Genomic DNA, 126,777 nt, shown 5'->3' with positions numbered 1-126,777 from the left:
TTAGGGGATGTCCTGCAATACTGTTCATATCCAAATAGTCTACATACAGTACATGAAATGATATGGGTACTCCCTATTGAAGAAGATACACAAAACTTTTCTGATGATATTGCTGAGCGGCCGCAGGAAAACCCGTGGTGTTCAAAAAAAAACAACGGAGTATCCTTCCATTAATATTAAAACCCGTGGTATAGCCCTTCTGCGAAGGTCGGACCCGCAAACGTCAAGGGACCACTGTATAAGATTTACTTCATCATTGTGCGTATTAAAGAAATATACTATTAGTCTTCACAAATAGCTGATTCCACATGAATAAAAAATGAATCAAAATCATTACATTATAACTTTTATAGACTGTAGTAAAGTTCAGCAGGTAAAGAACATTTCACCGCCTAAATCTTTATACAATGCATTTTGTCTTTAGAAGCAGTATTATGCACATATCCTCTTCATATTGATACATGACTGCTTGCTATAGTTCTAGTCTCTTGTCTCAGATCAATCACAAACCACCTGGAAAGCCTGAAACCAAATGTAAATGATATTTCACTGTTGGTTTTCAGTACAGCAGTCATAGACAAGTCTTATTAGAATAAATAGATGTTGGTACATCTGGGTGCAAACATCATACAATCTCAGAAGTGTCATGTCCCTAGAGTGATATCACAAGTACCAGTTTAATGCAGCTAAAGAATAGAGATGAGCGAACAGTGTTCTATCGAACACATGTTCGATTGGATATCAGGGTGTTCGCCATGTTCGAATCGAATCGAACACCACGTGGTAAAGTGCGCCAAAATTCGATTCCCCTCCCACCTTCCCTGGCGCCTTTTTTGCACCAATAACAGCGCAGGGGAGGTGGGACAGGAACTACGACACCGGGGGCATTGAAAAAAATTGGAAAAAGTCATTGGCTGCCGAAATCAGGTGACCTCCATTTTAGACGAATAGTGGATTTCAAATCCGGGTCATATGAGAATGTGAACTTTGTGACTATGAGACAGGGATAGCTGTACAGGCAGGGATAGCTAGGGATAACCTTTATTTAGGGGGGAATGTTATTAAAAATAACTTTTTGGGGCTCTATCGGGTGTGTAATTGTGATTTTTGTGAGATAAACTTTTTCCCATAGGGATGCATTGGCCAGCGCTGATTGGCCGAATTCCGTACTCTGGCCAATCAGTGCTGGCCAATGCATTCTATTAGCTTGATGAAGCAGAGTGTGCACAAGGGTTCAAGCGCACCCTCGGCTCTGATGTAGCAGAGCCGAGGCTGCACAAGGGTTCAAGTGCACCCTCGGCTCTGATGTAGGAGAGCCGAGGGTGCACTTGAACCCTTGTGCACCCTCAGCTCTGCTACATCAGAGCCGAGGGTGCGCTTGAACCCTTGTGCACACTCTGCTTCATCAAGCTAATAGAATGCATTGGCCAGCGCTGATTGGCCAATGTATTCTATTAGCCTGATGAAGTAGAGCTGAATGTGTGTGCTAAGCACACACATTCAGCTCTACTTCATCGGGCTAATAGAATGCATTGGCCAGCGCTGATTGGCCAGAGTACGGAACTCGACCAATCAGCGCTGGCTCTGCTGGAGGAGGCGGAGTCTAAGATCGCTCCACACCAGTCTCCATTCAGGTCCGACCTTAGACTCCGCCTCCTCCGGCAGAGCCAGCGCTGATTGGCCGAAGGCTGGCCAATGCATTCCTATGCGAATGCAGACTTAGCAGTGCTGAGTCAGTTTTGCTCAACTACACATCTGATGCACACTCGGCACTGCTACATCAGATGTAGCAATCTGATGTAGCAGAGCCGAGGGTGCACTAGAACCCCTGTGCAAACTCAGTTCACGCTAATAGAATGCATTGGCCAGCGCTGATTGGCCAATGCATTCTATTAGCCCGATGAAGTAGAGCTGAATGTGTGTGCTAAGCACACTCATTCAGCACTGCTTCATCACGCCAATACAATGCATTAGCCAGTGCTGATTGGCCAGAGTACGGAATTCGGCCAATCAGCGCTGGCCAATGCATTCTATTAGCCCGATGAAGTAGAGCTGAATGTGTGTGCTAAGCACACTCATTCAGCACTGCTTCATCACGCCAATACAATGCATTAGCCAGTGCTGATTGGCCAGAGTACGGAATTCGGCCAATCAGCGCTGGCCAATGCATTCTATTAGCCCGATGAAGTAGAGCTGAATGTGTGTGCTAAGCACACACATTCAGCACTGCTTCATCACGCCAATACAATGCATTAGCCAGTGCTGATTGGCCAGAGTACGGAATTCGGCCAATCAGCGCTGGCTCTGCTGGAGGAGGCGGAGTCTAAGGTCGGACCTGAATGGAGACTGGTGTGGAGCGATCTTAGACTCCGCCTCCTCCAGCAGAGCCAGCGCTGATTGGCCGAATTCCGTACTCTGGCCAATCAGCACTGGCTAATGCATTGTATTGGCGTGATGAAGCAGTGCTGAATGTGTGTGCTTAGCACACACATTCAGCTCTACTTCATCGGGCTAATAGAATGCATTGGCCAGCGCTGATTGGCCGAATTCCGTACTCTGGCCAATCAGCACTGGCTAATGCATTGTATTGGCGTGATGAAGCAGTGCTGAATGTGTGTGCTTAGCACACACATTCAGCTCTACTTCATCGGGCTAATAGAATGCATTGGCCAGCGCTGATTGGCCAGAGTACGGAATTCGGCCAATCAGCGCTGGCTCTGCTGGAGGAGGCGGAGTCTAAGATCGCTCCACACCAGTCTCCATTCAGGTCCGACCTTAGACTCCGCCTCCTCCAGCAGAGCCAGCGCTGATTGGCCGAATTCCGTACTCTGGCCAATCAGCACTGGCTAATGCATTGTATTGGCGTGATGAAGCAGTGCTGAATGTGTGTGCTTAGCACACACATTCAGCTCTACTTCATCGGGCTAATAGAATGCATTGGCCAGCGCTGATTGGCTGAATTCCGTACTCTGGCCAATCAGCACTGGCTAATGCATTGTATTGGCGTGATGAAGCAGTGCTGAATGAGTGTGCTTAGCACACACATTCAGCTCTACTTCATCGGGCTAATAGAATGCATTGGCCAATCAGCGCTGGCCAATGCATTCTATTAGCGTGAACTGAGTTTGCACAGGGGTTCTAGTGCACCCTCGGCTCTGCTACATCAGATTGCTACATCTGATGTAGCAGTGCCGAGTGTGCATCAGATGTGTAGTTGAGCAAAACTGACTCAGCACTGCTAAGTCTGCATTCGCATAGGAATGCATTGGCCAGCCTTCGGCCAATCAGCGCTGGCTCTGCCGGAGGAGGCGGAGTCTAAGGTCGGACCTGAATGGAGACTGGTGTGGAGCTATCTTAGACTCCGCCTCCTCCAGCAGAGCCAGCGCTGATTGGTCGAGTTCCGTACTCTGGCCAATCAGCACTGGCCAATGCATTTCTATGGGGAAACGTTAGCTTGCGAAAATCGCAAACTGACAGGGATTTCCATGAAATAAAGTGACTTTTATGCCCCCAGACATGCTTCCCCTGCTGTCCCAGTGTCATTCCAGGGTGTTGGTATCATTTCCTGGGGTGTCATAGTGGACTTGGTGACCCTCCAGACACGAATTTGGGTTTCCCCCTTAACGAGTTTATGTTCCCCATAGACTATAATGGGGTTCGAAACCCATTCGAACACTCGAACAGTGAGCGGCTGTTCGAATCGAATTTCGAACCTCGAACATTTTAGTGTTCGCTCATCTCTACTAAAGAAGAGACAAGAACAGGCTATTCTCATGGCAAAGGTGAGATATATACTTACCAACAATCATACATATTTCTATCCCCTATATTGAGCACTCAATGACTACAGAGCTCTGCAGTTGGACCTGTGCCCATCTATCATATATGACTTAAATGTTCAGAAATACTTACCTTATACACGCTTAAGTCTCATGACATTACAAATACAGGGCAATAAAAAGACAGAACAAAAGGCAGTAAGTGCATGAGAGCAACAAAATAAGTGTTCAGATATCATCATCACCCCCATATCTGTTGCTGACAGTGGAATATTTGACTATATTCCCATAAAGACATATAAATTGTACATTTTAGCCAGATGATTAATGTGAACTTTATGTGAGGGACACCGTACCTTCTGTACCATCACACCTTGGGATTTCCATTTCAGTAGTATGTATGATGCTCTCTTGAAAGGATGGTGAGCTCCAGCTGTTAGCCAGCAGGGGTGGTACCCTGAAAATGGTCCTTCTGTGCCCACTACCAGGCTAAGAACTTCTAAAGGGAACATATGATCAGAGGGTGTGGACAGTTATGGCAGCAAATAGACATGTTCTTATATATTTAGATCATTTGCATAGCATTTAAGAAATTGTCCTGATACATCTGATAATCTGCAATGCAACACATATCTAGGAAACAGTCCCATCAGCCTCACGCTTGTTTAAGGTTGTAACAAGAGCAATATCTTTGTTACAGCTATACTCTTCAAATGAAGTAAGGATTTTAAAGATTGATGTTGTATCCAAGAAGAAAAGGAAAGAGGGCTCTCACCGATATATGTAGGTAAACAAAAAGTCCACTTGTAGAACATAAAAACTACAAGCCCATGAGAGAGGTATGCTTAATGGATGAGATGACGGCCATTTCGTACAAGTACTTCTTCTAGCCCTGTTGTTGATAAGCGGGACAAGGGAAGTTCTTGTTCAAGAAATGGCCGTCGACTCATGCTTTATGTGTTTATCTCTCCTGGGCTTGTGGTTTTTATATTCTATTTGGAATAAAGTGGACTTTTTTTTTTTTTAATGTACATTTATTGGCGAGTGCCCTATTTCCTTATCTTCTTGGATACCACATGCTCATACTAGCTACTGTGTTATAAAGGGGTAAGCACCACTGTTTTTGTTATGGATAGCTCATGGAGATCACCTAAGGGCCCCTTCACACGGCGTAAGCGCTCGGCTCATTCCGAGCCGTACACGCAAACGCTTCTAAACACTTCCCATTCACTTCAATGGGAGCACGCGTAAAGCCAGCTTTACGCGCGCTCCCACTGAAGTGAATGGGAAGTGTTTAGAAGCGCTCGCGTGTACGGCTTGGAATGAGCCAAGCGCTTACGCCGTGTGAAGGGGCCCTAACAAATTGAATAGTGGATTGCAGTAGTGCCGCTCCTCGCTTTCCTTTGTTTGGACATTTTTAAGATTCAGAGGCCATGGTGTCATCTAGTGTTGGAGAGCTGCAGTGTGTCATTGTAACAATTTACTGTAGTCCTTATGTGCCAGCAGTTTGTTGTTACTGGTTTCATATACAAAAGTGAAACCCTGTGTTCCCCCTTTAAGTTCAGACCTGTCCTACTGCATCTCCCCGCTTAGCCTTGAGCTTAGACGTCCCTGGTAACTGATAGCTTGCTTCACTGTATTCCCTTCATCTGATGGTAAGCATTTATGTGGCAGATGTACAGTCCGATGCGTCATAAGAGACCAAATCAGGTCTTACCAAATTTTGTTACTAAGGGGAAAATCATTACTGAGATTCACATCAGGATTTGTTAACTCTTTTTAATTTGTTGTGGGTTAGCACTTTGGAGCTTACAGCATACAACCTACCATAGAGACACAAACTGGAATTCTAGTATACATGCACTATGTGGAGAAAAGTATTAATATGTTCCAATTATTCCCATTGCCACGGGTGTATAAATTCCAGGACCTAGCCATGTAGACTGCCCTTACAAACATTAGTGAAATAATGGCTCCTTCTAAAGAGCTCACCAAATTCCAGCCAGTACTATAATAGGATGTCAGTGTCACTCATGTCACTTCTTCCCTCATAGATATTCCACCATCAACTGTGAGTGCTATTGAAAAGTGGAAGTGTTTAGGAGCTGCAGCACCCTGTAATGTTACAGAGCGGGGTCACCAAGTACTGGAGTGAATAACGCATAAAAGTCACCAACACTGCTGCCTCAATAGCTGCAGCCTCCCTGCCATTAACATTAGCACAAATTGCTGGGAGCTGTAATGTATGGGTTACCACAGTCAAGCAACTGTATACAAGCCGTGCATCACCAAGTACAATACCAAGCATCGGATGAAGAATACATTTAGCACCAGACTCTGGAGCAAAGGAAATGTGTTTTGTAGCATGATGAATCCCACTTCTTTATCTGGCAGTTCCATGGCTAGGTTTGGAGAATGCTACCTGCCTGACTGCAATATGTCAACTGAAAATTTGGAGCAGAAGGGATAATGCTATATGGCTGGTTTTTAACCCTTTCACTGCCAAGGGTCTCTGGATATTTTGCACCTCGGGTAGAAATTTTCACCATTTTGGGATAGACAAATAAAACCTGCAACATTAAAAAAAATTGTATGAATCCCCCCCACCCCCCATCTAAAAGCAGCACTTTTCTCTGCACAAGATTTGTGCGGAAGCCACACAAACACCATTACAGTCTATGGGGTCCGTGTGGTTTCTTAGCTAAACGCTTTTTAAGGCATATAGGTTTCTGTTCAAGGGGTCCCCAAGCAGACTCCCCAAACAGAATACTGAATGCAGATGTGAACCGGGCCTGTGGCAGGCTTTTTGGATGTTGGGGCTGCACATCAAACGGAATTCTTACTATTGCAGATGCCACCACCCTCTTCCTCTTATGTCAAGCTGACACCCTCACCTGGTAGTCATGTCTTATCTTATCTGTAATAAAATCATTAGAGCCTTTCAATTATACAATTTTCCCCAATAAACATACGCTCAATAATGAGTTAATTATTAAGTAATTAGTAGAGATGAGCGAACACTAAAATGTTCGAGGTTCGAAATTCGATTCGAACAGCCGCTCAATGTTCGTGTGTTCGAATGGGTTTCGAACCCCATTATAGTCTATGGGGAACAGATACTCGTTAAGGGGGAAACCCAAATCCGTGTCTGGAGGGTCACCAAGTCCACTATGACACCCCAGGAAATGATGCCAACACCTCTGGAATGACACTGGGACAGCAGGGGAAGCATGTCTGGGGGCATCTAACACACCAAAGACCCTCTATTACCCCAACATCACAGCCTAACAACTACACACTTTACACACTCAATACCACCTCTCTGACAGTAGGAAAACACCTTGAAACATGTGTATTTGGCACTTGCAGTGAGGAGAGCTTGTCACCAGCAGTGAATTTGGCCCTTGTAGTAAGTTGAGGTTGGCACCAACATTTGTTTTGAAAATCAGGGTGGATTGAGCCTCTAACCAGCAGAGTTTGGGCAAATTCATGGTGGAGGGAGCCTCTAAAAACCCCAGTTTGGACCAATTCATGGTGGAGGGAGCCTCTAAAAACCCCAGTTTGGACCAATTCATGGTGGAGGGAGCCTCTAACCAGCCCAGTTTGGGCAAATTCATGGTGGAGGGAGCCTCTAAAAAACCCAGTTTGGACCAATTCATGGTGGAGGGAGCCTCTAACCAGCCCAGTTTGGGCAAATTCATGGTGGAGGGAGCCTCTAACCAGCCCAGTTTGGGCAAATTCATGGTGGAGGGAGCCTCTAAAAAACCCAGTTTGGACCAATTCATAGTGGAGGGAGCCTCTAACCAGCCCAGTTTGGGCAAATTCATGGTGGAGGGAGCCTCTAACCAGCCCAGTTTGGACCAATTAATGGTGGAGGGAGCCTCTAACCAGCCCAGTTTGGACCAATTAATGGTGGAGGGAGCCTCTAACCAGCCCAGTTTGGACCAATTAATGGTGGAGGGAGCCTCTAACCACCCCAGTTTGGACCAATTCATGGTGGAGGGAGCCTCTAAACAGCCAAGTTTGGACCAATTCATGGTGGAGGGAGCCTCTAAAAACCCCAGTTTGGACCAATTCATGGTGGAGGGAGCCTCTAACCAGCCCAGTTTGGGCAAATTCATGGTGGAGGGAGCCTCTAAACAGCCCAGTTTGGGCAAATTCATGGTGGAGGGAGCCTCTAACCAGCCCAGTTTGGACCAATTAATGGTGGAGGGAGCCGCTAAACAGCCCAGTTTGGGCAAATTCATGGTGGAGGGAGCCTCTAAACAGCCCAGTTTGGACCAATTCATGGTGGAGGGAGCCTCTAAAAAACCCAGTTTGGACCAATTCATGGTGGAGGGAGCCTCTAAACAGCCCAGTTTGGGCAAATTCATGGTGGAGGGAGCCTCTAAACAGCCCAGTTTGGGCAAATTCATGGTGGAGGGAGCCTCTAACCAGCCCAGTTTGGACCAATTAATGGTGGAGGGAGCCTCTAAACAGCCAAGTTTTGGGAAATTCATGGTGGAGGGAGCCTCTAACCAGCCCAGTTTGGACCAATTCATGGTGGAGGGAGCCTCTAAACAGCCCAGTTTGGGCAAATTCATGGTGGAGGGAGCCTCTAAAAAACCCAGTTTGGACCAATTCATGGTGGAGGGAGCCTCTAACCAGCCCAGTTTGGACCAATTAATGGTGGAGGGAGCCTCTAAACAGCCAAGTTTGGACCAATTCATGGTGGAGGGAGCCTCTAAAAACCCCAGTTTGGACCAATTCATGGTGGAGGGAGCCTCTAACCAGCCCAGTTTGGGCAAATTCATGGTGGAGGGAGCCTCTAAACAGCCCAGTTTGGGCAAATTCATGGTGGAGGGAGCCTCTAACCAGCCCAGTTTGGACCAATTCATGGTGGAGGGAGCCTCTAAAAAACCCAGTTTGGACCAATTCATGGTGGAGGGAGCCTCTAACCAGCCCAGTTTGGACCAATTAATGGTGGAGGGAGCCTCTAAACAGCCAAGTTTGGACCAATTCATGGTGGAGGGAGCCTCTAAAAACCCCAGTTTGGACCAATTCATGGTGGAGGGAGCCTCTAACCAGCCCAGTTTGGACCAATTAATGGTGGAGGGAGCCTCTAACCAGCCCAGTTTGGACCAATTAATGGTGGAGGGAGCCTCTAACCACCCCAGTTTGGACCAATTCATGGTGGAGGGAGCCTCTAAACAGCCAAGTTTGGACCAATTCATGGTGGAGGGAGCCTCTAAAAACCCCAGTTTGGACCAATTCATGGTGGAGGGAGCCTCTAACCAGCCCAGTTTGGGCAAATTCATGGTGGAGGGAGCCTCTAAACAGCCCAGTTTGGGCAAATTCATGGTGGAGGGAGCCTCTAACCAGCCCAGTTTGGACCAATTAATGGTGGAGGGAGCCGCTAAACAGCCCAGTTTGGGCAAATTCATGGTGGAGGGAGCCTCTAAACAGCCCAGTTTGGACCAATTCATGGTGGAGGGAGCCTCTAAAAAACCCAGTTTGGACCAATTCATGGTGGAGGGAGCCTCTAAACAGCCCAGTTTGGGCAAATTCATGGTGGAGGGAGCCTCTAACCAGCCCAGTTTGGACCAATTAATGGTGGAGGGAGCCTCTAAACAGCCAAGTTTTGGGAAATTCATGGTGGAGGGAGCCTCTAACCAGCCCAGTTTGGACCAATTCATGGTGGAGGGAGCCTCTAAACAGCCCAGTTTGGGCAAATTCATGGTGGAGGGAGCCTCTAAAAAACCCAGTTTGGACCAATTCATGGTGGAGGGAGCCTCTAACCAGCCCAGTTTGGACCAATAAATGGTGGAGGGAGCCTCTAAACAGCCAAGTTTGGACCAATTCATGGTGGAGGGAGCCTCTAAAAACCCCAGTTTGGAACAATTCATGGTGGAGGGAGCCTCTAACCAGCCCAGTTTGGGCAAATTCATGGTGGAGGGAGCCTCTAAACAGCCCAGTTTGGGCAAATTCATGGTGGAGGGAGCCTCTAACCAGCCCAGTTTGGACCAATTAATGGTGGAGGGAGCCGCTAAACAGCCCAGTTTGGACCAATTCATGGTGGAGGGAGCCTCTAAAAACCCCAGTTTGGACCAATTCATGGTGGAGGGAGCCTCTAAAAAACCCAGTTTGGACCAATTCATGGTGGAGGGAGCCTCTAACCAGCCCAGTTTGGACCAATTAATGGTGGAGGGAGCCTCTAAACAGCCAAGTTTGGACCAATTCATGGTGGAGGGAGCCTCTAAAAACCCCAGTTTGGACCAATTCATGGTGGAGGGAGCCTCTAACCAGCCCAGTTTGGGCAAATTCATGGTGGAGGGAGCCTCTAAAAAACCCAGTTTGGACCAATTCATGGTGGAGGGAGCCTCTAACCAGCCCAGTTTGGGCAAATTCAGGTGGAGGGAGCCTCTAACCAGCCCAGTTTGGGCAAATTCATGGTGGAGGGAGCCTCTAAAAAACCCAGTTTGGACCAATTCATAGTGGAGGGAGCCTCTAACCAGCCCAGTTTGGGCAAATTCATGGTGGAGGGAGCCTCTAAACAGCCCAGTTTGGGCAAATTCATGGTGGAGGGAGCCTCTAACCAGCCCAGTTTGGACCAATTAATGGTGGAGGGAGCCGCTAAACAGCCCAGTTTGGGCAAATTCATGGTGGAGGGAGCCTCTAAACAGCCCAGTTTGGACCAATTCATGGTGGAGGGAGCCTCTAAAAAACCCAGTTTGGACCAATTCATGGTGGAGGGAGCCTCTAAACAGCCCAGTTTGGGCAAATTCATGGTGGAGGGAGCCTCTAACCAGCCCAGTTTGGACCAATTAATGGTGGAGGGAGCCTCTAAACAGCCAAGTTTTGGGAAATTCATGGTGGAGGGAGCCTCTAACCAGCCCAGTTTGGACCAATTAATGGTGGAGGGAGCCTCTAAACAGCCCAGTTTGGACCAATTCATGGTGGAGGGAGCCTCTAAACAGCCCAGTTTGGGCAAATTCATGGTGGAGGGAGCCTCTAAAAAACCCAGTTTGGACCAATTCATGGTGGAGGGAGCCTCTAACCAGCCCAGTTTGGGCAAATTCATGGTGGAGGGAGCCTCTAACCAGCCCAGTTTGGGCAAATTCATGGTGGAGGGAGCCTCTAACCAGCCCAGTTTGGACCAATTAATGGTGGAGGGAGCCGCTAAACAGCCCAGTTTGGACCAATTCATGGTGGAGGGAGCCTCTAAAAACCCCAGTTTGGACCAATTCATGGTGGAGGGAGCCTCTAAAAAACCCAGTTTGGACCAATTCATGGTGGAGGGAGCCTCTAACCAGCCCAGTTTGGGCAAATTCATGGTGGAGGGAGCCTCTAACCAGCAGAGTTGTGGGAAAGCAGGGTGGAGGGAGCCTCTAACCAGCAGAGTTGGTGGAAATCAGGGTGGAGGGAGCCTCTAACCAGCAGAGTTGGGGGAAATCATGTTGGAGGGAGCCTAGTATTAGCAGAATTGTGCAACGCTTATGGTGGATGAGTATGAGGATGCGGAGGAATTGGAGAGGTTGAGTACAGACATGGAGTTTCATGTTGGGGTGCTTTACACAGGTGGGCACAAAAATGAAGGCTCTATCCAGTGGTGGTTCATTTTTATCAAAGTGAGCCGGTCGGCACTCTCAGCTGACAGACGGGTGCGCTTGTCAGTGATGATGCCACCGGCTGCACTGAACACCCTCTCAGATAGGACGCTGGCGGCAGGACAGGACAGCACCTCCAAGGCATATAGGGCAAGTTCAAGCCACAGGTCCAACTTCGACACCCAATACGTGTAGGGCGCAGAGGGGTCGGAGAGGACAGGGCTGTGGTCGGAAAGGTATTCCCGCAACATGCGCCTATACTTCTCACGCCTGGTGACACTAGGACCCTCCGTGGCGGCACTTTGGCGAGGGGGTGCCATCAAGGTGTCCCAGACCTTAGACAGTGTGCCCCTCGTTTGTGTGGACCGGTGAGAACTTGGTTGCCTACTGGAGGAACTGCCCTCCCTGCCGCCAACGTCACATGCTGGAAACATCTCCATCATATTCTGCACCAATTGCCTGTGGCAAGCATTGATGCGATTGGCCCTCCCCTCTACCGGAATAAAAGACGAGATGTTGTTTTTATACCGGGGGTCAAGGATAGCAAAGATCCAGTACTGGTTGTCCTCCATGATTTTGACAATACGCTTGTCGGTTGTAAAGCACCCCAACATGAACTCAGCCATGTCTGCCACAGTGTTAGTTGGCATGACTCCTCTGGCCCCACCGGAAAGTTCAATCTCCATTTCCTCCTCATCCTCCATGTCTACCCATCCGCGCTGCAACAATGGGTGGATTCGAAGTTGCCCGGAAGCCTCCTGTATCACCATCACATCATCGGACAACTCTTCTTCCTCCTCCTCCTCCTCCTCCATTAAACGCAGTGAAGCGGACAGATGTGTGGACCTACTCTCCAGCTGTGACGGATCGGATGCTATCCCTAACTCCTCTGTGTGATCTGAGTTATCCCTGATGTCAATCAGGGATTCTATCAGAACACACAAGAGCGGGATTGTAAGGCTCACCATCGCATCCTCAGAGCTCACCCTCCTTGTGGACTCCTCAAAGACCCGTAGGATGTCACAAAGGTCTCTCATCCATGGCCACTCATGGATGTGAAACTGAGGCAGCTGACTTTGTGGCACCCTAGGGTTTTGTAGCTGGTATTCCATCAAAGGTCTCTGCTGCTCAACCACTCTATTCAACATCTGAAACGTTGAGTTCCAGCGTGTGGGGACGTCGCACAAAAGCCGGTGTTGTGGCACATGCAGGCGTTGCTGGAGAGATTTTAAGCTAGCAGCGGCTACTGTCGACTTGCGAAAGTGGGCGCACATGCGCCGCACTTTCACCAGTAGCTCTGGAACATTGGGGTAGCTCTTTAGGAAACGTTGCACCACTAGGTTGAAGACGTGGGCCAGGCATGGAACATGTTGGAGTCCGGCAAGCTCCAGAGCTGCTACCAGGTTCCGGCCGTTATCACAAACGACCATGCCTGGGCCCAGGTGCAGCGGCTCAAACCATATTGCCGTCTCATCGAGGAGGGCATCCCTCACCTCGGAGGCAGTGTGCTGTCTGTCCCCCAAGCTGATCAGCTTCAGCACAGCCTGCTGACGTCTACCAACGCCAGTGCTGCAACGTTTCCAACTCGTAGCTGGGGTCAATCTAACAGCGGAGGAGGAGGCGGTGGCGGAGGAGGAGGCGGTAGAGGAGGAGGAGGAGGGGGGTGTTCTTCTCGTGTCCCTGCCAGGAATGTTAGGCGGGGAGACGAGGTACACCGGGCCAGTTTGGGAAGCAGTCCCAGCCTCAACTACATTCACCCAGTGTGCCGTCAGTGAAATGTAGCGTCCCTGTCCGCATGCACTTGTCCACGCGTCGGTGGTCAAGTGGACCTTTGTGCAAAGCGCGGAACTAAGGGCCCGCCTGATGTTGAGTGACACGTGCTGGTGCAAGGCGGGGACGGCACACCGGGAGAAGTAGTGACGGCTAGGGACGGCATAGCGAGGTGCCGCAGTTGCCATCAGGTCCAGGAAGGCGGGAGTTTCAACAAGCCGGAACGCCAACATCTCCTGGGCCAGCAGTTTAGCGATGTTGGCGTTCAAGGCTTGCGCGTGTGGGTGGTTAGCAGTGTATTTCTGCCGCCGCTCCAATGTCTGAGAGATGGTGGGTTGTTGTAAAGAAACGCCTGATGGTGCCTTTGATGGTGCAGGAGAAGGAGATAAGACAGGACCAGGGGAGGATGAGGTAGAAGTCAACAAAGTGGCGGAGGCAGATGAAGTGGTGTCCTGGCTCGTCCTCTGGAGTGCATCGCCAGCACAGTCAGCAGTGGCAGTGGCAGAGGCAGAGGCAGTGGCAGAGGCAGTGGCAGTGGCGTGAACGGCAGGCGGCCTTTGTCCTGCCGTTGCTGCCTGCCACTGATTCCAGTGCTTGGATTCCAAATGACGGCGCATTGAAGTGGTGGACAGGTTGCTCTTCTCAGAGCCCCTAATCAATTTCGAGAGGCAAATTGTGCAGACAACACTATATCTGTCCTCGGCGCATTCCTTGAAAAAACTCCACACCTTCGAGAAACGTGCCCTCGAGGTGGGAGTTTTTCGGGGCTGGGTACGAACTGGAACATCTTGGGAGATTCCGGGTGTGGCCTGGCTTCGCCTAAGCTGCTGACTTCTGCCTCTGCCTCTAGCTACCCTTTTTGGTGCTGCACCTGCCTCAACATCCACACTACTTTCCCCGCTTGACATCCCCCCTGTCCAGGTCAGGTCAGTGTCCTCATCATCCACCACTTCCTCTTCCAACTCCTGTCTCATCTCCTCCTCCCGCACAATGCGCCGGTCAACTGGATGCCCTGACGGCAACTGCGTCACATCATCGTCGATGAGGGTGGGTTGCTGGTCATCCACCACCAAATCGAACGGAGATGGAGGAGACTCTAGTGTTTGAGCATCTGGACACAGATGCTCCTCTGTTAGGTTCGTGGAATCGTGACGTGGAGAGGCAGGTTGAGGGACAATGAAAGGAGCGGAGAACAGCTCTGGGGAGCAGGGACAGTTTGGGTTATTGTTCTGTAAAGCTTCGGAATTTTGGGAGGAAGGAAGACAAGACTGTTGGGTAATAGGAGGAGAGGAGGCAGAGTCTGACTGGCTGCTGGACAATGTGCTGTAAGCGTTCTCTGACAGCCATTGCAAGACCTGTTCCTGGTTCTCGGGCCTACTAAGGTTTGTACCCTGCAGTTTAGTTAATGTGGCAAGCAACCCTGGCACTGTGGAGTGGCGCAATGCTTGCTGCCCCACAGGAGTAGGCACAGGACGCCCTGTGGCTTCCCTGCGACCTTGCTCCCCAGAACCATTCCCCCGACCTCGCCCACGGCCTCGTCCACGTCCCTTTCCGGGAGCCTTGCGCATTTTGAATTCCTAGTTAGAAATTGGCACTGTATACCAGTAGTAAAAATTGTGGGTGCACGTAACCCCAATATATTCTTTGAATTACCAGTCAGAAACTGGCACTATATGGCAGTAGCAAGAAATGAGGGTATTTATAACCCCAATATATTCTTTGAATTCCCAGTCAGACAATGGCACTGTATACCAGTAGTAAAAATTGTGGGTGCACGTAACCCCAATATATTCTTTGAATTCCCAGTCAGACACTGGCACTATATGGCAGTAGCAAGAAATGAGGGTATTTATAACCCCAATATATTCTTTGAATTCCCAGTCAGACAATGGCACTGTATACCAGTAGTAAAAATTGTGGGTGCACGTAACCCCAATATATTCTTTGAATTCCCAGTCAGACACTGGCACTATATGGCAGTAGCAAGAAATGAGGGTATTTGTATTCCCAATATACTCTTTGAATTCCCAGTCAGACAATGGCACTGTATACCAGTAGTAAAAATTGTGGGTGCACGTAACCCCAATATATTCTTTGAATTACCAGTCAGAAACTGGCACTATATGGCAGTAGCAAGAAATGAGGGTATTTATAACCCCAATATATTCTTTGAATTCCCAGTCAGACAATGGCACTGTATACCAGTAGTAAAAATTGTGGGTGCACGTAACCCCAATATATTCTTTGAATTACCAGTCAGAAACTGGCACTATATGGCAGTAGCAAGAAATGAGGGTATTTGTATTCCCAATATATTCTTTGAATTCCCAGTCAGACAATGGCACTGTATACCAGTAGTAAAAATTGTGGGTGCACGTAACCCCAATATATTCTTTGAATTCCCAGTCAGACACTGGCACTATATGGCAGTAGCAAGAAATGAGGGTATTTGTATTCCCAATATATTCTTTGAATTCCCAGTCAGACAATGGCACTGTATACCAGTAGTAAAAATTGTGGGTGCACGTAACCCCAATATATTCTTTGAATTACCAGTCAGAAACTGGCACTATATGGCAGTAGCAAGAAATGAGGGTATTTATAACCCCAATATATTCTTTGAATTCCCAGTCAGACAATGGCACTGTATACCAGTAGTAAAAATTGTGGGTGCACGTAACCCCAATATATTCTTTGAATTCCCAGTCAGACACTGGCACTATATGGCAGTAGCAAGAAATGAGGGTATTTGTATTCCCAATATACTCTTTGAATTCCCAGTCAGACAATGGCACTGTATACCAGTAGTAAAAATTGTGGGTGCACGTAACCCCAATATATTCTTTGAATTACCAGTCAGAAACTGGCACTATATGGCAGTAGCAAGAAATGAGGGTATTTGTATTCCCAATATATTCTTTGAATTCCCAGTCAGACAATGGCACTGTATACCAGTAGTAAAAATTGTGGGTGCACGTAACCCCAATATATTCTTTGAATTCCCAGTCAGACACTGGCACTATATGGCAGTAGCAAGAAATGAGGGTATTTGTATTCCCAATATATTCTTTGAATTCCCAGTCAGACAATGGCACTGTATACCAGTAGTAAAAATTGTGGGTGCACGTAACCCCAATATATTCTTTGAATTACCAGTCAGACACTGGCACTATATGGCAGTAGCAAGAAATGAGGGTATTTGTATTCCCAATATATTCTTTGAATTCCCAGTCAGACAATGGCACTGTATACCAGTAGTAAAAATTGTGGGTGCACGTAACCCCAATATATTCTTTGAATTCCCAGTCAGACACTGGCACTATATGGCAGTAGCAAGAAATGAGGGTATTTGTATTCCCAATATATTCTTTGAATTCCCAGTCAGACAATGGCACTGTATACCAGTAGTAAAAATTGTGGGTGCACGTAACCCCAATATATTCTTTGAATTACCAGTCAGAAACTGGCACTATATGGCAGTAGCAAGAAATGAGGGTATTTATAACCCCAATATATTCTTTGAATTCCCAGTCAGACAATGGCACTGTATACCAGTAGTAAAAATTGTGGGTGCACGTAACCCCAATATATTCTTTGAATTACCAGTCAGAAACTGGCACTATATGGCAGTAGCAAGAAATGAGGGTATTTGTATTCCCAATATATTCTTTGAATTCCCAGTCAGACAATGGCACTGTATACCAGTAGTAAAAATTGTGGGTGCACGTAACCCCAATATATTCTTTGAATTCCCAGTCAGACACTGGCACTATATGGCAGTAGCAAGAAATGAGGGTATTTGTATTCCCAATATATTCTTTGAATTCCCAGTCAGACAATGGCACTGTATACCAGTAGTAAAAATTGTGGGTGCACGTAACCCCAATATATTCTTTGAATTACCAGTCAGACACTGGCACTATATGGCAGTAGCAAGAAATGAGGGTATTTGTATTCCCAATATATTCTTTGAATTCCCAGTCAGACAATGGCACTGTATACCAGTAGTAAAAATTGTGGGTGCACGTAACCCCAATATATTCTTTGAATTCCCAGTCAGACACTGGCACTATATGGCAGTAGCAAGAAATGAGGGTATTTGTATTCCCAATATATTCTTTGAATTCCCAGTCAGACAATGGCACTGTATACCAGTAGTAAAAATTGTGGGTGCACGTAACCCCAATATATTCTTTGAATTCCCAGTCAGATACTGGCACTATATGGCAGTAGCAAGAAATGAGGGTATTTGTATTCCCAATATATTCTTTGAATTCCCAGTCAGACAATGGCACTGTATACCAGTAGTAAAAATTGTGGGTGCACGTAACCCCAATATATTCTTTGAATTACCAGTCAGACACTGGCACTATATGGCAGTAGCAAGAAATGAGGGTATTTGTATTCCCAATATATTCTTTGAATTCCCAGTCAGACAATGGCACTGTATACCAGTAGTAAAAATTGTGGGTGCACGTAACCCCAATATATTCTTTGAATTCCCAGTCAGACACTGGCACTATATGGCAGTAGCAAGAAATGAGGGTATTTGTATTCCCAATATATTCTTTGAATTCCCAGTCAGACAATGGCACTGTATACCAGTAGTAAAAATTGTGGGTGCACGTAACCCCAATATATTCTTTGAATTCCCAGTCAGACACTGGCACTATATGGCAGTAGCAAGAAATGAGGGTATTTGTATTCCCAATATATTCTTTGAATTCCCAGTCAGACAATGGCACTGTATACCAGTAGTAAAAATTGTGGGTGCACGTAACCCCAATATATTCTTTGAATTACCAGTCAGACACTGGCACTATATGGCAGTAGCAAGAAATGAGGGTATTTGTATTCCCAATATATTCTTTGAATTCCCAGTCAGACAATGGCACTGTATACCAGTAGTAAAAATTGTGGGTGTATATAGCCCCAATTCTATTGCTAGGGGACTTGCAGGGTATTTCTGGGGTGAAGGTAGTGGGGCACACCGTTGGAACGGGTATCGGGGTATATATCGGGTATACGGGAATACACTGACAGTGTATTCCATTCAGGATCCTGGGAAAGCTGGGTTGCGGCGATTGAGCCCGTCAGTGCCACGTTACACTGACAAGCTTCTCCCTGGAATTTAGCTCTTACAAGAGCTGTTGTGGTTGTCTTCTCCTTCCTATCCTAGCCTGTCCCCGCCTACCCAGAATCTAAGCCCTAGCTAGCTGGACGGAAACCTCCGTCCTCGGTGAATTGCAAGCTCAGAATGACGCGAACCTGGGCGGCGCTGTTCTTTTAAATTAGAGGTCACATGTTTTCGGCAGCCAATGGGTTTTGCCTACTTTTCTCAACGTCACCGGTGTCGTAGTTCCTGTCCCACCTACCCTGCGCTGTTATTGGAGCAAAAAAGGCGCCAGGGAAGGTGGGAGGGGAATCGAGTAATGGCGCACTTTACCACGCGGTGTTCGATTCGATTCGAACATGCCGAACAGCCTAATATCCGATCGAACATGAGTTCGATAGAACACTGTTCGCTCATCTCTAGTAATTAGTTGTACTAACACAACAGTTCAGACACAAGCACAAACCCTATTTTTCCTATTAGTTGGTGTAGATCTGACTGGTGAATGGAAAGCCAGAGTTGTGCCTAATGTATAAGAGGCATGTGGCAGAAGAAGCAGAAACACTGCCATCTAGTGACAAATTGATGCATCAAGTTTCACAACTAACAAGAACATAAGGCCATCCTGTGGTGGTTTGAGATGATTATACCTAGATTTCTCTTTATTTAAAACAGAAAAGTAGGAAACCTAGCAAGGCAAAAGCAACGATTTATTTATTTTTTTGTTCTCAGATGGAGGATGGACATTCCCAAGTTTCAGGATGTGTCTAAATAGCTCTCCATCTCCCTTCGCAGCAAGGAAAAACTGCATGTGATTTATCCTGCTTTGCTAGAAGTGCTTCAGCTTTGCAGGATACTAGACAGGCAGATAAATAGAGGTGAACTTTAAGGGGTTGTCCAGGATAAACAGATTTTGGCAAGGAGGCCCAGGTAGGTGAAACAAAAAAAAAAAAAAAAAACACCTTTCTTTCAGTGCTCTTGTGCCCCCTACTGCAGTCTGGTCATGCTGCTCCCAGGGTCTTCTCACGTGACCGCTAGGAACACGAGACATCACAGGTGATGTATGGGAGTAATGCCCTGGTTGCTTCTTTAGGATCAATGCATACAGAGTTTTTTGGCTAGGAAAAAATCCACTTCAGGAATTAGGAAATTTTTTTTTGGAGTGTTTTTTGAGGCTTTTTTAGTGTTTTTTTTTCTTCCTCCAGCACAGTGTATGGACCTTGAAAAAACCGCTAGTGGTTTTTGCAAAAACAGTGTCAAAAACCGCTGGCAGTTTCTCCGCCTCCCATTGACTCCTGTTGGTATTTTCAGACGGAATCCGCCTGAAGAAAGGTCATGTTGCTTTTTTTTTCCCCACGACTGGAAAAAATCCGCTAGCAGAAAAAAAAAAAGCTAGCAGAATACATAGAACTCGTTTTTTGAAGGCAGATTCTGACGCGGACTCAGCGTTAAAATCCTTGCCAAAAAACTCTGTGTGCATTGACCCTTAGGTTGGAGACACTAGAGCAAAAGGTACAGGCGAGTATGGGTTTTAAGTTTGTATTTTTACCTTCTGCTGCCTCCTTGCCAAAAACTGCTTATCCTGGACAACCCCTTTAATTTTAAAAACTCAAAAAGGAACAGACACCGAGCAAGGCTGCGTTCACATGGTGTTTTTTGGTCAGGAAACTCACTTAAATTCTTCCTCCAAAAAACTTCTCACTACACAGTCCCATAGTGAGGTGTTTTTAGGAGGAGGAATTTGAGTCAGTTTCCTGACCAAAAAACTCAAGTCTATAGTGTTGTATTAATAAAGGAACACATTGGAAATCCAAAAATGTACCAAAAACCCAAATGGACTCTCTCCCCATGGTCTACTCTGCTGCTAATAGAAGACTCTGCCTCTTACCACAGTCAACCACTGAATAGGATGGACCATGGCTCAAGAATAGGAGGGGTGTACCAACTCCACTCTGGAACGCTTCCTAAACAGGGGGAATATATAGGAAGCTGCATAACTAGATACATAGCTACAGTGGATCAAATATAAAACAAAATAAAACAATGCAAAACAACAGCAGTGCCCACTGGGATACTGCAAAAGGTCATTAAAGAGGTTAGCCAGTTTTTACAATTGAGGCCATCAATATTAGCTCTTCAGAGGTCTGACATATGGGACCGCCACAGATCACCTGAACCAAGACAGCGCAGCTCTCGGAAATGTTTACATACCGTGAACTATGCTGCTCACTCATCATACAAACTGCAGTGGAGAGTGTAAGTACTGCATTGCTGTCCAATAAGACTTCAATAGGACTTCCACTTCACAAGCCATGTAGTTTAATATTCCCCAGCCACCTGGCCTGTCTGCAGCTCAGCCGCATTGAAGTTAATGGGGCTTAAAGGGATCCAGAACAATGATATTGATTACAATGGCCTTTTCACTACCTACAAGCATAATGTCTCACATTGTATAGTGGCCATGCTTGGTATTGCAGGTCAGCCCTATTCATTTTAACAGGACTGAGCTGCAGCATGGCCAGGTGACCAATATTTCGTCCTCTTCAAACAACTGATTGTAGAGGTATTGATCTGATATTGAGGTAAAGAATAGGTCATCAATATTTAAAGAGGACATGTCATCAAGTACAAAATGATAATGACATACATGATTTGTTTCTCATTAGTGGTAACCTTTTTTTTTTTTTTTTTTTATAAAAAGTTATGGCCCACATGGAGAATAAGAGAATAGGCTCCAATTTACATATAACCTTATGTTTTGAATGGATTTAAAAGAAAAGAAATATCAGGGACACTGACCCAATCAAATGATGTGTCTTATTTAACATTTTATACTTGATGACAATGGGGCCAGTGTCACGTTGCTATGACATCCAGGAGCCTTGTGAAGGCTCTCAGGCCTGTCATTCTATTTGTTCTATTGCAGGCGACTCTAGTCCCTGGTACTCCGGTTTCTCCCACCGCGGCTTGGTCCTGCTGCTTCCGGGTTTTGTTCAGGCAGAAGTCCTTTCCACACATGAGTAACCTCAGCAGCCTAAGAATGGCCTATTTATGACTTTACCTTGGCATACCAGTGGCTCCTAACATAGACTTAGACAATCTGACGTTTCTGTAACGGTCTTACTTCCGCTGTCCAGCTATCACCTGAACAAATATAGATGAATACTATACATAAAAACAAATTGTGTTTTGTAATGTGGTTACTTGTAGACAATGTGACGCTACATGGAGCAATTTGAGCAAGGCGCTTGTGCGTTTATTACAGTGTAAACACAAGGATCACTTTCATATAATAACATATTTGAAGCTTCGCGTCCTGTTTTTGCAACCGTCCTAAAAAGTCATTCGCATTTCTAACATCACAGTAAAAACAATCCTGTGACAACGTGCTTACTCAGTCAGGGATACACTGTGGTTTAATACACTACTCCAAAAAAATAAAGGGAACACTCAAATAACACATCCAAGATCTGAATGAATGAAATATTCTCATTGAATACTTTGTTCTATACAAAGTTGAATGTGATGACACAAAATCACACAAAAATCATCAATGGAAATCAAATTTATTAACCAATGGAGGCCTGGATTTGGAGTCACCTCCAAAATTAAAAGTGGAAAAACACTACATGCTGATCCAACTTTGATGTAATGTCCTTAAAACATGTCAAAATGAGGCTCAGTAGTGTGTGTGGCCTCCACGTGCCTGTATGACCTCCCTACAACACCTGGGCACCCCACAGAAGTGGCTTAGGTAATGCAGCTCATCCAGAATGGCACATCAATGCAAGCTGTGGCAAGAAAGTTTGATGGATCTGTCAGCGTAGTGTCCAGAGGCTGGAGGCGCTACCAGGAGAAGTGGAGGGGGCCGTAGGAGGGCAACAACCCAGCAGCAGGACCGCTATCTCCGCCTTTGTGCAAGGAGGAACAGGAGGAGCGCTGCCAGAACCCTGCAAAAAGTTTTCCAGCAGACCACAAATGTGCATTTGCCTGCACAAACGGTTAGAAACCGACTCCATGAGCATGGTATGAGGGACAGACGTCCACAGATGGGGGTTGTGCTCACAGCCCAACACCGTGCAGGACGCTTGGCATTTGCCACAGAACAGCAGGATTGGCAACCACCACTGGCGCCAGGGCCGGCGTCAGTACATGGCATAGTCGGGCAAGTGCCGGGGCCCTCAGAGCCTCTGGGGGCCCCCCGGCACTTGCCCGCCCCAGCACTTGCCTGTCCCGATTTCAGCTCAGCTCCTGCTTTAAAACTGCGGCCCGGCTTGCGTGTGTAGGCGCGATGACGTCATCACATCACAGCCGGGCCGCAGCTTTAAAGCAGGAGCTGAGCTCACAGCTCCTGCTTTAATCGCCTATGTGAATGGAGTGAGAGAGCGGAGAGAGGAGCGTCGGAGGAGCAATGGAAGGTGAGTGTAAGTGTTTGTTTTGTATTAAATATTAAGGTGGGACATAATGAAGGGGGCCCTTGAAACTGGGGGGCAAATGAAGGGGAGGGGGGGAACGGCATGAGACTGGGGAAGATGAAGGGGGTGGGGAGAGAACGGCATGAAACTGGGGACAGAGATGGAGGGGGCCCAATGAAACTGGGGGGGGCAAATGAAGGGGAGGGGGGAACGGCATGACACTGGGGCAGATGGGGGGGTGGAACAGCATGACATTGGGGCAGAAACGGGGGACATGAAACTGTGGGCAGATTAAGGGGAGAACGTGATGAAACTGGGGACAGAGATGGAGGGGGGGACATGAAACTGGGGCAGAGGAAGGGTGTATATGAAACTGGGGGAGCGCCGCACATTTTGCCCTTCTTTCTACTCTTTAAAAATTGGGAGGTATGGCGTTGGTGACGCCACACTCCTGCGTGATGTCACTCGCTTCATCTGCGAAGCACAGTGTCTCGACTCCCCCGTCTCCTTTACAAGGGGGCCCACTGAGGCTCTGTCGCCCAAGGGCCCTTAAAATCCTGGAGCCGGCCCTGACTGGCGCCCTGTGCTCTTTACAGATGAAAGCAAGTTCACACTGAGCACATGTGACAGATTCTGTAGACGCCGTGGAGAGCGATCTGCTGCCTGCAACATCCTTTAGCATGGCCAGTTTGGCAGTGGGTCAGTAATGGTGTTGGGTGGCATTTCTTTGGAGGGCCACAAAGCCCTCCATGTGCTCGCTAGAGGTAGCCTGACTGCCATTAGGTACCGAGATGAGATCCTCAGACCCCTTGTGAGACCATATGCTGGTGCGGTTGGCCCTGGGTTCCTCCTAATACAGGACAATGCCAGACCTCATGTGTCTGGAGTGTGTCAGCAGTTCCTGCAAGATGAAGTCATTGACGCTATAGACTGGCCCGCCCATTGCCCAGACCTGAATCCGATTGAGCACATCTGGGACATCATGTCTCACTCCATACACCAACGTCACGTTGCACCACAGTCTGTCCAGGAATTGGCAGATGCTTTAGTCCACGGCTAGAAGGAGATCCCTCAGGAGTCCATCCGCAGCCTCATCAGGAGCATGCCCAGGCGTTGTAGGGAGGTCATACAGGCACGTGGAGGCCACACACACTACTCAGCCTCATTGTGACGTTTAAGGGCATTACATCAAAGTTGGATCAGCCTGTAGTGTGTTTTTCCACTTTAATTTTGGGGGTGACTCCAAATCTAGGCCTCCATTGGTTAATAAATTTGATTTCCATTGATGATTTTTGTATGATTTTGTTGTCATCACATTCAACTTTGTACAGAACAAAGTATTCAATGAGAATATTTCAATCATTCATTCATTCAGATCTAGGATGTGTTATTTGTGTGTTCCCTGTATTTTTCTGAGTCGTGTATAATCAGATACAGAGATACAGTACTGAACAAATATATGGCGTTACATTGTACAGACTCAACAGAGACAAACAACATAATAATTGGATTTTTGTACTCGCCGTGAAATCCTTTTCTTGTTGTATTCACTGGAGGACACAGCATCATGGGCTGACACTAGGAATAGTAAAAGATGTGAACTCTGCCTCCAGGCTATACCCTCTCCACAGACACAGTGCTAGCCAATTTGTACTACAGCAGTAGGAGAGACACACAAATAAACAAAAAAGAGTAGGGGCCACATGGTGACTCAGTGGTTAGCACTGCAGCCTTGCAGCGCTGGAGTCCTGGTGTTCAAATCCCACCAAGGGCAAAAAACCATCTGCAAGGAGTTTGTATGCTCTCCCCGTGTTTGCATGGATTTCCATCCCATATTCAAAAGACATACTGATAGGGGAAAATTTACATTGTGCGCTCTATGTGGGGCTCACCATCTACATAAAAAAAGAAGGAAAAAAAAAGGGAGCACAGAACCAACACCACCAATGTGAAAACAAACCAAAATAGCTGGTGGGAGGAACAAGAAAATAATGGTGCGATCTGTGTCCCCTAGTGATTAGAATGAAAAAAGGATTTCACAGCAAGTACAAAAATCCAATTTTCTCGCTTATTTAATTGGGGACACAGCACAATGGGATGTCCTATAGCAGTCCCAGAGGGTGAGAAGTACATGGCTATGCCAGCAACCTTGTGCACAGCTGTTTGCAGTACCTTGCGACCCAAGCAAGCATTGGCAGAGGCCACAGAAGGGTTCTGGTAGAACCTGGTGAAAGTGTGGAAAGACGACCAGGTGACAGCCTTGAAGGCGGTAGCCTGTGCTTGAGCCAATAGGCCACCCTTATAGCCAACCAAATCCACCAGGAGATGGAAGAACTGTAAGCAACCAGACCTCAAAGGCATCCGAAGGATGGAAAGAGTCACTGAGAGACAAATTGACCAGATCGCCCAGAACACATTGAGGCAGTGAGGAGAACGTTCACGTAGGTGCTTGGTATCTGGGCAGATAGACAGTAAGACAATGTCCTCATAGATGTGGAAAGAAAAGACTGCCTAAGCAAAAAAGAAGGTGGTGGAAAGATCAGCCAGTTTGGAGACCCTATGAGTGGAAGTAATGGCCACAAGGAAGGTAACCTTCCAGGAGAGATCCCACGCAAAGGCTCAAAATGGGGAGCCTGAAGTACCTCAAGGACGAGATTAAGATCCCACAGTTCCAAGGGAGGACGCTAGAGAGGAGTATAGCGTGTCACTACTTGCAAGAAGGTCCTCATTAGAGAACATAAGGCCAGGGACTTCTGAAAAAGAATACAAAGAGCAAATAAGCAAAGAAAAAACAAGTCGTTTTTCCAGGCTGGACTGGAGAAAAGCCAGAATCCGAGGAAGAGCCAAGGAGAGAAGGTGGAAGTCATTACTCTGACACCACCATACGTAGGCATCTAAGTGTGATAACAGATCTGTGCAGACTGGCATTTTCCAGGTCTGAGCATGGTTTAGAGAACAGGGTCTGAAAAACCGTGACACCTCAGAACCTTGGCTTCAACAGCTACGCCATTAAATGCAGCTGAGATAAGGTTGGGTGGAACAGTGGTCCTCGAGACAGAAGGATGAACTGCAGAGGAAGAGGCCAAGAAGAGTCCGCCAGTAGGACCATAAAATCTGTATACAAAGCCCGGTGGGGCTAATCCAGATGGCTAGAACCGCCTTGGTCTGAGCTTCTAGAGAACCTGAGGGTAAAGATAGTGGAGGGATTAGCTACAGAAGGCAGGAGTCTGATCAGGAAATCACAAGAGCATCAGTGTCAGTTGCAATGGCTCGAGGGCCCAGGACTTGGCTATGTAGCAGGGAAGCTTGTGGTTTAGGCGAAAGGCAAACAGGTTGATGTCGGGAGTGCTCCAACAGGAGCACGACTGAAGAAAGCCTTCTCTGAAGTCGAGCCTTTCTCGTCTGATGTGATCTGCCGCTCAATACTCCACACCTGGAATGTGGACCACTGACAGACCTGGAACATGATGCTCCGCCCAAAGAAGATAACGGGAGGCTTCCTTGACGTTTGCACAGCTTCTGGTGCAATCTTAGTGAATTAGACAATTCTTAGATTGTCTAATCCAACTTTATACCTCCTATTATTTGGATTAGTTTACGCCACAAAAATGCACCAAGATGCAATTTTACGTCATGCCCGCCTTGTTGTACAAGTTGTAAAGTGTCTAAAACACTTGATAAATGTGGTGCACAGCATGTTAGACAATTTTTTGGTACAAATTATGCCAGAACTTGGGTATATTTTGCTTGATAATTCTCCCCCAATATGTACAGTCACCTAGTATATGATAACATGGAGCAGACAACAAACACATCTTGGTAGGTTAAGTATCACCTAAGAAGTAAATATTTTTTTACAGACAACTGACAGAGTCTGCTGCTACATTTTCAAGTTTTCCAGTACTTATTGGATGTCTAAGTGACAAATATGTCTGGTTTCATTTGCCTGCACAGATGGGTTCCCTGCTTTTCTAAGATCTGTTCATGACAACCGAGTTGCTACTACTGATGAGAATGACAGATGCACGAAAAGATCACAAAAAGAAGCTGAACATTTGCAGAAAAGACCCATATGCATAAAAATGCAATAAAGAGTAAATACAAGAGGAAAGATTATACAGCTATACATGTCATTAAATGCATGGACTTATATCAGCCACACACATCAAATAATGGACAGCCTTCACGTAGCCATGTGATCAAAGATGGGATTGTTCATACAAACAATTCCACCATAACTATTCCCACTAAACTACCAAATCGGGGAGGGGGGGGAGATAATTTAGCTTAAAAAAAAAAAAAACGCTATGAGTTTGTGCAAGTTGGCTGATCATGCCAAATACTGATATTTCCTATCATTTATAGCAGGGGTCCTCAAACTGCGGCCGAGGGCCACATGCGGCCCGCCAAGCACTTCTGTCTGGCCCTGCCGACAACGCCAGCAGGTGTGCATTTATAATGAAGCTCCTGGGGAGCTCGGGCCAGGCCATGGAGCGCACTTCACTTTACCTATTGGAAGGCACCGCTCCCGATGTCTGTGCGACCTGCTCTGCCTCCGGCCCACTGTTTAAAAAGTTTGAGGACCCCTGATTTATAGCCTTATATGTTTTATATCATAAGGCCAGAATATACTTTTAGGCAAAATATTATACATTTGTGGTTTTTCCATCTAGCCTGGCGAGGTCTTCTGCCACAAGAAAAACTTGGGACAGCAGGATCAGACCGCACAGGGAGGCACCGCAGCACTGGGGACAAGGAGGGCTTTTTTTTTTCACCTATCCGGCCTAATTTAAAAAACATTATCCTGGACCTCCCCTTTAATGGCAGTTTGCCCCTTGACACGAGTGTAACCTGGCTGTACAACGAACTCCTTGCTCCACTACAGTTCTACTCATCCTCGTCCCCTGGTTCGAAATATTCCAACTGGTCAATTTTTACGTGCTCGCCGGGTCTGTTCAACAGATGTCTTTCAAGTTGCCAGCGGATGATCTAGAACGTCGTTTTTTGGCCAGAGGGTATGATTCACAATCTATTAGACGTGGATACAATCGGGCAATATCTACCAATAGAGCAGCCTTACTTAGGAATAAGAATGATGGAGCTCACTCTCGGACGTCAGCCTCTACATCCTCTCAGGTTAGGTTTATTACTACGTATAACTCTCATTGGGGGAGACAACGGGCCATTTTAAAGAAATATTGGGGCATTCTCCAGCTGGACCCGGTTTTGCGGCAATACTTGGGTCATTCTCCCACCATTACTTATAGACGAGCGCAAAATCTGAGGGATGTGCTAGTTAAGAGTCATTTTGAGGGCGGTCCAATACAATGGACCATTAGCATACATGGGTGGGCACATTTATCATATAAGAGTTCCTCTTAACTGTTTGTCAACAGGCGTTGTTTATTGTGCCATTTGCCCATGCAGATTAATATATGTGGGCATGACATCCCGCGAGTTTCACCGCCGCATTAGGGAGCATGTTTTGGGTGTTGTCAATGCCAGAGATGTGGTAGATACCGACTCCCTTACCACTATTCCGAAACATTTCAAGCTGTTTCACAATTCTGATGCAACATTACTGCGATTCAGGGAAATTGATCAGGTGGTCCCTGGACCACGCATGGGTAATTGGAAGAAACTATTGGCACAAAAAGAGAGTCGTTGGACTTATCATTTGAAAACTGTGCAGCCAATGGACCTCAACGAAAATATTAGTTTCTCTCCTTTTTTATAAATATGTAGGTTCATCATTATATAGTTACCTTTATTGAATTATGTCTCTTTATTCATGGTCCGTTGTTCCAAAAATAGCGCTTTTTTAATATTTAATCTGTAGTCTGTCATGTTGTTGTTCCCTTGACAAAGCCCTTTGGGCGAAACGCGCGTCAGGTGTAGGGCACGGGTGGTAAGGTATGGTATGGAGGAGTAGCGCTTATATATTTATATTAGTTCTATGTCTGTGTTTTCGGACACTGTGCACGTAGGGTTATGTATGGGGTTAATATAACCCAGGGTTGCATCTCTTTTCATTCTCTTTGAGTAATATCTCATTTATATACCCATGTCTGCATGCGTATACAGCGTATTGTTGCTTTTCTGTTAGTGGGTTATATACATGTGGCCGATATAATTCGGCACCGCAAATTCCTACATTTTCAGTGTGATGTTTACCCATATACCTATCCCTATATATATATATGTACACTTCACGGACAGTTCTTTATTATTTGTGGTTGCTGCAATACCTGTATTAACACTCATTCCTACCATCTTGTGACCTGCTCTGGGTATCTCAGTTTCCCCCATATGTTGTTATATGTATTGTTTTGTTATATGTGATTTTTTATCTAATTAAAGATTTTGTATTTTTGACAATCTATGCCTGGTGGTTTTTGTATTTACTGGCTGTACAGGTTACACAACACACAGAGCAATGGAAATGCCCAGTTTATAAGTCTCAGATACCAAAAGACTCGTGACTGGTGGTCAGCTAGAAATATGACGTATATGAGAATGAATGACGTCAGTTACAGCCTCTCATTACCCGTCTCGGCAGCAGCTCGCTCCCCGCCATCATTAGCGCTCACTAAAATGAATATCACCTCAGAAACAACCCTACCTTCCCGCCACCTGTCCTAGAGCGTTATCCCGGCCCCTCCCCTCCATGGGAACAGCATCAATCACAGTCACTATGGAACCCACCAATGGCTAGTTCCCGTTTCGTACCCCGCCCATATACTCCAGTTGCTGCTTCTTATTGGACAGTCGTGTCACCGTGCGTTGCTAGGCGTCCATCCCGCTCTTCCCCGGAACCTTTCCCGCGAACTTTGTTTACTGCCGTTGCTAGGGGAGTGTTGACGAGGTTGCACCCATTGAATGGGATGGCGGTGAAGAGGGTTCACCTGAGGGAGAGCTGGGTGTACGGGAGAGCTGAGCTGCCAGCGAGCACGGCAGGTAATGAGGCCGCAGACTTAGAGCAGCATCATGTCCTCATATATACCTGTATACCTGGAGTGTATTTCAGGAGTGTCCACCAGGTATACACGTACTGTATGACATATTCCCAGAATGGGGTTGTGGCTGGATCTCATTATTCCAGAGAAACCTTCAGGAGGAGGAAAGGACTACAGTAAGGAAAGCTGCTGACCTCAGATAATAACCGTCATCTATCCAGCGCCAACATAGTCCATAGCACTTTATAAACCATAAGGTACATGTACCCACAAATCAGACATTAGAGAGCAAGTTAACCCCTTAGATGGCCTCTTATGGCCAGGAGGACAGGGAATACATTTTTGCCCTTTTTCCCCACCTCCATAACATTTTTCCTTTGACGTAGCCATATGATGGTTTGATTTTGCCGAAATAAGTTGGATTTTTTTTCTCTTGGGGTGTATTCAACTTTTTTATTCAATTTATTTAGAAGGAAAGATTAAAGGGGCTGTCTGGTTTCTAATACTGATTGGCCTGTCCTCAGCATGGGATTTCAGTCAGTTTACTTAGTGTACTGGACAAACGCCTCAATTTTATTCTCTGATGTTTCAACATGCCCTAAACAGGACTGCTTTTACTTACTGACAGCAAACACATCTTGAAAATAGCAAGTAATTAATTAAAGTTGGGAGACCCCTATATTATACAATACACATAAGACTGGATTAAAGGGAGTCTGTCAGCATGAAAATTGTAATCAAAGTAATCCTTTAAGCTTTTTAAATACTTTCCAAGTATGTTTTTGTTATTCAGTATTAATAGAAGAAGAATATATTTTATTTATATATGCCAATATATTCCGTAGCACTTCACAAATTGTATGGTTCAAGTACAGACGAAAAGATACATTATAAAGTAATAGTTCCCTGCTCGCTAGAGCTTACAATCTATGAGGTAGAGGGGGTGACACAAGAGGTAGCAGCGGCAGCATCGGAGGTAGCACTGCTTATACAGTGGTCCAGCCGTTTTTGTGATAGAGGTTGCTCTTTCTGCTTTACATAGCCCGTACCAGGCAGAACAAATGACACAGCAGTGCAATTTCTGACTTTCTTCCAAAAAAAATGGGGACCCGAAAAACAGAAACGCTATCCGTTTAAAAAAGTTACCTGCGGAAACCTGTGTACCCCATAGACTAGAGTGTGGTCTGTCTGGTTTCTGCCCAAAGTTGGCAGAGTTTTCTCCCCGCATATTTTAAGCAGAATGGGGGACAGACTCCCTGAATGGTCAGACAAGCTAGTGTGACCATAGCCTTACAATGAACAGATTTGTTGTTGTTCTTTTAATGATACATTTGTATCTATTGTAGAGAAGATAACTCCACCAATTTTGTTCCCTCCACTAAGACACTGTTGAGTCACTTAACCTCCAGGGGACGTACAGAGAAAAAATCCTCACCTTGGGAGATGCTTTTAAAAATTTTAAAAGTCTGCGATCACTGGATCTGTCTAGAAATTTAATAATCAGCTTACAGGTAAGAGACTCTCCTTGGCTTAGATCTTTTACATTACACAATTAAATTCATTTTTTTTTGTCCAAAAACACCATGAATCCTTCCATGGGCTGGTAGTGGGTGCAATCTAATAGTTATGGGGACTTTTATATACTCTCCAGGTTTTGAACGTCCAGCAGGTTGGAGTTTCTATTTTACAATTCTTATTTATTAAGGGATAAACAGAGTCAGAGGTTTATGCCTGCTCCTTGTTTCTCCCTCAGAGAGAGCAAAATTGACCACACCAACTGATGACAAGAGGAGCATGGACTGGACAGGCTCTGACCTGACTGATCCTTCATATTCTTGAAGATGAGCAGCATCATTGATGTCTGATGCAGCTTATGAGCTTTATATTTATGGAGGAGTTGGAGTGATACTTGTATAGATTGACCATTATCCACCTACTTTACAGTTCTGACAAATATGAAATAACAATTGTCTGAGAATTTATATTGTTTTTACATTGACTTCCGCAGGGCATTGAATATCTACATGCTCTTCATTCCCTTAACCTATACTATAATAATATTGAATCTGTGGAAGAGATAAAGCGTCTTAGAACATTGTCACATCTCAAGATCCTCGATCTGCGCCTCAACCCAGTCACCAGACAGGATACTGATTACCGCCTCATTGTCATCCATGCTTTAGGCACCATAGAAACACTAGGTGAGTGATACGCTATGTTGGGCAAATATTGGGAAGAGTGGAATCTTCTTTGCCAGTCTAATGTCTAAATATTTATCACTTTGTGTGAGTTTCCTCCCACTCTCCAAAGACTTACTGATGGGGAATTTAGATGGTCAGTCACTGTCCTATATAGGGCTCAATGTCTGTGACACGCTATTTGACGGTTTGTTACAATTGTAGCTAGTCTAGGCTAAACATCTCAGAAAAAATCTTTCTTTGGCATTCCTCCCCGCTCACACTGTACAGCGCGATAGACGCTGCTTGTACAGAAGGACGGTCCTGACTGACTGTCAGGAACGCCCTTCTGACTGTAAAGAGCTACGGTATCGGGACCGATAGCTCTTTACCCGGGGCACAGATCGGGAAAGCCGACAGTGCGCTGAATTCAGCGTACTGTCGGCTTTCCAGCTGTATATAGAACTGCCTGTGCCCCGGACCATGAAAGGTCCTCTTTAAGCTTATTTGCTCAAAAACAGTATGACATTTGCATTTTTAGATCACTCACTCCACTTTTGAATAGTGGGTGCTTAGCCTGTCTAGCTGTCTGTACAAAAAGTTTATATTGAGTATTTTTATTTCTTTTTATTTACCAAAAAAATTATTTTGCACTCACAAAGTTTACACTAATGATGTCAATTTACATTACATTACATTATCTGCTAATAACATCTGCTATTTACATTACAATTACATTATCTGCTAATAACAAATCAATATATAATTTAGTTTTGAAACCAAGCAAACAGGCAAATGCAAATATAGGGGTAAAATAAATAAAATTAGTTTAATTTATTAAATAAAATAAATTTGCATTGTGATAGGTTTCAAATGAATTTGTCAGGAAAGAATTGATTGGTAGTTTACATCCCTTGGCTCTATAGCAGTTGTAGTAGCTGTGGTAGCTGAAAGCTGTCAGAGCATGCTGGGAGTTAAAGAGCCATAAGGTTGCAGACTACTACTCAACACTGAGATTGCAAGAGCAGGGCAACAAATGGTTAATAATGAATAAACGAGTGGGTGTGAGGGAACTCCAAGCCATTCCCTGCCCAGGTTTCTGTTGTGTCCTGCATAGGGAGTTGCCATGGCTTCACCAGGAGTCTCTGCGAACCTTAACCAACTGTCAGTCGGCCCATTATTACTGAGATCTTCAACCTTACACCCTCAGCATCTCCAAAACCGGGAAAGGGAGGGGGGAGTAAGGTGAAAAGTTGTATGCCAGACAGTCAAAAGCTTCAAAACAGCTATGTCCTTGTTTTCAGATGAACGTCCTGTGAGAGACAGTGAAAGGAAAAACGCAGAGTTTAATTTCCATTTTAAAGAATATAAACCAAAAGAGAGGCCAGAAGTGGAGATTGGGAGGTAAGTGCCCGCTTAAAAATAAGACCGCCCTATAGAAGGGGTCCCACATCTGCACATCTGCTATTCATGAGGAGAATTATTGTTTGTTTTGGTTTTTTTTGTTTTTTTATTACTGTATTCCTCTAGTGTGTGTAGATATAGAGTTTAGACATCAGAAATATCGTTGTCATTGAGCTAACGTAATTAAAGCTATATCGTAATATTTTATCTGATTTTATTTTAAAAAAAAACAAAAAACTTTTATCCATTATATAGATAACACGTAATTTGTGAAAGTTTTGTTACCAGCCCTGATCATAAAGCATATAAAATACAAGAAGAGCAGCTTGTACACTTTTATCCCACACCATATTAATGAAGCTCACTTGATGCATGCAACTTTCAGAGAAATGCTGCTCAGGGGAGAGACAGTTGTATGTTGTTAGTGTGCGAAGCATGAGGGCAAAGGTTTGACCCAAAACCCTACAGTACTCCGGAGAGGTCTGGAATTCCATCCAATAGTATCTGGTCATATAAAAATTTTGTCGTAATAGTCAGTAATGGAAGAGGTGAGATTTTTCATATGCATCACGTCATTAACCAGAGGGACATAGATGGAGGGTTAGTCTGCTTCCATAACGGTGGTATACAGGTTCATGCTGCCATCACCAGAGATCTCAACAAGGAGTGCTTGTAGACTCCTAGAGGTGTTTCACTGTGATGCAGGAGTAATAGGGCAGGACCAACAGGTCTAGTGGTGCCAGTCAAGTCTAATCACTTTGCATACATTGTCCCAGGCTCGACATTAACAGAAAGCAAATAGCAATGTCCCCTCTGCCTCCCCCACACCTCCAGCACCATGGATCAACCTCAGGGAACATGGTATGAAGTGTGGAGGCGACCCAGTTCCAGCGTGAGAGCACGTTATAGTTCGCTTCCTAGAACCGAGAGCTGACCGAGGCTTTAAGAGTAAATTCAAATATGTTGTCTCTGGTGCGCCAAGAATACAAGATTTAAGCGTCTCCCATTTGAGCAGGAATGGGGCAGGAGATTGATGAGGGCATTACCTACCTTGACCTACTTTGCCTCCTCCTGATTTGATGCAGGAAAACAATATGCTATAATGTCATGCCAGTCTACCATGATATTGGAAATTCCCAGTATCGCCAGATTATCTGGATAATATTGGTAGACTAACCAATCCTAGTTGTTCATTGAGCTAATTATAATATTGGATCTGCTTTTGTATTTGATGAACAATGATGAATGGCTATATATTACATTGTATGATGTCTAATGGACAGGCGTTTTCGAGTCATACATGTTCATAATATAATTTAAGTACAGGATATTTATACCAGAATGATTTGTGCTTTTCAGCATAGGAAAAAGTAACAGTTACACCCAGAAGACCTCAGCGAGAGCTCATCTGGATTTTAACATGAGCAACACAGGTATGTAAAGCGAAATATATAAAGCAAATATTAAACTAATGGATAACAATATAAACATGGACATTGATGTTAACTCTGGGAAACCATTTATAATTTATAAAGATGTATTGTCTTCAAGGAATCTTTACAGTCTTTATAGTCTTGCCATATCATTGTTATCAATAGGAGTTTTGCAGTAGAAACTTCTTGATACAGATACACAGCTCTGTCTACTGTTGGAGTATATTTGTCAGCTATGGGTGTCAATGCTGATGAAACTGAATGTAAAAAACTAATTCACCATAGTAGCAAACACAATTTATAGTAAGTAGTGTTGCATATTTTGTTTAATTTATAATTGTAGGTACACTTCAGAATTAATGTGCCGTTTGTGGTGGTGTGGGGGGGGGGGGGGTTCAACCACTAAGAGCTCAATTTCATTGTGGCTGATATATGTTAGGCAGGGGTGCTCACACTTTTTCGGCGTGTGAGCTACTTTGTTAGCTGACCAAAGCAAAAGATCTACTAGGGCGGGGCTGGGGTGAGCCTATGGGCGGGACGTGCGTGTCTGTGGGCGGGGACGGGTATGTGGGCTGGGCCAAACAGATTGTGAGAGCAGAAGACAGCGGTGTTCTGTGGCCGCCCAGGGATCCCCGGTGTCTGTTTGCTCACAGCGCAGGCTGAGAGTCATCTCTGGACACTGGCAGGCAGGGGCTGCGGCAGCCCCCCGCCTGCCAGTGTCAGGAGATGACTCTCAGCCTGCACTGTGAACAAGTAGACACCGGGGATCCCTGCATCCCGCGATCGACCCATACATCCTTTGCGATCTACCAGTAGATCGCGATCGACGTATTGGGAACCCCTGATGTAAGGCCATGTTCACATTGTGCTGTTTCTCTGCTGTGTTTTGCCACAGCTGAATTGGCACCAGTGTGGCATCCCTGTTTTTTATGGACTCATTGATTTTCAGTGGGCGTGTTCATAAAGAAAAAAAACATATTTTTTTGGACAATAACATGCGTCTGGCTATAAGACATGCCCTATATTTAATTAAGAAAAAATAGGAAAAAATATTTTATATTAATTTACCTTCCCTGGTGGACAATTGGAGTAGATTGGTCAATGTCACTAAATGGTGATAGCACAGTATAATTCCCCATTAGTGGTCTCCACATGTTATACTGGCTAATTGGTGCCACCTCATTATATAACATTCCTTATTTAATGTTCTCTAACAGAGTTTAATTCCCCATTATTGTGCAAATCATGTACAGTGGTCAGGAAAAACAGTCACCACTCAACCGCTGCCCCCTTAGCTCTGATACATTACAATAGTGGCATAGCATGGATCTTCCTACTAAGGAGAGTGGCCATGTTTCCTGTCATTATGGAAGTGAAAGTAGGCAGAAGTCTGGACAGTTGTCAGCCACAGTCCAGGTTTGGACCATAATCTGCCACTTAAGCATCCTGACGAGAGAGCAGCTTTCTCTCTTCTGTCCTGCACTGATCCACACTGCCCTGGTTGACATTGTGGATATGCGTTCTTGATGCTCTGTTCTGTTACAGGCAACAAAAAATCCTGACAAAATAGTGCAGTCTGCTGTCCTATTTTGCATGGTAAAATCCCATACTCCCTATGTACAGTAGAATACTACTTCCACTGTGCCTTCCACGTACTAATATAATGTTCCTTAGCTCCCTCTACACGGTATAGTACCTCCTTATGCCCTCTACATAGTATAATGCACCAAATAATCTTTCACTTTGTTAATTTAACTTCTTAATTTATCTATCCCATCTGTGCTGTTTTCTGATGTGTGATCACCTTTCCCTATTCTGCCAGCCTCCATCTCATTTGGACATCACTCCAGACTGACAGAAAAGGGGTTGGATGATCTTAAGTTATAGAGAATACGATGCTGGAGAGATAAATTTACAGTGTGTAGTTGTGTTAGAAAAAAAAATGGCTTGTGTGTCAAGGGTTTCTGACCCCTGTCATACACTTTATTTGGATGGTAGAATCATTTTCCTACCTTTCAGGTGAACTCACTTACTGAATTTAATTTTAGATTTCAACAAGATAACTCGGGAGAGTGAACGTACAGATTACATGAAGGGATTGTCCCCATCTAAATATGAGGTAGGTGCAGTGTCTATTCTCATGAACATAGAATAAACTTGAATAAACTTTTAAAATTAGCATATTTGCAAGAGTTCTGTAATCCCATAGATTTCCATTGGTGAAAGGATATCAAAAGTCTATACTTTTGACTCTTTGAAACCTCCACTGTCAAAATTGTAATTAATGGACAAAAAAAACAAACATAACATACTATGCTTTTTCATCTGTCCAAATGAACAACGGATGGAAATATATACTCTACGGTCTCCTCAAACCCCAGAGTGTAATAAGTGTACGTGCAGTGTGCGTGAAAATATCGAACGGCTATACTCTCCTCTCCTAAATGTCCAGCAGTTCCTTGGCAAATTCTTCTAGCCTCTTCCGGCTCTGGAATGACATCAAGCGCTTTTGTAATACTGACGTCACAATGCTATGGCCCAGTGTTATGAAGTCAGCACACACCACATGACCACTTGAGAGCCAATCACAAACCTTAGAGGTGACCCAAGGGCATGTGACATCATACAGGGAGCGGAATAGGACAGCAGAAGCTACTAGTAGACTATCAGACGCCCAGGAGAGGGGAGGCAAGGTGAATATTTCTGTTTGTTGATTTTACTTTCCTTCCCTGGGCCTCTGCGTATTATACTCTGAGGAGACCCCAGAGTATAATAATAGCACTTTTGGAAATGAACAGGGCAGACCTCATGAAAATTTTTTGAAACTAATCGCATGAGGTTTGCCTTTATCTACACATCAGTATTCAGGGACTTTTCAACCAAACTAATGTTTTGTTTGTTTGTTTTGTTTTAAATGGGGAAAAATTAATGCATATCTGTATCTGTTTTTACTATTAAAAAAAAAAAAAACAATAAAACAAATCTGATCCATTATACAAATCTTCTGAGAGAAATGTGTTGTGAACAGCCCAAAGTACAATCCAGTTTTGAGAAACCTGCATCAAACTGTAGGAAACACTTTTTCTATCTGTATTTTTCATATGACTATAAGATTTTTTTTTTTTCTCCTAAAAAGTAAATCCAGAAAATATAGTAATTTTTTTTCTTTTTTATACTGCTATATTTTTATTCTACTTTATATGTCAATATTATGTCCAATGTCTTTCTCTTTATTCACAGACTGTTGAGCACCAGTCATACGTGCAGCCGCCGAGCGACTATGAAGACGGTATTGATATATTTCCAGCTTCACTGTAATTAATCTTGTGTTACTAACAACAATGTGGTTGCTGATTGTTAAAGTTGTAAAATATGTGCAGTTCAATGATCCTTGCATGTAATTTACTTCAAAGCACTCACCCTGCATAAAGTAATTGCACGGATCATTAATCTGAATCTCCTCCAAATATCAAAATTATGCCAAGTACTGGTTGTTTTTGCACCCCTTTATTCACATGTCAGAGACAAGCTGGTTGTAAAAGAAAGAAAAATGTTACATAGTAATTTTAAAACAAACATTGTTGGTCATTGACTGTAAAAAGCTGATCACGTAGTTTCCAAAAAAACTTGAACATAGTGAATTTATTTTTTGCTTTAAAAAAAATAGAATAATTACCAAAGTAACCTTGAACTTGACAGCGTTTTTATGTTACTTGCAGATTATCGTCCCTTACCTTCACCCACACGTTCATCCTTACGTTCTCCTGGTCCCTCGTCACGGGTCAAAGAAGGGCACCGTGTTACTTTTGCTGAGTCAACCATTTCAGAACTATTTCCAAAGAATGAGGATTTTGCCCGACGTTTAGAAAGTGACACAGAAAAACTCACATCAGATAAACCTGCTTCAGCATTCAGCTTCAAAAATACGTACCTCACATCTACCCCGGTAAAGAAAGAGTCCACCAGCAGTGATCGCGTGAGGGCTGATACCAGAGCCCTTGATGACAGAGGATGGCGCGCAGAATCCAGAGATCATTTGAAGCCTACAGAGGAGTCAAACAGAGAGAGACTCTTGAGACTTAGCTCAGGTAAATAATACAATGCTACTGTGTCTAAAAATGTACCAGTTATACAGCCATAAGATATACTGGAACCTTTACCATAAAACTGTATATGAATCTGCTGCTTATAGATTGGACTGCGCTTAATGTCTGCTTTCTAGTGGTATATTATACCGCACATCTATGAGGGCATGATAGGTCCTTTTTAACCCTTTTGCTGCGAGAGTATTGGACATTTTGCACCAGTGGTAACAGGGATAAAAGAAAACCTAAATTACAGTGTAAGAAAATCATACTATTTCACCATACTTCTATATTTTCTGAAAGTGGACATTTGACACAGTGACATATGGCACTCAGTGCTGCTATATACACAGCCTCCTTCACCATTCTACCCTATGTCTACACACATACATTAATAAAAGGACATTCTTCCAAATCTAGTAATTTTAAAATAGTCACAACTTAGAAAATACAGGGTACACCTTCAGAGTAAAGTGCATCATTAACCCTTAAATATGGCAGCCACTCAGGAGTTCATATGGCTCTGTGAATGTAAAATTAACATTATGGGGTTTGGAAGGTGGGGAGTCAAATGAAAATTGAAAAATGCCTTTGGCGGGAAGTGATTAAACTATATATACAAATGTCGCAGAGTTAACCCTAACTTTTGCAATTGGTTAGAAGACAAAAAAAAAACAATGAAAAGTCATTGGAAAAACATTTTTCAATGATTTTTCATTGGATTTTATTGTCTTCTCTGTTGAGCTATCACTCTGCAGCAGCTTAACCAATTGCAAATGTTAGGGTTACCTTGTGTCCATAAAGTAATACAGATATAGCATTCTGATAGAGGGATTTGTCTTGACACATTTTTGACAGTTATGTCCACATTTATGGGACTTTGCTACAATGCAAAGGATTTGAAAAATGCATTAAAACCTTCATTTGTGCCTAAAACTGACATCCAAGCTGATGTTTATACACAAAAACAATATAAAAATCATGTGTTAAAGTTCACACAATATTTCCTGCACCAAACTGTATACTGTATAGTTATAAAATGCTACTAAAATCTAAATTCGTTAAATGTACAGTATAACTGGCTTAAAAATACACCATAACCACATCCATGCAACTCTGCAGCAAGTAGTGGTGAGAAGCAAAAATTGTATGCCACCAAAATGCACCATCAAGCAGACTCTTTATTCAAAGAAAATGTAGTCTCCAAAAACTATAAGTTCACATTTGCACCACAGTCTCCGTTGGACCGCCAGATTTTCCTCTGCCGTTATCAGTATAAAACAATGGACCCCATTACAGTCTATGATGTTTGCTGTGTTAGCAGTCCGGCTCTCCTTCCTTCGTGTCCCGAGCCAGGCGCAGATGTGAACCTAGCCTAAGATGTTAGGTGTTCATACATACCACACGTATGATAAAGTTATACATAGAGATCTTGCAAAATGGCGATCAGAAGCAGCCAGTATTGTAACTCAGAATGACACCCTTTGCCTGCTTCTCCCTGACATCACCATCCTGACAGTACAGAGCCTAAATAGTATAAGGGACAATAGGGGCTGGAGAAAAAATTCTAACTCTGCCTGAACTAATGGAAGGGCGACTATTAATTTATGTAAGGTCTGGACAACCCCTTTAAATTTGACTACCTCTTTCCAAGACCTATAACATTAGTTATTTTTTTTGTCAACAGAATGTGTGAGGACTTTCTTTTATTTGTGGAAAGGCCTGACGTTGTTATTGTTGCCATCATGGGTAACACTTTTAAAACACTTTTTAGAACTTTTTTTAGTGGCCAACAAACAACGCAATTCTGGCACTTTTTTTCAAGATTTTTTTTTTTTTTTACAACATTTATCGGGTGCAGATAATAGTGCTTGGGTCATTACAGACACAGCAAAGGTATGTTCACACTGAGTTTTTTGCAGGCAGATTCCGCCTTAAAATGCACCTTCAAAAATGGCTCCCATTGACTTCAATGGGAGCCACTCGCTTTTTTTTTCCGCTACCTAGTAGTGGAAAAGAGAAGCGACACGACTTATCTTGCTGCGGATTCCGTGGCTGAGTCAGCCACGGAGTCCATGGCTCGAGACACGCTCATGTTTAGGCCCATTCATTTGGGCCTAGTCAGGAGCGGGATGCCACGACAGAATGCCGATGCACTGCATCAGCATCTTGTCGCGGCTAGCCGTGTGGAAAGTTCACACGTGGAATTTGGTTTCCGCCGTGTGAACATACCCTAACGCTCCAACATTTGTTTATGTTTTCATTTTGTTTACCGCTTTGAGATTGGATATTACTATAGTGTTATGATTTTACTATGTCTGGTTTGTTTTTTGTTTTTCTGATTCCTTATATAATATGTTGCACTACCTTTATAGTGCAATGCATTATACTGCCTGTCAAATTCTGGCATACATTCTATATTAAGCCACGTCTTTGGTATAGCCTAATTGGAAGGCAGCCCTGAAGGCTTTCGTAGGGGTTCTGATGCCTAGAAGAAGGAACCCACTCCCTTCCAAAACCCTTTCAATGCTGTGGTGGCTACAGACAGCAGCATCTAAGGGGATAAACGCTTGAGATTGGTGGTTTGCCAATCCCAGTCTTTAGGAGTAGATGCCCAGCTGTAAATACACAGCCAGACCCCACACTATTCCATTGCAATTGATATAAAATGTCATTGACAATGGAATAAAGTCCATTAGTTACCGATGTAGAAAACTCATGGTGGTTTTAAAAGCTGAATTTACAGTGTAATGTATTTAGGGAAATTATTCTTGTGCGTGTATCTGACTAGAATTTTTTTTTTTAATGGATATAAGTGGAGATATGCATGAAATTCTTTGTGATATTTAGGTTTTGTATAATACTTCTGTTGTACTTTACATTTATAGATCTTTATGTGACTACACACCTGTCTGATCCTCCCACAACTTCAAATTCTCTCTCTGCTTTAAGAAAAGGCTTTACTGATGTCTCCAAGACATACACACTGCCTTCTAAACCCACACTGGCAAATAGTCACCTGTCCACAGGAAAAACTTTGAATCGCCCTGAATGCAACAGCAACTACAAGTACTCATGGAGCCCAGAAAAAATGTCCAGCATAAAGTTTGACAGCCTGTCGGTGCCACAAAATGGAATGAAACGAGCCAGCAGCCTTAACTCTCTGCTGTCGCCCAAAGGCATTACTGTGAGTGCTGCCATCCATTTGTACTGTGTGTGGGCATGGCGATGGCTCACACTATATTGTGCCATAAATTTAAGGTCATTCTACATAAAGAACTTTTCTCCATCTTTCTAATGTGCTATTTGTTTCAATTGCTCACCATCTACAAGATCTCTGCTTGCTTTTAGTGAATGAATTTTTTTTTTTGTTTACAGCCAGAGTCTGAAAGCTGTTCAGATCTAACAGGGTTGAGAGTGTGTCACTATCTTATCAAGTCAAGGCAATGTTCTGTGAGCTCGGAGTTTAGGCTCCTTGTACTCACATAAAATTGCTTGGATTGTTTTATCTCTCAACTGTGACTTTTTGTGAAGGTATATAAATAAGAATGTTTTATTTCACTCACAGCAAAAATCTTAGAAATGGTGAGGAATTCAAGTACAAAGTATATTTAAAGGGAGTCCATCACCAGAATGCAGTATATCAACCCTGTCCTGCAGATTGATTGATTTGGGTGAATGTACCAGTGTTTACACCTTGTGATTTAGTGCATCCATTTCTGATATATCACGTTTTTCAATATACAAATTAGCTCTTTGGGGACATTGCCACTTGCCTCTATGGAGCAACAGTAACATCTTCATTGCTTCAGAGAGCTCATTAGCATATTGACAAAAAAAGGCAATAACTCTGCAATGTAATTTCCAATTCACAAAGCTAAAACACCATTTGATTTAAAGGGGTTGTCCAATCTCAAGGATCCATACTGGTAGCTTATGTAAATTAAAGGCTTTTCCTAAATATATTGCTTTAGAAATGTTGCTTTGTTCTCCTGCTATGTGATCTTATTCCTCCCATTGTTTACACAGAGTTGCTATAACCACGGACCTATAGGACAAGTGACGTCACTTACTCACTGTTCTTGCCTGCAGGACAATACTTTCAGCTAATTGCAGTTTGCTGATAAAACCCTGTCTGTTATCTCTCTATGTAAACACACAGATAACACTGAGTCCATTCTGTACAAGCATCTGCATATTATCTGATCTACTTAAGTGTTGTGTGTCCTGTTCAACAAGAGGGATGAGGAGGGAGAGAAATACAGGAAGTGAGAAGAACAGACTGTATGGAAAGCTGATGAAACACTGAGATGGAAAATCCCTTTAAAAGACCCTAAGCTATTTATCTACCAGGCAGGGTGATTTTTTTTTTTTTTTTTTTTTTGTTCTGGCGTCACAGACCATTGATGCCCCTAGACAATGGTTTCACAGGTGCAACAGAGGCAGATCCTCAAGCTCCAGTGCTCTGGACACTAGAACAGGCTGCTCCCCAGCCTCTTTGAGTGATAGCTGTAGCAGTCTCAGGATTGGACCCTACAGCTGTCGCAAAGGTGGTAGGGGAATACATATTTAATTTATATTTAAATGTTTTTAAAAAAGCAACCGCTGTGTCATCCATGTCACAGGAAAATTGCATTGTGTTGCAGGCTAGTTTTGCCATGTAGCCCTAGCCTAAATTCTAACTTTGATAACTCCACATGCCGCACTTAAAAGTGCAACAGAGTATCCCTCATCTTACAGTGCTCTGGACACTGTCCACTTAGCCTCTGACTGGGGCAATATGGTAAGGTGAATTTTTGAGATCTGTTCACATGGTGTGATGCTGCATGGTGTCTGCTGCTCCTGTGGTGCTGTGACCATGGGGCCAGCGCGTCCCAGAGCCTGGTGGCAGAGGTGTTGCTGAACCCCTCGGTCACTCCCCCTGTGGAAGCTGTGTTGCAGTTGTGGTGGTCGCTGTGCAGTGCCTCACCCAATAGAGTAGGGACCCACTATAAAGAGGTCGCCGTGAAGTGGCTAGTGGGCTTATACACATTGATCAATATGTTTACTAAGAACCTCGTGTTCAGTATTGTAGAATTTGCTGAGAAGCACTAGATCAATGTATAAGACTGGGATGTGCGGGCAATGTCTTTTTATTTTTTTTGGATACTGTCCACTTAGCTCCTACCACCTTTCGGGAGCAGCCTGTTCCAATGTCCAAAGCACTGGAGACTGAGGATCTGCTCCTTTTGCATCTGTGAGTCCAAAGCTGCTGTGTTACTAAATGTTTCACCTCCTGTCTTCTTCCCCACCTAGATTTAGTTATAATACTACTCTTCAATGGTGTACTAGTGTTACCTGCTCTGTACTGCTTCTACAATATATTGATGCCCCTCTCACATGTACGAAAATATCATCTTTAGCCATTGGGCTCCTATGACTTACCATTACCAGAAAACTATTATCTGCCATATAAATCTCACCTATTTTGTAGAGTGATGATTTATTGCTTGGAAATGAGCTGAAGAAGAGAGACCATTCCCCCAGTAGAGAAGTTCCTAGTATTAGTGATGTCCTGCACCAGCTGATGGAATTAGTAGATCGATATTGGAATGGTTCAGGATCCCTTCTACAGAACCAGAGGTTCCTGGGTAAGTACACTGAAGCACAATATTTCACATTAGTATACAAGTCAGTTTCGATCTCTGAAATCTAAAATACATTTACGGTAATTCTTATTTCATTTCAGTACCTGCTCAAGATCTGCTTTCACGCCTCATGTCTGCAAAACAAACCTCACAGGTGGATTCTACAAGGAGCCACAGACAAAATGAAGATACAGAGACCACAGTAAGTTGTTTGTTACATAGACGACTGTATATTTATTATCAATATACAAACCTATCCATAAATGTTAGCTTTTTGTCAGCAGACCCCAGATCTGCAAGCATTGTCTACAACAGTTGCAGGAAAAGTCTACATCAGCTCTCGACGTGCTGGATTTTTAGTAGTCTGATCCTTTTTCCCCACACAGGTGGGAAGGCAATGTCAGGAACTGAAAAAACAACGGCTCCTTTCTTCGTGAAAGTGCTTAAGGGCTCGTTCACATCTGCGCCTGGGTCTCCATTATGCAAGTTTCCGTTTCCTGCCCGAAACTGGACAGGAGACGGAAACCTGCAGTCATTTTTCAAACCCATTCATTTGAATGGGTTTGAAAAGTGTCCGGCCGTGAGCGCCGGTGAGTGTTTTATGGTCTCCGCAGCGAAACCGGAAACCGTTTGTTTTTTGTTTTTTTTAACCGGATACAAAGTCGGACATGCAGGACTTTGTGTCAGTTAAAAAAAAAATGGTTTCGCACAAAACGCTCATCGGCGCTCACGGCCAGACACGGTCTGACAGGTTTCCGTCTTCTGTCGGCACAAGATGGAAACCTGGAAACGGAAATCAGACGCTGGTGTGAGCCCAGCATCACCTGTACATGGATTGCATGAGCAGCTTTGGCTTACTTCAATTGAATAAGCTGCAATATTTGATCTATAGACACAATTGAATGTAAAATCCTCAATGTTGCAATACAACATCAAGAAGGACAAGCCATAAGGTTATGCAAATTAAGAAAGTAGCAAGTGTCACTAAGATCTGCAAAGGCTCACCTTTTCAAACATCTTGCTCTAGTCTGTGGCATGTGGAAGGGGCACAGAAGCCAGATTGAAAGCAGTCTTAAAAATTGGATCGAGTGGGATGGGATGATTGTGTGATGTCTTCTTGCCAGTTATCCCCACTTTTCACAAACTGAGAGGGACAGAATCCTTGAACCAAGAGACCTTGTTTTTTTCACTCCAGTAATAAGAGTTACATGGAGAGGAACAACATGGAGGTTTGTACAACATTGGGCTTCGAGCCAGACGTCCAGCTCCAGGTTTTTTATTGACCTCACACCACCACTCTAAAAGGCTATCATGATGCAATAATGGCAGGAATAGGGGTCAGTGCTCTTCACCGATGAATCCTGAATTTGTCGTGGACGCAGTGTGGGTGGCATAATGTACAATAACTAGACCCCTCTAGTCTTCATTTCCGATATACTAACAGCGAGCATTACATTGATTTTGTTGTGTAACTAGTGTTTTACATCAGGACATCAGACTACAAGCAGCTACTGCTAATGTGAGCAGCCTGCCTGGCCAAAAAATGTTACTATGGCCTGCAGCATCTCCTGACTTGTTTCCCATTAAACACATCTGAGATGTCATTGGTTGGCAATTGCAAAGGGAGCTGCCAGCAGCCAATCTTGATGATTTTATTTAGATTTTGATGTAATTTTTTTTTTATCTCTTGCATATTATTAACATGTCTATCAATCCTGTGATTTCCATAATTCCAAGACTTCACTTCTTGTTGTGTCATTCACTCATGAAGGTACAAAGATACAACATTTCAGCTCATCCTTGGAGCTAAAACATCTTACCTTTGTATCACGGTGGGACACTTTTGTGGGCAATGGAGTAACCTGGGAGTGTGGCTACTCAAAGCTTTTGTACTCAGGAAGGTCTATTGAACCTGAAGACACAGTGCAGCTCTGCAACTTGTCCACTGGCCTTGGACAGGTGCATTTTTTAAATGTTTTTTATTTAAAGAATTCTATCATGTTTTTATAATTCTAGATAGCCTCTTTGAAGGGATAGTACAGCATTAGAAAAACATGGCTGCTTTTGTGCAGAAACAGCACCTATCCATGGGTCGTACGTGGCATTGCAATACTGTCTTACTCACTTTAAAGCGTAACTGAACTTTTGGGCAATTTTTCATCTTCTGGCAGCATTTGTGTCATTAATATGTTGCTGCAATACCAGACAAAACCCATGGGCAGGTGTGCAGCTGTTGCTACTCCATTTCAATGGGGAAAGCCATGTAGGTCTTTAAGGGTACATTGAAAGGTTATTGTCACATCCCCCATTCCCTCTGCTGCTGGGCTAGATGTGGTAAACACTCCACGAACACTATGGCCTGTCACCAGTATTGCACAGTGATTGGCCACATCAGTCACGAAAGCCTCACCACTTTTACCCAGGCCAGGGAAGGCACCACCTAATCCGAGTGTTGGGCATAGGCAAGTATACACCTCCCTAGCCACTGGGAAAACCCAGTTTCCTTGCTTATTTCATTGGGGTATACAGCACCATAGGTCTAGACCTGGCCACTAGGAGGATAAAACAAGGAATAACAAAAGTCATTGGCTCCTCCTCTAGACTATACCTTTTCCATAGACACTATGCTAGTTTTCCTGCAGGGAGTGGTGCACTTTGCTTCTGCCTGCCATTTTCCTGTGGATCCATGTGACCTCAATCTCATCCTTGAGGCGCTTCAGGCTCCCACCTTCAAGCCTTTGTGCAAGATCTATCTATGCCTTCTGTTCTGGAAGGTTGCCATTAGTTCCATCCACACACTCTCCAAACAAACTGACTGCACTGTCCCAGAAGCCTTTTTTTTTTTTTGTTCTGCCTGGACTCATAGTGAGCACTCTCTTCACTGCCTGGATGTGAACCGGGCGATCTGGATTTATTTGTCTCTCATGGACCCCTTCTCTTGTTCAGGCACCTTGTTTGTTCTCCCTGAGGGCCCTCATAAGGGCCTGGATGCTTCCTAGACTTTCATCTCCAAGTGGATTTGGTCTGCTTCCACCACCAAGCAGGCCTGCAAGGCTGCCACCTTGGACTCTGTCCACACTTTCACCAAGTTCTACCAGAACCATTCTGTGGCCTCTGCCAATGCCAGCTTGTGTCGTAAGGCTCTACAAGTAACTGCGTGCTAGATTGCTCACATGGCTATGTAATTCCCACCCTCTGGGACTGCTTTAGGACATCCCATTGTGCTGTGTCCCCCAATAAAATGAGCGAGAAAGCTGGATTTTTGTACTCTCCGTAAAATACTTTTCTCATTGAATTCATTGGGGGATGCATATTTTGCATCATGTTTTGGCTCATTTTCAGGTTCAGGACCTGTTAGTTCTGTGTTCTGCATTCTTTTTTCTTTATTTGTACCTGTCTCTTACTGCTGCATTACAAACTGACTAATATAGGGTCTGTGGATAGGGAATGGCTTAGAGATGGAGCCAGCGTCTTTTGTTATTCCTAGTAACAAGTGCTATACCTGTGGTGCTGTGTCTCCCCAAATGAATACAAGGAGACAAGTATTTTACAGTGAGTACAAAACCCATTCATTTCACACTTTTTTCTGATGTGGTTTTTGATGCAGTTTGCACTGCACCCTGACATAGTAAACTTCTGGCTGACCAATGCTTGCTTGCTTGCTTGCATGCGTATATATTATATATATGATTTTTATTCCTTTCCATTAGGACTCTATGAAACTAAAGTTGATAAAAGTCATGGAGGAAAATCACTTCCTACGGACCAAAGTCTATAAATTGGAGAATCAGGCATCTAATAAGGAAGGCTCAGGGGGTTCGCCAGTACACCAAGGTACATTTCATTAAGACAGCATGTCTTATGACTGCTTGCAAACTGCTCATGTCAGAAGTATTCACAGAAATTGAATAAAATCTTCTTGTTTTTAGATGATCTGCAGCAGAAGTATGAGCAGCTAAGTCTTCAGGTTGAATCATTACAGCAGCAGCTAGGAAAAAACACTAAACTGCAAGAGACCATTAACTTGTTACACAACAGCCAGAGGTAAATACATATAGACAATGAAATATTAACATCTTTGGCTCCATAACCATTGTTGTTCCCAGAGGTTGGCCATATATGTTTTTTATATAATATGAAATATCATTATTAATATATTGTCAGGGTCTGGGGTTGCTAGGTGGGGTGGCATAGACACACAAGTCCAGTTTCTTTAGTCCAAAAACAAAGTAGAGTTTATTTTCACTCAAAACAAAACAGTAGTGCAGCAACAAAAGGAAAACGATACGAAAAATTAATACCTGCCCGGCTAGACTAACTGTACACATCAATAGGTTACCTCACCTATGATAGCAGATTCAGTAGCAAAATTGAAGGGTACAAGACACAGCTCCCACAGTATGACTTTCCAGCTGGCCCTGCAGCCCAGCTCTGTCCAAAGTCTTGCTGCTGGAGCTGACCTTTTAAACCTCCCTGATGAGGACAATCCACAACAGCTGACACGCTGCAGAAACATCCACAAAGTGCGGACTGGAGGGGGTGTGGAATGACAGCTCCCACTACCAATCCTACCTGCCATTCCTAAAAATCCAGCCCAGTAACTGGAACTCTGAAATAACCCTCAGAAGACAATAGTTATCTGCTGAGAAATGTTCTTTCTGGAGTTTTCTCATCTCACCCACCTTAGTAGTCTGGGTGAGATGTACACCCCCTGCATTACCTGACCAGCCATCGGCTTACAATATATATTAAAATTTAACGTGTGTATGTACTTTGTATTTTTGAGGTAATAGCAACAGTACGGTTGCAGCCAGGCAAACGGTGGCCACGTGTGAATACTAGTCAGGCTGCACACATACTTGTTTCTTTGGATGAAAATTACAAATGCAGCCTGCCAGTAAGCACATACTATATGTTTAACAGTTGTTTGTTTTTTTTTGGTTTTTTTTTTGGGGGGGGGGTTGTAAGAGGAGATGTAGTAGAGATATTTCACAATTGTTAATGATTGGAAAATTTAGGAAGGGAAAATGGCTTTTACATCGGTCACCTTAATTTCTCTGGTCTCAGGCTGTATATTCTGTGCTCTGCAGGTCATTAGTCTGCACAAATGAATACCTCCTACAACAACTCAGTAAAGTCTCTCCAACTGCAGCCTCCAGACCTCCTCGAGGAACTTCCCCTGACAGAACCAGCAAAGACAGATACCTCTACGCTGAGCCTAGTGAACCCAGTACTCTCACATCTCACAGTACTGGGCATTACAGGACCCCTCAGAGCCTCAGCCTGTGCCCATTATAAACTCTCCTCAGTCCTATCCAGGGTAATTTATTTAATAGATTCTTCAATCATGGTAATATATGAAACATGCCCTTAAATCACAAGGAGCAGCTACATTGGCGATTAAAATTATTATGCCAAATTAAAGTGCCACAAAATGACTATTAACTAGTATTGTAGACCACTTTTGAAGTACCAGCCCCAGAAGGTAAGCACAGAACATTACAAATATTTATCAAGTATTTTTGCCACTTATGGTACCCCAAGTGATTGAAGTGCCTAGCCCAATACTCAGGAACATTAAGTGTTAAACATTTTCCTAAATATAAGTTATGTTTCAGAGTTTATAAGATTTTCTATATTCTTATTTAGTGGTGAAGGTTGTCTTGATAGGTTGCAACCGGATAAACTTCTATGGTTAGACCCTTGTCACAAACTAAGCCATGATTTTGTTACTTGTGGCTGGTTCATCTTTTGATGCATATAGTGTCCCTACCTGATACCCCGGACACAATTAACCCCTTCCCGCCGATGCCAGTTTTTGACTTACTGACAGTTCGATTTTTCAAATCTGACATGTCACTTTATGCAGTAATAACTTTGGAACACTTTAACTCGCCAAAGCAATTTTGATATTGTTTTTTATGACACATTGTGCCACGTCTTAGTGGTACATTTTAGTTGATATGTTTTGTGTTTAATCATGAAAAAAACAGGAAATTTGGTGGAAATTATGAAATAGTCATACCACCAAAATCAGATCATAAATCTAATGTACCAGATCTCTGCTTTATGTTTGCATCAAACTTTTATTTTTTACGGACATTACAAGGTTTACAAGTCAAACAACAATATTCAAACTTTTCAAGAACATTTCCATAGCCCATTTTTCAAGGGACTAATCTAGTTATGAAGGGGTTTTGAAAGCCCCCTGTATTAAAACCCCCCCATAAATCACCCCATTTTCAAAACTGCACCACTTAAATAAGCCAAAACAACATATACCAAGTATTTCAACCCTATAAGTGCTTAACAGGAATTAAGACAAAATGGAGGTGAAATTTACACGTTTCATTTTCTTTTACTAATATGTTCATTTAACCCTTGTATTTACATATTCACAAGGGGTTAAAGGAGAAAATGCATCCCATAATTTGCTTTGCAAGTGCTCTCGACTACCATAAGGGAAGGAGCGCCAATAGGGTTACTTTTACCATTGTGCCCACTAGCAGTTTGTACCCACATATGTTAGTTAAGTGGGGTGTACCGATTACAACAATGTCAAATATGTGGGCCTAAACTGCTCGAGAGACACAGCAAGGTTCAGAAGGAAAGAAGTGCTGTTTAGCTTTCAGAGCGCAGATTTAGATGGTTTGTTTTTTGGACACCATGTCATGTTTGCAGAGTCCCTGAGATGCCAGTAAATTGGAATCCACCAGAAAGTGACTCCATTTTGAAAACTGCACCCCTCAAAGAATTTATTAAGTGGTGTAGTGAGCATTAGTATACCAGAAGTGAATATGTAAGTTGTGCAAAGTATATTGGATATACCAAATCCCATGCTATTTTCCCTCTAGCTCCTATGACACGGACGGGGCCGGCATTCTGAGGGATCAGCACTGGTGTATTCTCTCTCATAAGCTGTAAATCTGGGGTGTCCCCTGATATACGTTCGCACAGCTTATTCATTTCCTTCTTGCTGCTGCCATTTATGCCCTAACGATTTGGCAATTTTTTTTTTTATTTTTTGGGGGGAGGGTTGTCTTCACATTGTACATGCTACAGTTATTTATTTATTTGGGCAATGTGGCCATATGAGGGCTTGTTGTTTGCGATATGAGATGTAATTTTCAATGCCACCATTTTTGGGGTGCTTGTATCTTTGACTACATTCTATTAACTCTTTCTGGATGGAATGTAAAAGAAAACATCAATTCTGGCATTTTTTTTTTATATTTTTTTTTTTTCCCATGCAGCATACAGTAAGTAACATGTTACCGTTATTCTGCGGGTCTGTACGATTACGTCGATACCTCATTTATATTGTTTTCTATGAATGCATTGCTAATTGTGCAGAATCAAATTCAATTTACAGAAAAAAATCTATTTTTGCATCGCCATCTTCTGAAAGGCATAACATTTTTATTTTTCTGTTGACAGAGCTGGTTGAGGGCTTTTTTTTTTCTTTTTTTGCAAGACGACCTTTGCTTTTTATTGGTACCATTTTGGTTTTCATCTAATCATTTGATTACTTTTTATTGAACATTTTGTGAGGCAAAGGTGGTGAAGAATTATTTTGTGCAGTTTTCCACTTTTTTTTTTTTTTAAATGTAGTTCAGCGTGTGGGTTAAATAATGTTAAATAATGGGGGGGGGGATGAGCAGATTGGGATCCTAGTACCGAAAACTCAGCTCCGACCGGGGGCATTAGAGCACAGTGTCAGTCATAACATACGGCTGACACCCACAAAGCAGGGTGTGCACTATGCTTTACCATAGTACTATGGCGATTTATGGGAAGTCCTTCTCAGGAACGCCCTACTATTACGGCAGATAACAGGTAGGGGTTAAGAAATCTTGGCTGGTTTTCTGACCATAGAAAGTTCCTACCTTCATGATCCTATCCATTGGCACCTGATTAAGACAAGACACCATGAAGGTGATTAGAGAAAATCATTATATTTGTAAACATGTTTTAACATTGAATTGTCTCCAGATATGGTTATGTTTTTGGAACCTCTTCAATATGTGTACAATGAATTTAGGAGATTCCTTGTGTTATAAAGATTTTCAGCAACTATATGTATATTTTTTTCATAAACCATTATGTATAAATTTGTTAACTAATCATTTGATTGATTTTTTTTTTATATAAAAGCAAACATGAAATTATGATGCAATTTGTGTTCAGTGAAAAAATTCAGAAATGTGTGTCCCTGCCTGCAACTGAATCCTAACATACTGTGAAAGAGCAGCTACTGGAGCTGCTGCTCTTTTATTCTAAGGAGGGTTTAAAAACAAAAAAAAAACAAAAAAAACAACTGGTCTTTCATTTTAACGAGTGTAGACTACTTACTATACCTAGAGGCTTCGCAGCATCACAGTTAAGTAAAAGAAAGTTGCAGAATAGAAAGATGTTGAACTCAAACAGTGCTATGGGTAGAATTGGGGACAGGAGAAATCTTTACAGTCCATCCTCAGCAGTCTGGTATGACCACTGAACATATGCAATATAAATTATAGTATTGTGCAGATTATCCTTTATTTAGGTATATCACCCAGTGGCAGAGCCTACAGTCATGGCCAAAAGTTTTGAGGATGATACAAATATTAATTTTTACAAAGTCTACTGCTTCAGTTTTTCTAATGGCAATTTGCATATACTCCAGAATGTTAAAGAGTGATCAGCTTAACAGCAATTACTTGCAAAGTCAATATTTGCCTAGAAAATGAACTTTATCCCCCAAAACACATTTCAACATCATTGCTGCCCTGCCTTAAAAGGACCAGCTAACATTTCAGTGATTGCTCCATTAATACAGGTGTGGGTGTTGATGAGGACAGGGCTGGAGATCAATCTGTCATGATTAAGTAAGAATGACACCACTGGACACTTTAAAAAGAGGCTGGAGCTTGGCATCATTGTTTCTCTTCTGTTAACCATGGTTATCTCTAAAGAAACACATGCAGTCATCATTGCACTGCACAAAAATGGCCTAACAGGGAAGAGTATCGCAGCTAGAAAGATTGCACCTCAGTCAACAATCTATCGCATCATCAAGAACTTCAAGGAGAGAGGTTCCATTGTTGGCAAAAAGGCTCTAGGGTGCCCAAGAAAGACCAGCAAGCGCCAGGACCGTCTCTTAAAAGTGTTTCAGCTGCGGGATCGGGCTACCAGCAGTGCAGAGCTTGCTCAGGAATGGCAGCAGGCAGGTGTGAGTGCATCTGCACGCACTGTGAGGCAGAGACTCTTGGAGCAAGGCCTGGTCTCAAGGAGAGCAGCAAAGAAGCCAATTCTCTCCAGAAAAAACATCAGGGACAGAATGATATTCTGCAAAAGGTACAGGGAGTGGACTGCTGAGGACTGGGGTAAAGTCATTTTCTCTGATGAATCCCCTTTTCGATTGTTTGGGACATCTGGAAAACAGCTTATTTGGAGAAGACGAGGTGGGCGCTACCACCAGTCTTGTCTCATGCCAACTGTAAAGCATCCTGAAACCATTCATGTGTGGGGTTGCTTCTCAGCCAAGGGAATCGGCTCTCTCACAGTCTTGCCTAAAAACACAGCCATGAATAAAGAATGGTACCAGAATGTCCTCCAAGATCAACTTCCCAACCGTCCAAGAGCAGTTTAGCGATCAACAATGCCTTTTCCAGCATGATAGAGCACCTTGCCATAAAGCAAAGGTGATAACTAAATGGCTCAGGGAACATAGAGATTTTGGGTCCATGGCCTGGAAACTCCCCAGATCTTAATCCCATTGAGAACTTGTGGTCAATCATCAAGAGACGGGTGGACAAACAAAAACCTACAAATTCTTACAAAATGCAAGCATTGATTGTGCAAGAATGGACTGCTATCAGTCAGGATTTGGTCCAGAAGTTGATTGAGAACATGCCAGGGAGAATTGCAGAGGTCCTGATGAAGAAGGGTCAACACTGCAAATATTAACTTGCTGCATTAACTCATTCTAACTGTCAATATAAGCTTTTGTTACTCATAATATGATTGCAATTATATTTCTGTATGTGATAAAAACATCTGACAAACACACATAAAAACCAGAGGGCGGCAGATCATGTGAAAATATAATATTTGTGTTATTCTCAAAACTTTTGGCCATGACTGTACTTGCGCATGCATAGAAGTTTGACCCCCAGTGCCGGAACAAGACGCGTGAAGAGACCGTTCCAGAAGATAGAGGCCTCGCTGGAGAGTTCTCTTGCAGCATTGGGGATGCCTCCAGTGCTGCGAGAGAACTCATTTGCGTACCAAAGAAAACCGGGATTTCTACCAACCGGCAGTAGGCATCTAAAGGTAGAAGAATAGCCTTTCTTAAGGTTATTCCTACGTGTTAGTCAGAAAAAAAAATTGCATTTTAATGATAGGATCCCTTTAAAGGGGCTCTATCAGCAAAATTTTGCTGTATGAACCCCACATATGCGTGAATAGCCATTAAAAAGGCTATTGAGGCACCACTTCCCTCCAGAGAGCTACTGCGCAGGCTTTAGAACCATTTTTTTTTTTTTTTTTAGCAATGGCAGTTCGCAAGCATACTGTGCATGCCCAGTACGCTCATGAAGTTGTAAGGGGAAATGAGCATCCTGAGCACCGAAGTCTGCGCAGTAGCGCGCCAGAGGGTAGCATTACTACGCAAGCACGGGATTTGAAGCCATCACGCCGGAAGAAGAGGACGCGGAAGAGCCAGGACCAGAGGGCGTCGCTGCAAGAAGAAAGAAGAGGTAGGCGTGTCAGAAGATGACGTCATATCGTGCACGACCACCCACTGTGCATGTTCAGGTATGATTTACATATGTTTTTATAGTTTTATTTTAAAACTGGATGGGGGTTTAAAATAAGATTAGCGGTGCCTGAATAGCCTTTTTAAAGGCTATTTACGCATATGTGGGGCTCATACAGCATAATTTTGCTGATAGAGCCTCTTTAATAAGTTCTAGCTTCTTTCTGTGAAATTCTACACTGATATAAATTTCATCCATTATTAGCATTAGAAATGCTTACAGCTTCTGACTGTATGGGTATAGTACATCAATATGACCCTGTCCCCCAGCTTCTCACACTTATGTGTAGTGTTATAAATGTATTAGGTTCTCATCTTTCACATAACCATCAAGGTCACAATTCTAACTTTATTATTTTCAAAGTAATCCCCAGATGAAACCGGTGTCAGGATTGGTATATTTGGTGCAGTTGTTCTCAATTCTGACCATTTTCAACTAGGGATGTTTCTAAAAATATAAAAGGTAGAATTGCAACCTCATCCTAAAAATGACACCAGAACCCGAGTTCTAAGTTTTAGGCTCCGTTCCCATGCAGTAACGTGCCGCGCATTCAGACACGTATACACGTGTCAGAGTGTGAGTGCTCAAAACAGATCCCATTCACTTCAATGTGTGCCGGCTTACGGGCGCTACACATTGAAATCAATGGGAGGCTTTTTAACCCAATGATTTCAATGTGTAGCGCACGTGAGCCAGCACACATTGAAGTGAATGGGATCTGTTTTGAGCGCTCACACTCTGACACGTGTATACATGTCTTAATGCGCAGCGCGTTACTCCGTGGGAATGGAGCCTTATACTGCCTGACTTGACCTCTCCCCTCCAGTCTCAGCTATCTATTACACGTGTACACAAAGTCTGTAGCAATGAGGATTTCTGCTGCCAATAACTGTGGGAAAAAAAAAAAAAAAAAGTGAGTCAAAGTGGATTTCACAGAAAACCAAAAATCTGGTTGAAGCTAAAGAATCACATTTCACAAACTCTGCTGCAAACTCTCCTGCTGTGGAGAAATGCTGTATTTTACAGTACTAGCAAAGTATACAATACTCTGGCCAATCCCCATCTACACATTGCTGGGGGGGGGGTGTTAATGCAGCATCTCATTTATACCTGCAGAAACGCTTGCAGTTTCTCTGTAGGTTTAATAAGGGAAGACAATTAGTATGTGGAAAAAAAATATTGCATTCTGCTGCTTTCCCCCCCCCCCCCCCTAAATTACTATAAGTACAGCTGTGTTCCACAACATGGGGCCTTATCCTGAAAGTATATTACAAGAATTATTGACACAAATACCACCAGAAAATACAAAGTTGTTTGACCGTTTAGGTTGGATTTAAATAACTAGTCAATAATTTAGCAGTCAAGCTGTTTCTTATGGAACTTTTGTTCTAGACACAGGGAATTAAAGCCTTGATGTCATTTGAGGTTAAGGATTGTCTTATGCATGCTATGCCACACAAGCCATCAAGATTGGCTACTTGCAGCAACCAAGGCGATAAGTCAAGAGACATGTCAAGCTATAGTAGCATGTTTACGTCACTTAAGTTGCTCACAGTACCACAAGGACAGCCTACCACTGCACTATAGGAAGAGAAAAAAAAATTCCTGGGGTCACTTAGGTGAAATGAGCATATTGCTGGTTCCACAACCAAATCAATGTAAGGCCATGCTCTTCATACACCTGAAATGAAGACTAGAGGTATTCAGCTACCATACATTATGACACCCTATACTATAGTCCTGGAAGTAAGACTGTGAATTTCTTTATGAAGGCCTCACTAGGCTGTTACTCACGTGATATGACCAATCTTTATCTACCCACTGCATCTGAGACAAAAGCTTGACTCAATCTTCCATTGCTTTGCACCATGATAGATTTTGATATTTGTGATGTAATAGAACACATGTAACCGGAATTCTGAGAAGTAGCTCAGTGTTGTGCAAACACATTCTGATGGTTTGGGTCAATACTGTTTGCTGCCTTAGGCTTAATCAATGGTGTCCAATTGTACTTGCAGTATGGAATAGATCACTACATACAATTCTTCCAATTAGACAGGCCATCCACTTCCACAAAACTCTTGCTGTCATTCCTCTTCCAACCTTCAACAACCTGAGTGCATAACTATTTCCTGAAGTGATAAACCAAGCTCTCTCAGTTTAATGATTCTGCCCCTCAGGTTGTAAATTTGGCCATTTGCAGAACTAGGGGACTGCTGCTACTTCCTTGATTTACATAACTTTACAACTTGTCCTTTTTAGAGTTTTTTTAAATTTATTCTATCATTAGTATAACCTTTCTTACTAAATACACATAGGCATAGCCTTAAAGGGGCTCCATCATTAGGAAAAGTCATTTTTAACTAATCACATCCTTGCATGGCCTTTAGAAAGGCTATTCCACACCTACCTTTAGTATTTAGATTGCCTCAGTGGTTTTTGAATAAGTTTTTATTCATATGTTAATTGGACTCTTGGTGCACCATCGTGCACTCCTCTTTGCTATTGTTTCCTATGGGTGTATTCAGCACAGGCTGCTGATTACTTCCTGTTTGTCCATACAGACAGGAGCCAATAGAAGAGAAGAGGCTGCTGGGAACTTCCTGAGCTATCTGGAAGCTCATTAGCATATGAATAAAAACAGACTTCTTCAAAAACAGCTGAGGCAATTTACATACTAAAGGTAAATGTGAAATTGCATTTCTAAAGGCTATGCAAGGATGTGATGGTTAAAAATGACTTTTTCCAATGATAGCGCCCCTTTAAAGGCTATTCTTCTCTTACCTTTATTATTCTGATCCATGCCCCTGTTCCGAGAAATATCTTCGTTCTGTAAATGAGTTTTCAGACAGCGCTGCAAGCGTCCCCTGTACTGTCTGAAAACGCTCCAGCAACACCTCTGTCTTCTTCTCCGGACCGCCTCTCCCATTTAGCCACAGGAAAATGGCTGACAGACATGCACCGTGTGAACATACCTTTACACTAACAAGTGTCAGATGTGTAATATACACTACATGACTGCACTACTGTATGGAGGAATGAAACACATTATCTCACAATGGATGAATCTTGGTTTGCTGACTACCACAAGTACATTACTAGTCTGACTGCATTGCACCTCCTGTAACATTTGGTTGAAGTAGGATAATGCTATGGGGTTGATCTAGCCCCTTAGTTTATGTGAAGGGAAATCTTAATGTTGCAGCATACGAAGATACTCTGCACAAAGTTGGAAGTGTTGTCCAAATATGAAAATTCTCACACAACTTCTACAACCTTTCAGAAAGCCTTCACAGAAGAGTGGGATGCCATAAAGCTCCTGTATGTGTAATGGGTAGGTATTCATGGCCGTTTTAAGGTTATATTTATTAGAAAATGATATTAAGCTTGACTGCACTATAACGCTATAACTGCACAGGTAACGCTGAAATGAGGTGTGTGAAATACTCTGCTGCCGATACTCATTGGAAACTGCAGATATTGGAACCTAAAGAGGCTTCAACAACTAGAAAATTCTCACAGCAGTAACTACTTCTCACGTGAATTTACTGCAACTGCAAAAGGATATAGGGAAAATGTTACCTTAAATGACACAATACATGAAGTGCTGGTGAAAACAGTTTTTACATTTATTAACAGAGGCAATGTTTTCCTGTTCTTAATGCACTAAATGAGTTTGTGGTTTTTTTTAGCTCACACCAACTGTAAGCAGCAGATTATGTTAAGTGGTACATTCCCCATTATTCTGTCCATTTTAGCACCACTTGCTATACACCACCCTGGCATCAATTACACACATCTCCAACTGTATGGTTAGGGCTTATTCAGATATACAAGCTGTACCTCTATTTGACTACACTTTCACAGAATGTAGAAAACAGACACCGATACTTGTAGTGAATCAAATTTACATAAACAATACAAATGGCTGAACATGGATGCAATAAGTGACTGAATTAGGTCTTAAACATTACCACCCACCCCCCATAAAAAAACAAAACATTGCAATGTCCATTAAATAATCCCAGTCACCTGCATGTGCTTTGATATTTGCAGTTACAAAAGCAGAGATTAGTGTACTAAAACAAAGCCACGTAAAGTAGTATTTTACATTACCTGCAAAGTGTATGGAACTGGTAAATCCCATCCACATATTGCAACATTTCCATTGCAGATTTAATTCTGCAATCTCAACAGCATGTCAATTATACCTAAAGAAAGGCTGGAATTTTCCCATATAATGGTGGCAAAGTAACTTTAAAAAAAAAAAAAAAACCTGCAGATAAAAACATGCATTTCTGCAGTAATTCACTGCATTGGGCCTTAGCCTAAAGGGAGTTTGTCAGCTGATGACAGTACCTTGTGGGGCTGCTTCTACATTTTAATAAAAATCTGTTTTATTCTTATGCAAATTAGCTGAAGAGGGCTTGGGGGGGGGGTGTTTGTTCTCCTGCTGGGGCTTCTCTAGATAACTGTCCATAACTACTGTCCACCATTGATTAACATCTTCTACTTTGTATTAGGGACGGTTATCTAGAGCAAGGTGTGACAGAGTGAAGCCCCAGCAAGAGAAAACACTGCTAAAGCCCTTCTCTGCTAATTTGATTAAGAAAACACAAATTTTCATGAAAATTAAGTTGCAATGAAGAATAAGAAAGGCATCTTTAGAAAGTGTAAAAGCCACCCTGTCAAACTACAAAATGGTAAGTGACACGTTTCCTTGCCAAATCGCTCTTGGGCACAGCAGCGCTCTGAAATCTGTCCACCCATTCTAAAGATAAAGCCCCTAGTAGGTTAAATGCAAGTTGGAGTTAGGTCTTATTTATGATGTGGGTCATAACTTTCTCAGAGAAAACCTTCCTGGCCAGAATCTGAGCGAGTAGATAAAACGCATTGTTCAGGGGCACAACAGCTATGAAGTCATTTTGTACTTTGCAACAGATCAGCTTTAACTTAGGAGCTCACTTTTTCCATTAGCTAGAAAAGTGATCCCAAACCGCAGAGGCAGAAATACAGCAGATTCCAGAGAGTCTTATTGAGAAGTTTCTGCAGCTAGTGAAAACAATTCTGTAATTATGTGCAGATTTTGTTTGTGTAGGTAAAAGTAGAAATGCATATCATAACGGGTTAACATTAAAGTAAAAAAAAAAAAAAACCCGACACCATACACTTCAAAAACTGCATGTAAATCCTGTTCATATGCATGCACCCTTGTAGTGTTAGTCCAATATATTCAACTTTTCCCAAACACAGTGCCTACACAAGATAGTTTGATGCAAAACTAAGCAGCGTAGATTTAAGAAAAAAATTCCTATACAATTAGGTTTTTTCATGATTCACTCCTAACCTTGGTTACCTACAATACATCAAAAAGCTGCACCAAAAAAATGTTAACGCGGCCTCATCCTGCACAAAATGAAGTAATAAATTTGAGTTAGATCACACCGGCACTCCAACTGCTATTGGCTTATCCAGCAAGGAATGAACATAAAGTTGCCCCCCCCTCTAGTAGTATAGTGGGACAGGAAAACATTTGATAAAAAAAAAAAAAAAAAAACACACCACACACACACACACACACACAAGACCTCCAAATCCTAATCAAAAATAACAGAATTATCCAGTTTCTTTACTTTTCCTAAAAACTATCCTCAATTAATTGGCAGGTATAATTTATATAAGTGTGTGTAATATTATATACCGTATTTTTCGGACCATAAGACGCACTAAGGTTTTAGAGGAGGAAAATAGGGAAAAAAAAAATTAAGGAAAAAAAAAATTGGTGAAATATTTAATAACCTAATAATATAATATTTCACCAATGTAAATAGAACCGGGGGCTTTCGGACACAGGGATACCAAATGTGTATGTGTTTCACAGTAATGTTTTTGTGTTATATGTATTATAGGGATATGGGGGTGATTTGAACATATCTATCTATCTAATCTAATCTATCTATCTATCTATCTAATCTATCCTGTCTGTCTGTCTATCTATCCTATCTAATCTCATCCATGGATGGAAAGAGACACCCTGCAGTGAAGCTATGTAAGAAGAGAAAAAGGGGCGGGCCAGACGGGTGAAGGAGGTGTGGTTTTCTAAGCAAACTTGAAAACACACCTCTTTCACCCGTCTGACTCGTCCCTCCTTCACTGCCTCTCAGATCTTGCTTCTGCAATGAAGCCACACAGGCAGGGAAGTAGGGGCGGGCCAGACGGGTGAAGGAGGCGTGGTTTCAAGCTTGCCGAGAAAACCACGCCTCCTCCCATTTGGCCCGCCCCTCCTTCCCTGTCTGTGTGGTTTCATTGCCGGAGCCAGATCTGAGAGGCAGTGAAGGAGGGACGAGCCAGACGGGTGAAAGAGGTGTGGTTTTCTCGGCAAGCTTGAAACCACGCTTCCTTCACCTGTCTGGCTCGCCCCTACTTCCCTGCCTCTCATATCTCGCTCCTGCAAACACGCGACACAGACAGGGAAGGAGGAGCAGAGCAGGCAGGCACCGTGCTGCTCCTCATAGACAGGACACAGACGCTGCACACGCTGCATTCGGACTATAAGACGCACACACATTTTCCTCCCATATTGGGAGGAAAAAAAGTGCGTCTTATAGTCCGAAAAATATGGCAATTGTTGGAAAGATTCACATTTGCAGAAATTTCTGGAAATGAAAATCAGCTCTGTAATAAATTCACAGAAGCTGCCACTTTTATTTTCCTGCACGTAATAAACCTGAGGCAGGTAATAAAAAAATAAATAAATAATAATCACGGGAAAATAATCCCAAAAATGCTTGTTTTTCTACTGTGTTTTGTATTTTTGCCAACCCCCATGCTGTAGTATAAAACTGCAGCATTTTACAGTCCCTGCATCCACACATTGCGGCGCGTCTGCTGCATGTAGTTTTCTGCAATTTCCAAAACCATTGTGGTCTTGGAAATCACAACATGTCAATTATACCTACAGAAACACTGGCTGATTCCCTACAGGTATAATGGAAGCAGTCTGCAAGGAAACACTTTTTCCTGCAGCCCGCTATATGAGGTCTTAGTCAAAGTTTGCCAGATTTATCACAGGGGCCGATTCTAGATAATAACTCTGACATTAATTTTAATACAATATCTGACCAGTGTTTTTTTGGGAAAATAAAATACACATTATATATTAGTATGTCTGTAGGGAGTAAGGAAATACAGAACTGAAATGCTTCAGATTATTCTGGAGCATTTTTTCTGTAAATCTACAAGTTGAAAAAAAATTATATATAAAAATTTTAACATTGCAGTGTTTTTTTTCCCCAAAATTTATTCAGAAAATGTTTAGATTTCCTTCTCTGCATAGCAGAATGAAATCCATGATGAAACTGCACAACTGAGAAATTACTATGCTACAGATGTGAAGTATGCATCCCATATCAGTTTTACCAGAATCTTATCCACCTTACGCTAAGGCCCCATGGGCCGGAAACACCGCGCTAAAGTGCTGTGGGAATGCATCGTGGTTCTTCCCACATAGCTTTGAACAGAAAGTTCAGAGTTTTCCTCCACGGACTGTTACCATTATATGTACGGTAAAGCCGCCGGCATTTCTGTAGATATAATTGACATGTTGCGATTTCCAAAAATGGGATTCACAGGTCAAATTATGAAAACAGCACTAGATAGATAGAGAGTTGCCGGCTGTGAACGAACGGTCATCTGTGCCACCCATACACTGGCCGTGCTTCCACAGCCCCATTCATTCAATGAATAGGAGCCACGGAAGCATGACTGCAAAAATCAAATAATAGGACCCTGTTCAAATTTTGTGGCAGAGACTATCAGCCTGCACACAGGACTGGGTAATCCACAGAAATTAATAGTGTATGTCATCTGGGGAAAAGCCCGAATAGCACACAGATCTTGCACATGGTCGTCTGCAAGGGGATTCATACTGAGGCTACAAGTTTTGTTGCAAAATTTAGCTGCTCCCCCCCCCAACACAACACACACAAAGGGTGGACTCTATCAAAAATATTTAACGGCTATTTAGCCACTAAACCCATTTATAACTGCACACATCAATACATTAACCACTTACTATACATGGTTTCCATTTTAATGATTAATGTATGGTCAGAAAGCTGCTGCACAAGTTTGAAGATAAAAGAATCTGAGTTTACAAGACCTTGTGTCTGCTAGTATAAATAATCCAATAGAATGGGATACAAAAGAAAATTTTATGGTAACCCTTCCCTACGTCAGTCACAAGCAAAACACACATTAGTCTCTGTATCAAGCAGCAATAGCAACAAATGTATCCGTTTATTGAATGAACATAAAACAAACTGAACATTGGTGGTCATTAAAGAAAAACAAACAATTCTGCAGATTATTCTCACCAGGACTGATGTGTGCTCGTGTGACAACACTGCAGGTGCTGTAGAAAGTCAGCGCTGCAGTGTACCCCTTTACCCAATAAAGCATACTTATAACAGATGCACACTGGAAGCAGCCATTTTGTAGGAGGAGCCAATGTTCATAAAAATGCAACCTGTCATTCTCTATGACCTTGCAAACCAAGGTGCATAGGTTGGTTCCATTCACAAACCGGTCTGGCCCCCGTTACACTGTAGGGCATTCTTTTCCAATCTGCAAAAAATCTCCCACTCCAAAAAAAAAAAAAAAGTGCTAGATGTGGAGTTATCAAATACGGTATTTACAATTTTAATATTCTAACTGTATTTACACAAAGAAAGGCATTATTAAAATCATTATACTACAGACTTCAGTTATATGTAATGTATAGTTGTATCACATGTAGTTCCTAACCCCCTTTTAATCTTCCATATACCAAAACCCTCATCCATTCCAGTAACCTTCCAATAGGTGCATCCAATAAAGGAGTGAACATCTTGCTAACTGCCAAAAGCTCTGCAGAAAGAAGCCGAAGCGTGCATGCAACTCCTGGAGGGGGCACAACGGCAGACCCACCCTTCTGCAAATATTCAGCCTTTCCTACAACTTTAGGTGGAGAAATAATGCTCCACTGTCCAGAAGCATGGGATTAAATAAAAAAAAAAAAAACCTGGAATGAAACACTTAGGTTCCAGATTGAGTTAAAATCCAAATCCATGTTGGAAAACCACAACATAAAATTGAAAGCCTGATCTTTATGGAGGAGAAAGAGCAAGGATTAACCCTCCCCACCTTCTTTAATACAGTCAATGCCATCATTAAGAATTAGAGTCCATTGCTTTCCCCTTCCTGTGCTGTGTGCAGCCAGCGCTAGGTCTGTAAAACGCTCTCCTCTTTACTGAACGGCAGGACAGATCCGGGTTTCACCCAGGACAAACCAGTAGCATGGAGGCTTTTATTCTGCTCTTCAGATTTTCTCTAGGTAGAAAACAAAGAAATGCAGCTGAACAACAATTCACTGCAGAAAATAAATTGAAATATTTTGATCAAGTGGCATCACCTAAAGCAGTAGTATCTATGCAAGATACTTATGACCATTCCTACAACAACAATCTAAATCCTAAAATAAAATTGACTTCTTATAAAAGTTTAATCATTATGTAATGAAGAGTTCTACAAGATTTCTTTTTTGCTTAAGAATTTCTATTTCTATAATGCTACTAACTGCAGACAAAGTGTGACAAACTGGAAGGAGTCACTCAAGCAGTGAGGAAGTGAAGGGGTGCAACCTGAGCAGCAGTACCGAACAATTATATAGAGCAGAGTGAAATCCCAACAGGAGAAAACATGCCCCCTAAAGCCTTTTCTTTTGCTGATTTTTATAAAAGATGCAATGCAAGGAGAAAAAAAAAAAAAAAACCCACACATCTTTGGTAAGTGTAGAAGCCGCCCTACAATGTATCGTCATTTGTTTAATACTGATTTTCTGGTTGACGGATTCCATTTAAATGCCTGCCTCTATACGAAATAGGAAGATGGGGCAACTAGAGATGAGAGAGTACTATTCAAATCGGCTGTTTCAAATAGCACACACCCATAGGAATGAATGGAAGCGGCCGACACACAGACTTTGCCAGCGGCTTAACCCCCTGCGTGCTGGCTACGTCCATTCATTCCTATGGGTTTGTGCGATTTGAAACTGGAGTTTCGAATAGTACTCGCTCATCTCTATGGGCAACATAAAAGCCCAGCAGAATTAAAAAGTTAACACTTTTGGTCTCTGGAGCAAATAGGAACCTATGGATATGTTTGACAATGCACCAGATGCACACCCTATTATAATGGAATCCCATCAACCAATGTACATACACTGCCTGAATGGTTATTTTATAGTCATACTTTTTGTGCCAACATTTTTTCTCTGGCTTCATCATGTAGTGCAGGATTCCATGGAGAAAACCTGTGTAAAAGGAAAAGAAAGGATTTTAAAATGACAACAGTAATAAATAAAGTGAACCATTATCACACAATCTAGTTTCTTAGCCCTTATATACAATTGATCTTGTCCTACCATTAATACTGAGGCTATAAACAATTACATTAATCTTATGTTTTTGCACATGAATGACATCACATAACTGAGCCCCTTTATAGGGGTTCTCTTCCTAGGGTTATATTTCTTGGTTGTGGGAGTGTCAGTGCTCATCTGCCCACTACACCTAGCAGTTTTCATCCAGGCCCAGTACAGCCTACTTGCATCATCAGTTTCCCACCCAGTATACCATCTGATAAAGTGTCAGTCCCTGTGCAGCTCCAGCCTTGCTGCTGTCTAACAATACACACAAAAACATATCTAAAGATTATAAAAATCCTACAAATATTATGTGAAAGTTTGTGTGTTTGGATGTTTGTGGGTTTGGATGTTTGTTCCTTAATCACGGCCAAACGGATTTCAATGAAATTTGACACATAGCTAGAATGTTACCCGGAATCAAACATGGGCACCTTACTATCACAGCATATTATAGGGCTTGGCAACCACGAGCACCAAAATTACGATCGGTGTTGGCTGAAGGACCTGAGATGACATCATCTCAGGCCCTTTAGCCGTTACACGATTGGCGGAGCTATAGACGCTGCAGCCAGGCGCACAGCAAGATGAAGAACATGGCGTCACATGTGCGGGCAGCCGAGTGCCGAACATGCCACCGGAGTTTTGGGCCGCGCGCCGACGGAACAGGAGCACTGCAGATCCCCTATATTCAGTAGATCAGGCACTTTCAGACACAGGGATACCTAATGTGTATGTGTTTCACAGTAATTTTCTCTTTTTATATGTATTCTAGGGAAAGGAGGGATTTAGAACTTTAATTTTATTTATTTTTTTAAAGCTTTTTTTTTTTTTTTTGCTTGACTCGAGTATAAGCTGAGGGGGGCTTTTTCAGCACCAAAACCGTGCTTAAAAATTTGGCTTATACGCGAGTATATACGGTAGCATCAGTCACGGCTGTAATGGAGAGTCACTATTCAGGTATGCAGGATATGTAGTACACATGATCGACACCACCCTGCTTGATGATATGATGCTGGCTTCTCATTCTGCATACCTAAATGGCTTTTTCACTGCTGATGCTACATTATAAAATCAAGTTTGTCCTGAAGTGGTGACAGCATTTACAGCGGTGCCGCATCAGGATTAACTATTTATAATACAGTAATAGCAGCATTAAAAAAAGGAGGCCAGCATCATTCAGGTATGGAGGATGAGAAGCCAGTGTTACATCATCAAGGAAGGCAGAGTTAGCTTTTCACATGCAGTAGCCACATCAATGTCACCCTCCTTTTTTCCTGCTGATGCTCTTGCCACAGCCAGCATACTATTGGTACCTCCCACCTCTGGCCTTTACAGCCATGCTATGTTGCTGGATATGAGAGTTAATGGTGGCAGGTTTATTGTGGGAGAGACCACTATGGAGAAGACATGTGGCCAGATTGTAAATAAAGCAAGGCACAAGTTTCACCAAGAACTGACTGCAATGCGTTTTTATGACTTCTTAGAGGTTTATCCTGTGCTCATTCTCTCACAGAAATCCACAGTACTTTCTGCACACAGCACAAAGTATAGACAGTGTGAATCAGGGACATTTTAGAGCTCTGCTCTATATAGGAAAGCAAGCTCTGGACTAGTTGATAGACTGGGGATAAGATAACTTTCTATAATAAAAGTATTCAAAAAATGTATGGATGAAAGTGAGATTAGATGACTCTAGATACACTGCAATAACATTGTTAAGTTAGCATTTTGTGGGAGATTTACCAAATCAAGCAAGAGTGCTGGCAAAGTTTGCAGCAAAAGTTTGGTGTGCATGTCTTGCACCACATTTATTACATTTTTTCAAACAATTTGTTCCACACTGTATGTGTATGGGGGATAAGTGTCAGATCGCTGGGGCAGGGGTGTTAAACCACGCAGTTCCCCCAATATATAGCAAAACGAGAGACCAAAAGTCCCCCCAAAAGCTCCCTTGTGAATGGAGTGCCAATGCGCTTGTGTGACTAGTGCTCCCTTTACTGCTATAGGGTTGCAGACACTGATGAAGATTAGCAGTGAATGGAGCACTGGTTATGCAAGCGCACTGGCACACCATTTACAAGTGGGCTTTAAGGGGAGGACATTCGGACCTCCAGCAATCTGACCCATATCTGTGATCCTGTGGATAGGGGATGGGATGGGATAAATGTGCACAACATGGACTCAGGCATGGCTGGCTCACTTCTCTTTAGTACTTCTACCAAATGTCAGAGCCCACTGATCGAGTGGAGGAGCCCCTGTGGGTCATTATACTGTGCGGAGGGAACACATTACTTACAGATACATAGTGTGTCGCCACCCAAAGGGTTCTGCCACACAGTACTTCTGGACACATACATTTACCACGTGTACTTTCATTGCTTCTGATGGCAAAGTACATGCGTGTCCTGTGAAATAGTAAACACGTGTCCAGTAGCATCTTGTGGCAGCTCTTCCGATTTATGGTTTCTGGTATATTACTTTAGTATAGGGGTTGTCAGCCTTACAACTGCATGGCACACCAAGTACTTAGTCTTTGATTTTAATTTAAGTTGCCATGCCGTACAAATAAGGTTGCCTACCCCAACTTTAGAGCATAGCTCTACTAATTATAGACAACTCTCCTGTTCAAAAACACATATGAAGCTGAACTAGCAGGTTTATGGATGAGTCATGCAGACAGTTATCATGTGGGTACAGATTCTTAGTAGTGACACACAAATGCATAATATTTAAGTCACTTACATAATTGCATAGGGATCTTCTATTTTCGGCTGGTCAAATAAGTGGCTGTTGCATAGTTTAACACTGTCTACCACTTTGCTTTTAAACAGCTGAACATCTTTTTCATATCTAAGAAAAAAATATATATATATTTTAACCAACCATAAATCTATCCATAATCTTTTTTCCCCAGATCAAGGACTACTACACACAAAGAACTGGATTAAAATCCACTCTACATGTAAGATAATGAGAGGCTGCATGAAAACAATCTCACCAGTGACATGAGAGAAGTAGCAAATGATCAGCTGACCATGTCATACACACGTAGTTTTTAAACTGGCTGATCAAAGTCTGCAATGGAGTGAAAAAAAAAAAAAAAATCACCAAAAAATAAAATAAGTTTTTAATAAAAATTCATGAGTAATTAGTGATGTTCATTTCAGCACCCAATATAATAATTAAGCACTTTAATGTCAGATGGGCAGTCCTGGGCTGGAACAGACATTCTGACAATCTAATTAGCATATTGGGTGATGAAACTAACAAGTGATTGCTCAGGAACGGTGTAAACTAGAGGGGAAAAAATCCAATTGTGCCAGAATTAGAATGGCACTTGTTAAAAGCTAGAGATGGTGGTGAAAGGCATTCTTACATTGGTGCGCATGCATTTACTGTACATTATTAAACAATGTTGTTAGAGGCAGCCTATCATTTGATTTAGCCAAATTTACCTAACATGTTGGAAAAGCCTAAATAAAAAAATAAATAAAATAAAAACTAAAAAACACACCCCACACTATTCTAGCCCTACCTTTATTCATCTGTTCAACACCATTTGTGAATAAAACACTTTATACGTATATGCAATTTCTGTGTTCCCCCTGTGCTCCAAGCACAGTACTGTCATTCCCAGTATTTTGCCTCCTCCTGCTGTTACACGCCCCTTCATATGAAGGCATTCTCCTCTTATTTTTCGCTTCGGTTACTCTGGCCTCTGGTACAGCGTATCCGCCAGATTTGCATGCATTGTACTGAGGATTTCTGCTGATGCAGTGAAGAAGAGGAGGATGCCTTCACAAGCAGGGGTTGAAGAATAGATGAAGAAAAGTTGGGCTAGAATAGACTTTCTAAAGACTATTCCAACACATAGGGGAATTTAAAAAGCAACTCACAGCACCGCAGCTTCTGGGTTCAGTGGGCTGGTTGTGTCTATCTTGTAGAAGATCCGTCTTGCATACATAAGCACCTGCCATATGTGGTTGTGGTTTCTCCTAAAATAAAGAAAGTAACAGTTACTAATAGCAGAATTTCAAGAAATGTTAGGTATTGTCTGTTGACTGACTGAAAGTCATGGTCACCATCCCATCTATGATCATTGACTGTACCATTCTATATTTGGAGTTCATATAAGAACAGTGGTGCTTGCCAGTCCCCGTTATGATCCCAGGGTTTTCTATGGGCTGCAAAGAAATCAGTTACATTCACCTCCATTTCGCAAATGCCCTTTTTACATCCAGTTCGCCAGAGACAGGATCCACAAGTGGGTGAAAAACGGGGATGTCAAAGACAAGGTGCTAAGGTACAGAAAGATAGAAGTCACATATCAGGTGACATAAGTTGAAATATAACCAAATGACATTTCTATCACAGTTTCTATTAAATGCTCACCGGACATTCTCCGTCAGGATAGTTGTCAGGGATGTACACTGTGAATTTAAATACACCATCCTGATATAGGCCATGTCGTATAAAGATTACTCCAAACCACGCTGGGGGGGAAAAATAAAAATAAATGAGTACAGTCACTGCAATAAGAGAGCACAGCAGAATTCAATACCTCTGGAGTAAAACTATCAGGGAGAGGAAATGGTCAGGATAACAGCAGATCAGATTTCGGCCTACTTTATATTATCTACATCATGGCAAGTGGATATATTCACATAAACTTGGCTTATTCATTAAAGTGATCTGTTCTATAACTAATAGACAAAAAGGACAATTACATTGCATAGACAATTATATAAACTTTTAAATGAATAGGACAAGTGAATATAAGAAACTTTTCAGTATAGTTCTTATTTAAGAAATCTGTTTCCTTCTTCATTTGTCAAGCAGAGCTGCTTTTTATATGTATTAAACTATGGAGAGGTGGACGAAGAGGCTGCAGGAAAAGATATACAAATAATTGCAGCTTCTACACCGAGTCATGGAGTTCTTTTAATAATAATTAATACAGCTATATTTCAAGATAAGCGTCCAATCACAGCACAGAAGGGGAAAATAAACTTATTAAACAGTCTCACAAAATGTTCTGTGCCTGAGCTGGATAAGGAGAAGACATTGTAAACCACAAACAGCGGTTTCTTCAATAAGATATATTGAAAGTTTCTTACATTCGTCTGTACTATTCATTTAAGATTTTCCATGCTAAAAGTTAGCCCCTAACCAAAGAATAGCATATAACCATCTTATTGTAGTGGACCCGACCAGCGACTCCCTCACCGAACTGGGGTTCAACTTCGCCATCTAAATTGAATGTCAGGTTGTGCAGGAACACTACCACTCCATTTGTTCTCTATGGTTCAGCCAGAAATAGTAGGAGTGTACAAGCATGGCCAGGGGATAACTTTAAAAGTTGGCTCAACCCTTTTTTGTTTATGAGGTGTATTGGTGGCATCATCAGGTCATATATAATAATAGATAGTGCTTACTTAGAGCAGAGCGATACGATGGCTGCACATAGACACCCGGCAGTTTCTGCTTCACCACCAGAGTACTGTTAGAGGAAAAAAAAAAAAAATATTAAGAAAGTCTACAAATAAAGCTTTCATTTTGCGATCTTCCCCTGGAGGTGGGGAAACAAACAGCAGCTGCACTATAATAAGATACTGTGAGCAACTAAGATACTTCGGTAGTAAGTATCTCTGCAGTGTCTTAGAGTGGAATGACTGGATAAATAAAAAATGCAATAGAACAATCCCATTGAGGCATGAGAATTGTAGGCAATACCTATGGGTACCACAACAGATCAGCTAAAGCATTATTGCCCATTTCCAATAGAACAAAAAGGTAAATGATACCACTGAAAACATAAGAGAAGTCTTATAAAGCACTCTTATGTAATCTGTGCACACAAGTCTCAGGAAATCATTGCAATCTGCAGTAGCTTGAGTTCTATAGGAGATACTGCAACAGCTGCTTACTCCAAAACTAGCAAATTACAGTGTGCAGTGGATAAACGTACAGCTAAGCTACTAACTGGGGCCTAGTATAGGTGGAGCAGGAGCTACATGTTACGCCTGCATTACTAACATATATGCAGTTCTCCGCTACCCCCTTTATAGGTTTGCAGAAAGCAGCAGCGGGACAGAAGTCTCATTTCTCTGCTTCATCTGATGCTGCAACTCTGGCACATGACAGACTCTGCTCTATATAAATATCAGCTGAAGGAGCTGAGCTGAGTCAGTGATGTAGCAGAGAACAGTAGAAGAGGCTGAGCACAAACCCTTCCGGCACCCCGCAATATTCTGCAAGCTAAGAATGGGGGTGATGGAGATTTGTAGACATACGGTAAGTTAGTAATGTTTTCACAGTCTTCCCATTCAGAATATATATACAATCAGCCTTGTAAATGTGGGGAGTTGGATAAGATAGCTGTTGGCCAAGCATTTGCCCAACAGTTATGCAATTGCTATAACCAACTTAACCTCACTGTCCCTATTCAAAACACACGCATGTGAATTGGGGAGGCGGTCTTAATAACAGCCAACAAAAAGACTAGGTATGTTGGATTTTGACGTTTTGTTTACCCTACAAGATTTAAGCCATCAGCAGATGTCCAGCACCTGCTGGCTCTCTAATTCCTATTGAAATAAGCAAGGCCACTCAGCTAAGACAAACATGTAAGTAGGTTTTTGAGGAGGTCAGGTTTACAGTTAACACCTAAAAGCCACACAAGAATAGAATTTCTTGCCTGCATTCTGCATTTTACCCACTACTTGCAGTATACATTGCACACCATGGAAGCAAGATGCTTCAAAGCAAAAAAGTCATGAAACACTGTAAATAAAGATACATACAACTCTGCCAGAAGAGAATACTCTAGGTAGAAAGGACCATAGGATGCATGGGTTCCATTTGTGGACTGTGCAGTGGGGGCAGGAGAGATAGGTTTAGTGGTAGGGTCTACATTCTTCGGTATAGTAGGAAGCTGTTTCTTGGTTGAAGAGGAGCGAGGGGGGCTGATTTTCTGGTCGCCCGTTACAGTCTTCTCCTCATCTGGTTTCTGAAAATAAGTGAGAAGCAATTTATCAACAAAGTAATTTACAGACCAGAGATTAGACAGATTGGGAAAAAAATAAAATAAAAATACATACAAAAACTCTTTCTTATTGCATCCATAGCAGCCCTGTTAAGATTTAGGTCTCTATAGTGACAAAAATCACTGGCAGAGCTGATCTGGGTCTTTTAAGGATCAGCAGAAGGCATCTGGCACAGGATTACAAGGTCCACTACATGCACTCAACTAAGCGTTACGTAGCTGGAAAGGCAGACATGAGCTACTACGTGAAGAGTATTAATGTGCCGTAAATTTACAGTACCTTTATGAATTTAAGTCCAATCTGACAATGGGTTTTCTATATGGGACATCCACTTTGCACTTGCGTCAAGTAAAGTTTGGAGAGATAGAGCAGATCTCCTGAGCGTGATCTGAAACCAGTTTTTTCATGTCACCTCGTTGGTCCTTACCTTTCGTACTGACGCTGATGACATGTTCCAGAATGGGTTCATCATCTCACCTCTGGGATAAGCACGTCTCTGTTCTGAGGCTCAACCTCTGCCACTGCAAGACAAAAGCAAAAAATAAACACTGAACTAAAGTTTTCTGATGGCCACAGCAGACTAAATGCTTTATGGCCTTCATTGGGGTAGGACAAGTCTATACAAATGAAAGCCTACAACCATATCTACACGCTTTCAAATAAACGGAGATGGTTTCCCTGTAGCACAATGCAGGCAATGGGGCAGTCGTCGCACAAAGGCAGCATTATCCAGAATACTTGACTGAGCTCACTGCATGCCAAGTCAAAGGGGAAGACTTCAGCCCGCAGCTGAACTATCCATTCTCAAAGGATTCAGGGAATTATAGGAAAATTAACCCTATGAAAACCAAAGACATGGTCAAGAGGAACTTTCATGCTGCACACAGAGGAAGCTTCATGTTCATACAGTCAGCGGTCCTCACAAATGCCTGCCCCTACAATGATGCCAGCTTGTGCCAAGTCACTTATTGTATCCCCTTGTTTGTCATCTGTAAATACTACATGTACAGTAGACAAGCAACAGCATACACGGCATGCTGGAACTGGTAGTTACAAACCCAAAGTGACACCCAATAGCAATTCTTTGGCAAACAGTCTTATCTGCTCAGAAACCTGGTGCACACAATAAAGCAGTAAACTGAGATCAAAGGTTACAAAACATTTCCCCAGAAGGTAAAAACTACCTGGAAATTATGTTTGAGTTGTCCTGTGACACGACAGATTGAATGTGTCGAACACTAGTCATTGATATGTCGTTACTACTCCCACAGGCATTGTCATCCAGCTTCCCAAGTCTCCTGAACGTCAGCTGTATTTAAGTGCAAGGATTTATCATTGTCTGACTAACCTGATTTATCCAAACATATTTTTAATAAACTGACAGATAAGTAAGATTAGAGAACTTCTGTTTACTGAGGAGCTTCTCTGCGGCCATTCTAAGGCTGCAACAAATAGACTATGAGGTCACGCCAATGATCTATTTAGAGAGCAAATGAGATCAGAGATATTGCAAAAAGTTGGAGCGACATTTGGGAAAGCATTTAACTAGGCCATACTGTAGTGATGCCTCATAGGGGTGTGTCAGCTGTGTGTCAGGAATGCAGCAACTTTAGATTTCCCTCTGAAGACCGGAAACGTCTGCAAACCCCAAAATGACAAAACGCTGCAATATCCAGCCAAGCCTGATGAGTTACCCAGAGCAAAGTCTAAAGAGGATCCCGTCATCCTAATGCCAGCAAACCTCCCCCCAGGCACAAGTACAGAGTGAAGCTCCACAACTCCAGCATAGGTTACCGACAAGCTGCTCCCCAGCTGTGCATTCATATCCCCATCCATTTACAGCGGCGTTCATAGTCCTACCATACAGTCAATCCTCTACTCCTGGTTGATACACGGTTAAACTCCAGAACCCATTCACATACCTTTATAGGAGGACTGGCAGCTGAACTCACGCCTCTCATATTACAGAACAGGTTGTGTCAGATGCTGCAGTAAAGTGAAGTCACTTTGCAGCAGTCATTAATTCTACAGCGTCCACACTGGCACTGAACGTGCTAGAAGACTCAGTGCTATTGTATCTTCAAGCCTCTGCCACAGACCCTGCACTGGCATCTATAGCAGAATACAGGACACCATGGAATCAGACGCTATTGTCTACTACAATTTTACCTTTTACAGGAAGAATTAGTAGCAGTAGTATTCTTGCCATCAAAACCTCAACGTTGGACTCATTATATCCATCCTCCATATTGTGACTCCTATTTATCGTGCAGCCGTTGTGATCACTCAGCACTGTTCACCATAGGGGGATTTACAGTACAATGCGCCCTCAGGTCATCACCAGGGGACAATGACTGCAACAAGCCGCTTTCATTGAACAGTGGTGACTCTTGGGTGTGATGACAAGAGATCATCACGGGAGTCACGCACAAGAACATGACGCGCTTATAGTATAATGCAGAATTATTTGCCACCCCATCATGCCCAGATGACAATTACTGCAGACCAGGACTACACTGCGACTATTTAGGGCCACTAGTTGATTGTATTATTTTGCTCTTGAGTGACAGCTGCAGTCTCCAGATTGTGTACAACTGTGAATTCATTTGGACCACACCTGTAGCTTAAGGGTCCATTCACACAGAGGAAAATGGTGAGGATTTGGTGTGGAATTTCAGCGCTGAGAAAAAAAAAAAAAAAAAAAAACTACCATTGCTAGCAGAAAAAGGAACCCATTGAAGTCAATGGGAGGCTTTTTTCAGCGCTGAAATTCCACACCAAATTCCTCACCATTTTCCCTTCGTGTGAATGGACCCTAAGGGCCGTTCACAGAGGGGGCGGATTATGGCGTGTAATCTACGTCATAATCCACCCCCTCACAACGGTAGTCTATGGAGACTGCTAGCGGAAAAAAGCAGCGAGCTGCCCTTTCTTCAGGCAGATTCGATGAGCCGCGGTGTCCGCCTGGCGGCTGTAACCTCCGGTGTCGGCCCATTCATTTGAGCCAACTCCGGAGGGGGAAGCCGTGACTGTCGTGGCAGGCGGGTTTTGACCCGAGAGTGATGCGGCTCCCCGCGTCACTCTCGGTGCCAAAATCCGCTCCACCGCCCCCTGTGTGAACTAGCCCTAATAGTAAAAATAAATATTCAATCAGTAATATTACTTATGGGGAAACCGGTAGTGTTTCTGTAGAAATAATTGACATGCTGCGATTTCCAAAAACGTGCTGGTTTTAGAAATTGCAGTGTATCTGCACGGCAGTTTTTAATGCAAAAGTGGGCATGGGATTCGCTAGAATCCCATCCACTTTGCCCATACTGTAAAACGACGCAATTTTTTCAGCAGCATTTCTGGCCCGTGGGGCCTGGCCTTAAAGATTTGCTTCAACTATCTTAGTAGTGTCAGTTTGTCTTAATCAGTTGCCAATGGATACAACCACGAATGCGGAAACTTTCTATGGTCTGGGAATTGCCAGGAATCCAGCCATGATTTTCTTATTGTAGCTGGGTTATCAGGTAGGGACACTACATGTATCAGAAGATATCCCGGCCACAATAAAGAAATCATAGCTGATTTTCTGATCTTAGAAAGGTCCTGCATTCATGGTCGTAACTAATGGAAATCAATAAAGACAATAACTTGTAACCACAAAATGTTCAGAGAAAATCTTTTTTGCATTTAGTTTTTACTGTGTTCAGTCCACATTACAAATTGACATGGCAACTTAGTCCAGTGCGTAATTCAGATTGTGATGCTACAATATTTACGGTATATTGTTTTTACCGTTTTTAAAAATAAAACTCCACTTTTTGAAAAATTACTTTTTGGTCACTTTATATTGCTAAAGGGAAAGTGAGATAACCAAAATACATTATTTTGGGTATTGATAGATAGATGTAATCTTTTTTTAATAAACACTTTTTACTGTGACAAAAGGGGACACAAAGCAACATGGAATGGCAATAATGAGACATCCAGGGGGTTAAGATACTCCGACTCTGGCGGCTTGTCTGAGGCCTCGGCTATGCAACACTGCGGAGTGCCAGGAAAAATGCCACAGGCACAGCACCTGTGCCAACAGCAAAACAGTGCCATACTATTACGGTGCTGAGCGTTAACCATCAATTGTAGAAAGTGGATAACCTACTGCATTGCAGTTGCTACAACATTGGTACACAAATCTGAACTTATAAATAGGTCCAAAGGTGGACATAAACAGTCCAACACCTCAGTAGCAACATGTGAGAACGCAGTAGGACAATCCTTCCTTCACCTCAGAACATTTGGACATTGAGAGTAATTTTATTCACGATTATTATTTGGAGGAAAAAAAAAAAAAAAAAAAAGGGGGGGGGGGATCCGCAAGTTTTCTACAGCAACCAGGGTTTTTCTTTGTTTTTTTTTTTTTATACAGATTAGATTTCCATGCAGGGGGTACCCACGCAAGCCCACCGAACAGAAACCCATGAGCAGATATGAATCAAGCCAGAGTTGATACGTGGCCAACATCAAGGCCGAACAACTGCACGGAGTCTCTTCTACACTGCGGCTGACTCGGCCGTGGAATCCACGTGAAGATGGGCATGTTGCTTTTTTTTTCCCCACTAACTGAACAAAACTGAGTAACTCCCAATGAAATGAATGGGAGGCATTTTTAAGAGCAGATTCCACGTCAAAATTCACCAGCAAAAACTTCAGTGTAATATTCAGACGGTCATTTTAAAGGGGGTAGCGCTGCCAAGCCTCTCTCCAGATGTCCCGCCAGGAGGACACTCACTTGGAATCTTCTGAAGTATCTGGAAAGAGCATTATCTAACCCAAAAGAAGTTTCCTGTATTGGTCACCAATTCACTTGCTGCTTCTGAACCGGCACAACTGGGAACTTGATCTGGGGTATCTGAAACCTCACCAGACAATGTGCCCATAACCTGCAATGCTAGACTAACTTTCCCATTAAAGTCACCGTGGCGGCACCTGACAGATCCCATTGCAAGTACAGAGAAGGCCTACTCGTCCAATCCTGTCTCTCGGGAGATAAGCGGCTGACATACACCTCTGCACTGCTTATCCCCTGACAGATCACAATGAGCTGTGGCATTCTTATACATGTGACGACATATAACGCACCAGCCATAAGTTTGCGCTATAACACACACAGCGGTCAGGCTCACCATTAGGCTTCCTCACAATTACATAAATAACATGCTGAGCTATGAACCTGCTGTCTAGGACATGGAGGGGTCTAGCCTTGTCAATCACAGTCAGCTCCACCTGTGATTGGAAGAGACGCAACCACAGGGGGCGGGACGAATTTCCTGATTGGTCAGCAAATGACAGCCGTGCCAGACTGGGCAGCGGCACCGGGCTCGGTGGCTCTGAGGCCTGTGAAGGAGTTGATTGCCACACGTACACGTACCTCCGCTATCTCATGTCCGCCAGTCGCAGGGCAGTCTACGTGACGCTGCTCTCCGGTGCTTGCTCGGCCGCTTTATCCCCTGCCGCAGCGCGTCATAGCTGCACTGCTGCTGCTTCACTCCAGTATCAACACCGCCAGCCGCTTCCGCCCCTAGCAACGGATATCCTCCCCGCCCGCAACCATGGCGACCGCCGCAGCTGCTCGTTGGCTAACAGAGCTGTCAGTTTGCTGTTAGTGGCGGGGAAAGCTGTGAAGAGGCGGGGCCACCTGGGCGCAGTACACATAGAGCTCCCATTGGCTCATTTCCTGGTCAATCACCCTTAAGTGGGTGGGACTTACAAGTGCACAAATATAGAAAGGGAAGGGCATGAGTAGTAACGCTGTGCCATAATGGGAAGGGCAAGCGGATGATTGGCAGGCGCAGGGTCGGGGCAGGTTATTCTATAACTGCACTGCGCTCAGCATTCCCACATATGTGGAGGGTCAGTCCCTAGGTCTGACCCAAGTCTGTCTCTGTCTCAGATCCTTAATTGTCCCCGTATTTATGTCGGTATACATGTGCATTAGTAAACTTAAAGGGATTGTCCATCACAAGCAAATAAATGTTATTGTTTATATAATGAAAAGTTGTACAATTTTCCGATATACTTTCTATATCAATTCCTCATGGTTTACTAAATTTCTGGTTGTTGTCATTCTTTCTGTATTGATCACCAATGGATTAAAAATCAGTCCATGGTCATGTGATGGACACACAGGCGCACACCTCATAGTCACAGCACAGTAATCAGATACTGTATATGCCTGGTAATGAGCTGTGCACCTTTGTGTATCACATGACCATGGTCTGATTTTCATTCACCCTTGCAAAGACCATTGAAATGAATGAGAGGAAGAAAAAAGCAGTTTTTTGCAAGAAAACTCTACAAAAAGAGCTGAAAACAACGCATTTTTTTATGCCTTTCATTCATTTCAATGGGATTTGAAAGGCAGAATCTGAAAATATGTCATGAATCTTCTTTTTCCCTCTAGTTGAAAAATCAGCTAGAGGAAAAAAATCTGATCCTGGCTCCCACTGAAATGAACAGGAGAGATGTGGGAGGCGGTTTTTGAGGCGGATTACACCTACAAAATCCACCTGCAAAAAAACTCAGCCTGAACGTACCCTTAGGCTAAGGACCCACGAGACAACCAGCAGCTATAAAGCGCTGTGGGAAAAACCGCGGCGGAAATGCTTCATGGTTTATCCTGCAGAGCTTTAACCGGTTAAGGACCAGGCCCAAAAGTATGTTAAAGACCAGGCCTCTTTTTTCAAAACTGACATGTGTCACTTTAAATGGCAATAACTTTGAGACGCTTTAACTTACAAAAATGATTTTGAGATTGTTTTTTTCGTAACACATTATACTTCATGTTAGTGGTAAACACTAATCAATATTTTTGCATTTATTTATAAAAAAAACTAGGAAATTTGATGGAAATTTGAAAAAAATTGCAATTTTCAAAATGTGAAATTCTCTACTTTTCAAGCAGATAGTCATACCATCCAAATACATGAATAAATATTATCTCCCATATCTCTGCTTTATATTGGCATCATCTTTTGATTGTCTTTTAATTTATTTTGGACGTCACAAGGCTTAAAAGTGTAACAGCGATTTTCCAGATTTACAAGAAAATTCTCCAAACCAATTTTTTAGGGACCACTTCAGTTCTGAAAGTAATTATAAAGGCCTGTATAATAGAAACCCCCATAAATTACCCCATTTTCAAAACTGCACCCCTCAAATTATTCAAAACAGCATTTGGGATGTTTGTTAACCCTTTAAGCATTTCATAAGAATAAAAATAATATGGCAGTGAAATTTAGACATTTCATTTTTTTCACTAATACATTCATTTAGACCTAAAATTAACACATTCACAAAGGGTTAAAGGAGAAAATGCATCTGATAGTTTATTGTGCAATTTCTCCCGTGCACAGAAATACCCCACATGTGGGTATAAACTGACTTTTGGGCACACGACAGTGCATGGAAGGGAAGGAGCGACACTGGGTGTTTGAACAGCAGATCTTGCTGGAATAATTTTCAGGCGCCATGCCTTATTTGCAGAGACCCTAGAGTACCAAAACAATGGAAACCCCCCAAAAGTGACCCCATTTTAGAATCCACACCCCTCACAGAATTCATCAAGGGGTATAGTCAGCATTTAGACCCTACAGTTGTTTCACAGATTTTACTAACATTGGGATGTGTAAATGAAAAATTACTAAAATGTCACTTTATCTCCAAAGTTTTCATTTTCACAAGGGGTTAAAGGAGTAAAAGCCCCCAACAGTTTGTTAAACAATTTCTCCTGAACACGGCAATACCCCATATGTGGCCATAGTATGCTGTATGGGAACATGGCGGGGCTTGGAATGGAAGGAGCGCTATTTGGCTTTTGGATGGCAGATTTTACTGGAATAATTTTAGGTGCCATGTCTCATTTGCAGAGCCCCTAGAGTACCAATACAGTGGAAACCCCCTAAAAGTGACCCCATTTTGGAAACTACACCCCCCACAGAACATATCAAAGGGTAGAGTGAGCATTTTGACCCTACAGCTGTTTCACAGATTTTATTAACATTGGGCCTTGAAAATGAAAAATTACTTTTTTTCCAACAAACTGTCAATTTAGCCCCAAATTTTTAATTTTCACAAGAGGATAAAGGAGAAAAAGCTCCCTAAAGTTCGTTACTAGAGATGAGCGAACACTAAAATGTTCGAGGTTCGAAATTCGATTCGAACAGCCGCTCAATGTTCGTGTGTTCGAACGGGTTTCGAACCCCATTATAGTCTATGGGGAACAGATACTCGTTAAGGGGGAAACCCAAATCCGTGTCTGGAGGGTCACCAAGTCCACTATGACACCCCAGGAAATGATGCCAACACCTCTGGAATGACACTGGGACAGCAGGGGAAGCATGTCTGGGGGCATCTAACACACCAAAGACCCTCTATTACCCCAACATCACAGCCTAACAACTACACACTTTACACACTCAATACCACCTCTCTGACAGTAGGAAAACACCTTGAAACATGTGTATTTGGCACTTGCAGTGAGGAGAGCTTGTCACCAGCAGTGAATTTGGCCCTTGTAGTAAGTTGAGGTTGGCACCAACATTTGTTTTGAAAATCAGGGTGGATTGAGCCTCTAACCAGCAGAGTTTGGGCAAATTCATGGTGGAGGGAGCCTCTAAAAACCCCAGTTTGGACCAATTCATGGTGGAGGGAGACTCTAAAAACCCCAGTTTGGACCAATTCATGGTGGAGGGAGCCTCTAAAAACCCCAGTTTGGACCAATTCATGGTGGAGGGAGCCTCTAACCAGCCCAGTTTGGGCAAATTCATGGTGGAGGGAGCCTCTAACCAGCCCAGTTTGGACCAATTAATGGTGGAGGGAGCCTCTAACCAGCCCAGTTTGGACCAATTAATGGTGGAGGGAGCCTCTAACCACCCCAGTTTGGACCAATTCATGGTGGAGGGAGCCTCTAACCAGCCCAGTTTGGACCAATTCATGGTGGAGGGAGCCTCTAAAAAACCCAGTTTGGACCAATTCATGGTGGAGGGAGCCTCTAAACAGCCCAGTTTGGGCAAATTCATGGTGGAGGGAGCCTCTAACCACCCCAGTTTGGACCAATTCATGGTGGAGGGAGCCTCTAAACAGCCAAGTTTGGACCAATTCATGGTGAAGGGAGCCTCTAAAAACCCGTTTGGACCAATTCATGGTGGAGGGAGCCTCTAACCAGCCCAGTTTGGGCAAATTCATGGTGGAGGGAGCCTCTAAACAGCCCAGTTTGGGCAAATTCATGGTGGAGGGAGCCTCTAACCAGCCCAGTTTGGACCAATTCATGGTGGAGGGAGCCTCTAACCAGCCCAGTTTGGGCAAATTCATGGTGGAGGGAGCCTCTAAACAGCCCAGTTTGGGCAAATTCATGGTGGAGGGAGCCTCTAAACAGCCAAGTTTGGACCAATTCATGGTGAAGGGAGCCTCTAAAAACCCGTTTGGACCAATTCATGGTGGAGGGAGCCTCTAACCAGCCCAGTTTGGGCAAATTCATGGTGGAGGGAGCCTCTAAACAGCCCAGTTTGGGCAAATTCATGGTGGAGGGAGCCTCTAACCAGCCCAGTTTGGACCAATTCATGGTGGAGGGAGCCTCTAACCAGCCCAGTTTGGGCAAATTCATGGTGGAGGGAGCCTCTAAACAGCCCAGTTTGGGCAAATTCATGGTGGAGGGAGCCTCTAACCAGCCCAGTTTGGACCAATTAATGGTGGAGGGAGCCTCTAAACAGCCAAGTTTTGGGAAATTCATGGTGGAGGGAGCCTCTAACCAGCCCAGTTTGGACCAATTCATGGTGGAGGGAGCCTCTAACCAGCCCAGTTTGGACCAATTCATGGTGGAGGGAGCCTCTAAACAGCCCAGTTTGGGCAAATTCATGGTGGAGGGAGCCTCTAAAAAACCCAGTTTGGACCAATTCATGGTGGAGGGAGCCTCTAATTAGCCCAGTTTGGACCAATTAATTGTGGAGGGAGCCTCTAACCAGCCCAGTTTGGACCAATTAATGGTGGAGGGAGCCTCTAACCACCCCAGTTTGGGCAAATTCATGGTGGAGGGAGCCTCTAACCAGCCCAGTTTGGACCAATTAATGGTGGAGGGAGCCTCTAAACAGCCAAGTTTTGGGAAATTCATGGTGGAGGGAGCCTCTAACCAGCCCAGTTTGGACCAATTCATGGTGGAGGGAGCCTCTAAACAGCCCAGTTTGGGCAAATTCATGGTGGAGGGAGCCTCTAACCAGCCAAGTTTGGACCAATTCATGGTGAAGGGAGCCTCTAAAAACCCGTTTGGACCAATTCATGGTGGAGGGAGCCTCTAACCAGCCCAGTTTGGGCAAATTCATGGTGGAGGGAGCCTCTAAACAGCCCAGTTTGGGCAAATTCATGGTGGAGGGAGCCTCTAACCAGCCCAGTTTGGACCAATTCATGGTGGAGGGAGCCTCTAACCAGCCCAGTTTGGGCAAATTCATGGTGGAGGGAGCCTCTAAACAGCCCAGTTTGGGCAAATTCATGGTGGAGGGAGCCTCTAACCAGCCCAGTTTGGGCAAATTCATGGTGGAGGGAGCCTCTAAACAGCCCAGTTTGGGCAAATTCATGGTGGAGGGAGCCTCTAACCAGCCCAGTTTGGACCAATTCATGGTGGAGGGAGCCTCTAACCAGCCCAGTTTGGGCAAATTCATGGTGGAGGGAGCCTCTAAACAGCCCAGTTTGGGCAAATTCATGGTGGAGGGAGCCTCTAACCAGCCCAGTTTGGACCAATTCATGGTGGAGGGAGCCTCTAACCAGCCCAGTTTGGGCAAATTCATGGTGGAGGGAGCCTCTAAACAGCCCAGTTTGGGCAAATTCATGGTGGAGGGAGCCTCTAACCAGCCCAGTTTGGACCAATTAATGGTGGAGGGAGCCTCTAAACAGCCAAGTTTTGGGAAATTCATGGTGGAGGGAGCCTCTAACCAGCCCAGTTTGGACCAATTCATGGTGGAGGGAGCCTCTAAACAGCCCAGTTTGGGCAAATTCATGGTGGAGGGAGCCTCTAAACAGCCAAGTTTGGACCAATTCATGGTGAAGGGAGCCTCTAAAAACCCGTTTGGACCAATTCATGGTGGAGGGAGCCTCTAACCAGCCCAGTTTGGGCAAATTCATGGTGGAGGGAGCCTCTAAACAGCCCAGTTTGGGCAAATTCATGGTGGAGGGAGCCTCTAACCAGCCCAGTTTGGACCAATTCATGGTGGAGGGAGCCTCTAACCAGCCCAGTTTGGGCAAATTCATGGTGGAGGGAGCCTCTAAACAGCCCAGTTTGGGCAAATTCATGGTGGAGGGAGCCTCTAACCAGCCCAGTTTGGACCAATTAATGGTGGAGGGAGCCTCTAAACAGCCAAGTTTTGGGAAATTCATGGTGGAGGGAGCCTCTAACCAGCCCAGTTTGGACCAATTAATGGTGGAGGGAGCCTCTAAACAGCCAAGTTTTGGGAAATTCATGGTGGAGGGAGCCTCTAACCAGCCCAGTTTGGACCAATTCATGGTGGAGGGAGCCTCTAAACAGCCCAGTTTGGGCAAATTCATGGTGGAGGGAGCCTCTAAACAGCCAAGTTTGGACCAATTCATGGTGAAGGGAGCCTCTAAAAACCCGTTTGGACCAATTCATGGTGGAGGGAGCCTCTAACCAGCCCAGTTTGGGCAAATTCATGGTGGAGGGAGCCTCTAAACAGCCCAGTTTGGGCAAATTCATGGTGGAGGGAGCCTCTAACCAGCCCAGTTTGGACCAATTCATGGTGGAGGGAGCCTCTAACCAGCCCAGTTTGGGCAAATTCATGGTGGAGGGAGCCTCTAAACAGCCCAGTTTGGGCAAATTCATGGTGGAGGGAGCCTCTAACCAGCCCAGTTTGGACCAATTAATGGTGGAGGGAGCCTCTAAACAGCCAAGTTTTGGGAAATTCATGGTGGAGGGAGCCTCTAACCAGCCCAGTTTGGACCAATTCATGGTGGAGGGAGCCTCTAACCAGCCCAGTTTGGACCAATTCATGGTGGAGGGAGCCTCTAAACAGCCCAGTTTGGGCAAATTCATGGTGGAGGGAGCCTCTAAAAAACCCAGTTTGGACCAATTCATGGTGGAGGGAGCCTCTAATTAGCCCAGTTTGGACCAATTAATTGTGGAGGGAGCCTCTAACCAGCCCAGTTTGGACCAATTAATGGTGGAGGGAGCCTCTAACCACCCCAGTTTGGGCAAATTAATGGTGGAGGGAGCCTCTAACCAGCCCAGTTTGGACCAATTAATGGTGGAGGGAGCCTCTAAACAGCCAAGTTTTGGGAAATTCATGGTGGAGGGAGCCTCTAACCAGCCCAGTTTGGACCAATTCATGGTGGAGGGAGCCTCTAAACAGCCCAGTTTGGGCAAATTCATGGTGGAGGGAGCCTCTAAAAAACCCAGTTTGGACCAATTCATGGTGGAGGGAGCCTCTAATTAGCCCAGTTTGGACCAATTAATTGTGGAGGGAGCCTCTAACCAGCCCAGTTTGGACCAATTCATGGTGGAGGGAGCCTCTAACCAGCCCAGTTTGGACCAATTCATGGTGGAGGGAGCCTCTAACCAGCCCAGTTTGGACCAATTCATGGTGGAGGGAGCCTCTAAAAAACCCAGTTTGGACCAATTCATGGTGGAGGGAGCCTCTAAACAGCCCAGTTTGGGCAAATTCATGGTGGAAGGAGCCTCTAACCAGCAGAGTTGTGGGAAAGCAGGGTGGAGGGAGCCTCTAACCAGCAGAGTTGGTGGAAATCAGGGTGGAGGGAGCCTCTAACCAGCAGAGTTGGGGGAAATCATGTTGGAGGGAGCCTAGTATTAGCAGAATTGTGCAACGCTTATGGTGGATGAGTATGAGGATGCGGAGGAATTGGAGAGGTTGAGTACAGACATGGAGTTTCATGTTGGGGTGCTTTACACAGGTGGGCACAAAAATGAAGGCTCTATCCAGTGGTGGTTCATTTTTATCAAAGTGAGCCGGTCGGCACTCTCAGCTGACAGACGGGTGCGCTTGTCAGTGATGATGCCACCGGCTGCACTGAACACCCTCTCAGATAGGACGCTGGCGGCAGGACAGGACAGCACCTCCAAGGCATATAGGGCAAGTTCAAGCCACAGGTCCAACTTCGACACCCAATACGTGTAGGGCGCAGAGGGGTCGGAGAGGACAGGGCTGTGGTCGGAAAGGTATTCCCGCAACATGCGCCTATACTTCTCACGCCTGGTGACACTAGGACCCTCCGTGGCGGCACTTTGGCGAGGGGGTGCCATCAAGGTGTCCCAGACCTTAGACAGTGTGCCCCTCGTTTGTGTGGACCGGTGAGAACTTGGTTGCCTACTGGAGGAACTGCCCTCCCTGCCGCCAACGTCACATGCTGGAAACATCTCCATCATATTCTGCACCAATTGCCTGTGGCAAGCATTGATGCGATTGGCCCTCCCCTCTACCGGAATAAAAGACGAGATGTTGTTTTTATACCGGGGGTCAAGGATAGCAAAGATCCAGTACTGGTTGTCCTCCATGATTTTGACAATACGCTTGTCGGTTGTAAAGCACCCCAACATGAACTCAGCCATGTCTGCCACAGTGTTAGTTGGCATGACTCCTCTGGCCCCACCGGAAAGTTCAATCTCCATTTCCTCCTCATCCTCCATGTCTACCCATCCGCGCTGCAACAATGGGACGATTCGAAGTTGCCCGGAAGCCTCCTGTATCACCATCACATCATCGGACAACTCTTCTTCCTCCTCCTCCTCCTCCTCCTCCTCCATTAAACGCAGTGAAGCGGACAGATGTGTGGACCTACTCTCCAGCTGTGACGGATCGGATGCTATCCCTAACTCCTCTGTGTGATCTGAGTTATCCCTGATGTCAATCAGGGATTCTCTCAGAACACACAAGAGCGGGATTGTAAGGCTCACCATCGCATCCTCAGAGCTCACCCTCCTTGTGGACTCCTCAAAGACCCGTAGGATGTCACAAAGGTCTCTCATCCATGGCCACTCATGGATGTGAAACTGAGGCAGCTGACTTTGTGGCACCCTAGGGTTTTGTAGCTGGTATTCCATCAAAGGTCTCTGCTGCTCAACCACTCTATTCAACATCTGAAACGTTGAGTTCCAGCGTGTGGGGACGTCGCACAAAAGCCGGTGTTGTGGCACATGCAGGCGTTGCTGGAGAGATTTTAAGCTAGCAGCGGCTACTGTCGACTTGCGAAAGTGGGCGCACATGCGCCGCACTTTCACCAGTAGCTCTGGAACATTGGGGTAGCTCTTTAGGAAACGTTGCACCACTAGGTTGAAGACGTGGGCCAGGCATGGAACATGTTGGAGTCCGGCAAGCTCCAGAGCTGCTACCAGGTTCCGGCCGTTATCACAAACGACCATGCCTGGGCCCAGGTGCAGCGGCTCAAACCATATTGCCGTCTCATCGAGGAGGGCATCCCTCACCTCGGAGGCAGTGTGCTGTCTGTCCCCCAAGCTGATCAGCTTCAGCACAGCCTGCTGACGTCTACCAACGCCAGTGCTGCAACGTTTCCAACTCGTAGCTGGGGTCAATCTAACAGCGGAGGAGGAGGCGGTGGCGGAGGAGGAGGCGGTGGCGGAGGAGGAGGCGGTAGAGGAGGAGGAGGAGGGGGGTGTTCTTCTCGTGTCCCTGCCAGGAATGTTAGGCGGGGAGACGAGGTACACCGGGCCAGTTTGGGAAGCAGTCCCAGCCTCAACTACATTCACCCAGTGTGCCGTCAGTGAAATGTAGCGTCCCTGTCCGCATGCACTTGTCCACGCGTCGGTGGTCAAGTGGACCTTTGTGCAAAGCGCGGAACTAAGGGCCCGCCTGATGTTGAGTGACACGTGCTGGTGCAAGGCGGGGACGGCACACCGGGAGAAGTAGTGACGGCTAGGGACGGCATAGCGAGGTGCCGCAGTTGCCATCAGGTCCAGGAAGGCGGGAGTTTCAACAAGCCGGAACGCCAACATCTCCTGGGCCAGCAGTTTAGCGATGTTGGCGTTCAAGGCTTGCGCGTGTGGGTGGTTAGCAGTGTATTTCTGCCGCCGCTCCAATGTCTGAGAGATGGTGGGTTGTTGTAAAGAAACGCCTGATGGTGCCTTTGATGGTGCAGGAGAAGGAGATAAGACAGGACCAGGGGAGGATGAGGTAGAAGTCAACAAAGTGGCGGAGGCAGATGAAGTGGTGTCCTGGCTCGTCCTCTGGAGTGCATCGCCAGCACAGTCAGCAGTGGCAGTGGCAGAGGCAGAGGCAGAGGCAGTGGCAGTGGCGTGAACGGCAGGCGGCCTTTGTCCTGCCGTTGCTGCCTGCCACTGATTCCAGTGCTTGGATTCCAAATGACGGCGCATTGAAGTGGTGGACAGGTTGCTCTTCTCAGAGCCCCTAATCAATTTCGAGAGGCAAATTGTGCAGACAACACTATATCTGTCCTCGGCGCATTCCTTGAAAAAACTCCACACCTTCGAGAAACGTGCCCTCGAGGTGGGAGTTTTTCGGGGCTGGGTACGAACTGGAACATCTTGGGAGATTCCGGGTGTGGCCTGGCTTCGCCTAAGCTGCTGACCTCTGCCTCTGCCTCTAGCTACCCTTTTTGGTGCTGCACCTGCCTCAACATCCACACTACTTTCCCCGCTTGACATCCCCCCTGTCCAGGTCGGGTCAGTGTCCTCATCATCCACCACTTCCTCTTCCAACTCCTGTCTCATCTCCTCCTCCCGCACAATGCGCCGGTCAACTGGATGCCCTGACGGCAACTGCGTCACATCATCGTCGATGAGGGTGGGTTGCTGGTCATCCACCACCAAATCGAACGGAGATGGAGGAGACTCTAGTGTTTGAGCATCTGGACACAGATGCTCCTCTGTTAGGTTCGTGGAATCGTGACGTGGAGAGGCAGGTTGAGGGACAATGAAAGGAGCGGAGAACAGCTCTGGGGAGCAGGGACAGTTTGGGTTATTGTTCTGTAAAGCTTCGGAATTTTGGGAGGAAGGAAGACAAGACTGTTGGGTAATAGGAGGAGAGGAGGCAGAGTCTGACTGGCTGCTGGACAATGTGCTGTAAGCGTTCTCTGACAGCCATTGCAAGACCTGTTCCTGGTTCTCGGGCCTACTAAGGTTTGTACCCTGCAGTTTAGTTAATGTGGCAAGCAACCCTGGCACTGTGGAGTGGCGCAATGCTTGCTGCCCCACAGGAGTAGGCACGGGACGCCCTGTGGCTTCACTGCTACCTTGCTCCCCAGAACCATTCCCCCGACCTCGCCCACGGCCTCGTCCACGTCCCTTTCCGGGAGCCTTGCGCATTTTGAATTCCTAGTTAGAAATTGGCACTGTATACCAGTAGTAAAAATTGTGGGTGCACGTAACCCCAATATATTCTTTGAATTCCCAGTCAGAAACTGGCACTATATGGCAGTAGCAAGAAATGAGGGTATTTGTATTCCCAATATACTCTTTGAATTCCCAGTCAGACAATGGCACTGTATACCAGTAGTAAAAATTGTGGGTGCACGTAACCCCAATATATTCTTTGAATTACCAGTCAGAAACTGGCACTATATGGCAGTAGCAAGAAATGAGGGTATTTATAACCCCAATATATTCTTTGAATTCCCAGTCAGACAATGGCACTGTATACCAGTAGTAAAAATTGTGGGTGCACGTAACCCCAATATATTCTTTGAATTCCCAGTCAGAAACTGGCACTATATGGCAGTAGCAAGAAATGAGGGTATTTGTATTCCCAATATACTCTTTGAATTCCCAGTCAGACAATGGCACTGTATACCAGTAGTAAAAATTGTGGGTGCACGTAACCCCAATATATTCTTTGAATTCCCAGTCAGAAACTGGCACTATATGGCAGTAGCAAGAAATGAGGGTATTTGTATTCCCAATATACTCTTTGAATTCCCAGTCAGACAATGGCACTGTATACCAGTAGTAAAAATTGTGGGTGCACGTAACCCCAATATATTCTTTGAATTACCAGTCAGAAACTGGCACTATATGGCAGTAGCAAGAAATGAGGGTATTTATAACCCCAATATATTCTTTGAATTCCCAGTCAGACAATGGCACTGTATACCAGTAGTAAAAATTGTGGGTGCACGTAACCCCAATATATTCTTTGAATTCCCAGTCAGAAACTGGCACTATATGGCAGTAGCAAGAAATGAGGGTATTTGTATTCCCAATATACTCTTTGAATTCCCAGTCAGACAATGGCACTGTATACCAGTAGTAAAAATTGTGGGTGCACGTAACCCCAATATATTCTTTGAATTCCCAGTCAGAAACTGGCACTATATGGCAGTAGCAAGAAATGAGGGTATTTGTATTCCCAATATACTCTTTGAATTCCCAGTCAGACAATGGCACTGTATACCAGTAGTAAAAATTGTGGGTGCACGTAACCCCAATATATTCTTTGAATTCCCAGTCAGAAACTGGCACTATATGGCAGTAGCAAGAAATGAGGGTATTTGTATTCCCAATATACTCTTTGAATTCCCAGTCAGACAATGGCACTGTATACCAGTAGTAAAAATTGTGGGTGCACGTAACCCCAATATATTCTTTGAATTCCCAGTCAGAAACTGGCACTATATGGCAGTAGCAAGAAATGAGGGTATTTGTATTCCCAATATACTCTTTGAATTCCCAGTCAGACAATGGCACTGTATACCAGTAGTAAAAATTGTGGGTGCACGTAACCCCAATATATTCTTTGAATTACCAGTCAGAAACTGGCACTATATGGCAGTAGCAAGAAATGAGGGTATTTATAACCCCAATATATTCTTTGAATTCCCAGTCAGACAATGGCACTGTATACCAGTAGTAAAAATTGTGGGTGCACGTAACCCCAATATATTCTTTGAATTCCCAGTCAGAAACTGGCACTATATGGCAGTAGCAAGAAATGAGGGTATTTGTATTCCCAATATACTCTTTGAATTCCCAGTCAGACAATGGCACTGTATACCAGTAGTAAAAATTGTGGGTGCACGTAACCCCAATATATTCTTTGAATTCCCAGTCAGAAACTGGCACTATATGGCAGTAGCAAGAAATGAGGGTATTTGTATTCCCAATATACTCTTTGAATTCCCAGTCAGACAATGGCACTGTATACCAGTAGTAAAAATTGTGGGTGCACGTAACCCCAATATATTCTTTGAATTCCCAGTCAGAAACTGGCACTATATGGCAGTAGCAAGAAATGAGGGTATTTGTATTCCCAATATACTCTTTGAATTCCCAGTCAGACAATGGCACTGTATACCAGTAGTAAAAATTGTGGGTGCACGTAACCCCAATATATTCTTTGAATTCCCAGTCAGAAACTGGCACTATATGGCAGTAGCAAGAAATGAGGGTATTTGTATTCCCAATATACTCTTTGAATTCCCAGTCAGACAATGGCACTGTATACCAGTAGTAAAAATTGTGGGTGCACGTAACCCCAATATATTCTTTGAATTCCCAGTCAGAAACTGGCACTATATGGCAGTAGCAAGAAATGAGGGTATTTGTATTCCCAATATACTCTTTGAATTCCCAGTCAGACAATGGCACTGTATACCAGTAGTAAAAATTGTGGGTGCACGTAACCCCAATATATTCTTTGAATTACCAGTCAGAAACTGGCACTATATGGCAGTAGCAAGAAATGAGGGTATTTGTATTCCCAATATACTCTTTGAATTCCCAGTCAGACAATGGCACTGTATACCAGTAGTAAAAATTGTGGGTGCACGTAACCCCAATATATTCTTTGAATTCCCAGTCAGAAACTGGCACTATATGGCAGTAGCAAGAAATGAGGGTATTTGTATTCCCAATATACTCTTTGAATTCCCAGTCAGACAATGGCACTGTATACCAGTAGTAAAAATTGTGGGTGCACGTAACCCCAATATATTCTTTGAATTACCAGTCAGAAACTGGCACTATATGGCAGTAGCAAGAAATGAGGGTATTTATAACCCCAATATATTCTTTGAATTCCCAGTCAGACAATGGCACTGTATACCAGTAGTAAAAATTGTGGGTGCACGTAACCCCAATATATTCTTTGAATTCCCAGTCAGAAACTGGCACTATATGGCAGTAGCAAGAAATGAGGGTATTTGTATTCCCAATATACTCTTTGAATTCCCAGTCAGACAATGGCACTGTATACCAGTAGTAAAAATTGTGGGTGCACGTAACCCCAATATATTCTTTGAATTCCCAGTCAGAAACTGGCACTATATGGCAGTAGCAAGAAATGAGGGTATTTGTATTCCCAATATACTCTTTGAATTCCCAGTCAGACAATGGCACTGTATACCAGTAGTAAAAATTGTGGGTGCACGTAACCCCAATATATTCTTTGAATTCCCAGTCAGAAACTGGCACTATATGGCAGTAGCAAGAAATGAGGGTATTTGTATTCCCAATATACTCTTTGAATTCCCAGTCAGACAATGGCACTGTATACCAGTAGTAAAAATTGTGGGTGCACGTAACCCCAATATATTCTTTGAATTCCCAGTCAGAAACTGGCACTATATGGCAGTAGCAAGAAATGAGGGTATTTGTATTCCCAATATACTCTTTGAATTCCCAGTCAGACAATGGCACTGTATACCAGTAGTAAAAATTGTGGGTGCACGTAACCCCAATATATTCTTTGAATTCCCAGTCAGAAACTGGCACTATATGGCAGTAGCAAGAAATGAGGGTATTTGTATTCCCAATATACTCTTTGAATTCCCAGTCAGACAATGGCACTGTATACCAGTAGTAAAAATTGTGGGTGCACGTAACCCCAATATATTCTTTGAATTACCAGTCAGAAACTGGCACTATATGGCAGTAGCAAGAAATGAGGGTATTTGTATTCCCAATATACTCTTTGAATTCCCAGTCAGACAATGGCACTGTATACCAGTAGTAAAAATTGTGGGTGCACGTAACCCCAATATATTCTTTGAATTCCCAGTCAGAAACTGGCACTATATGGCAGTAGCAAGAAATGAGGGTATTTGTATTCCCAATATACTCTTTGAATTCCCAGTCAGACAATGGCACTGTATACCAGTAGTAAAAATTGTGGGTGCACGTAACCCCAATATATTCTTTGAATTACCAGTCAGAAACTGGCACTATATGGCAGTAGCAAGAAATGAGGGTATTTATAACCCCAATATATTCTTTGAATTCCCAGTCAGACAATGGCACTGTATACCAGTAGTAAAAATTGTGGGTGCACGTAACCCCAATATATTCTTTGAATTCCCAGTCAGAAACTGGCACTATATGGCAGTAGCAAGAAATGAGGGTATTTGTATTCCCAATATACTCTTTGAATTCCCAGTCAGACAATGGCACTGTATACCAGTAGTAAAAATTGTGGGTGCACGTAACCCCAATATATTCTTTGAATTCCCAGTCAGAAACTGGCACTATATGGCAGTAGCAAGAAATGAGGGTATTTGTATTCCCAATATACTCTTTGAATTCCCAGTCAGACAATGGCACTGTATACCAGTAGTAAAAATTGTGGGTGCACGTAACCCCAATATATTCTTTGAATTCCCAGTCAGAAACTGGCACTATATGGCAGTAGCAAGAAATGAGGGTATTTGTATTCCCAATATACTCTTTGAATTCCCAGTCAGACAATGGCACTGTATACCAGTAGTAAAAATTGTGGGTGCACGTAACCCCAATATATTCTTTGAATTCCCAGTCAGAAACTGGCACTATATGGCAGTAGCAAGAAATGAGGGTATTTGTATTCCCAATATACTCTTTGAATTCCCAGTCAGACAATGGCACTGTATACCAGTAGTAAAAATTGTGGGTGCACGTAACCCCAATATATTCTTTGAATTACCAGTCAGAAACTGGCACTATATGGCAGTAGCAAGAAATGAGGGTATTTATAACCCCAATATATTCTTTGAATTCCCAGTCAGACAATGGCACTGTATACCAGTAGTAAAAATTGTGGGTGCACGTAACCCCAATATATTCTTTGAATTCCCAGTCAGAAACTGGCACTATATGGCAGTAGCAAGAAATGAGGGTATTTGTATTCCCAATATACTCTTTGAATTCCCAGTCAGACAATGGCACTGTATACCAGTAGTAAAAATTGTGGGTGCACGTAACCCCAATATATTCTTTGAATTCCCAGTCAGAAACTGGCACTATATGGCAGTAGCAAGAAATGAGGGTATTTGTATTCCCAATATACTCTTTGAATTCCCAGTCAGACAATGGCACTGTATACCAGTAGTAAAAATTGTGGGTGCACGTAACCCCAATATATTCTTTGAATTCCCAGTCAGAAACTGGCACTATATGGCAGTAGCAAGAAATGAGGGTATTTGTATTCCCAATATACTCTTTGAATTCCCAGTCAGACAATGGCACTGTATACCAGTAGTAAAAATTGTGGGTGCACGTAACCCCAATATATTCTTTGAATTCCCAGTCAGAAACTGGCACTATATGGCAGTAGCAAGAAATGAGGGTATTTGTATTCCCAATATACTCTTTGAATTCCCAGTCAGACAATGGCACTGTATACCAGTAGTAAAAATTGTGGGTGCACGTAACCCCAATATATTCTTTGAATTCCCAGTCAGAAACTGGCACTATATGGCAGTAGCAAGAAATGAGGGTATTTGTATTCCCAATATACTCTTTGAATTCCCAGTCAGACAATGGCACTGTATACCAGTAGTAAAAATTGTGGGTGCACGTAACCCCAATATATTCTTTGAATTACCAGTCAGAAACTGGCACTATATGGCAGTAGCAAGAAATGAGGGTATTTGTATTCCCAATATACTCTTTGAATTCCCAGTCAGACAATGGCACTGTATACCAGTAGTAAAAATTGTGGGTGCACGTAACCCCAATATATTCTTTGAATTCCCAGTCAGAAACTGGCACTATATGGCAGTAGCAAGAAATGAGGGTATTTGTATTCCCAATATACTCTTTGAATTCCCAGTCAGACAATGGCACTGTATACCAGTAGTAAAAATTGTGGGTGCACGTAACCCCAATATATTCTTTGAATTACCAGTCAGAAACTGGCACTATATGGCAGTAGCAAGAAATGAGGGTATTTATAACCCCAATATATTCTTTGAATTCCCAGTCAGACAATGGCACTGTATACCAGTAGTAAAAATTGTGGGTGCACGTAACCCCAATATATTCTTTGAATTCCCAGTCAGAAACTGGCACTATATGGCAGTAGCAAGAAATGAGGGTATTTGTATTCCCAATATACTCTTTGAATTCCCAGTCAGACAATGGCACTGTATACCAGTAGTAAAAATTGTGGGTGCACGTAACCCCAATATATTCTTTGAATTCCCAGTCAGAAACTGGCACTATATGGCAGTAGCAAGAAATGAGGGTATTTGTATTCCCAATATACTCTTTGAATTCCCAGTCAGACAATGGCACTGTATACCAGTAGTAAAAATTGTGGGTGCACGTAACCCCAATATATTCTTTGAATTCCCAGTCAGAAACTGGCACTATATGGCAGTAGCAAGAAATGAGGGTATTTGTATTCCCAATATACTCTTTGAATTCCCAGTCAGACAATGGCACTGTATACCAGTAGTAAAAATTGTGGGTGCACGTAACCCCAATATATTCTTTGAATTCCCAGTCAGAAACTGGCACTATATGGCAGTAGCAAGAAATGAGGGTATTTGTATTCCCAATATACTCTTTGAATTCCCAGTCAGACAATGGCACTGTATACCAGTAGTAAAAATTGTGGGTGCACGTAACCCCAATATATTCTTTGAATTCCCAGTCAGAAACTGGCACTATATGGCAGTAGCAAGAAATGAGGGTATTTGTATTCCCAATATACTCTTTGAATTCCCAGTCAGACAATGGCACTGTATACCAGTAGTAAAAATTGTGGGTGCACGTAACCCCAATATATTCTTTGAATTACCAGTCAGAAACTGGCACTATATGGCAGTAGCAAGAAATGAGGGTATTTGTATTCCCAATATACTCTTTGAATTCCCAGTCAGACAATGGCACTGTATACCAGTAGTAAAAATTGTGGGTGCACGTAACCCCAATATATTCTTTGAATTCCCAGTCAGAAACTGGCACTATATGGCAGTAGCAAGAAATGAGGGTATTTGTATTCCCAATATACTCTTTGAATTCCCAGTCAGACAATGGCACTGTATACCAGTAGTAAAAATTGTGGGTGCACGTAACCCCAATATATTCTTTGAATTACCAGTCAGAAACTGGCACTATATGGCAGTAGCAAGAAATGAGGGTATTTATAACCCCAATATATTCTTTGAATTCCCAGTCAGACAATGGCACTGTATACCAGTAGTAAAAATTGTGGGTGCACGTAACCCCAATATATTCTTTGAATTCCCAGTCAGAAACTGGCACTATATGGCAGTAGCAAGAAATGAGGGTATTTGTATTCCCAATATACTCTTTGAATTCCCAGTCAGACAATGGCACTGTATACCAGTAGTAAAAATTGTGGGTGCACGTAACCCCAATATATTCTTTGAATTACCAGTCAGAAACTGGCACTATATGGCAGTAGCAAGAAATGAGGGTATTTATAACCCCAATATATTCTTTGAATTCCCAGTCAGACAATGGCACTGTATACCAGTAGTAAAAATTGTGGGTGCACGTAACCCCAATATATTCTTTGAATTCCCAGTCAGAAACTGGCACTATATGGCAGTAGCAAGAAATGAGGGTATTTGTATTCCCAATATACTCTTTGAATTCCCAGTCAGACAATGGCACTGTATACCAGTAGTAAAAATTGTGGGTGCACGTAACCCCAATATATTCTTTGAATTCCCAGTCAGACACTGGCACTATATGGCAGTAGCAAGAAATGAGGGTATTTGTATTCCCAATATATTCTTTGAATTCCCAGTCAGACAATGGCACTGTATACCAGTAGTAAAAATTGTGGGTGCACGTAACCCCAATATATTCTTTGAATTACCAGTCAGAAACTGGCACTATATGGCAGTAGCAAGAAATGAGGGTATTTGTATTCCCAATATATTCTTTGAATTCCCAGTCAGACAATGGCACTGTATACCAGTAGTAAAAATTGTGGGTGTATATAGCCCCAATTCTATTGCTAGGGGACTTGCAGGGTATTTCTGGGGTGAAGGTGGGGGGGCACACCGTTGGAACGGGTATCGGGGTATATATCGGGTATACGGGAATACACTGACAGTGTATTCCATTCAGGATCCTGGGAAAGCTGGGTTGCGGCGATTGAGCCCGTCAGTGCCACGTTACACTGACAAGCTTCTCCCTGGAATTTAGCTCTTACAAGAGCTGTTGGTTGTCTTCTCCTTCCTATCCTAGCCTGTCCCTGCCTACCCAGAATCTAAGCCCTAGCTAGCTGGACGGAAACCTCCGTCCTCGGTGAATTGCAAGCTCAGAATGACGCGAAGCTGGGCGTCGCTGTTCTTTTAAATTAGAGGTCACATGTTTTCGGCAGCCAATGGGTTTTGCCTACTTTTTTCAACGTCACCGGTGTCGTAGTTCCTGTCCCACCTACCCTGCGCTGTTATTGGAGCAAAAAAGGCGCCAGGGAAGGTGGGAGGGGAATCGAGTAATGGCGCACTTTACCACGCGGTGTTCGATTCGATTCGAACATGCCGAACAGCCTAATATCCGATCGAACATGAGTTCGATAGAACACTGTTCGCTCATCTCTATTCGTTACACAATTTCTCCTGAACACAGAAATGCCCCATATGTGGCCATAATCTGCTGTATGGGAACATGGCGGGGCTCAGAATGGAAAGAGGGCTATTTGGCTTTTGAAGGGCAGATTTTGCTGGAATATTTTTCAGATCCCATGTCGCATTTGCAGAGCCCCTAAAGTATCAATACAGTGGAAACCCCCTAAAAGTGACCCCATTTTGGAAACTACACCCCTCATAGAATTTATCTAGGGTAGAGTGAGTATTTTGGCCTCACAGGTGTTTCACAGATTTTATTAACATTGGGACGTGAAAATGAAATATTACTTTTTTTCCCAATGAATCGTCCATTTAGCGCCATATTTTTAATTTTGCAAATAGTTTAAGAATTAAAAGCCCCCCACAGTTTGTTACACAATTTCTTCTGAACACGGCAATACCCCATATGTGGCCATAATCTGCTGTATGGGTACATGTTGGGGCTCAGAATGGAAAGAGCGCTATTTGGATTTTGGAGGGCAGATGTTGCTGGAATAGTTTTCAGGTGCCATGTCGCATTTGCTGAGCCCCTGAAGTACCAATACAGTGGAAACCCCTCAAAAGTGACCCCATTTTAGAAACTACACCTGTCAAGGAATGTATCAAGGGGTATTATCATTTTGAGCCTAAAATGCTTCCCAAAAATTAATGTACAAAATGAAAATTGAAATTTTTAAAAATATGCCATTTCGGTGCCCAATACGTTGCACCCACTTTGTGTTGTCAGAGACCTACACTCCTAAAACTATTAAGGGGCCATCCCGGGGGTCAAAAAATTATATATGTTGGTGTAAACTGCTGCTTGGGCACACAGCAGGGCTCAGAAGGGAAGGAGCACTGCGCTTTTTAGCTTTTGGGGTAGAGATTTAGAGGGACCCTCTGGGCACCATGTTGTTTTTGCAGAGCCCTGGAGGTGCCAGTAAACTGGAATTCACCAAGAAGTGACCCCATTTTGTAGGGGCAATTTTAGGGTCTCTGCAAATGTGACATGGTGTCCAAAAACGAAGAATCTAAATCTGCACTCCAAAAGCACATATTGCTCCTTCACATCTGCGCCCTGCTGGGTACCCAAATGGCAGTGTATGCCCACATGTATGACACTGGTGTACCCCGGATAACGGACTTAATGCCATATGTGGGTATAAATGGCTGTTTGGGCACAGCCGGGCACAGAAGGAAAGGAGCGCTATATTGGTTTTTGGAGCACACCATGCCACTTTTGCAAAGCCCCTGAATTGCCAATAAAGTGGAATCTGCAGACATGTCACCCCATCTTGGACACTACCCCACTGATGGGATTTATCAAGTGGTGTAGCGAGATTTTTTTAACCCTTGAGTGTTGCATTTATTTAGTTTCCAGAAATGAAATCGCAACTGATAGAGAAGTTAAAAATGAAAATTTTACAGATTTGCCATTTCAGTGTGCAACATGTTGTGCCCGACTTATGTCAGCAGAGACACTCCAAAAACTGTTAAGCGGGTATCCTGGGCACAACAGCTTTTAGAGCGTTCATCTCTGATACAAGTCGGGCATAACTTATTACGCACTGAAAGGACGTATTCCTGGAAAAATGGTCATTTTCACCTTTCACAATCAGCTTCATATTCATTTATGGATAATAAGTTATAGCAACACTTGGGGGTTAAAAATGCTCTCTGTACCCCTGGAGAAATCCTTCAGGGGTGTAGTTTCCAAAATAACATCTCATATCAGGGGATTCCACGTTACTGGCGTTTCAGCTCTGCAAAAGTGTCATGGCATCCAAAAACCAAACCGTCTGCGCTCCAAAAACCCAATAACCCTTCTTCCCTTCTGTGTCCGGCTGTGCCCTAATATCAGTTTATACCCACATATGACATTACGTCCGTTATCCCGGGTACACCAGTGGCATACATGTGGCATAAACTGCAGTTTGGGCGCACAGCAGGGCGCAGAAGGGAAGGAGCGCTATGCGGCTTTTGGAGTACAGATTCAGATGTTTGGTATCTGGACGCCATGTCATGTTTGTAGAGCCTGTAAGGTACCAGAAAACTGGATTCCCCAAAGGAGTGACCCCATTTTAAAAACTGCACCCCTCAAAGAATGTATCAGGGGGTGTAGTGAGGATTAGTATCCCAGACGGGACTGCACAGCGGATGGCGAAGAGGGAATATATAAGCTGTGCGGAGAACATTGCAAACACCACATTCCCTACTATGTCCCAGTATCTCCTATGATTGGGGGAGTCACTCTGGGGGTCACTTTGGGGTCACTTCTGGTGTCTGTTCCCTCATAAGCTGTAAATATGGGGTGTCCCCTGATATCCGCTCGCACAGCTTATATATTCCCTTCCTGCCTCAGCCAGTTGTGTTCTAATAATTTGGCGATTTTTGCGGACTTTTGTCTTCACATTATTAGATGCTATATTTTCTTTATTTTTCTGGTGACGTGGCCATATAAGGACTTGTTTTTTGCGGGATGAGATGCATTTCGTAATGACACCGTTTTTGGGTGTCTACATCTTATTGAATACATTTTATTAACCCTTTTTTGCTGGATTTAAAAATAAAAATCAATCCTGGCATTGAGTTTTACTTTTTTAATTTTGCGCCATGCAGCGTACAGTATAAGTAACATGTGTCCTTTATTCTGCGGGTCGGTACGGTTACGGCGATACCTCATTTATGTTATTTTTTTATGTGTTACTAGTTCTGCAGAGGAAAAACACATTTGGGGAAATAAATCAATGTTTTTTGCATAGCATCTTCTGAGAGGCGTAACATTTTTATTTTTCGGTTGACAGTGTTGGTTGAGGGCTTATTTTTTGCGGGACAACCTGCGCTTTTTATTGGTACTGTTATCGGATGCATATGACTTTTTGATCACTTTTTATAGTATATTTTGTATGGTGAGACGGCGAAAAATCATTACTTCCGGCGAGTTTTTTCCGGTTTTTTTTTCCGGCGTTCGCCGTGTACATTAAATATTATTTCAGTTTTATTGTATAGATTGTTACGGACGTGACAATACCAAATATGCATTGTTTTTATTACTTTTTAGTTCTTTTTTTATATAATTCATTTTCTATAGAGAAAAAGGGATTTTTGGGCTTTATTACTTTATTAATTTTTTTCATACACTTCATTTTATTTTTTTTTTTACTTTTTCATGTGTCCATTTAGGACACTTCAATCAGCAATACTGTGCTGATATAGAATGCCATGTGAGACACAGCCTGCAGGTGTCCCACGTGGCATTCCGTAGCAGGATGTCAGGCTGTGTAGACGCACAGCCTGACATCAGAAGGTCCTGGCAGGATCACCAGGTATGTGGGGGCTTCGGGCAGTCTGGGGTCACTGGCCAGACCCCAGACTACCTTTTACTGCTATCGGCACCCCCCGATCTCGCCGGGGGGTGCCGATCTGATTCAATTGTTGGCGGATGCCTTTCGATCGCGCCGTGATGTTTCACGGCGCGATCGAAAGGGTTAAAACGTCCAGTCGGACTCAGTTCCGACTGGACGTTATTGAGGAAGGGGTTAGGTGTTAGTAACACCTAACCCCTGTCCTCCCCGCACCCCTCCCCCCCGCCAAGAAGGTACCTAAAGACAGGACGTATTTTGACAATAGTCCGGTCTTTAGGTACCTGGACCGCAGGCCGTAAATTTACGTACGGCGGTCCTTAACCGGTTAAACAGAAAGTACAGGGAGTTTTCCTCCACGGACTTTCTGTTAGGGGGCGTTCACACTACCTTCAGTGTCCGACAGGTAGTGTCCGCTCCTAGTGTCCGTTCAAAATCTCGCACGGACATTAGGAGCGGACACTAGCTGTGTCCGTGACACTTTTCATTCATTTAAATGGCGATCGGGTGCGTTCTTTTGCACTCCGTGCCCTTCCTTCACTGTCCGCTTGTAAAGCTGTCCGACTTTTCAAACGGACAGAAAAAAACTACATGTCAGGTTTTTCTGTCCGCTTGAAAAGTCGGACATCTTTACAAGCGGACAGTGAAGGACAGGCACGGAGTGCAAAAGAACGTACCCGATCGCCATTTAAATAAATGACAGGTGTCACGGACACAGCTAGTTTCCGCTCCTAATGTCCGTGCGAGATTTTGAACGGACACTAGGAGCGGACACTACCTGTCGGACACTGACGGTAGTGTGAACGCTCCCTTACAATTATATCTACAGGAAAGCCGCCGGCGTACTGTAAAACGCCATGATTTTTAGGAGCTTTGTAAAACTCTTGACAGTAAGCCAGACAGGTTATTCTTCTTGACCCAGCAGCGATGCTCTGTATTATATTACATTACATGGCTGCTGTTACATTCCCTACAGTTGAAATTCAGGTGGTTGTAAATATTAGTATTATTGGGTATCCATATATAAACTAGTATGCCTAGTGACAGATACAGTCAGTATGGCTGCCAGGGAATGCTGGGTGTTTTAGTTTCACATAAACTTGGGATCCAAAGATGTTTTACAAAGTCTTCTTCCTCTAGAATTAAAGAGTAAAGATGCCGTCCTCATCTTTTATTCCACTGTCACAATAAACCCGCCTTCTTTACAGACCAGCCTCCGCCTCTGGAAGTTCCAGAAGTTCCAAAGAATTAAGAAAATCTGGTATTTCCGGAAGCCACAAGAAAAAAACACTGGCAGGTTACAAATAAGCGGTGCATAGGTTAACAGGAATAAATGTCCTCGAGCCATGGAGACCGGACATAGAGGAAATAAACCTAAATACTAATAGTTGTACATTCTGCAAAAATTGTTCCCAGTAGCAAAGCTTTTGCAATATTTACCCACTACATTTACCATATGTTAAAGGGATTTTCCAGCCTTATGTAAATTACATTTAAAGAAGTTGTTCAAGTTATTTAAAAAATTCCTAAATTTTAAGAAAGCGCTAAAGCATAACTTTCAGGCAATTTTTGATTTTCTGCTAGTATTTGTGTCATTAATACACCTTGTAATGTACTTTATTAACAAATTTTGGCTCCTTTCTGTGAAATCCTGCATATCTTTATTGTCTTACTTGATTCTGTATTGAGAACTGTATCTGCCTTCCATCGAATGTTACTGTGTATGGAGTATGGTCTTGGAGTATTGGGCTGAGTACCGTAGATGAAGAGAAAATGGGGGAGAAGGACACTTCAAATTTTAAAATGCAAAAACTTGCTTTTGGTATGATATAAAAGAGATTTTTCTTTCATATGACACTAAGGTTACATTGTTATCTATGTAATTTCCAGAGATATCACTGGTTAAAAAAAACAGTCAGGATTAGGATATTTATATGCAACTGGATAATATATAATGATATAAATATCCTAATACATACATATTGTACATTGCAAGACCTTTGATCATAATGTCCTTAATCCTCCCTCTCCTTTTCTGCCTCCTTGTCTCACCCCTTATCGCTTGTGAAATCTTACAATTGATGTTTCCCACAGATAGGGTTGTATTTTTGTTGTTTTGTCTTATTCTTAGGAATATGGCAATGCCTTATCTTTGTTAACTTTGTATTTTTCAAAAATTGTCCAACAAAAACTACAGTTACATAAAAAGAAAAAAAAAGAGAATCTTCTTTTTCATATGACACAAAAAGCAAGTTTTAATATTAAATATAACTCACTCTCTCTCTCTCTCTCTCTCTCTCTCTCTCTCTCTCTCTCTCTCTCTCTCTAGTTTAAGGGGATATTGTCACTCCTTAGGGAGAGACCACCATATAGGTGTATGGAGACTTATCAAGCCATTTGCGCTCCACTGTGCGGGATCATGGGAAGAATATGCAAATCTGTCTCCCATGATGTGAATATAGGGAGACAGTGCCTCAGTCATGCAGCCCACTAGGGGGTGCTCCCTTTAACATCATGCCTGACCTTCCCAGAGGCCTTTGCTGCAATGATGTGGGATTTTACCAAGGCATTCTCTCAGCTGAGAACAATCTGTGTCAGCACAAACTATCCATCAACATTTGAATAAAATGAAATGCTGTGGCAGGAGGACCCCACTGCTGACACAGAGACATAAAAAAGCTAGACTGCAGTTTGTAATAATGATCATGAGTAAACCAAAATCCTTCTGGCAACATGTCTTGTGGATAGATGAAACCAAGAGTCCAAAATCTATCAGAGTGTGATTGATTTAGTATATATTCTGCCTTTCATGTCCACTTTTAGTCCTTTAAGGTCACACATAGAATATCACAGCTAAAAAGTGGGGGGGAAAAAAACTGCAAAATTGCAGCAGCAGAAAACACAACTGTAAAAACTTTAGCTTTTTTCACTGCATTTCACATTTTTGTCTCATATAAAATGAGAATGCTACACTGCATTTTTTACAACATTGCATTTTGTGCAGAGTTTTTCTCTACAATGTGAGGATGAGATTAAATAAAATCACTTTTCTGCTCCTTTACCAAATATGCCGCATTTTCGATGCGCTTAACCCCTTGGTGTTCGGCCGCTTACACAGAAACCTATGGCGGGGAGGCATTCGATGGAATACTACTCGCTCATCTCTAGTCTCCTCATTTATGTGCTGCTAGTATTATGGCTCCCATCACTGAGCGGCAGGAGTGTCTGCGCAAGTAACTGAAGAGGTAGTGTTTTTTTAATTTATATAATTTGTTGATGCTTCCATTTCCTTTATTGTGAGAAATAAATAGAGGAGTTGGTGCATGCCCATTCTCCAAATAGATGCAGTGCCCAGAGAAGTATCAGAGAGATGGGAAAATCTTTTATTAAACCTTCCCCAATGTGATTCTAAGCCAAAAAGGAAGTGTTCTGATCAAATAGATATTGTAGGTATCACTGTATAACCATGAGTCACATGTAGAGGAAGTGCAACTCACAATCTTATACTACCGAGAATAGCTCTAATGAGTAGCACATATTGCAAATTGCAAAATATTCCAAATTACCCTCTTATTTGCACATAAGGATTAATTTGCCTTAATGCAAAATATTAACTCATATGGGAATAAACTGGATGTCATCTTACACGTATCAAGGTTTTCCTATAATTAGCTAAATAAATAATCACTAAACCAAAATGTATATTACTGTGTATAATTAACTTACCGTAAAAGTGTTTTTTTCTATTGACAACCTTTACTACTATGTACCATAATGGTAGGTTCACACTACCATTGAAGGTCCGTTATGATAGGTTCTATTAATAAAGAAAAAAACAACAGGAACGCCTATCATCTTATTTAAGGGAACCATTAAACTCATACAAAAAATATATGAAATGGACAAAGAAATCCTTTATTCACATTGATTAATGTCCGTTATTATGCTGTCATTTCTCTGCTTTCTGTAAATAGCAGACAGTGTAATGGATGACCAAGATGACTTAAAAAATAAAATACTGTCTGGCGTTTATACTTTTTCTCCTCTTATGAACCACGTGTGATTTTGGCTTTATAATTGCATTAAAAATGGATAAAACCTTGACTGGTAAAAGTACATTTAGGTCAGATGCAGATGGCCGTGCCACCCTGTGGGTGTAATGATCTGAACATAAATCCCAATGATATGGCTAGTTTGGGTCATTAGACTTGTGGTCAAGGCTATGCTGCTATACGTTTGGATCATTACACCCACAGTTGAAAAGGGTGTTGTAGTCATAATAGGGACTGCATTACAACTATCTAAATGTGGCCTAACTGCAGCTTCCTCAGAAGATTATAGCTAATGATGGGAGGAACTGGAGCACAGTGATGAATTGTCCAAAACAAAGAACCTTCTTTAACCCCTTCTTGCCACAACCAGTTTTTGACTTCCTGACAGAGCTCAATTTCTGAAATCTGACGTGTCAATTTATGTGGTAATGACTTTGGAACACTGTAACTCACCAAAGTGATTTTGAGACTTTTTTCTCGTGACATATTGTACATCATTTTAGTGATAAATTTTAGTCAATCTATTTTATGTTTAATTTCGAAAAAATTGGAAATTTGGTCGAGATTTTGAAAAATATACAAATTTAAATAAGTTTGATATGATCTGTTTTACATACAGATAGTCATACCATCCAAATCAATTAATAAATCTAATTATCTACCATATCTCTGCTTTATGTTGGCATAAAAGTTTAATCACCCTTTAAATTTTTACAGATTATAGGAATAACAAGTCAAACAGCAACTTTCTAAATTTTAACCCCTTCCTGACATCCGCCGTATTAGTACGGCGTATACCAGGTGTTTAACTACGGCTGCCCGGTGTCTGCTGTTATATACAGCAGACACCGTGCACTAATGCCCATGGTCGGTGCCCGCACTGATTGCAGGCATTAACTCCTCTGGCGCCTGGATCAAAGCTGATAGAGGCGTCATTTTACCAGTGACCGCAGATACCCAGAGCAAGCTCCGGGGCCTGTGTCCCATTCCTATGACAGCCAGGAGCCTTGTGAAGGCTCCCTGGTCTGTCATTCAATACTTTCTATTGTAGGCTACTCTATGTAGCCTGCTATAGAAATGGTCATTTTTGTAGATTTGGAGAAAAGCACCTTTGAATTCATATACATTGCTCTTGCCACTCAGACCCTTACCACTTCCTATCTCTGCCACCCCTTGCAACGGGAACTGATCCTCCTACTGTTAATGACAACACTCATCCACCAGCAGCAAGAGCAGTGCACCCAGGACCAAAGGCCCGCCCCAGTGCACCAACTGCCTCATTTGCATAAAATACTGCAAAGACGTTTTTCTCCAAATCTACAAAAGTGACATATATAACACAGTTATATTATTTATCACTGTTACATATCTCCCAACCGTCCCGATTTCTGTGGGACACTCACGATTTCGGTGTCCTGTCCAGCGGTCCCGGTCGATGGTCATCACATCGCGCCTACACACGCCGAAGCTGGAGCGCAGCAGTAAAGCAGGAGCTGAGCTGTGAAAGCTCCTGCTTTACTCGCATAAGTGTTCAAATCATCAGCTTCCTCCGGACGCCGATGAGTTGAAATCGGGACATACCTCCCGCCGACCGGGACCGCGGGACAGGACACCGAATTTGTGAATGTCCCGCAGAAATCGGAATGGTTGGGAGGTATGCAGACCCCTTTCCCTCACATAGATCTAAGTAGCATTTTTCTCTCCGCATGTTTTGTATGGAAACCAAATTCAAACCACACGGACCCCATTATAGTCTAAGGGGTCCATGTGTTTTCCCAGGTAACCGCTTTTTTATGCGTATAGGTTTCCGTTCGGGGGATCCCCAAGCAGATTCCCCAAACGGAGTCCCGAATGCAGATGTGAACCTAATGCAGATGTGCCCTAAGAGGTTTTCCAGTAAAGTAAAGTAATTTCAGTATTTTATTTCTTATATATTTAGAAATATATAAGAAATAAAATAAAGAAATAAATAAATTGTATTTATATAGTGTCAAGGCATTACAGAGCAATAAATCAATTTGCACACTAGTGAGGGCCCTGCTTGTGAGAACATATAATCTATGAGGCAGAAGGGTGACATAAAAGGTAAGTGAGACAAGTCATCAATATTACATAGACGGAGGTTGGACCCCCACAAATCATCATCCGCTTCATACATCACATGGCCTGGTTGCAGCTCGATTCCATTCTAATGAATGGGAATGAGCTGCAGTACGAAACAGACCTGCTATACATTGTAGGGTGCTGTGCTTCGTAACTGGTGATAAGGCTGCAGAACTTGTCGGACTCCTGCAATCTCTTTAAATAGCTGATGGTTGGGGTGCCTGAACTTATGTAACTAATATTATAATCCCAGGAAAACCCTTTAAGAAAGCAACATTGGAATGTGGAGATATTTGTGGGTTGTATTTATGGTGTATTGTGCATGAAAACAATCTGAATGTCCAAAAAGAACCCGATTTTCTTGTCAGGATGAATAATGTGAGTCACTGGTTAAAAATACATAGTCAGTGCAGGTTAGTCAAGAAAAACATTGACTGGGTAATTCCCATCCACACACCTGCTTTGCCTTTTAGGCTAAGGCCCTATGTAGCTTCCAGCAGCAAAAAAAGCTCTACGGGAAAAACCTCGGCGACAATGCAATGCAGTTTTTCCCATAGCGCTTTTCAAAGAAAGTCTGCAGAGGTTTCCTCTGTGGACTTTCTGCTTCAATTATACCTATAGGGAAACCACCAGCATTACCGTAGATATTGATCACTGCATCATAAGCTTTACTTACTTATGCTTCGAATCCCAGGGATGGGAAGCCACTAAGTCTGAGGCCCCATGAGTGGAAAAGCAGTTTGTTTGTTTTTTTGCAGATTTTGCTGTAGGAGTGGATTGAGCAGAAGGGAGTATAGGTGCTTCCTATATATTTTCCACTCATGTAGCCACTCTTGGCTTTGGTTAAATAAAAAAAAAAAAAAAAAAATGAAAAATCTGCAACAAAAAAAAAATGCAGCTTTTCCAGAACAATGGCAAAAGCTACTTTTTTTGCTGCAGATTTTGCTTGTTTTTTTTGAGCCAATGTCAAGAATGGCTTGAAAAGACATCAGAAGCACCAGAATCTGGTCCGAAATACGCATCCCGCGGCTAGCTACGACTGTCACGGCATTCCGCTCTGGATTAGGCCCAAATGAATGGGCCTAGTCCGGAGAGACTGTCACGTTGCAGAAGCCCGGCAAAAAAGGGAAGGTCGCTTCTTTTTTCTGCGAGCGGGAAGAAACCGCTCGTGGAAAAAGGAAGTGAACGGCTGCTATTGAAGTCAATAGGAGGCGTTTTTTGGACTGGGTTCTGTGGTGGATTCCGAGTCAAAATCCAGTCCAAAAACCCCCGTGTGAACCCAGCCAGGAGAAGGACCAGTGATGTCACTCACATAGGTCACCAATTCCAGAGACTGCTGAGGCCACTGATCTGAACAGTCACATCAGCGAGGGACACCGGCAGCAGACAACAGGGGGCAGGGACAGCTAAGGCTAGGTTCACACCTGCATCCTGTCTCCATTCGGGGTTTCCATCCCTGATTCTGCTTAAAAAATGCGGAGAGAAAAGTCTATGGGATCTGCAGGTTTCCTCAGATAACTGCTTTTTTTTAAGTGGATTAGGCTTCCGCTCTTTGGACCTGATGAACAGAAACCCGAACGCAGTTGTGAACCTAGCGGCAAATTATGCTTTATTTATTTTTTTAAGTTCACACCTTCTCCCAACTTCCACAAAAGTTGTTTCAATTCTTAGACAACCCCACTGATATTTTACCAACTTCAACAATAGTAACCATGCTCTGTTGTAAAGACAGTCCCCATTTTCCCTTTCCTGCATTGTCTTCATGAAGTATCTCGATATGATATTTTTCTCAGCACTTTTGCAACAATGGTCTTCTACTTTACTGACTATGTTTCTCCGTCGTCTGTGAATTCCCTTAGCATCCACGGGAGGCGCTGGACTTTTGCAACAACAGTTTGCAGACCAGCGTTGTACATAATGCACATAATAAACTACAAACTTCCTCTGAGGTAAGTGCCAACTAGAACCTTTGAAATAAGTCCTGCCCATTTTCTCTGCACTGACGCACGCGGACATGCGGTTAAACTGACTAGGCACGATGTAAACACTGCGTAACGGCTGCCATGTTTCCGGAGATCATATAGACGGCTCGCTGTGCTGAGAAGACACTTCTGCCTCTAGTGTTTTGAACGTTGACCTTCAAACCCGGAAACGTTTGGTGCTTGGACTGTTGGGCTGTGACACTTTCTGTTTGTGCAACTGAGAGAAACATTGGACTGTGGAGTCCCGGAGAACTGGCCTCTGCATGGCTATGTGAGTATCCTCACCCCCGACCGACCTATGAGCCTACACCCATATACTGCCCTTCTAACTGTAACTTTACTGGTTTACTGCCCCCTCCGGGTTAATAAACTCATATTCTGTAACCCCTCACAGTCATTGCACTCGTGTGTACTGCGCTCCTCACTGTGATTACCCTCGTGTGCTGCCCCCTCACAGTCATTACTCTCGTGTACTGCCCTCCTCACTGTGATTACCCTCGTGTGATGCCCCCCTCACAGCCAATACCCTCGTGTGCTGCCCACCTCACAGCCAATACCCTCGTGTGCTGCCCCCCTCACCTTCTTTAAACCAATATACTGTCACTTTCATTACACTGTTAAAACGCCCCCTTATTGTGGTTACCAGCATATGCCTGGCCCCTCTGTGTTATTTACACTCGTATTGTATACTCTCCATGTATTAGTTTCCCAAGTTATGTTCTCTCTCACTTTTTGGAGTTATGGTCTGTGACATAGTTGAAATTTACCCCATGAGCTAATGTTCCAATCTATAGTGACTAGTAAGATCATAATCGCTTACTGTAAGTTCACTCTAGCATTGCTTCTACATTGTTCAGGTTGCATCCTCAAGAGAGTAAAGAAATTTCATTGTATAACTAATTGCTGAAGTAAATGGATCTTCGTTATCTTGCTACTTCAAGGGATTCTATAATTGGGAAAGCTCATTTTTTAACTACGGTAATATATTTGCATAGCCTTTAGAAGGCTATTCCAGGCATACCTTTAATTTGTTGCTCTCCCCTCCCCCTGTGTACACACAGTGGTCAGTGAACTTCCTGAGTGCTGAGAGGTGGTTAATTAGCATATCAATAAAAGCTCGCTAATTCAAAAACAGCTGAGTGGGTTAACTGATTACAGATATGCCTGGAATAGCCTTTCTAAAGGCTATGCAAATATATGCTTAGTTAAAAATGAGTTTTTCCAATGATAGAATCCCTTTAATATTCCCATATTCTTGCTTCTCCCTCAGACCCAAAGCATCCAGCATGACCGCCATTCCGGACTGATCATATATAAGGGATGGCTCACGTGTCCGTACAGAGCAGGGTTGAAGATGAGACCCTCATCACTGATGTGGTGGATGAATTCACTGCCCCAGGAGATCAAAGGAAATTATTAGAGCAAAGCCGGGCCCGGGTGCAAGCACTGTTCCCAGTGATATTTACAGTTCTGGGGTGTTTAGAGAACTTCAGCTTTGCAGAAGGAGAAAGTGGAACGAACCTAGGACGCATCTGGCTGCAACTGAAAGGCAAAAGACAAGCTGTGCTGAAGGCCAAGGTACAGTGCATGCAAAACAAAAAGCAATTTGACTGAAATCATGGTTTATAAATATTTGCGCTGCTTCTATAGGGGTACACGCATAGCACAGTAGGGTTGTGGGTTGTTTGGTTAATATTTTTTACGAGCAGTATCCCCCTATACAACGAGCATTAACCCCTATAGCCCCTATGCCACGAGCATTAACCCCTCTATACGGGGATACTACTCGTTGCATAGGGGCTATAGGGGTTAATGCGAGTTGCCTAGGGGCTATAGGGGTTAATGCTCATTGTATAGGGACTAGATCTAGGTCCATAGGGTGTACTGGGCACTTATGCTAATTGCTTAGGGGTTTCTTTACTTACCTGTAGCAATGTCAGTGAAGTTCTCCTTCATCCACTTCATTACTTGGCCTGGATAGCTTCTCTGGGTCTTCTGTGAAGAGAGGACTGCCTGCTCTCACGAGAACTCCCGAGATCACGCAGCAAAAGCAGCTTGGACACTGTCCACTGCTAATTGGAGAGTGTTAGACTGACGTAGCTGCTTTCTTCATTGTCAGAAATGCCCTTCTGACAGTGAAGCCCTTAATTAACATACAGGGCGCCAGAATTAATGGGGCTCAGAGCTCCAAAACGAGGGGAGCTACAGACAATTCAAAGTGCACCAGAGTCTGTGCAGCTGCATCTATAACATGGGGCAGAAAGCTGCACAGGCTTGGAGTGGTGAAAGGTCGTCTTTAACTAGTAAGCCTGTCTGCAACAGATTTTAAAAACAGATTTATTTTTTTTTTAAAGCTAAAATCACCCCCTTTCCCTAGATTGCATAAAAATGTAAACCAAGAAAAATAAACAAAAAACACATTAGATATCCCTAAATCATAAAATGCCAAAAATATTAAAACATAAAAACATTTGTAGCAGGAAAAAAAAAATCTAAATCGCTGGTATGACTTTTTTTTTTCTGATTTGCTGACCTAAAAAAATTAAAGTGTTCCAAAACATCGTACATTCCCCAACATGGTATCAATAAAAACTGTTGTTGTTCCGCAAAATGACACCTGACGCTGGGTTCACACAAGGGTAAAATAAGGAATGCTAGGGAGGGTATGTCCCATACACGTGTACTCAATGTAGTGATATAGCATTTGCTAAAGGGGCCATCCTCCTTATTGGCAAATGCTACAGCTCTGCAGCTACAGATTCATAATTATACTCTATTATGTTGTAAAAAAAAAAAAATCCAATAAGGAGACTAAATAGAAACAAATAACTTTGTTTTAATTACCGTATTTAGTTCTCAAATTTTTCAATTGCACTGCAACATAAACGCAAAAAACACTATTTTTCCAATAAATCAAGTTTATTCAATTAAACAAGTAAAACATATACTTAAAACCACATGAAATTAAATGCAGCCTTATAGTTAAGCCAAAAGCTATATAACTTTAATTATAGCAATATTAAGGCTGCAATTATGCGAGAAAATAAACATGAAGATTTTTTTTTTTGCCTTTTTAAGGCTAAGGCCGGGGCTCCATGTGGCGTAAATGCAGCGGTTTGGCTGCGGTGTTCTAAAGTTCCTGCAAAGTTGATGGGATTCTAACGTTTGGATCTGCATGCGGACCTGAAAGATGGAGGGCCTGTCTGCTTAAATAGCGGTTACCCACGGACCCCATAGATTATAATTTTCACTATTAAACGGGTGGAAATAAAAATTGTTCTCTTTGCAGGGCTTTTATCTCCAATGATTTTAGGCGGAATCTGCCGAGGAGTCTCCTAAGGAGACTTTAATGCAGATGTGAACCTAACCTTTTAAAAGCTATTCGACTATTGAGGAAATTAGAGTTCTACTAAACCTGTACAACCAGGTCAGTAGGATTACAGTCTTTTGTAACCTCCAGTTAATTGTGACACAAATCTCACATGAAGAGAGTATAGTTATATTTTACAAAACATCTTCTTATACACTTGCCTCCTGCGATATACAGTACTGGAGATTTATTCAGAAAGAATGCAGCAAAAATATCCCATGTTTCTGTGTAAACCTCTTACAATTGTCTGGTAATTAGTACCCGAGTTTTCTTGAGAAGTTTAAATATCTGCAGGATCTTGCTGGGCAGTCTGTTCTGTTACTGTGTAAGCCTTCATGTATGGTGTCCTGCTGCTAGTAGCTTCATTTTGGCTGCAACACAATTTGCATTTCTGTCTGGTCATGTAGAATACAGAGCAATCTGACCCCACTATATCAATTATTACTCCTAGATTCTTTACATGAAAAGCCCAAGTGACCTGATTGTCACAGATACATGACTGCAGATTCAGGTTGTGATGCAGCTAGATCCATGACTCAAAAAAAAAAAAAAAAAAAAAAAAAAAAAAGAAATCTGACCACAATCAGAAATGCTGCTTGCTGTCTATGACTAAAATACCATCTTCAATAACTTAAAAACAAGCAGAGGCTATGAATAGAGACCTGCCCCCCTTAACCCTTTCAGTGTGTCAACAGAAATCTGACGCTCCAACCAATGCTTACTGCGTTCCTGTCTTGAGCTTTCCTAGCAACAGGAAGTGAACAGCAAATTAGCAGGAAGGGAGTCACCTAGGGGCAAGAAAAGAAAAGGCAATATTTTTAAATTAAGTGCATTACATTTTGGTCCAGATTCACATGCTCTATAAAAAAAAACTTAAGTTGTCTAGTTACATGACCAACTTTTTCGTCCCTGTGTTGACCAGGAAAAAAAAATTGTCATTGAGATTAGAGATGAGCGAGTACTATTGAAAACTGCCGTTTCGAATAGCACGCTCCCATAGGAATGAATGGATGCAGCCGGCACACAGCCTGTGCCAGCGTCCGTCCGCTTAACCCTCTGCGTGCCGGCTGCGTCCGTCCATTCTAATGGGAACGTGCTATTCGAAACTGCAGTTTCGAATAGTACTCGCTCATCTCTAATTGAGATGAATATCCATAAAAAAGACTGATCTGTTAAACACATGGCCGAGTCTTGGTTGTGTCATCTGAATGGTCGCTCTATTGGCTGACACTTGTAATCTCATAATCTTGGCTGATAACTTCATCAGCGCTATTAGATGAAGACTGTGCTTCCAACCTCTGATTTGCTGTGAATTGATTTTCATAGGATTACTTTTGTAGCCGCCAGCAATTCCAAATGATCTTTACAGCCACAGGACAGTACTGTATATTTAGTGTGTGGACACGTTGCAGCCAGCATGCAACAATTTATTTAATGTTTTACTGCTTTGCTCTCGTCTTTTTGCATAGACCAGCAAAACTGTGTGGCTGTTAAGCTTGCAGGAGAAAACAGGGACCGATGTTTGTTCTTGCCCTTCATTTTACTTGACATTGATTGTTGTTGTGAATGCAATTACTAATAATTGATTAACTGGATTTGGTGGAAACTTCATATGTAGTAAGACAAAATGCCTAGTCATGTGTGGAAAGCCCTAATGAGGAGTTATGAGGAAGTATTCTGCAGTCACCACTATACAGGAAGTTTTTTTTTTTTGTAGTTTTGTGGTAGGACAAAGTGAAGTGTGTGGAAACAGGTCACCACACAGGGAAACTCCAGAGGATGCATCCAGGATATTCTGAGAACTGTTTGCACATATGAAGGGACCAGTTTGTGACACAGTCTGGGAGCCACTCTCTTGATTCTTTTTTTTTTTTTTTTTTTTTCCTTAGAATTGCTTTCCCAACTTATATGAAGTGTTGTGTGATCTGACTTGTGGGAGTGAACAACAAACATTTGCAATACACTTCTCTGTCAAGGTTTATTGTAACAGGAACTTGCTGGATTTGTCTTTTTGAATGAACTGGAGGAGATGTATTTCTATATCTTGGAGGTGTATTTATAGGGCATGACATTAGTCCATCCGTGAAGTTTTGAAGGCGTTTAAATGGGTTGGCACTTTATAGCAAACAGTAGTACAAAGATAACTAATAAACTTAATCATACACGTTCATTTTCACTTCTGGATCATCATTTTTCAGCCTCCCCCCCCCCCCCAGACCAGTGCGATCAGCAGAGACATTGACACTGCTGCTAAATTCATTGGTGCTGGCTCTGCCTGCTCCCTGACATGCCTCCTTTGACCACCGTGTGCGTGACATGAAGGGACATGTGACACAGCCTTGACCATGTCATGTGACTTTGTGTGCGCCTGTGCTGCTCTCCAGATTTTTCTATTACTAGAGCAGACGCACTGAGCTGGTCTGCGTGTATAAAGGAAGCGCTGGCTAAACTCGCAGACATTACCTCAAACTAAACATAGTGAAAGAGTGAAAATAAAGTGTTCTGTCCCTTACCTAAACTAATTGAGAACTGTATATAAATATATATCTCCACAAATATTCCACAAGATCCCCTCACATATATATCACTCCCCTCCGATACCTATGGGATATGCACTGGAATGCAGACCAGGAGTTTCACTTTCAGTTTGTCGAAGTCCCACCCACACAAGTTGGCTGAGCTTACACTGCAAAATCTCATTTTAATGGGGAAAAGGTAAGCTAAAAATCATTTTTATAGCACATTTGTCCTATAAAACATCTTTCTGACTTGTCTGGGGCCCTTTGATTTTTTTTTTTCAGCTTAATGGTGGCCAACCCCTTTAACAGTGTGAATAGGCCATTTGGTGGAATGAAGTGTGCCTGAAACATTTTATCTCCTCTCAATCAACTCTATGGGGCTCTATCAATCAATAGAACAGGGACACTTCCAGCTGCATGGCTGCCACTAGGAGGAGTTTAAAATGGAGCAGTCTACCAAACTTGCAAAACAATGGAACACTCCATTCTATGGGGGTTCCAGTAATCTGATCCACACTAATAAAGTATTTATCATATATCCAATGGATAAGTAGCAAGTTAATAAACCTGGAAAATCAGTATAACCAAGTGGTAAATCTGATGTGTGGCCAGTTTACAGCGGAATACAATTGAGCGACATCCAAGTGTCAATAGTGTGCGTTCCACAATGCATTGACTTCTATGCAGCTTCCGACTGTTTCATTCCGATCTGTGTCATCGGAGTGGATTGGAAACCCTCATAGATGTTAATGCATCACAGAATGCACACTGATGACACTTGGTTGGTTGCATGTTATCCAATTGCATTCCGCTGCAAACTCGGCCCCACATAGGAAGCACATTCTCCTGTATGCATGGTGCCTAATATTTGCAGTGCTTTTAGATGCAAGTATGACTGTTTAGTAATGACTGACATCTGGTTCCTTGGGATAAAGACTCCCATTCAGGGTTTGATTTTTGAAGCCAAAACTAGCTATCATTAATAATAATTTTATGTGTAAAGTGCTAACATAGTCCACAGCACTTTACAAATTGTAGGGTCCAAGTACAGACAGAGACACATTACAGAATAAGTCAATTCACACAATGGAACTGAGGGCCCTGCTCGCAAGAGCCTACAATCTGAGGTAGAGGGGGTGACACAAGAGGTAGCAGGGGCGGCATCGGAGGTAGCATTGCTTATACAGTGGAGAAGCAGTTTAAGTGATAGAGGTTACTTTCATTATACGTAAATAAAGCTGTATGAGCCATCACCAGTCAGTGTCCTTTCATGTGCAGATGGTGTCTGGATATATAAAGTTACAGTCCAATATGCCATCATATCCTGTAGGGTAATGTCGAAGCATGAACAAAAGAAAGTTTGTTTTTCTGGATTCTAATTGTGGAAGGGTCTAGAATAGGAATTGCAATAGGCCTGTCTGAAGAGATGTGTCTTTAGTTAACGCTTGAAGCTGTAGAAACTCGGAGTTAATCTGATTGTCTAGGATAGAGCATTCCAGAGAAGTGATGCAACTCGGGAGAAGTCTTGGATACAGGAATGGGAGGTACTGATAATGGAGGATGTTAGTCTTAGGTCATTGAGTGAACTAAGAACACTGGTTGGGCGATAAACAGAGATGAGGGAGGAAATGTACTGAATTGGGGCAACAACCCTGAGACAATGAGCATACTTCCTGGGAGTTATAGTTGGACGGAGACTGAAATAGAAATATCAGGGTTAGGTCTGTTAGGGTATGTTCACACAGAGTTTTTTGGAGCGGATTTTGACGTGGAATCCGCCTCATAAATGTCCCCCGTTGACTACTTCTTTCCGCTAGCTAGTAGCAGAAAAAAGTGAGCTGCCCTATCTTGCCACGGCTGACTCGTCTGCGGCACGGTGCTCCCTCCCGATTAGGCCCATTCTTTGGGCCTAATCCAGAGCGGAATGCCACAACTGGATGCCGATGCACTGCACCAGCATCCCGTCGCGGCTAGCCATATGGAAGTGTTCACACTCGGAAAGCAAATTCTGCCGTGTAAACATACCCTTAGGTAGTTCAGTCCTTTAGAGATTCAGTTTTAGATAAAGTGAAGACATGATATGAGACAGCAGACAGACAGTAAGTAGTATTCTTTATTAGTGCAGGGGTGATATTATATTGTTGGGTGTCATCAGCATAAAGATGGTTTGTCCAGTAGGGGTAGTATAGAGAGAGAAGAGCAGGGGGCTTAGGATAGAGCCCTGAAGAACCCCAACAGTAAGGACAAGAGGGAAAGAGACAGAGCCTATAAATGAAAAACAAGAATATGTATACACTGTCTACCAATAAGTATTTGGACACTTGTGGTTGAATAGTAAAACATTTATTCATATTCAGTAGTTGGTAGAACCTAGGCGATGCTTCCTTACGGATGGTATTGATCGGCACAATACTCCCGGATGCCTGGTGAAACTGCTGGTGTATGTCAGCCATTGGTTGGGTGCAGTTTCTCAGAGCAACAAGTGCTGGCCAATCTCCCAGTTTCGGGGGTCTGCCCACTCAGGGCACATTCCGATAATCACCGTTCACCTTCTACTTCGTAATCACATAGGCCACTGTCGATTTTGGGTAATTCAGTTTGCTTGCTATGTCCCTTAAGGATCGACCATTTCTGTGGTACCCCACATTTACTACCCCTTTCTCAAAATCGGACAACTTACTTCGTGGCATCTTATATGTGGCTAATGCTAGTGCTGTTTCCTATTTAACAGCGGAAGGCGTGACGTACATCACGACCGCAGATATCTTCATTTGCATGGGTGTCCAAATACTTATTGGTAGACTGTGTATAACATATGGTACTTCTCTTTTTTTTTTTTTTTTTTTTTTTTTTTTTTTTTAATATCAATTCCTGGTTTTACCTTCAAAAATGTAATCGGCAAAAGCTGAATGCATGTCCTTACCCTGAGAGACATTTTCCCCATCAATAATTAAACCCGAATCGTTTCCATGGTCTGAGCTCTGAAGGATTGTGGTTTCCAGGGATAGAGATGTTGAAGCTATAGTTTACCAATTTGCTGTTAGGTGCTTCAGCCAAGAGAACTTCATTTACCTGGTTCAGTTTTAGCCAGCTGGTTTGTAGTTTATGTAAGGAAAATTGTTTGACTGGTGTTGAGTTGTTCTGGGCTTCAAGGGAGTCATCTGGGAATTTCGGAACTCAGGAGGAGGCCGGATGGTGAAACACTAAAAAATAAAAATCATATTTGCTTGTCCTTGATGCTCCGGTGTCCACATCTGCTGTCTAGTCCAGCACACACCTGCCTTTACCGGCGGAAGTCCTGTGCTGTATGTGATTAGAGGCCAGTGTGTGATTGGTGGGGGTCTGGCACCCTGGACCCCACCGATCATCTGATTGAAGAGGGAAGCCTTACCACCGGTCTGCTAATCTAGAAAGTTTGAAATTTTCAATATATAAACATAGTCTCAGATATGCTAATAGTAATACTATTTATGTGTTCATAATATGAACTATAGCTAGAGTATTTTGACCCTCTGATCTTTTCTTCTTTTTTATTTTTTATTTTTTCTATTAAATCAAGATTCTTTTTGGACCCTAGACATGAGGATCTTACTATCTTTCTTACTTTCTTTCAGGAGTTTGTGAAAGGACTTTGTGAACCTGAGATGGTAATGAAAGAAAGCTACCCCAAGGAGATGCATTGCATATTTGCTGGCGCTCAAAGTTTATTCCTCAACCGTCTCATTACGGAAACATGTGCCCATGTGGCCATGGCAGAAATCGGCATCCTTAGTATTAAAGGGGGAACCGAACCCGTTGTCTTGGCTCAGAGTCATATCCAGCAGTTTGTTAGACTTTTTAAAAATAATGAAAGTGTACCCCATAGCAGAGAACCAGAGGTAAAACGGAGGTTTAAGTGTTTTGTGGAAGCCAATGCAGATAAATATACAATGGACCTATTATTACTGCCCAGCGCGTTAAAGGAGGAACTCCTGAATCTCACTTCAGAGGACCAGACTTGTTCAGTTCCAGATAATGCAGATTTTGAGATAGCCACTGTAAATACTGATGCTAAAGACCAGCCCCACAGTAGTCAATGCACTGACCAGTCAAGAAGAAACACAAGGACCCCTGTTACGGAGCTGACCAACCAATTAGACACTGTTTTTTCCAATGTACCAGAAATACTACCAAACCCTGCACTCTTATCCGATTCACCCCAGGACAGAATGTCAACGAAGAGACGATGTTCAGAGAATGAAGAAAGATGCTTGAAGAAGCCATTTTCTTTAGAATGCATTCAGGTAGATGGTCCCATCACCAGAGCTGCTGGCTCATCTGATATGCCTGTCATTGACTTGGTATCTGATTCAGGTGACGACTCCCTGATCATTGTAGAAGAGGACAACACCGTGAGCGCTGAAACGGAATACAAAATTCTTGTAAACTTTTTTAGGACTATGGGATACTCCAAGGAAGTGGTTGAAAAGGTTATCCGTGACTTTGGGCAAGGCGAGGAACCCTTAAAGCTTCTTGAAGAAATAGAAAAAGAAAGTAATGTGGTTCCAATACTGCAGAAACGGGCAGAGATTAAGACCTGCAGTCAAGAAAATGTTAAAGATAATAAAGTTTTTAAAAAGGAATCTCGGCCACAGCAAGAGGTGATTGTAGATCCTGTCAGTACACATACATCCAGTAACGGAGATGTTCTAAAGCCTAATGTGAGAAAGCAGTACCCCATAGGTACTGAAGGATCTATGGCTGCAAGACTAGAAGCGGAAAGGACTTTACCAAATAATACTAGCTTTGTTGCAAGGGGTACTTCTAGTCCACCAAGGAATAGACCTGTGTTAATCCCAGAAGGACCAGGGCCTTCTATCCTGCCGTCAGTCAAGGTTACAAAGCAGATCCCTGTGAAATCCTGTAATCTAACTTGTACACCAAGACTTGTGCAGAATGATGTAAATCCCCCTGCATCTGAGAGATCGCAGAATACCAAACCATCTGTAACTGGCGTTCAAATATTCTTGAATTCAATTAAAACGCCATATAGACTAGAGCTAAAGAATGAGCCTGGGAGAGAGAATCTCAGACACATCATTATCGATGGAAGCAATGTTGCCATGAGGTGAGCACTTTTTCTTCCTTCAAGGATATGCAAATTACTGTAGAGTTAGTTTTTTTCCGGGCAAATATAATTAAAAAAAAAAAAAAAAAGTTTATTAGTGTCACTAATGAGTTAATAAGTGCACCCATATAACGTTAGCAGTGTTTTGAGTGATTTCTGGTTTTCTCTGGCAAGGCCTAGCATCTTCTACATTTGTTTACTTGGTGTGTAGCTTCCTGCTGCAATGCATTCTGGTAGTTGTAGGCTCTCACACTATCTCCAGCTTACTTCTCCCCCCCAACACCCCCTTCCTAGCTATTCCTCCCACTGCTATACTTTACCTATCTTCTTTCTACGTGGAATTTCTCACTGTGCCGTAGTCTTCAATACTTCTGTATTGTGCAGGCTCCAAGTTTGTGCAATAGAGATGTATTGTTGGCTTCAGTGCTAAGCTAGGATACTGGCTATATTGCGCATGTGCGTGCCAATGTCATTGAAGGAGGAGCAGCCGTTCCCCAGGGAAGGCAGAAGATGAGTAAGTATGATGATGTGGATGGGGGTGGGGAGGATAGTAGTGACTATCTGTTTCCGAAAATGGGGAAACAGATTGTCACCGAATAGTCAAAAAATGTCCCTGAGATGGTCGCACTTTTGATTAATAATGTAATTTAGAAAATAGGAGGGGGAGGGTGTTTAGATTAGTGTAGGGTTTTATGGTTATCCTGGACAACCCCTTTAAGAATTCCATTAAAGGGGTTGTCCCATCACAAGGATCCTATCTATACTGCTTGTTAATGTGAATGTAAGACTTTTCCTAAATACATTGCTTCAGCAAAACTGCTTTGTTTGTCCACTATATCACTTTATTTTGTTTTGTTTTTTTACACATCCCTTGACCTATCTGTTCATAAGTCAAGTGATGCATCTGCTGCTCTGAGGGGGGAGGGAGGAGGGGCTAAGTGCACGGGAGCGAGCCGGGAGGGGGGTAGTTTACCCTTTGGGGGGAAGGGGCCGCCAATACAGACCCGGCATCCGTTGTAATAGAGAGGCGGATGCCGCCGAGGGGGGGGGGGGGGGGGCGGAGGAGCGGAATAACAGCATCGCTTCTGCCGCTGCTGGCTTCATGCATAGCATAGCGATGTTGCAGGCATCTGTGCCAGCGTCTACACTCCCCGGCATCCGCCTCTTTATTACAGCGGATGCCGGGTCTGTATTCACATATGCAAAGCCGCTGGCCCTGCGTGCATGCTCATAGACCAGTCTAGCCTTCACAATGCGACGACAGACCCGGCATGCACTGTAATAGAGAGAGGCAGATGCCGGGTCTGTAACCCCGCCCACCAATGACGCAACAAAGTCGGAAGAAAGAAGAATTTACAGCAACGAAGACTGGTGAGTATGCGACGTGGGAATACCCCTTTAACTCATGGGCAAACTTCTGTTTTTTGTTTTTTTTTCTTATTACAGAAGTATCCACAAACATTTGGTATACACTGATCACCCATAACATTAAAACCACCTGACAACCTTGAATTGGTCCTCTTTAATGCTACTAAATTGCTTCTGATCCACAAGACCTCTGAAAGTGGCCTATGGTACCTGGCACAAAGACTTTCGTAGCAGATTAACTGGTCACTGACTGTTCGACAACCTTTGCATAAATCAGTAGTAGAAGTGAATTAAAACTCCACTTGTTTTGCTACTTTCTTCCTCCCTTCTTGCTAAACTGGCACTCTGAAATCTCAGAACGCCCTCTTACTAGACAGACAGAAGGTCAGATAGTTGTCACATTCATAACGCATGATAAAGGGTGTTTTGATACTCTGCTTTTTCCACATGAAGCATGTAATAATTTATGCATTTTTAGATTAATGCATGTGGTTTTAGAGGAAAAAAAAATCCCCGTTTAAACCCAGCGTTATAGTGAGGTCTGTGCTGGATTATCTTGTGATAAGCCTGAGTCACATGATTGTCAGTCAGAGAGAAAGTATCTAAAAGCTTTACTGAGCCCATGCACTGACTGAAGCCCTAGTCACAGTACATTGCCAAGTGGAAGATGTCATACATTTGTCATAATAGAAGAAATATTAAGATATTTTGAAAAATAGATTATGGGCCTTTACAGAAACCTGAGAAACATTGAAACCAAAAGAGAGGGCATTATTATATATGATAGAAGTGTCTTATTTTTAATGTTAAAAATATTATACTACCTAACCGAATGCTAGTTTTTGTTTTTTTTAATACTCGAGTATAAGCCGAATTTTTCAGCATAGTTTTTGCACTGAAAATGCCTCCCTCGGCTTATACTCGAGTCAAAATCAGCCTCCATAGCCCCGTGTGAACTAGCCCTTATTTTGTCTGAAAAATATAAAGAAATATTTAATCGTGCATTTTTTTTTTATTTTTTTTTTGCAAGTTCTCAGTATTTTACCACATTACTCATGACTTGCTCATGGTTTTGCTTGCGTAGATGAGTGAGACACATTACTTTCATAATTTTTCTGTTAAAGACCATATTGTGGTGACACCATGTTTCAGTACAAATAGGTCTTGGCTTAAAATAAGAAATCTTTCTAATTTTACAAAAAGTGATCATTTTGTGAGATCTCGTGTCAGTCAGCAGGTGGGTCTGAGTCACGGCTGTACGCTTATGTCACATGGGGTACATACATACAGACGGTAGGAAAGCTGCTGTTGTGCATATCCTGTTATGTTACACAAACCACAGTTCTTAAGGCATGATGAGCTTTATAGTCCATCTGCAGCTGAAAAGTCCCTATTATTTCTACTACATCCTATTTCTTACAGTCGTATGACGCTCAATGTCATTGTGTCAGCAGTAGCTGGTGGTAGCAGTGTTACATACAGTGACTGCTGAGGATGCAGATGTTTATTCTGGTCATGTAATAATGAAGTTCTTATGTCCATGTCTGAACACTGCTATATAGTTTACATTTACATATAGGATAAATCTACTTAAAAATTTGAGTCAGTTTGTAAATTCATTACTTCTACTGAGTAGTGATCCTGTATTTTATATCCTACAAAACTGCAAAGCTGATTTAACAATGGCAATTGTGACCAGTAGGAGGGGATGTGGCTGCTGGAGCCCAGTGGATTTGATTCCCGGATGGCTAAGAGATGTGCCTACTACCAAAAACCAAAGGTCACAGACTAAACACATAGTATATTAGGTCTATTGATAATTGACAAAAAAAGAAAATATCACTTTATTAAATACTTGATAAAAACTTTGTCCGTGTGCATAAAAATGATTATTCCTTAAATGCACGGGAGTCAGGCAATGTAGCAATAAAGAGCCATACTGCAAATATACTTCTAGGCTGACATAGGATGTAGAAGGAGGCCCAAGTGCTGAGGTTACTGCCTAATGCAGTGCCAACCTCATATCAGTCCTAGTGTAGTCTGAAGGATAAGGACACTCCTAAACTACAGAGTAACAGACCCAAGAAGACTATTTACAGTAGGTATCCGATTGATTAAAGTGACTCTCAAATATTGATTTGGAGGGAGTTTTAGTATCTGTGCTCTATATTTATACACAGTGCGTCTTTGCATTCTGGGCTGTGTACTTGTTGGCTCTTTATTGCTACAGTCCCTGACTCCCCTGCGTTTAAGGAATAATATTTTTATGCACATTGACACAGTTATTATCAAGTATTTAATAAAAGTTATATTTTAGCCCTGTGGATGTATATAATATACTGGTAAACTGAAGGAAATTCTAGCTCAGATGGCCTGATTTCTTAAGACATACCTGCCTTTTAATAAAAGGAGCACTAAAATAAGTAGCACCAAATTTATTAAGAGTGGCCTATAAAATACCAGCCTTAACATATCTCCCTATTAATAGTCACTATGATATTTTCACTTTGTTATAGTGAAACAGATTTGAAAATGAAACTTCAGTAATTCTGAAAGTTTCTGTTGTATTTGTGCTATTTATTTTCAGTTGCATGGATGTGGGTGACTACTCTGCATATCTGTGGTCTGATGTTGCACATGGCTGTTGCCATGTATTTATAGTCACTATTTCAATGTTGTCTGCCTTGTAATAGGAGGTTACAGAGATTCACTGCTGGAGTGAAAGTGTAGGGGTGTTTATTTGTTAATCCTGGGGTGGGACGGGCTATGGGAATTATTTTTTTGTTATCTTTGCCAGATATTTCCTGTATTGTAAATATTTTTAGCACAAAAATGCACTCTGATATGCTGATTTACATATCTTTGTCTGTAAATGGCATTGTAGTGTGTTTGGTTTTTTTTCTTATGATCACTAATCTAATCCAATTATTTCTTATGATAACCACATCTGAGGAGTTATGTTTTGTAACGCTTTGTTTCTACTTCTTGCAGCCACGGTTTACAGAGGTTCTTTTCCTGTCGAGGAATTGCAATAGCAGTAGACTATTTCTGGAAGAAAGGACACCGGCAAATCACAGTGTTCGTTCCTCAGTGGAGAACGAAGCGAGATCCCAACATCACAGGTAATGTAGAGTTATCCATTTGGTCATTACCAGTGTGTGTCATACCTGGTGTACGCAGTGAATTAAAAGGAAGGGGGGGCTCCAGCCAACTACTGAAAAACTAAAAATTAGAATGCCATAAAGATCTAAAAACAACGTTTCTAACTTTCCCTATTCCGATTCTTATACTTCTGAAGTCCCCAACTCTTTTACTCTGTTCTTCTGCTCCATGTGTGACATGTCATAAACTCAAGACTAATGCAGCCAGTCATTGGCCGTAACAGTGGTGTGGACTTCTCGCTACTAGAACCTGCTGCAGTCACGTCATGCCACAAATGATAGAGCAAGAGCAAGCAACATAGAGTGGTGAATGACCCAGAAACTACTGAGTTAGGAGCAGCGAGCAGTTGGATATTGAGCATTACCTTGATAGCTTTCTTATTTCTTTCAATTTAGATTTCCGGACAACCCTTGAAAGAAACGCACAAAATTTTTGTTATAGAAACAGTGATGCCCACTGTGTTGTGTAATGTGTGTAGCTGCTGAATACTTCTATAAGAGTTATGGAAACTGCATAGAACAGTAACATTTGGCTGTTTCTGTAACTCTTGATCTGATAGTTGGGAGATAATAGCCATGTAGTCGCATCTTGACCATGTGTTACTAAAATGGAATACACCTTGCATACTGATAATATGGAGACTAATATAACTCAGGATCGTTCACTTCTGTGGGGTGCGAGTCCATTCTCTTCCGATATAGGACTGATCCATCTCATGACAGAAACCAATGAATTGAGAGGAACTCCATTGAATATAATGGAGTCTGTTGGGTATCAATTAGGTCCTCCATCAATCTTCTGGCAGAAAAAGTCCTGCATGCAGAACTTTCTCGCTGTGATTTTTGACAGACTCAGTGGGGGTTATTTATCATGTGCCCCTTTTTTGGCCATACTTTTCGCAGGTGTGCCTTTTTTTTCTTATACTAGTTTTACTGTGGTGTTTGATGTAAGCGCACCTTGTTAAATGTTAGTTCGTTTACACGTGCCTTTTTTGGCCATGTGCACTTTGCCTCTTTTTTTTTTTTTCTTATACATTTATACAAAAAGGTATAAAAAGCGCACAATTGCCCCTTTGTAATGCATTATAACCTAGTGGGCTCTTTTATGTTGCCCAGGGACTGGAGGGCATTTGTGCCCTTTTTTTTTTTCTTTTTTTAAAGTGAAATTCATGAATATAGCGTGAAAAGGATCTTCATTTACTTCACACCCTCTTTTCTCACCAAAAAGCAAAAGTCGCAGGTGCTTCTCAGGGCTAGTTCACACGTGAACAAAGGGGCGGGTTTTGACAGCGGCTTTCGCCTAGCGCCAGCACCCTCCGTTGTTGGCTCATTCATTTGAGCCGGCTATGGAGGGGAAAGCCGTGACCGCGATGGTTGTGGCAGGCAGGTTTTGACCGGAGAGTGACGCGGCTCCTGCATCACTCTCTGTGTCAAAATTCGCCCCCATGGCCCTCGTGTGAATGAGTCCTTAGTTGAAGTGTAGGGCAGAAAAAGACCTCAAAAAGGTGCAATTTACTCCAAAAAAAAAAAAAAAAAAAAAAAAGAGGCTCAAGTAGCTTAATAAATGTACCCAGTGACGGAAGCTCCTAATAGAGACGCTCCAGTTCAGAACGAAACCTAATCCATCAAATGGACGACTCCGTAATGTCATTTGTCTGTTACGTTTTATAGAGTAGCTGTTTCCCCCCCATCACTTGTTTTGCTGCACAGTATAATGTCACTGTGGTTTATTGGACATCATAATGAAACTTTTATGCTGCAAAATATTTTTGTAATTTTTTACTTTCATATTTTTCCTTACTCAATAAGCACATATTAAAAATAACAGGAAATTGTACTGTCATAAGAAAATGTCTGTTTTTCAGTCCTATCCTGACCCTCCATTTTATACATTTACCTGTGCTCACATGGCACTTACTGGGGATTCACAGTTGCTGTCCATTAGATGTATGCGGAAACAGGTTCTTTGTCATCAGGCAATGGCTGTGTGAAATTTTGTCTTATCACAAGCACCTGAAGTAGGATATTAATGATTTTTATTGTGTAAAACTATGTAAATGGATTCCATCCTAACGTATTATCATCTTTTTTTTTTCATTTCATACAGAGCAGCACTTCCTTCAGCAGCTTGAAGAACTAGGAATCTTATCTTTCACCCCTTCCAGAACAGTGTTGGGCTCTCGAATTGCAGCACATGATGACAGGTGTGTAGTTTTCTTATAAAAAGGCCACATCAGTGGTTTCCAATGTTAGTTCTGGACTCATTTTGATTGCCTTTATTGTTCATC

General features: G+C 43.0%; 3 protein-coding genes across 3 annotated transcripts in view; 2 read left to right on the top strand and 1 right to left on the bottom strand.

The window, feature by feature from the left end:
- Positions 1–29,490: 29,490 nt before the first annotated feature.
- LRRC36 (leucine rich repeat containing 36) lies at positions 29,491–49,643 on the top strand. The gene is made up of 14 exons (XM_075282111.1): positions 29,491–29,620; positions 31,003–31,130; positions 31,628–31,820; positions 33,101–33,200; positions 34,560–34,633; positions 36,682–36,752; positions 37,874–37,922; positions 38,353–38,721; positions 41,607–41,905; positions 44,192–44,348; positions 44,447–44,547; positions 48,056–48,179; positions 48,275–48,389; positions 49,436–49,643. Exons 1-14 carry the CDS (start codon positions 29,548–29,550, stop codon positions 49,641–49,643), a joined length of 2,061 nt encoding a protein of 686 aa, XP_075138212.1. The 5' UTR covers positions 29,491–29,547.
- A 12,088-nt stretch (positions 49,644–61,731) lies between these two features.
- AKTIP (AKT interacting protein) lies at positions 61,732–78,236 on the bottom strand. The gene is made up of 10 exons (XM_075282077.1): positions 78,072–78,236; positions 73,083–73,176; positions 72,413–72,618; positions 71,045–71,109; positions 70,002–70,102; positions 69,819–69,907; positions 69,506–69,604; positions 68,352–68,459; positions 65,435–65,495; positions 61,732–64,513 (listed from the first exon to the last, which is right to left on the bottom strand). The coding sequence occupies exons 2-10, from the start codon at positions 73,125–73,127 to the stop codon at positions 64,406–64,408; spliced, it is 882 nt and encodes a 293-aa protein (XP_075138178.1). The 5' UTR covers positions 73,128–73,176; positions 78,072–78,236; the 3' UTR covers positions 61,732–64,405.
- A 30,903-nt stretch (positions 78,237–109,139) lies between these two features.
- The window catches only part of N4BP1 (NEDD4 binding protein 1), a 22,052-nt gene continuing 4,414 nt past the window's right edge, over positions 109,140–126,777 (top strand). The window contains exons 1-5 of the mRNA XM_075282076.1: positions 109,140–109,235; positions 110,235–110,542; positions 118,468–119,960; positions 124,320–124,450; positions 126,597–126,693. Coding sequence (XP_075138177.1) covers positions 110,285–110,542; positions 118,468–119,960; positions 124,320–124,450; positions 126,597–126,693 — 1,979 coding nt within the window. The 5' untranslated portion in view covers positions 109,140–109,235; positions 110,235–110,284. The remainder of the gene's footprint in view (positions 109,236–110,234; positions 110,543–118,467; positions 119,961–124,319; positions 124,451–126,596; positions 126,694–126,777) is intronic.

This window comes from Leptodactylus fuscus, chromosome 7 (assembly GCF_031893055.1).
Source record: "Leptodactylus fuscus isolate aLepFus1 chromosome 7, aLepFus1.hap2, whole genome shotgun sequence".
Taxonomy (NCBI): Eukaryota; Metazoa; Chordata; class Amphibia; order Anura; family Leptodactylidae; genus Leptodactylus; species Leptodactylus fuscus.
This window is presented reverse-complemented; position numbering and strand designations above follow the sequence as displayed.

What these genes read in the sequence shown, in the direction of transcription:
- LRRC36 (XM_075282111.1), top strand. Translation starts at nt 29,548, where the DNA reads ATGGCGGTGAAGAGGGTTCACCTGAGGGAGAGCTGGGTGTACGGGAGA. An exon ending in TTTTAACATGAGCAACACAG is followed by an intron (nt 34,634 to 36,681) that starts GTATGTAAAGCG and finishes ATTTAATTTTAG; the next exon opens with ATTTCAACAAGATAACTCGG. An exon ending in GCCGAGCGACTATGAAGACG is followed by an intron (nt 37,923 to 38,352) that starts GTATTGATATAT and finishes TGTTACTTGCAG; the next exon opens with ATTATCGTCCCTTACCTTCA.
- AKTIP (XM_075282077.1), bottom strand. Translation starts at nt 73,127, where the DNA reads ATGATGAACCCATTCTGGAACATGTCATCAGCGTCAGTACGAAAG. An exon ending in ATCGTATCGCTCTGCTCTAA is followed by an intron (nt 70,103 to 71,044) that starts GTAAGCACTATC and finishes TTTCCCCCCCAG; the next exon opens with CGTGGTTTGGAGTAATCTTT. An exon ending in AAAAAATGTTGGCACAAAAA is followed by an intron (nt 64,514 to 65,434) that starts GTATGACTATAA and finishes TTTTCTACCTAG; the next exon opens with AGAAAATCTGAAGAGCAGAA.